Genomic DNA, 143,101 nt, shown 5'->3' on the forward strand with positions numbered 1-143,101 from the left:
TATTCCGCGAACAAACGGTGAATAAAAATTGGCGCATCGTCCACAACTCCGTCCACAATGCCTGACTTTTCTGATCCTTTTTTCAATTCTTCTATGTAGCTGGTGGCTTCTTCTTGTTGTTCTTGTGATAAGAGTTTCACCACTTCACTTCTCGGCATAAGTGCATACAAAGCTAAAATAGAATGAGTTTTTCTGATCCTTCCATGTTTCTCTTTCACTGTTATTCTTGCACTGGGCGTATTAGCACAAGATCCATCCTTCTCTATACTGACGATCAGCTTCTTTTCGATAAAAGTTTCCATCATGCTCAGAGCTGAAAACTGTTTTTCACAATCCTCAAGTATTTGCATTGAACTAATTTCTGATTTCTGATTCAAGTTGTTTTCCACTATTGGCAGCAACAACTCGATACCCATCGACAAGAACAAAGGAATGTATATCATGTTTGAAAGAAACATCTCCAGCAGATTAGTGTGCAGTTCCAAAATGTTGCTTTGAACTTGTTTATCCAAGTTATCATATTCCCCCATGTGAACAGAAAGATATCGATGTATAAACTGTAAAAACTCTTCCTCGTTAAAATTATCCAAGCGATAGTATCCACATTCTCCCAATGCAGCATCCATTTTGGATTTAAAATCATAAGGACGGCTAGTAAGATACATCTTAGAAACTGCTTCGAGGCTGCGAAGAGTTCCTAACAACTTAAGCACCATGTCCATGTAATCAGGAGCGATCTCATCAAACCCATCCATCAAAACAATGAGTTTTTTGTTGTTAAATTTGCTTTTGAATATTCTCAGCAGGACTAATTGCTCCGAAGTACATTTTAGATCATTTTCATCCAGCTTCAGATTTCCTTCTGAGAATTGAAGACATTTGGAAAGTATTTTGGCAATTTTTCGCAACTCAGTCATTTTACGATCAAATTTATTAGTCACATAGAAATCCAAATAAATCAGTTGGAAAAATAACCTTATTGTGTCAGTTTCTATCGTGTCTTTACAATTGAGCTGAGTATCTGCAAAATCTATGACATGTTCTATCAAATTAACATGAATAACCCACAAATCCTTGGAACCCTCCATCAACTGAAGGTAACTGGCTAACCAAATCATGTAGAAAGATTTGCCAGTTCCGGCTGGATTAAAAATTATATGAGCTTTCATATTCGCAGAAGTCTCTCCATCCGAATTTGAGTTGTGTGTTGTGAAACCGGGAGGATGTTGGGGTCTTTGGTTTTCTGTTTGCGCAGTAGTTTTCTGTCCCTGTGCCTGTAGGTTAATCAACCTTTTAAATCCATGTTCGAGATTTCGAAATTCATCTAAAAACTTATCAATAGGTACTTTATCCACTGTACTATACTTCCTTGTAAGTTCCTCTTTCGCATAAGCGAATATGCTACTATTTCTCCAAAACATTCCCGTAGTTTCGTAATCGAATGAATTATCGCTCATTCCTCGTAGATTCCACCGGCGCGGAAAATATATGGGCTCTATTTCACAGTATCGTTCATTGTTAATGTTACGATATACTACAGAATCATTCCCAAAGCTTCCAACATCGGAAACGAATGTCAAGGCATCTCCATCGCAGAATATATCTTCGTACGGAATCGTGGTTCCAAAAAACTTAGCGTTATTTTTACTTATTTGTTTACCCTCACAGTCGTCCGTCAAATCTTGAAATAAAAGTGGTTTTTCATTTTCTCCAAAAGTACAGGACTGTTCAATTGTTATTATCATCTTTTTATAACTTTTGTCCTGTAAACACCAATTTGAAATCTCAGTTTTAGATTCCGCATTTGCCCTTTCGCTTCGATCGATCACTAAAACGAGCGAGAAATTCATCGCACCGAAAACATTCTTTACTGTTTCTTCTTCTTTTTCAAACAAATTTTTTTCTAAAAATAAAATATCCAGCTTGTTGTCCGGGATGTTTTGAGCGCTTTGTAAAATTTGAAGCACGAACCACGAAGGGTATTTGTCTTGCTGCACTTTGAGTGTGTTAATTTCATGTGAATTCTTTTCTGATAGCCACAAGTTGAGTTCTTTGTAGAGTTCTCTTTGCTCTAATGTATCATTCTTACATTGGAAACCTACGTTTTGCAATGATGTGCAGTACGTTTGTGATATGCATTTTAGGCGTAGGTATTCTAATAACTGCACTGAAAGATTGAAAAAACTTTGTATGTCGTTCTTTTCCAAAAGGGCCCCTTTTCCTCTTCGGATCCATTTTATGATCCAGCTTGAGAGCCTGTCATGTAAAAAATCGTATTCCAGAGCACTTAGCGATGGTAATAGTTTGGACATAGTGGAAATCACATCACTTTTCACGTGTTTTGTGTTACAAACTAGTCGGAATGAGTTTAAAAACATCCGGATTTGCGATTCATCTACTTTTGGAGGTAACGCACATTTTTTAGATTCAGAATCTTTAGTACCTCGCCCGATCCTAAACCGTTTTCCTCTAACATTTTCCCAAATGTCTTGATGTTGTTGACCAAGCAATTTGCAATATGCTTTTCCAAAAATACTCTTGAAACCACTTTCCACAACATCCTCCCTTTTAAAAAACTCTTCATCAACGTTGCAAAATCCAGATTTTCCAGGAATTTGTGATGCAATTTGTTTGATTATGGGTTGATAATTTTGAAACAAAGGTCCATTTAAATTGATGTCTTTCTCTTTATAAATACAGTCGGCTAATCCCTTTGCAAGTCGGTTTAGATCCGAGTTTTCACGAATATGATCCATTAATGAGATGTTTGTGTTTTCGTCAATCTTCTCCCCAACTGGTTTATAAACATCATCACTCAAACACTCCAGAAAAGAATCCACAGTGTTTCCAAGCGAACATTTTTCCACAAACGGTTCAACATCTTCCGCCAGCCCAATGTTGGTACAAAGAACATACACATTCGTTTCATTCGTATCCCAGTTTTGGTGCAGAAAATCATTAAAGTACGTGCTGATATAAAAATCTTTGTCACCTGTGGATTTGATGTCTTCCAAACGAAGTTCTTTCGTCGCATCTGCTTTGCACTTAGCTTGGATAAACATATTGAACGCTTGATTACCATGTTTGCAACGGATTACGATGTCGTCAAATTTGCCTCCTTCTGGATCCTCGCTGGTTATGGTGAATTCTGTGAATGTCTCATTATTTTGCATCAGCTTGACCGCATGGCATAAAATCACAAATGCTATTTCCTTTTGATATTCGATGCCATCCAGAAATGCTGCCACTCCATCGGCCTTTTTGCGAACAGGAGCAGCAAAGTTGGAGGTTCCGGCTCCTTGGTTTTCGTTCTTTCCTTCGCAATTCTTGTCACGACGACTTTTCGAAGTTGGGTCACGATTGCTTGTGGCTTGATCTGGTTTGCTTGTCTTCTTTTGGTTGGACGAAGCAAGTTGAGTCAACGTTCCACTTCCTGTTGACTCGGTGGTTGTTGCGCCCGATTCTGGCGATTCGTTTGCTTCAGCGTCATTATGGGAACCTTCGATGGCTTGATTTAATGCAGCAATTCTTGGTAGCTCAGCTTGATTCGGGGTCTTCGGACTGGAATGTGGTAACTCATGTTGAAATGGTACAATGTTGGTGTTTGTAGCGTTGTGCTCAATGGTCCGATGGAGTTCTACAAGCTTATTTACAGTCCTTCCAAGTTTCAATAGTTTCCGCTTAGTTCGCTCAACACTATCCTATACGAGATTGAAGAAATTTTAAAAGTAATTATCATTTCATTGTTGTCCAGAATGTTATGCGCCCAATGTAGCCAGACTTCATCATGAAGACGGACGAATGAGACAAATATAGATAAAATGGAACAACTGATAACCGCGTTTGGCCTAGCTGAGGCAAAGCGATGATGTAGCAGATAAGGCTGATAAGAGCGACACAATCAGTATGAGTTAAAATACTTGCCAAAGTTGGGTCAGGATTGCTTGTGACTTGATCTGGTTTGCTTGTCTCTTTTTGGTTTGACGAAGCAAGTTGAGTCAACGTTTCACTTCCTGTTGACTTGATGGTTGTTGCGCCAGAAAGGTAGACTTCTTGCAATTCGTTTGATTCAGTGTCATTATGGGAATCTTCGATGGCTTGATTTAACGGAGCAATTCTTGGTAGCTCTTCTTGATTCAGCGTCTTCGGACTAGATTGCGGTAACTCGTGTTGAAATGATCCGATGTTGGTGTTTGTAGGGATGTGTTCAATGGTCCGATGGAGTTCTAAAAGCTTTATTACAGTCCTTTCAAGTTTCAATAGTTTCCGTTTAGTAACCTCAATACTATCCTATAAGAGATTGAAGAAATGTCAAAAATCGATAATTATTGAGTCAAATTGACGCTTTAGGAGAATACCAGAAGACCCCAAAACATGCAAGATTTTTCATCGACCCTTTCGACAAACTTCCTTCTTCGCTGCGATTCGACACTAATTGTTTCATCTTTCATCGAATGGACCATTCTGCTGCAATCAGTAACAAAAGCTGAAGCTGAGAGCTGATGGTGCTCTAATTGCCATCAACTCAGTGCTCATAGTTCAGGATGTTTGTGTGATCATCGGTTCTTTTCACCTACATCCAGACCAAACAAACAATTTGAATGAATGATGAATCAGCTCCTGCTTGTTAGCAGGAGCAACGAGCCATCGATTGAGATTATCAAGTAAAACCTCGTAGCGTGCCCAGTGTAGCCAGACTTCATCGTGAAGCCCGGAACAAATAAAGATAAAAAGGAACCACTGATAACCGCGTTTAGACTAGCTGAGGCCAAGCGATCGACGTAGGAGATAAGGCAAGCAATAAGTTAAAATACGGTTTTGGATTTTGCTTGTAGCTTTCTGTTGAGTAGCTTCAACATGTACAAATACCATTCCTGCAACTTTAACCTTTTAAGAAAATCAGTGCTACTTGAATGTAACCATCCTAGTTAAAGTTCAGTAAACATTAAAAAAAAACACCAAGATCATTCCTGTGTTTGATGTTTAAAATACCAGATCATTTATAATGCATCAACTTAAACCAGTGATCAGTTATAAGTATATTTTCATTCCAAGTGGGCTTAGTGAGAAAATCGTGAAGTGGAGCTATTAAAGGGTGTCCCAGAAAGTATAAGCCCGATTTCAAAATTTGGTAAAAAATAAAACCTGTTCCAGAAACTGAATTTTAATTTAATAAATTGTGTTTGGGTTTTGTTCTGGACTATTTGCGAAAAATAAAAATTTTTAAAATTTAATCGTATGCTAATGACCGCACTTTTGATCTGTCGCCTCCGAAATGACTCAGCACAGACTTGTCATGAACGGTTTTCGACACTTTTGAACGGTTTTACAGTTTTTTTTAAAACTGTCGATGTTTTTCGCAGCTTTAACATGTTTTCTCAAGTGTGCCTTCGTTAGCGCCCAAAATATCTCAATTGGTCTGGTCTTGGTCGACTCTTTGTCGAACTGATGCATGAGGGTTAACCACACAGCAGCTTGTCGTACAGCTTCCGGGCCCGATGTTTAATGCATGCAGCCTAATTTGCACTCCGTTTCGATTTCTTTTGGATTTTGTACGATTTTAATTTCAATCTTGCCTTGTCTCATTGAACGTTACTTTTTGAGGTACCCATTTGTTGAGCGACATCGCGGATGGAACTTTCCTATTTTTGCTTGAATGCTTTTGCTCTTTCCCGGTTCAACTGTTGGTCGATAGGACCAGGTTTTTGACCACTTTTCGGCGTATCCTCGAAGCTGGACTCCTCCCGAAACTTTTGGATGGCAGTTCGTACGGCTCCGATACTCACACCTACCGATTTCGCCAATTTCCTTAGCGAAATGTAAGGAGTCGAACACCATTTGTGCAGAACGCTTTTGCGCTTTTTGACGGAAAAGCCTCGTATTTCAACAGAAACGGTTGAAAAAATAGTTTTGATGTACTATCTAGTAGGTTTGAATGTAAACAATCAAACACCCGAAGAATCAACTGTTTGGCGTCATCCGTTTTCCAGAAACGTAATTTAGAAATCGTGCTTATACTTTCTGGGACACCCTTTATAAGACCAAGTGAAGGGCGTGACCATTTAAAACCAAGTTAAAACAACCGACAAGGACAAAAGTACGGGATGTCGCGAAAAGTGTCGGAGTAGTAAGGTATGGAGGCGAGTAGCCCGTGTCTGTCGGGCCCAGGTGAGGTGGTGAGGTTGGTTATCGTATCGCAAAGAATGAATGGACTCCGCATGCCTGTGTCGAACGCGTTCGAGTACGATGGCGGCGATCGAACACCGAATGCGCCCCCTAGCATAAGCTTTCAATTACGAGCAATGATCAGACGATAAAGAACAGGTTGTTCGACCCCCCGCCTGTGATAATAGTTAAAACACGGTTCGTGGATTTTTCAGTGCTCATCAACTTTATAGAACTTATGACAGCTGCCTATCAAAAATTAGAGTCATGGCAGTCAGTTTTCGGCCACAAATTTGTATATGAGCGTACAATCACATTAAAATCTTCTAGAAACAATACTTACGACTGATAGCCCCTATTTTTCCGATGGGGAAAAAGCTATGACTAAGCTATAGCTATAGGGCGTAAATCTATGACTATGCCTACTAAGGATGTTGCCCAATGAGAATGATGAAATTCATGGCGACTGTGTGTCAAGCCTTAACACGTTGACTGCCACGCTTATTTTGGTCATGTTTCCCTGCAGGCCAAACTTTTTCTTCATACAATATCGCTGGCTATCATTTTTGATAGCCATGGCCTGCTGGGAAGGGCACAGGTGCTCGAAGCGCACACACACAGCTCGGCAATTGATATTTTTCTGGTTTTTTGCCTTTAACACCTTATTGTTTATTTCTATTGGCGTTATTATTAAATATATAGCGCCTCAAGATTTCTCCAATAAACGGCTTACGTATTAGCAGCGTGACTGCATCCGTCTCGTTCACCCAATAGACACGCAACGACATTAAGCGAAAGAGACAAAGCGATTTACATGTGATTCAATAAACAAAAACCTTCCACTAAAACAGCTTGTAACTTTTTTCATACCACAGTTATTGTAAAACCAACCACAAATTAAGCTAGACAGGAGATGAAACTATGTAACTACCAAAGGATTTGTAGGTAAGAGTTGTCATTTAGAAGATATAGTACTTCAAAAATCATGGTAGGTGGCTATCAAAAATGATAGCCATGGCCCCCCAGGAAACATCACTGGCTATCAAAAATGATAGCCATGGCAGTCAACGTGTTAAGGTAGTATGAATCATTCCAACTTTTCTTGTCAAATATATTGTGTGACTTGAACTGAATACGAGCAAACTATTCTATTGATGTTATCTGGCCTTCATAATAACTTACCCAGCACTGCATTCTTCGCAGAGTAGAACAGTTTTAGAAACAACTGAATTTATGTAGTTCACTTTGATCCTACACGATGGATTGTGTTTCACAGAAAATTAGATTTTTACCACAATTATGTCTCTTTTCGATCACAAACAAACGTTTTGAACAGCACTGAGAAGGTTTCTATTAAATAATTGTTCACAGCACCACTTTATTCGATCATTCTCTACGTTTAGAAATCGATTGTGGAGACAATTGGTGAATGCATCCATACTCAGTGAAATGTGAAGTTATAAAGGCCTCTGAAGTGGTAAGAGCGAGGCTAAGTGGCGGCCGCAGAACAGATAAGGCCTTGCAAAAAAAAAAAATTAGTTCATCATTCGTTGATGGATACTTATGGTATAGGAAAGGTAGGAAGCTGAAGTCGGAGTACCATAAAGATAACAGGCAATACGAGACGAGTGAATGTAGCCTTATATTATGATATATTTTAAGCTCGATAGGAAGGTAACACACAAGGCAGACAGTTACAAAACATTCTTGGATTAATTTATCGTGTTTCAAAAGGAATGTAAAAAACCCAAAAGTGCTGGGTTGCATTTGGTATAGTACGCTGTCCCTTAACCGTACCAGTTTTTTTGGTATTGTACGTTGTAATGTGGTCTCGCGGTGACAGGGGAACAATTTCGGAAAATAACATACATGAATTTTCAGATGATATCATAACAGCAGCAGCATTATTTCTAACTGCAGCACATGATATTCCAACTGCATCAGTTGATTTTATAACGCGATCATGTTTATTATAACTTTGTCAGTTGAAATCAGAATCGTAGCAATTGATATTATAATCCTGGTACAGCAGCTTTAGCGAAGTATATAACTAGCATAGGTCTCCATCGCTGCATAAGAAGGACGCGAATGTGCAGGCTAAAATCGATTAGTTCGGCAAGTTCTGTTTTGATTCACTATCCACCAGCTTTGCTCGATGCATCGTTCGTGTTCTGTATGCAATAGTGTTGCTCGGATGCATTCATTGGTTCATAATCGATAGAAGTACCCCGGTTTCAACACCCCGGCATCCGGTGAAACCGATTGAACCCGGTGAAATCGGTTGAATGCCCCGCGGTACAAAATGAGTGCTTGCACACAACTTCCACCCGTTTCACTGACTGTTTTACCCACCCTACCCAACAAACTGCTGCTTGCACACAACTGCTAGCTACTCCTCACCCACCGCCTTCCTGTTTCACCCTCTATGGTATCCATGGTTCAAATATCTCTTACTCCCCTCGAATCCTAACTACATTTGCCACAGTAGGAAGGTTTGATTTACATCTGGTCAAAGTTTTATTCCGTATATATTTTGACTATGTTACTGGCGATTTTTAGTGCGATTGATTAATATATACAACCGGAAGCACTTATAAATAAATAGTATCCAATCAAAAATCTTTGTTTATGGTTTATTTCATCGCAAACACGTTTTTTGCTCACCAATTAGATTTATTTTTGACCAACGTATTTTTCCATAGTAGCCGTCAGCATTCCTGCTGTCTAAAGACAAACCAGTGTAGTGATGGGATAGCTCCAGAAAAGAATGACATCTTCGCATCCGATCCAGCAAAGGAGCAAGTCCTTTCGTAGATAAAAAAAATATGGTATTACAGCGTTTTACAGCTCACCTAGCAACCGGGGCAGTGTATTTAGAACATCAAGAATGATAGCCTACTGCAGAGTATTTGATGTAGAATAGCAAAACCCACAAGTGGCAACACAAACCAGTAAGTAGAATACCCAAGGAGAACCCTGCTGCACTTGCCTACCAAAGGTATCCATGCCTACCTAAAAGAACCTTGCCGAGTGTATTTTTGGTAGGCATGGACACCTCATAACCTACCAATAATTTGTTTTGGGAGGCACCGCAGTGGAAAGAGGTACTGGCTGTCAAACCTTTGTTTGTTTACTGTTTACTGTTTACTGTGCAAGTCTGGCCAACTAGCAAGCATTCGAAAACAGGAAGGGACGATGACCCTCATCGACAGGTATAGAAACTGCAACGCAGTGTAAATAGTTGGTCGGTGGCCAACGGACTTCGCGGCGATCATCGGTTGTTACCGGTTGTAACATAGTATCGGTGGCCAGTGTTCGATAGCAGCGCTTGGATTGACCGACTCGGGGTGGTTAACCGGGGCCGTGTTAACTCGCATCAGACAGTAAGTACGTGTGTAAGAACCCACAGCAGAGAGTTCTTACTGATGATGATTTGTCCGTGCTTTTCACACATTTCAGGGTCTCGACAAGGAGGAAGAAGCGGCTTGAAATAATCATCAATGCGTTCTACGTGTTTTCACTGGCCATGACGGAGTGGTGCTGCACATCGTACATCGAAGGAGCCTGCTACGATCCGTGGTCGCTGTTTGCCAGCACGAACCAGAGGAGGCGTCGGACGATTTCTGAACATTTCCCCTGATTGCCTACCGAACCGGACGATATATATATATAATATTATAGATGTATCAAAATAATAAAACAATCAAAAATATTTTCCTGTATGAAAATAATTATTATGGGAAAGAAAAGATATCCTGAACCCAGCTCATATAATCTACTACGAATGGGTATACGTTTTTTACGCGTATAGCCAGAAATAGGTGTTATAAACACGTTGCACAGTCACGTTGTCAAAACAGTTCTCTTTTGCGGTGTCCCGCAAGTATCAAGAGAATTGTTTTACCCTTCTTTTCAGAAGTGTTTTACATCCAAAATTGCATAGGAAATCTGCTGCAAAAGAAGGTGTAAAACACTTCTGAAAAGAAGAGCGATCAGGTCTCAAGAGAATTCTTTTACATCAAAATGACGCCAAAATTTCTCGTTGGGTATCCATCACTTTCTAGGATCTACCAGAATGAAAGTTGTCGCGTGGATGTTCGAAGTAGGCACGACCAGTCGAGGGGTGCAGGTAAAAGTAGGGGAAATCGCTTTTTCGCATCAGAAAACGAGCGCGAATCACAACAATCCTCGCAAAAGTATGTTTTCGACCGGAAAGCGATTTTCCCCTACTTTTACGTGCACCCCTCGACTGGTCGTGCCTACTTCGAACATCCACGCGACAACTTTCATTCTGGTAGATCCTAGAAAGTGATGGATATTCTACTTACTGGTTTGTGTTGCCACTTGTGGGTTTTGCTATTCTACATCAAATACTCTGCAGTAGGCTATCATTCTTGATGTTCTAAATACACTGTCCCGGTTGCTAGGTGAGATGTAAAACGCTGTATAACACCATAATCTTTATTCATTTATTCATTATTTTATGCTGCTGATTAAGTCACGGACAAAACGAATATTAGAATTATATTCGCTGCTTGATCAAATACTGCTTTGTATAGTTGACTCGTGCGTCGAAAAGATAACTTGATAGCTCAGGCAAGTATGCAGTAAAGCCTGAAATTGGCAATTGATTACTACTAGTCAACCTGTCCCGTGTAAGCAAGGAGCTGGTTAATTATGTGGCTATATTATTTCACAGCTTATGTAATTACAAGCTTTCAAACAATTTGTTACCGGTAAATGATTGCTCCGGAGCAAACAGCTTTCGTCAAATTGTCTGAATGTCAGTCACTTGCCACTTACCAACGAGTGGGTCAATCTTTATGCACAATGAATCTTCATAATGCAATATGAGGAGCCAATAAAACTAAATTTACGGTCGGAATGAAAAATTTCTTATAGGGAGCAAATGAACTCATACGATCCAGCTCCGATGTTCCAACTCTAGTTCAGTGTTGATAGCTGCCTGCAGCACTTGGCGTGCGTCGAGCGCAGTAAAAATATAAGTGCATAAAATAGTTGTGTTTTCAATCTTATCAAGATTATTGCATGGATAAGATTGATTAATAAAGTGTTTGTTATCATATAACCAAGTAAAGCAGATGAAAATCGTGCTTCTCCGCTTCTTCCGCTCGTTGATGCTGGCGTCCGTCCATCTCCAATTCATCGAAGGAAAGAAGATAAGATAAGTATTCCTTGATTATGTTGTGCATAATTGTGCAAGCAAGTGATTTAGTGTTTCTTCTTTTGCAGGTTTCACCAGGAGTAGATCTGGGAGGTGTGCTAGTGAAGTGTAAAAACATGAATAAAAGTACATGAATAAAAGAGTAACATGTACAAATGGTAAATTTCTAAATAGTCTTTGTTTACATTTTCGAATGACATTTCCCTCGTGGGCATTGGGAGACCCGGAGGGTATGGGGAAAAATGTGAGAAGGGAGGAACGAGGAGGGGTAACCCATAACAGAAGGGGAGAGAGTGCCTTCCCCTCATTTTTCGAATTACTGAACGCCATATATCAAAAAGACTCCTATTGCTTGGCGTTCAGTGATACAAGTATATGGCGTTCAGTAATTCTAATGTATGGCGTTCAGTGATTGCACGCAAGTTTTTGTACACCGGGGTGTGGTCACGACGAGGCGCAGGGGCTGCAGCGCATGTGCCGCGAGCTGAAGAACAAGATAGCGCTCGCCAAAGGTGCTGAACTACGTGCATGAGCGCACGAGCGAGGAGCTGGAGGAGCAGCAGTTCGTGTCGCTATCTTCGATATCAGCCATTTTATCGCTTTTTTTCCAAAATGTTGTTTACCTTTTGTATGGGACAACGTCGAAAAAACTGACAGGTATCGTCGTTTCCGTCCCAGCAATCATGATAACCTCACAAATTGGCGTGCGTTTATACGAATGGTTTCAAGTGGCAAGCTCCCATGAATATATTCCGTCTGTTAACGTTGGAAAATAAATCAATTGGACAGTTTTGAATTCTCTGAAAACAAAACAAAATAATCTAGTGTAACAATCCAGTGATCGTGGTGATCTCGCTAAAAATAGTTGCCTTTATTTTGCTACCGATTTACAACGACAAATTCGTGCCGATCTTTTGTCGGCACAATCCCGTTGACAGCAGATGCTCGATCGTGCTTGTCAAATGGCAGCTGCAGTTGCAGTTGCAGTTGCAGTTGGAAAACAGACCTCTCGGCGGAAGGATTTTACCACACTCTGTATTTGATTTAGTATTTTCAGAAATAGTGCTCCAGTTAAAGAAATCAATACGAGTTTACGTCGGGTTATGTGTTCGGTATGGATCTGATCTTTTGCTGCCCCTGTCGTATGCTGTCGAAAGCGGCTCGCTTTGCTCAGTGGAAATTCCCCAGTGCATCGCTGTTCGTCGACTCGTTGGGGTGCTGATAGAAAAAAAAAATAGCTCGCCCAATCCCGTTGCATTCAAAATGGTAATAGTATTCGAGATCAAACGCCTCCTGAACGAGTTTCTCCAGCACGAAGGAAGCACAGCTGCAATAAAATTTCTCGACAAAAGGCGTTGCGAAATCAGCGATCTGTTGATCAAGGGTAAAACTGTTGCCGATGTCCACTTCGACGTGGAGCTCCTACAACGAACCAGTGCGGGCTGGCCACTTCCAGTAGATCGCGTCTCCATCACTGGTAGCGAAGCATACGTTTGGTTCGAGCGAAAAACTGCTTTTCGTAATGCACTTGCTGCGATGGAATGGAAAATACCCGTGGAAAACCATAACAACGGAGCCGAGCGACTGTATCTAGAATCACCGGCCATCGAAGAAGACGCCTCAAACTCGATGACTCATTTCCGTGCCAAGGCGTTATGGAAGGTTATGAAGAACTGTTTTACTCTCGCTGGGTATGTCGTATTGGAGAAGGACACTCTTGAAGAGGTGGATATGCAGGCACCGGTTAAGAGGATCGTGTTTGTTCAGAGAAAAAACAGAGTAATCGACGAGCAGCTAGGCGATACCCTCGAGCGACAGCATCGTGTGGAAATTCTGTCCGGTCCGGTGCTGGTCTCTTCCGACTTGGTCGATGCGGATAACTACATTAGGCGACGTTCCGACGCACTGCAACCGATTGCACAACAGCGCTACGGGGTGCGCATACATGATTCCAACGAACTCGAGCGAATGGTGGCCAGTTTGGGTCGCTCGGCTGCGATCGTCGATGTGCTTCAGCAGAAGCATTCCAGTATGATCGATATGCGCGTACCGAAGCATGGTGCCTCGCACAAACAGAACCCATCCAAGAAGGCCACCTTCATTCTGTACAATTTCGCTCGTCTGGTGTCGATTTTCAAAAAGTACCGACTACTGATGGAACAGGAAGGTTACCCACGCATGCCACCCGTGGACGAGGTTGACTTCGGCCTGCTTACCGATCGAGAAGAGTGGAATCTGCTGTTCGTGTACGTGATCGGGTTTCCGTATGCCCTGCGACGCACGTTGGGCGACGGAGAGCTGGCCCGGATCGACCCACATTATCTGCTGGAGTTTACGTTCGGCCTCGTCTCGTGCCTCAGCAAGTACTACTGCAGTACACGCATTCTGACCGACAACAGCCCCAAGTTGCTGCCGGTTATGATTGCCAGATTACATCTTCTACAAGCTATATACAACATCCTGCGAACCCTGTTGCATTTGCTAGACTTGGAGCCCATCGAGAACATGTGATATTTGAATGCATTGAACGATTTGCAACAATGCTCGAATGAGGTATGTCTTGAAACTTTAAAAAGCAATTATTTCGTTCCTTGGCCTTGTTAACTTACTGAAAAAGTTATGTTCCTACACGAGAATGCTTTCTGCAAAATGGGCCAGTGCAAAAGAATTTCACAAAAAAAAATATTTTACAAGTTTTTATGCGAAAATAGATTTACCCTTTTACCAATGTCAACATAAAGTACATGTCAAGAGTAAAGGAAGAGAATGCAGTATAGTTCAGTGATATTGAAATTTTAATTCTTGCTATGTTTTCTGTGATATTGAAAATTAAAATGCTTTAAACATCAATTGGCATCGTTTTCAATTAAAACTGTGTAACATACCCGTTAAAGAGTTAAACACTTCCATTTCGCGTGCAAAGGCATATAAAAGTATTCATGAAGAGGATTTTTTATATAATGTACGAATGAACCTGAATTCAGGTAAACATATTTAGCGCATAACATTAGAATCAAAAAAGTGATGATTTGATAGAAACATATTGAATCCAAACTTATTTATTTGCATAAAGCATAAAACTCCATTCCATTTAGTGTGCCAAGGAATATAACAGTATTATTTACTAGGAAAGCTTAACGACTGAATAATCATTCTAGTAAACAAACTTAATCAAAACTTATTTAGGTATATGTATAGGTAAAACTCACCAACTTCGCGATCAGGCGTATAAAAGAATTCATTAAGAGGATTTTTTTAATGCTTTGAACACCAAATATCATCGTTTTCAATCCAAACTATGTGACATACCCGGCTATGATGGTCGTATTTTTTTTAAACATAGACATAGAGGTAAAACTCTTTCATTTCGCGTGAAAAGGCGTATAAAAGTATTCATGAAGAGGATTGTTTTATAATGTACGAATGAACCTGAATCCTGGTCAACATATTATGCATTAAATAACATTTGAATCAAAAAAGTTAACATATTTGATAAAAACATATTAAATCCAAACTTATTTACTTGGACAACGAAGTAAAACTCTTCCATTTCGTGTGCCAAGGAATATAAAAGTATTAATTATTAGGAACGCTCAACGACTGAACAATCGTTCTAGTTAACAAATTTGATACAAACTTATTTGGGCATATAAATATTTATTGCATACCATTTGAATAAAAAAAGTAAACATATTTAATTCAAATTTATTTCCTTAGACATATAAGTAAAACTCTTCCATTTGGCGAGTCAAGGAATACAAAAGTAATAATTACTAGGAATGCGCAATGACTGAACAATCATTCTAGTAAACGAATTTGATGCAAACTTATTTAGGCATATAGGATAATTATTTATTGCATAATATTTGAATCAAAAAAGTAAACATATTTAATTCAAATTTATTTACTCTAACATGTAAGTAAAACTATTCTATTTCGTGAGTCAAGGAATATAAAAGTATTAATTGCTAGGAATGCGCAATGACTGAACAAACAATCTAGTAAACAAATTTGATGCAAACTTATTTAGGCATATAGGATAGATATTTATTGCATAACATTTGAATAAAAAAAGTAAACATATTTACTCCAAATTTATTTACTTAGACATATTGGTAAAACTCTTCCATTTCGTGAGTCAAAGAATATAAAAGTATTAATTACTAGAAATGCGCAATGACTGAACAATCATTCTAGTAAACAAATTTGATACAAACTTATTTAGGCATATAGGATACATATTTATTGCATAACATTTGAATAAAAAAAGTAAACATATTTAATTCAAATTTATTTACTTAAACATATAAGTAAAACTCTTCCATTTCGTGAGTCAAGGAATATAAAAGAATTAAGGACTAGAAATGCGCAATGACTGAACAATCATTCTAGTAAACAAATTTGAGACAAACTTATTTAGGCATATAGGATAAATATTTATTGCATAACATTTGAATCAAAAAAGTGAACATAGTTAATTCAAATTTATTTATTTACTTAGACATATTGGTAAAACTCTTCCATTTCGTGAGTCAAGGAATATAAAAGTATTAATAACAAGGAATGCGCAATGACTGGACAATCATTCTAGTAAACAAATTTGATACAGACTTATTTAGGCATATAGGATAAATATTTATTGCATAACATTTGAATAAAAAAAGTAAACATATTTAATTTAAATTTATTTACTCTAACATATAAGTAAAACTCTTCTATTTCGTGAGTCAAGGAATATAAAAGTATTAATCATTAGGAATGCGCAATGACTGAACAATCATATCATATCATGATATCTAGTAAAAAAATATAACACAGTAGTATTTAGGCATATAGCTAAAGGTGCCGTGGTGCAAAGAAATATAAAACAATTCATTGCGAAGAAAGTTACGACTGAAATATGATAAGGTACGACTGAAACTATTTTTAATAAACAGGATCAATAATTCTTGTAAACATGTTTGATAAAAACATAACCATCACGCTTTTGATACTGTTTGAACTTATTTCAATCAGTTAACTTATTTAGTTTCATATAAAATATTTTCTTACAGATCAGTTAAGAAGTATATTGTTTAGGTTGATTTGAGATGCACTTACGAACGCCTGCCAATAAAAGCAATAGAATGGAAAACAAATAAAAGCAAAAGAAATAGAGTTACTATCAATTACTATCAATAAGCTCACCAAGGGCATCCTGTTTTAATAAATACATATACATTATTTGGAGGTCCGCGAAAGCCGGTTAGAAAATCGGTCCATGAGCGCGGGGGCTCACCACCTTGACGGCGTGGGTTTTAATATCAGTATGATGAGTGTTAACAAATAAATACATTTTTATATCATAAAACATACCTGCGGGTATAAATTATATGACAAAAAGTTATATTTCGGAACGCAACAACCATTTTGTTATTATAAAAAAAAAAAATAAATAAAAATAAGTCATTGCTCACAACACATAACAAGTAACGTAGTGCGGCCAAGTTTGTATTTAATTTGCTTTACCCACAATTATAATAAATCGATTTTATTATACTCTTTATTTATTACTTTTCTTTTCTTTTTTTGGATACCCTTTCCCACAAGTGATTCGCCCTTTACCATAAACCAACGACTTTAAACAATATATACGCTCCTTGAGACAGATAGCATCAGTAAATGTTTTTTTCCAACGTACGAGTATCCTTCTGGTCAACACTGTTCATCCGTTTTAGTCTGCTCTCGTTTTTCGATGGCAAAATTCGACTGATTTGCCATGCCACTGACTGTAAGAGTGTAATTAATTCAATAACGATTGGTTTTTATTGTATATATCTCAAATAGCATCCGTTTTTCAACACACACACCAAAGGAAATGTTTTTATTTTCTTATAAATGAATGAAATTAATATGGATACACCTGAATCGGATTTCCATGCAACCCTTGGATCGGTTCGTTCGTGCTTTGCGTGCAATATATATCTATTCATGTTGTTTTCTCCTCTGTTATCAACGCATGTATCTGGTGTAAGTTGCAGTGTTTTACTCGACAGCGCAAATTAAAATCAAGCACACTGGAGAATATTGTGTCCACACTTGCCTTTTATCTTACTGCTAATTGTGGCGTTCTAGTTTGGGAGTGAAACAGATTAGCTCACTTGCTGCACACCGGAAGTGCCTAGGGCAACGGTACCTTGAAGGATGGAAACCGATCGAGTGCTTCTTTTAAACACTTTTTACTCTACGTGCCATACGCTGTAAACACTAATTGGACAGGTGCGTTACTTTGACGAAATTTCGGCTTTTTTTCGTAACGGTTCGATGAAACAGAAGACAAAAGCTTTGTTGCGCCATTCAATTTGTACATTTTGGATATTTTTAGAAAATTTTTTCATTTACCCAATACCAAAAACCGGAAATGGTTTGCATAACGTTGTTTTGAGTCATTATTGATGAAATATTTGTTCAGCCCTTTATACCTTTTTTGTTTTTAAATCTTTGTTTAATTAATGTTTTTTGTTTCATAGAGTTTTGATGTTGACTTTAATCAATTCACGCGAATTTTCAAGGATGGTATGCCTAGATAAACATCTTCTGAGGAAAAACATGTGAGCCAAGGAGAAACAAGGTGTGTGCTGCTGATTCTAAATACATATGAAAGCATTTTTTTTATTATTACCATATGATGTCCAAAATCCAAACTCCAAATTGTAAAGTACATGAATCTAAATAGTAAAGCATCCCACGTAGTGGAATTGAACGCTCTGGTACGGAATGCTTGATAAAACAGATAATTAAATAAAAAAAAGCTTTGGCAAGCAGGCTAACAGATGCGCACTTGTTTTTAACATAATTCCCTTCGAATTTCTACCAAACCGATCTGCACCGAGCTAGCGCAAAGTGAAGCAAAATTGTACAGATTAAAACTACAACGTCATTAGAAAACAGCACTAAAATGTACTCTTAAAATACGATTAGAATCTTGGAAATATCTTTATTAACATAGAAGTTATAAAGGGCTAAAAATAGTTTCGTCAAATTCGACGCACACGGTATAACTAGGTATGCACTTTTGCCGGTATAATTTTGTGTTTAAAAACTACTCCCGACTCCCGGGTGTGTTCGGTCAACGGTTCGAACGCTCTGTTCTCTCTGTTTTCACATACATCCCAGGCAAAATGGACAACTTACAGGAGCTCCCCCGATGGACACAACAATATCATCTTGACCTTAAACCGCCCTGAATATGGAACTTAGTTTTGTAGAAAAAGTAGCCTGATCTCACTGTATGACTTTTTATTTTGCTTCATTCGTGGCAACCGCGAATTGTGAGGCACATTTAATTTCGTTCGCAATCATGCCCAAGCAGTTACACAATCCTTTCTATACTTGTGTGTATGTGTGTGTATGTAGGTGCGCACTTAAGTGTGTCTATGTGTGTATTTATGTTCTGTGTACCTTCGGTTAAATAAACATTCATCTGTACAATATATATTAGTTAGTAATTTATGCTCACTCCTAAGAAACAAAATAGAGAAAAACAGAAAGCACCATATCCACGCCAAGAAAAACAAAACAGAAAATAGAAAACCAAAGGCAACTACTGGATGAACAAAAGTGCAATGCACAAACAAAAGAGTTAGTGAATAAAAATGATTCCTACCACTCACATTCCGCTTGGTTAAAAGATCTGACATCTAGTTACCACGGACTGGGCGGAGATTGCCTGGCGTTGGGCCGACGAACGCAAAACGAAAATCGGTAACCGAATCGACTACCCTTGCACCTCCCGTCCACCTCCCGTCGTTAAGCTGCCAACTCTATTGCACGTGGTGAGGTCAATTTGCGGTAAAATAGTTTTTTAAGAACTAACAGCTCATCGTCCGGGCAGCAAGTCGGTCCGTTATGTAAAACTCAAACTAAAAAAGTAAATCCCCCAACCGGAATAGCCCCAGGGGGGTTATGGGTGAGGCAACAGGTTTGTTGTTGTTCGAAACCCTCGGCTTCTTCCGCCCAAAAAAAAAACGGTAAGGTTAAAAGCAGTGTTAGCGGTTTCAGAAGCCAAACATATCGCAAATCGAGTGCTGATCGTAGCGCAGTCGATCGCCGATGGAAAGTGGCGTAGCACTCGGAGCGGTATCGTCCGGCTCGGAACAGGTGCTGGTGTCGCTGCGGCTGCCACTTTCGGTTCCTCCGTCGTACGTTTCGCCCTCGCTGGCACCTTCGCGTAGCCGCTGCTGAGCGCGATGATGCTGCTGGCCCCGCTGATGCTGATGAGAATGATGGTGGTGCTGATGGCGACGTTTCGCTCGGCGCCGCACCTGCTGCTCGGGCTCGGTATCGAGCCGTGATGCCGCTGGCTCTTGTCTTGCCAACTCTCGATCGACCCCAAGTTGCTCGTTTTGTCCTTGCTGCTGAATGCTCTGCTGTGCTGCGGTTGATGTTTGAGGCGTTAGTTGGTGCTGCTGTGTGCTACTGGCGTTCACCGTTTCGATGTTTTCCCTTCCATTCGACCCGGGATGATAGCTGTAGGAAAGATGGTTAAGGTAATGCTGTTGTTGCTGCTGCTGCTGCTGCTGCTCGCTGGTGACCTTCATGCGGATGGCAAGCATGTCGTCGATCAGTGCGTCTGGCTGCAGCAGTTTGCGCTGGTCCGACGCGGACCGTCACTCGGCCTTGTCCTTGCCGTCGTCGGCGGCTGCCGTGGCACTTTCGGCTTCGCCCTTGCTAGCCGCAACCTCGGCGGCCGACTCGACCGCCGCAGCGACCGCATCCTTGGCGGCAGCGGCTGCCGCCGCACGTTTTCGCACCGCCGACGGACCGCCCTCGCCCGACCCATCCTTATCCTCGTCCTCGTCCGAGTAGTTCGTTGGCTGCTCGCCCGGCTTCAGCAGGCGACCGACAAGAATGTATTTCTCTGCAACACCGAACCAAAAATTATCATTTGTTAGAACGAAGATGGACTCGCGTGCTACTCGCTTACCCTTGAACTGCATCTCCCACTCGCGTACCGATTCCATCTCGTGCGACTTCAGGTCGCTGAGATCGTCATACTCGTCGTTCGGCGAGGCGGTCACGCTGAAGGTTGCCAGGCCGCGCGATGCATCACGTCCACCGAACACTGCGTACGGACCACCTGAGGACAGAGGAAGGAAACAAAAATGGCATTAAGTGTCAACGAGCGTCCATAAACCGCGACACTGGAAAGAAGATATACTGCTTTCGACCCCCAGGCTCTCCCGGAACGAACCGATCGATAAGGCAGCAAATGTTCATTCATGTGTGCGTGATCTTTAGCGAAATCAGATAACAAAACACTACTAGCACGCAGGTCATTCTCGAATTCCGATATTTAAAAAAAGGTTATACTTTGCCACTAAATAACATCTTGGTGATGTTTTCGCACACGTCCATGTTACTTATTTCTAACCTCACGGAACCCATATTATCATACTTTCATTTATTGGATTAATTGATACATTGTTGTTGCTGTACGTTTAACGCCATATGTATTGTTCAGTAACATAGAAGAACTGTTAATCTGTCGATTATATTCGTTAAAAAAAATCGAGGAAAATGTTATAATACAGCATATTTTCATTCGATCTTCTACAAAGTGCTGACCAGAACCCTCTTGTCTCTCGACAATCAATAAGTAACTAACAACTCATCAGCTAGCCAACAATGGATGTAAAAATTATTACGAGGATAGAAAACGGGAAAATGATAACGAAATCTGTTTCTAGCTTAACATCACTGCACTCCAACAGGTTTGGTCTATTCTTAAAACATTTCATTTCAAAAGTCAGACAATTTGAGGGTACTCTACGATTTCTGGATGACTATATGAACCCATATCCTATTTTGGCATTTGAACAAGCAAGAGAGATTTAAAACATATAAAGCCCGATTTTTCAGATTTAACGTACTTTTTTTTGCAAATCGCTTCTCGAAAATGACAACCTTAGAAACCGATTAAATTCCAAAGATAATAGTTTCTGAATAAGATATATGACTGGGTTTTCATCTCATAACTCGTAGCTGTTCATATGAGTTAGGAAAACGAATAAAACTGAGAGAACCATTTTGCGAGTTAGTTTAAGATTTTACTCAACCACAAGCACAGCCGTGCTCAAATCGAACCACAATAATAGCGCTGTAGAAAAACACAAAACTCCTACACAGCAAAGCCATATGGAAGCGAAAAATCATCATCGTTCTAATTTAGTCAGTATTGAATCCAAAATCACTGGATCAAGCACCGGAGGCCTACTTTCGATTCAAGGGCAACCGAACCTAGCGCTCCATCCACTGTACGGTATGTGCGTCACAAAACCCCTCCTCGGGGGTGTTCAGTTGACCCCTGAGGCGCCAGGCCAGCGGGTCAGCTTCGACGGATGGAATTGAAATTGAGCAAAACGACAAGTTTGTTTCGTCCGCCGGTCAAGGTTTCGTTCAAGCCGGTAAGGCGATGAAGAGGAAAACAAAAAAAACGGGCAACCTCTACGTCGCGTGTGCGGTTGGTGGTGTGGTGAAGCATCTTTCGAGACATTTAGCGTACTCAGATGTTCCCAGAAGTCAGGACGTCTCATTGGCTTCTAAAAAGGAAGAAAAATGTCATGTTAACTGCAAGCAATCTGTTCGCTTTTATTTGGCGATTCGTGAATGTGAAACGTATGTATACCAGTGGTTCACAACTTTTTTTTTCTTAACACCCACATTGGAGGCATTAGCAATACATTCGGCGATTAATTTCCCCATCGAGACGAAGAACAGTGCATTATATAATAAAGCAGTTTTATTTCAAATATAGGCTAAAGTTTTTGTTTAAACAAAAAACCAAACAAGCTCAAATTATTTGTTTGCAAACGACCAAAAGCGTCTGAAACTAACGAACACGCTTGAAGTACAGACTTTATCAATTCTTTTTAGAAAGTTCATTAACATCTTCTTTACAATAGTAAATTATCGAATGAATTTGTAATTTGTTGATTTTAGTACGAGTAGACATTTCGCAGAGACGATGACATTGCAGCTGATAGTCAATCAAGCTAAGATGGTTTAGTAATAGCTTCTCCAAAATAACTCCACTCAATAAACCAGCTCCAAAAAAACCAAGACTGTACGTGCTAAGACGTATTCCATACTTGCAATAATTGTGCATCGCGTATAACTTGCGCATCTGTTTGGGAACCGCTGGCTTCTACAGAGGGAGGACTTCAACTTCCCATGTCGCACGATGACGGTGCAGAAAAATGAAATATTCCATCGGAGTAAAGTCGGCGGTTAAGTTGACGCTATAGATTTGCGGCACCATTGCAGAGTGGTAGAATAACACTTTTCAGCACATGCCAAACGTTTTAGAAACTGTTTCCAATCGTTGAGTTTGGTAAAATGTAAGCCTTAAAGGCTAAAGTTCAGAGAACAAAGTCTTGCGTTGTGGTCTGAGACTTATGAAATGCCTTGCTGACCAGATTTGATCCATACTGGATTAAAACCAAATGGAGCTAGTTAAGTGTTCCACGACGCCGTGATTATACAAGAGTCTCACTAAAGCTCTACTCACTCATGCAGTGACGGTAAATACCCGTTCTGTCGATTGTAATACGAGTCGCTCTAGTTTTTGCTGAATAACGACAGTCAAGATTAAATTTTCCTTCCACCCAAGTTGCCTCACTCGGCGATATCAGCGACGGCCTTTCAAAGTGTACCGTGCTGTTTGGGTAACCTGATAAAGTGTCCATCTTACTCCTCGATAAGGCGCACACAGGAGAGTACATAGATTTCGCTACAAGCGCCGAAAAGGGGTGCACAAGAGATAAGGATGGCAAGGCAATACGGCGAACCGGAATGTTGGTGAGACAAATAGAGGCTTGTTAATGCAAATAATTTCAACAACAGAGCCACTATAAAGCGACCTCGGGGCGTATAAAAAAGTGTAAAAAAGTGCAACGCGCAACTCAATCGGGGAACGCGAGGTTTTAACCAACCAACCATCCATATCACATCAAAACGTTGGATTTAGTGGTCGAAGGTTGGATGATTGACATAGCGGTTACGCTACGAGACGCTTTACTAGATGCAGATTTGCAAATACCTGACTCACCAGTAATGAGTAACCGCATCGTAAACACCTATCTAGTAAATAATTAGTAATGGTGCCTCGCATTTCGCTTATCAAGGCGTATTCCAGCAAGTCAGAACCGTCGATCCATCATCTCTGCCAGCGCTATTTGTTCGCGCAGCTTCATCGCAGGACTTGCGCATATGAAAATTCCATTCGATCGGCTAAATGTGCCTACTACTGTACAGGACTAAGTCAGAGAGCATTTCAATATCGACCGATATCACGTTTAGCCTTTTAGCACCGCTTCTTCATTACTAAGCCTTTTTGGCAATGCACCCTTTTGAACCGAAACGAACTGCTTGATCTTTCGGTTTTGTCAATTTTAGTCTGGAACGAGAAAAGTAATGTTTATTTCTTGACCGGTTGAAATGAACAGACTAAACAACTCAATGTGAGCTGCTAGCAGGTAGCAGGTAGGGATACCGACTGCTAATTTGCTCTAAATGGGAAACATCATATTTCTCGAGACAAATGCCACCCCGATTCCAGCCATAGAAACGAGGGAACCGTTTCAGTTTGAATAGATTGATAGACGTCACAATGACAAGGCATTCTGGAAGATATTGCACGGGGTGCGGGTTCCGGGCTCGTCTCGTTTCGATGGGCTCTCGATGTCGGTTAAAGTTATTCGATGGAAGACTTCCAGCTGAATCAACAGAATGCAAGATCGCCGATCGGGTGACATTGAGAATGTCGCTTCCGGCGACGGTCGTTGTGAAGCGGATGGCATGGTAGGCACATGCTAATGCGGCGCCCCGGTGAAACGCCGACCCTTGACCGGGGTGCCCAAAAGTAACCCCCTGATTGCCACACCCCGCGCAGAAAAACCTACCCGGTCCGTAGAAGTTCTTGCCCTTCGTGACGTCGTACACGTTGCCATTCACGGCGACCAGCACGCGGCCGTCCGGCTGCGTGCCGTCGTACTGTTTCAGCTCGGCCACGGTGAAATCGCGCCGTAGCCGGGGCATTTCCGGTGGTGGCGGCGGCAGCGCCGTCGGCTGCTGGCGGCTGCGTGTGATTTTGTACAGCAGGAAGGAGATCACGCCTACCAGCGCAAGGTTGAGCGGGCTGCTGATGATCTCGTTCAGGATCCCGTACAGCAGGCCGGCCTCGCCGGCTTCCGTCCGATCCTCCGCCCCGCTCGTGGACGTTTCCGGTCCCGACATGCTCGTGGCGTTGGGTTGATCGATGGAAAGCTACTGCTGATGGTTGCAAGTGAGGTCACCGCCGAAGATTTTCCTTTTTTTTTATTTTTTGCTGCCACACGACTACGGTTGTTGCCGTTCACGCACGACTGGCCACCCCCCGGTGCAGCACTAGGAAAAGCACCGCACGCACACTAGTTCACGTCAAAAACAACGGCTTCAACTCGCAACTCGGTGCTGCGTATGCCGTCGCGGGGAGCTGCAAGGTGCGCTTTTCGGGGCGGCGATGCTATTCCGTGTTACTCCGCGTACTCCACGTTGTGCGTACTTTCCGACGATAAGCGGACGACTGGGCGATTTGGCACACGGTCCACTGGCCAATATGTTGTGTGACCCTGCCTGGCTTCTTACCCCCAGCCTGTGTGCGTGCTTCAGTGTCTGTACCGTCGCTGCTGCTCTGTAGCTCGTAGATGATTTTTCCGCTTTACGACTTGCAGATTGAGGCGCTCGTCAAGAACAATCTTAATGTGGCAACGTAATAAGTTTTACCCGATGCCAACAACACAACTACCACAGTGGTGACGAGATGTACGGATTAAACCGCCGTGAATCACTTCCACAGCACAGCGAGTCTAGCTGCGAAACATAACACCGTGCCTGGAATGTTGGTGCTAGTTTGCCGCAAGTGCAACACCCGATGTAACAATTGTTCGAAAAATTTACGCTTCCGTCTGGCAGGGGCGGGGTGCGGGTTGCAGAAGCCAACAATTAACGAGCCCGAGCACTTCGCGGCTAACACACACAAACAAAGGGCGGACGATTTGAACGTCGATGACGATGCATGCGAAATATAAGCTATTTCTGCTGGCTGAGGCTGCGTTCTTCAATCTGCAGCAACTCCGAATGAGATGTAGGTTCTTGTTGCGTTTCTTTTCTTTAAAAAAAACATGTACGCGTAGATTTTTGAACTACTACGCGACAACACCGACAGCTTGTTGGTTCCGGGTCTGAACACACACTGATGTTACCGCAACTGTTGACTGGACCATGAGTCGCATAAACCAGTCCGCGTAGTGTTGGTAAGCGAATGGTAGCTTTTGCTTGAAGCGTTTTCTCATGCTGAAAGCTCCGGTCATGACCAAGGTGTAGAGGGAATGCATTTGAAAAGTACGTTCAAACGTGCTGATAATTGAACAACATTTTAAATTCATAACCTAGCGCAATCCAACAAATAAACTGTTGAATTTGTCGCTAACTACTTCGATACACTTATTTCAATGGAAGGAAGAAATTTGAATAGAAATTAATGTCATACAACTGGGATAAGTCTATACATCTGACGTACGATACATGAACCGTTTCCATGGTAGGAAAATAAGGTTTATATCTATCAAGCTACAGGGATTTTCAAATGATATCATAACAGCAGCAGCATTATTTCTAACTGCAGCATATGATACTCCAACTGCATCAGTTAAACCGGTTTGAATCCGGTTGAATCGGGGGTGCTTCTATCGATTATGGCACCAAAGCATTCTTCCGAGCAACACTGTTGACTACAAAACACAAACGATACATCGAGCAAAGCTGGTGGATAGTGAATCAAAACAGAACTTGCCGAACAAATCGATTTTAGCCTGCATCGAGTTAGAAAATCAACTAATGCAGTTGGAATATCATGTGCTGCAGTTAGAAATAATGCTGCTGCTGTTATGATTTTATCTGAAAATCTCTGTAAGCGAAGACCTCTCTGACATTTCAGATGAAACGCGAATAGCTGTCACGGGAAGTGCAAACGGTTTAGGATGAATCGAGGTGATTTTGTTGCAATAAATCTGGCGAAAATAATTTTGTGCACGGGTTTTATGTTTTGTGGAAAATACAATTGAACTACCTGTAGCATGTGCTCGTATGTAGCTGTGGGTTGATGATCGAAATCTCTTTCTTTATCCGCACCCTCGTTGAGGAACTGGATGTGTATTTACAGAAATCAGGATGCAAAGATATGAATTGGCGAAGATGACTCAAAACAGGATAACAGGTACCAACACAAAGCAGAGTTTTTTTCGTATAATTAATAGTAATAACAATCTATTTTTTTAAGAAACGTTTTACGGATCTATGAGACAATTACTATATTTGTAGAGAAGCGGACTGCGCAATACGAGGAAATTGATATTTCTGATTTTAGAGTAAGTACTATGGTACTGCAGTTATTTAGCAAATTTGACCAACTACTACTAGTTATTCCAATGTGGCGAATTGATGCAAAAATAGTATTGCCACATCAACTGAACATGATTACCTACATGCTATGGGACACCTTTGAATTACTCCATGAATCATGTTTGAATTACATCTACCTGGAAAATTGCATTCGATGAAATTAGAAATTTCCCCCAGGACAACAGCTCACGTATTATGTTTGACTTCTAATAAGCATTTCCCTTCCGTACAAATTAAAAGTGTTTCGTGATGTTTAAATAATATTCATAGTTCTTTAGATGATAAACACAATCTGTAAAGTACATGTTCAATGGTGGTTCATTTGTAATTCTGACTGAGGTTGCTTTAGACAATTGCAAATATATCATCTATCATTTCAGTTGGTAGACAGTCTTCAACGTAAGTACATGCAGCAATCTTCTAATGCTTCTGCAATTCCGTATGCACAAATGAGTCTTTTTATCGCAATTCATAAATAATTACAATTTCCGGAAAAAACGGAAAGCTATGCTTGGATCATGATTTCATTTGCCGCTTGAACTGGTGGTAATATTCGCATATATGATCTTTTCGACAAAATGCTTTTTAACTGATAATGTTTTCATCCTTTTTGTTTTTGAATGGCTTGGACGCGTGCGATTTTGATATTTGTTTTTTTTTATGAATCTTTATGGTATTCAAAAATAACTGTAGTTTTGTGCATTGCTCGTTTTTTAATTAAATTCGGCTACTTTCCTCATTCCTTCCTAAAACACCTGAACATTTCGTTTTCTCTAACGCGACTTTATACGGGAGAACTTCAATTCTCTTCCGGCGCTCTCCTCTCCTCAATCGTTCATTCATTTGCTCTTCTAATGCTGGAAAGATAAGCTGTTGCCAGTCCCTTCCACTTTCCTCCTCCATCTAACGTTTTCCTGTCTCGTCGACGCACAAACGCTCCAATGTGTCTGTGTGTTGCTGCATTGTACCGTTTGCTTACGGTTCGGGTATAGGCGGCCGAGGGCGATCTTTCTAATTCCAGTCCTAGTTCGACCGCTGCTGCGTACGGGTTTTCCATTGTTGGATGTCTCTTACATCGCCACTGCTCCGGCTAGAGAAACGGTGTTTTTCTTCGATTTAAAACTCCCAGTCTGAGTGCGTGCTGTTGTGGTGCAGTGCAGTCCGTAATGTTTGTACAAGCCCTATGAATCTCATATGATTTCAAACCATTTGGAGAAACTTATTCAAGTTCAATAACTTTGTCCATTCAAAATCACTGGGCAACCTAAACAAACTTGTGTAGGTGGTGATGGTGTGCAAACAGCCTGCTCGGTTTTGAGAGCATATTTCAATTACAATCGGTGAGGCGCGGATAAATTGTATAAAACATTTTTTTTCCCGTTTTCCATTTTGCCCTTCCCGAGCCCAAAAAGTGATAAGTGCATACCGCGTGAATTAATTCGTTAACTGGCGTAGGAAGTGCGGCGCGGAAAACCCTCAGTTGAAGGAGAAAAGGCGAGTGAAGCGTTCTGAAGTACGTGCGACAACAGTGTGGTGTTGTAATCTGTGGCCAAGCGGTCTAACACAAAAGCAGGAAGATCATCCTCTCTACAGTATTTCTCAGCCCAATTGAACTTGGCTCAAAATCATTTATGTATTATATTTTTCAACCATTGTTGATTGAGAAGTCCCAAACCGAGATGTAACATGTATCTACAACGGAGATTAACCTCCCAGAAGAATTGGAAGGAATGTTGTTACAGGATAATGGAAAAAGAAAACTGCTTGTCTATCGGAACTCCATAGATGTTGGCTGCCACTTCTACGTTGATGATCTTAAGTTTAGCAACAAATCAACAGCAGAGCTGTAATATTGAACTATTTAATCTTTTTTTTACAAAGCAATGTATAGTACAAAAATAGATAACCTTCTCCAATAAGTTACTAAATCTATAAACGACTCAGGACTAATTACAGATATTTTCATTTGTTTAGTCTTTTCAATTGGATCTTTTGTTTGGAAATCGATGAAAGAACATTTCACTCGAGATGATTTATAGGATAATTCTTTTCCATGAGACTTTCTACTCTGAAAATCCGGTGATGGCATTCACATCCTGTTGGTAGGCAGGTCTAATATGCCTAACTACTCTGTATTAGACTTGAGATAGGATAAACAGAAGTAAAATTTTATGTAAAATCATGCAACTAAATATCAAACAACCTATGCTAATTTCGAATTTGACAAAGTTGTTTTCATGTTGTCAAGTACAGCTGGGGCTGAAAAAGACTGTAGCACTTAAATAATCGTTATCAATAGCATCGTTGTGGACGGCGCAATTTGTGTGAACGCGTGTGTGTGTGTGTCGAAAGGAGTGGGTTACGCGGGCATCTCTGTCCGCTGTGTCACATAGTGTCATCTCCCTGGTGTAAGAATGCCATCACCGTCGCTTTACAAACGTCGACTTCCGACTACAACCGTGTTGCCACATCCATGGATGGCTGCTCTAGCGACACAATCAACAATCAAGGCTGCCGGAGCGGCGATGATATCAAACCCGAAACCATCATTCAAGCACGAGCCGCAATCTAATGGGGGATCGGGGGAGGGACGATCGAGTTCCTGTGCCGTTATCAGCCTGTGCCGTCCGCCCGTCTGTCATGATCGTAACATGCCAATGTAATAGCTGTCACGATCCGCCGCAAGCACGGGACAGCACCTGAACGATGTGTTGTGCATGCTTTATTCTCTAACGACGGTCTACCAAAAATTCCAACCGTCCAATTCGCTCGAAAGTGAAGGGCACACGCAGGCATGTGAGGCGGAAAACAGGTTATTGTTTGCTGCCAAATTGTATTCTAATCGCCACATTAGCATGTTGATAGCGTAGCTAAAGTTTTATTCTTTCTAAGAACTTTGTTTTGCAGAAGGTGCCATGCAAAATCCCTGGCGATGATGTGATGCGAACATCGATACGTTCTGAGGGACAACTTCCGTCGATGAGAGTTGGGCGGTTTTTCCAAAACATAAATCAATCTGCGTCACTTTTGAAACTATGCTGATTAGTTAAAAGAAAGCCTAGATTCCTTTTAGCTAAAAGAGCAACCACTATCTGGGTCATTGGCAGTCAAAGTGTTCAACAACCGGAGTTTATTGATCGGTAATGCCGAAAGGAAAAACACTTGGACTGATCGGGCTTCCGGTGCACATCTGGCTCCCGTTGGAAAGCAAACATCTCGTCAGGACAGTAACATTTTCTCTGGAGGAGCGTTTACTGACCCCCTCGGACTCTGATAGTACTCCTGCGAAGGCGTGTGTCGGAGAACTTAACGGTAGTCGATGCCCGAACACGTGCTTGAAGGAAATAGACAAGCAGAAAAGCAACAAAAGCATAGGCAAAGAAACACAATACAACACGTATGTGGGGCTATGCTGCTTCCCGTTTTTGGCCAGCGCGCCCTCCGTTGACCTCCTTCCCGCTAGTTTGTGAAACAATGCATTGCCAGCAGGCTGATTCCGCGCCATACCTGTTGGCTATCGATTTGAGGGCTGCTCCGTCCCGCCCCGGTTCCAAAACACCGCTGAAACATTCGTACTTTTTTTTGTTTTATTAAATATCAATGAAAAAATGAACGCAATCAACCGCATCGCGCGTGGGGTGCTTCGCGCGCAAAAGCACACCCCAGCTCTGGCATTCCCAGTTTCCGGCAGGTATTCCCAGCGGAACAGGTTGCTGTTACGAATGAAATTCGGTGAAAAATCCTTCCCAAAAACCAAAACCCCCCGGGAAACACACGCATCTGGTCTGTGAGGCAGGGTGGAGGGAGGGAGAAACGTTTGGGGGGTGCATTTGTGGGACGGAAGAGAAAATAAAAACGTTTCGGTCGAAAATGGAAGCCGAGCGGCAAGAAACCGTTAGGCCTCTTCCGCTACGCTTCCGGCAAAGGAAATGCTTTAGTTGGAAGTACCTTTTAACAGCTTTTCGCAACGATAAGAGAGGCTTAACAGTGTGTATTTGTTTCTACAAAAGTGAGGGAACCACGAAGAAGAACATTCAACTCATCATTAACGGGATTGAGCTTTTGAATTGTATAAAGCATGAATGTAAGTCCCTCAAATTTCAGTTATTTAAAAATGAAAACTGTTTGAATTTATATAAGGGAATTGGCTTGAACGTCTGACGTTTCGGTTAGAGCTAAATTATAAAAATGATTCCGTGAATCGTGCCTTGATCCGCTTCTTCTGACGATGTCCCTTTCATTAGAGTTCTTTCTTATCATTATGACTCATAATGCTTCATTTCTTGTTTATTGCCTACCGAAAAAAAAGATCCATGTAGCACAACGCTCGCAGCATCGCGAAGAAGATGAACAACGAATTAATCATTGCTATGCGGTGGATATCGGAGCGACACCAAGCTGTTGGAGACAACTCGGCGGCTGACGGTGGCGATTAGTTTACCATAAAGGAAAAGCCACTAAAGAAAACCACTTACAGCGAACGCAAAGGCGATTCCCATCCGGCAGTAATCCGGCGCGCGCGGTCTAATATTAGGATTTTATGACCATCCCCATTCGGGAGACGGAGGTCGTCCTTCCGTAATGCCGTGCCTTGGCGATGTTTGCCACCAGAACGCCACTCGAAACGGCCAGCCGTTCCAGTGCTGGGCACACGCATTTAGAAAAGTGCATCGAAACGCATCGGTGCACTCCGGTTGCACGTCACCTTGCCGCGGTGCACGTGTGTATAAATAAATAACACGCCTGGCGCGACACTTAGACGCACGCACACACTTCGGCGATATTCCTAGTGCCGTCCCGAAGATTGTCTTCCCGTCCACGCGCAGAAGTTTTGGTGACGGTGAAATATTGACGGACCAGTTGTTTCAAAGCTGTTGATAAAGATCCTCCCTGTCCAGGTAGAATACCATCCGTTACAAACTCTACTCTAGGCTGAATGTTGGCCAAAGTCTGGTCCACGAGAATGGTTTGTTGGGCAATCAAATACTGTCCTATTGCTGTATCTTTGTTTTTGTTTTGTGGTCATTACCAAAAATCAGTTAGATATCGTTTGATTTGTAACTACTTTGTATGCAACTCACTTCTGGGAAGATCGTAAAATTAGCGATTTATATGTCAAAAAAATAACTTATTTAAATAACAATAGCAAGTTAGTTAAAATTTCGAAGCACAACTAGGTTAAATTTAGAAGGAATAGTCTAGATTTTCTAAGATGCAATTTCGCTCTACGCTCCGTGCGGGAATGTTAAATCTCGATTTCTGGAACTAACAAGGCCTAAGTTAGCAAATACAGTTTTGCCAATGCAGTAAAGTATCTTTACTTTAAAAAAAGTAGTACGTAAACTCAAAAGAATGCTAATAAACGATTATTAAGAAGGATGTTAAGCAAAATCGAACGATTCGATAAAATCACCTTCTAAGAGTACAATTTATATGTCTTGGCCTGTTCCTGCCGTGAAACAAATTGAACATTCAATCATGCACCTAACATTCACCTAACAATTTTCTTTAAACAAGGCGTTTGCTATCGCTTCTAACCATCACAAACCGCATGAGCTTGATTAACTTAGGTCACAACATGTAAACATCATGTAGTTGCTCGATGCGGTTTGTTCAACGACGGTGCCTTCTAAAACTAAAAGATAAATTACATAGCGCTTGAAAACACAAGAAAGTTTTATGTAATTCAACAATACTCTCTTATCGACGCTAGCACATAACTTAACTGTTCATAAAGAGTAAATGTTGTGTCTAAAGAAGGAATTGCAACCCACTTTCTTAGGAACTGTGCACTTCAGACTTACGTAGGGGATAGATGGTAAATGGAACCGCTTCCGTTCCGTAACAGCACAGTGTTGTAGCTTCCGTCCGTGGGCTGTATCGTCTTCAATAACTCCAGACGAAAACAACGCAAAAAAACATGAGAGAGAGAGGGGGGAATCAATGTTAGCTAGACTAGTCTGCATCGTGTACCGACATCGTGAGAACAACGCGGATAACATGGAAGGAAACTGAAACTGCCTGGCAGGAAGAAGGGCAAAATATTTTAAATGCACCGACAAAGTAAACGAGCCAGCGTACATGTTTTTCCCGCGATGGTGTGGATAATAATCACCTTCACGCTACTTCATGTTTGAAATTCCTAATCCCCTCTTCTCCGTGTTTGTTTAACACTGGTTGGTGCGCCTGAACTTTCCCAACATCTAAATCAATACAAATGGAGGAAAGAAGAAAAGCTTGTTGCAACAAAACAAAAAAAATCGGAAGTTTAGGAAACTCGATGGCACTTTGCGCGTGTTGTTGAATTGTTCTCCTCAAAACGGAATGATCATCTCGTCAATCTATTCTTCTTTCGATAGGTTGATAATTTTTGTTTTACTTTTACCACTTTACTGATCGAGAGTCTCTCCCGTGCTGCGTGTTATTCGATTTTCATCGTAAACAACCACCTCCTTCGATTGCCCAAATACACCGTCAACTCTTGTCTTACGTTCGATGTGGCGCCGAGTTTTCTTTCGAATTTATTTTCCATCGGACCACTTGATGTTTTTTTTGTTTGGCGTTTTCTCTCCACCGTCACTTTATCGAGCCCTATTTCATCGGTGGGGGGTTTCGCGGGTGAAAGTGGAGCAACGCGTTTCGATTATGAAAATTAAAAGGCTATCTCCCGCGGCCGGCGTTTAGGGTGGTTTCTCCCACCATTTCCAGCATCTTCGATCGGGCGATTGTGAACGGGTGAAATCTGGCAGTGTTCGATGTATTGATTTTGACTTCGAACCTTTGGCGATGTTTACCATTGACCTATGTTTCGATAGCAGAATAGAGGAAGCACAAAACCGTGCCACAAATTATCCAAAGTTACATGGCGAACAAACAAAAACAAGTCCTGGGTACAGAGGCTCTTTGAGTAATACATTTTAGCCAGTTCGGTTTTATTTAAGACGTGTTGATACAGTTTTGTAATTGATGGATTGTTTTACGATTTAATTGAGACTTTTTATAGGTGTTTATGGTATTTGAAGTTTATGACACGCTGAACGTTTTGCTACAATTTTGGTTTTTCAATAATCTCCATTCGAAGAATTGACCAACATTTTCTATAATATGTTTAGCTACTGCTTCTACTATTTCTTCTTCAATCTACTATACTAATAATATTAAGGTGTTTTTTACTAAAGATTTCATGCGTATTGACACAGGATGCGCTAATTGTTATATTGCTTTACCATTTAATTGAGGCTTTTTATTGTTGTCTGGTTGTGGTTTATTACTTGTTTCCTACTTTTTTTTATTGGTTTTTATGACTGTAATGTCTCTGACACAGGGCTGCTCATATCAGAAACGATAAACATGTTATTATATGATTCAGAGACTTTTCCAACATTTCACTATCTCGGTGTGATCAGGTTGGGATTGCTGTTCTTTTACGAACAAATTGACCAAATGTATGTAGCTTGCTGGCAAAATTTGACTAAATACATTTAAAATCCGTATCCAGCCTCTTTGGTTTACCAAAAGAAAGAAGGTTAAATCAATTAAATTTCCTTGAGGAAAAGTGAATGATTGTTAAATGTACCAATGTTTATGTATCACAAAACTTCGATTTATTAGGGAACCGATCGAACAACGGATGAGTCCAGTTGAATTCGAAGTGTTCCACTTGAAAGAACGAAGGCGAAGATAGATCTCCAAAAGTGGAAAACTTCAATAGAAAGTGTAGTTTGCTGCCGGGGTGCATGATTTTTTGAACAATAAGATTGATTGTTATATATTTCTCATGACGTTTCCCTTCTTGGTTGCAATAGAGGCTGAGTTGGTGGAGAATGGAAAGGTTGAAATGGAAAAAAGAAACATGTCGGAAAATAGAAACAACATAACAACCACTTTAGAGCAATCCTCCGCGAGTGGATTGCGTAAAGGTTTTAAAAAAAAACATACAACACACATCTATCGTGTTCGGCTGTGTTGGTGAACTCTCCCAGGATCTCGCTCTCGGTGGTGCGCAAGCGCCATAAATACCACCCCTAATAAAGAAAAGGGATGGCGGTAAACAACGAGCGGAAGTTCAAAGGACCTTCCAATCGGTGCATTTTCCATCACCATTCCGCTGGCCGAGTACAGTGCCCCTGGGAACGCGCGCGCACCCTTCCAAAAAAATGCATTGTTGCGTTATCCTGGCGGTGCTTTTCCGCTTTTCGCGCTAGTGACAACACCAATACCACCACCACCCCCGTCGTCGGTTGCTGTGTTGGCTGGAGGTTCTGGGATTAGTTCTCAATGTTTAGGACACTTCACTTGTGAATGATTAACAGAGCGAAGAGAGCGGGAGAGAGTGAGAGAGAGCGAGAGTAAGTGCCAGATAGGGAGAGACGTTTTGAACCAGGACAAAGATGTGGAAGTCCACCCCTAGGATAAGGCTCTAGTTGTGGTTCCGGTGAGATAAAACCTACACGTGATAGGCAGCTTGCTCCCAGCTCTGTGTTGTGTTGATGGTGGAAATTCGCACTGGAAAACTGGCGATAAGGATGGAAAAGGCTTGCTAGCAGTTTTACTCCGTGTTTATTGATTCCTTTTTGTTTGCAGTTCAGAATCACCTCTCCTGGTCGAGGTGGTGATGGACGGCTAGAGAAGAACGGGTGGTGAACAGGGAGTGCCAGTCCGGTAGTGTACGTGTGCAAATCGAGTGTGTCGTCGTTGGTCGTGAAGAAAGGCGTGCGCGTGACTGCGAGGGACGACGGGAAGGCTGTGGTGAAAAACCAAAGGACGCCCGCATGGGCCGTCCGGCGGGATAGGCAGGGAGCGTCTGGTCCAAGGCGGTGGCCCCATGGCAACAGTGAGTGCAAGGCAACGGGCAAACACGATAGCACATCTAGCAGGCGACGAAGCACAAACGAACGAATGCATAATTCAATTAGCAGTACACCTGTGCTGAGATAAACACCATTCAACCAGCGGCAAACGGATTGCCCAGCGCCAAAGACAGACCGAGCGAGGCCTCGGCGCGCCAAGAAAACGGTCTGCCTAGGGAAGCTCAATCCAAAACGACAGGCAACGGACGACGGTGTCTCGCGACGAGACGGAAGTGCTTCGGACGGCCGCCAGCAGGGCCGCAATCCGTCACGTCGTCGGGCTGGCCGTGACGCGGAAGTGACCACCGACAATGGCTGGTAAGTAGAACGTTCGCAGTAGACGCGCCGTAGCTGCATATGGCCGTGCGGGCCCACGAATACCCTTAAGAGTCGGTGACAGGCGATAAAATGGCTCGGGAAGCACTAGATGTAGGTGCGCGGGGCAAAGTTGCTGTCAAATCACGTTACGTTACGTTACGTTTACGGGAAACGCACAAACAGCTGGACTGGGGTCCGGGAACACAAACAATAAAATCTCCATAACTCCATTAGACGCTCATTAGACAGGCTCTATCCCGTTCAGCCTTGCGCGCTTTTAATGTAGATGCTTGTGTGCCAAATTAACTGTATAAGTATTGTTCCAAAACTCGTGACAACATGTTACGACAGGGCAATAAAGAAAGGTTCAGGGCCAATCAGACATTCTGTCGATGAACCGAGCTATTGATTGCATTCACTACTTTTCTAAACACAGTTCCGCACTAAAGAGCTCCTTTGGTATATTTGTATTGCTAGATTCCATTTTCTATGGCAAACAACTGTTGAACGTTCGTTAAATGATAATGATGATAACACTTATATAATACACTTCATAATTATTAATAACCAAACAAGTCAGTCAGACCTGTTGATTGATTTGTAGTTTTTAATTAGTTTTATTAAAACTAAGTAATTAGATTGTTTTTTAAAAGCACATTGACACTTTTGGATGGGGTTTTGTTATCATGTCTGGCATGCAATTTATTCAACAAGAATTATCGTTCATAGACATCGTTGTTCGCAGGTTACCTTTGAACTAAAACTAAAGGTTCCCACTTCCAATCTGGTTTGCAATTTGTTGAAACTCTCCGTGTTTTTTTCCTGATTGCAAAACATAAAGTGAACGGACTATGTTCAACACTAAACACAAAAACATTGCAAACAGAACTATGAAGGAAAACAAAATTGGATTCAAAAGCTTGATGAAATTGAAACATACGTTTGAAATTGAAACGAAAGTGCAAATGACTGATATTTAATTACGATAGCGATCACTATCAATGTAAAAGTAGCAAGAGCATTGTGCAACCAGCACGTTTAAATATATGTGACACCTTGTCGATAGTACGGGATTTATTGCGACCGGTTAATTTAGAGCAGGTGTGTATCCGAGCGAAAGAAGGCTGAAACAGTAGTCCCACTAGGCTTAAGGCTTCGGCTCAACAGGATCCTACCTGTTGACCTTACCGTTTTGAAAACAGCTCATATTACATACTGGTATCGCCACGAGTCATAATACTGATATTGATATTCGAACAACCCCGCACCCGATCGGTGAAGGGTGTGCATTTATTTCTGGAACTCAATGCCTTCCCTTCCTTCGCTTTCTCTCCCCCGACAGAACGGGATTATATCGGTTTTGCGACGCTCGCGGAGCAGGTGCACCGGAAGTCGGTGAAGCGAGGCTTCGAGTTCACGCTGATGATCTGCGGTGAGACCGGGCTGGGCAAGTCGACGCTCATCAACACGCTCTTCCTGGCCGACCTCTACACGCAGCGTACCGTGCCGCGGGTCGAGGAGCGCATCGAGAAGACGACCCGCATCGAGAAAAAGACGCTGGACATCGAGGAGAAGGGCGTCAAGCTGCGGCTGACGATCGTCGATACGCCCGGCTTCGGCGACTCGGTCAACTGCGAGGACAGCTGGCGCGTCTGCACGCAGTACATCGACGAGCAGTTCCGGCAGTACTTCACCGACGAGAGCGGCCTCAACCGGCGCAACATCCAGGACAATCGCGTGCACTGCCTGCTGTACTTCGTGCCACCGTACGGGCACAGGTAAGGGGCACGTCTCGTCTGCTCTGGCACTTTTCGAACTGAACCACGTACGTTTTGCTTTTTTAGCCTGCGCCAGCTGGACATCGATCTGATGCGCCGGCTGCACAAGAAGGTGAACATTATCGTCGTGATCGGCAAGGCGGACACGCTCACGCCGAGTGAGGTGAAAACGCTGAAGGCGCGCATCCTGGACGACATCGAAACGCACGGCATCCAGATCTACCGGTTTCCGGACTGCGACTCGGACGAGGACGAGGAGTTCAAGCAGCAGGACCGCGAGCTCAAGGCCAGTCTGCCGTTCGCCGTCGTCGGCAGCAACACGGTGATGGAGGTGGCCGGCCGGAAGATTCGCGGACGCCAGTACCCGTGGGGCGTGGTGGACGGTAAGCGGAATCCAGCCAAGCTCAACACTTTGGGTTTAAAAATGCTGCAATCGGTATCTAATTCCTTACGCTATCAAACTCCTTTTCAGTCGAAAATCCGGAGCACAGCGACGTGATGAAGCTGCGGACTATGCTCATCTCCACACACATGCAGGACCTCAAGGATACGACGCGGGACGTGCACTACGAGAATTACCGTGCGCAGTGCATCTCGCAGATATCGCAGCACGCCCTACGCGAACGCAACAAGCTGAAGCGAGAATCGACTGCCTCGAACCACGATTTCTCCGATACCGATCGGCTGCTGCTACAGAAGGACGAAGAGGTGAGACCGATATTGGTATTCCATCGCCGCGTGAGGCACTAAAAGTGTTCTTTTTTTACAATTTGTCCTTGAATATAGATACGCCGGATGCAAGACATGCTGGCGCAGATGCAGGAGCAGCTGAAGTCGTCTCATGTAAGCGATTCCGTGATCGACGTCTAGTGTTGGAGAGACTGACGCCTGAAACGTTACCACCAGTTGTCCCGGCCGGGGTTGTCCAATCCATGTCTCCTTTAGATTTCACTTGGCGATCTAAAGCTAGACGCGCACGAAACAAGTCGCGAACATCAGGGATACGGCGTTATTCAATCCGGGCACCGGCACGGGTTTTTCTTTACCACTACGAGACGAGAGCACACGACCGATTTGGCTTCGAAATGGAATACAGGTTTAACACGTTAGATAAATCTGAAAGTTACTAACGAGAAGAACAAACGTGTGGTGTTTAATTAAAGGCGCAGCAAGAGCAGGCTTAGAAAGCGTTGGAAGCTAACAGAACAACTTAGAACATTTTATACGTACAACCACTCACCCACTCGTACTCTGTATAACGCAACTACTCGAATAACACTTAATAAGAAGCGACCAAAGAATCCATTAGAGGCACGTGAACCTAGAACTATTGCCCTGAAGGCGTTCCCTTCCGGCAAATGGGAATTCAGACAAAGGGTATTCGGCTCACCGGGCAGCTAAAATAGCGACTGAATGCTCCAACCTGGTGGATTATAGCAATCACACCCATGTAATTCACCATGTGCACACACGTTAAGCGTAAGCAATCTCTTATCACCGTGGAATCGATGCCGCATTCTTCGATTCGCGCGTGTCCTTGTTTTCCGTTGTCTGCTTTCAGTTTGACGTTTCATGTAATTTAACTGCGTATGTTTTTTGATGTATCTATACACAGCTAGAATTAATTAGATTATTTATTCAGGTGGGCGAAAGCGGTCGGGGCCGCTACCGTAGTGCACGTAGCTGTAGTGCGGTGTTGGATGTTGGGTGGAGTAGCAAAATGCATCGCATGCTCGATAGACAGGCATTTTACGACCAGTTGAGTTACCATCCCACGGAGTCATGGACTGAAAAGGAGGTTTAAGTTAAAAGAAGACAAAAAGACAGCACGGTAGCTGTGGCGTTTCTGCCGGGACCGAGAAGGTGTTCGGATGCAGCGAAAGCTGACAGATTTTAAAAACTATTCGCAAAACGTGCGAACGTCCACGGAGGGGGTGTTGGTGTAATCGTTTTTTTGTTTTTTGTTTGTTTTATACATATATATTTACTTACCCAGTATTCAGGTCTCTCGGATTCGAGCGCAGTACAACTTCGGCTACATATGTAGGGACTTCGAGGAAGAAAGAATGCACCATAGATGGTTTTCTCTGCAGGCCACGGGGGGAAAGTCGAAATTAAACAAAATCCCATACCAAAAAATCGAACACACGAACGTTTTTGCACGGGCCTGTTTTGTACGTAGGGGCAGCTGCGTAGTCTCGGCTATAAGAGAAAAAAAGGAAAACAATTATAAACCAGAAAAAGAAACACGTTCGAAACGTTCTCTAGAGTGTTCAGTGTAGAACCGTACATTAGAGATTTTCTTCAGCATCAATAAAGACAACCATATGGAAACGACCAGTATCCAAGTACGAAATAGGCAAATGTAAGAAGTATATGTGTACGTATAAATGAAAGAAAAAAGCACTTAGAACCACAATCGCCGTCTATATGCCACTTATTTTCGGGTTTTAACAGAACTTTTAGTGTTGTTTGTTGTACTGTCAAGAAATTAAAACATGTTGTTTGACATTAAACCAGATCAAATTGATGCCTCGCTCATTTTCAGTTCACCTTTGCCCAAATTAAGGTACTTTTATTTTATTACATGCTCAACTATGCCGAAAGCGCTGATAAAGGATAAACCTGTCTAAATATACTGATTTGAAAAGAGCTTACATTTGAGTTATGCTACTGATTCAAGTGACTTTACGAGATCTGAATAATGCTGGTTTAAAATTCACCTATTTCACCGTGGTAGATGGTTGGCCGGGTTGGATTATAATTAAATAAACTCCTCCAGTTGGTTTAGGATAGTTGTTTTTTGCAATTGCATTTTACTTTATTGACTCCTTGGTAGACATTACGCAAACAGATCACGTGAGCAGTAAATGTCGAGCTTTCTTTACGTTCTTTTCGTCTTGTTGTCATACAGTTCCGTTTGCTAAGATCCTACTAGGAGTGCGACATTCATTTATACATGGTTCCTACGCGAGACAATTAGAGATAATGTTGCTTTTTTTTTTTTTCTTGGGGTTTTAGCTATTTTTACCTTTGTTTGTAGTTTTGCTTTTTAACCAGTATGCGGTTGCTTCATTGCTAACGTTACTTAGTTCACATATTGCGGCACATTTAAAACTTAAACCATTTCCTCCCCCAAACTAGTATTGCCACTAACTCGTTTCACACTCGAATTTTATTGCTTAACCTTTGTTTTTTATCTTATCGAAAGATTCAAAATAAAACCATCTACCCAATGACGGACACATTTTGAACCATATCGCGCAAAAGTGTCTTGTAAAACACGATAGTCGAAACGTAAAGCGTTTGCTCAGGATGCGGTGTACTTTTTGCTTTGTTTTTGTTTTTCACACACAGACAACAGATATTAAATGTTCTCCCTACACACTATGCTACTAAACGTAATGGCTTGGGAGCTACCGTGGCGAACAAAGAAGGACTTTGGTCGAAGATAACCATCTTATGATTACTTAAATCACCATCGAGACGTTTGGATTTTCTTTGAGCTGAGTCACGCACTGTTTCACGACGTGGTGTCACAGAAAGGTCGACACTGTTGCCTTTCGAACGTGAAGTTATCAGTATTCGACAGGACGTTGCTCGTTTCGGCCAAAACAGAGTAGAAAAATAAACAGCTTAACTAACCAACGATGCACAGTGCTACTTAAAACCTACTTTCTTCTTTGGCTACATTGCTACGTTAAATTATTAAACTAAGAAAGAGGGATGCGATTCGAATCTTCAGCTTTTGGTCGATTGATGGGCCCGCGCGAGAGCATGAGGGTATCATCCCTAGGATTTGACGGCCGGTCCTTATCCTCGCTTAGTCGATCTTGGTCTTGAAATATCGCTTGAAGATGACCGGCACGAGTGCGACAACGGAGAACGCGGCCAGCATCGCGATCGAGCCCCAGCTGAACGCGTCGCTCGAGCTGGTCATCTTGTACAGCGTCTTACCGGCCTGTATGGCAATGAAGGAGGGCGGTGCGACGCCGAGGAATGTGCCGAGGGCGAACGGGTACAGTGGTACGCCGATCACCGGTGCGACCAGGTTGATGAACCAGTTCGGCAGGAACGGCGTCATGCGCAGGAACAGCATGTAGCTGAGCAGGTCGTCCCGGTGGCGGTCGACCTGCTGCGCCCAGTGGTGGGCCCGTTCCGGGAAGTAGTACTTCACCAGCCGCCGGCCGACCAGCTGCGAAAGCAGATAGCACAGGGTGGCCCCGAGGGCTGAGCAGAAGCAGACAAGCGTGAGCGCAACCGGAAAGCTGTACAGGAACCCGCTCAGTATCGATAGGAACAACGAACCGGGAATGGCAAACGTTTGCAGGCTGTATGGCAGACCGGAAAAGAGATAAATAGAGAAAGAAATAAGCGACATGGGAGTGGAGGAAAGGTAGCATCGCGGAGCAGAGACGAGCGCAAAAGTTGAGCAGGCCAAAGGGTTGATCGAATGTTGTAGTGCACCTCGTAAATGAAGTAGAAGCAATAAAAAAGGAATTAACAATCGACTTAGGGAAGCTGCATTCACTTCGTTTGTTCAAGTTGGTTTATTTTAAAATAAAGCTGTGTCATGTCAGATTCTAGTATGGATAAGAATTCCATAAAAGTTGTGAGGCATTTGAATAATCAATTCTTGCGCTGATTTTACAAACGAAGAATTTGAAGAGATGTTTTGATTTGCTGACTTAATACAAATTATGATTAAAAAAACACAACGTTGTTTCAAATACGATAGAAACATATCAAATGTTACTAAAAAATGAGGAAATCGAATAGGATCAAAATAAATCTTGTTAATCACAATATTTGAAAATATTCAGCAGATTAAGGTTATGTTGCTTGGTTTATCGGGTCTTCAAAAACAAAAACTAAACTAAGTGCTTCTATTCATACAATATTTTTAAATTTGTATGTATTCCATAAATGCCCATCGATATCAAACAAAAAACGGTAACATTTAAAGCCATCTAGTTTTAATGTATTTTTTGGTAAACATTCCTTAATCATTCCTAAACAAAGTGAAGAAAACAATAAAAAAGGAATTATATGTGTGAAGGTTAACCGGTATGATGGTTTACAATATTTTGGGATGCTTTTCTGTACAGCTCAATTGTCTTGTGAAAACATAAAAATCTAAAATACGACAATTTAAATAGTGATAATTTAGATAAAGAACGAGTGTCTGGAATAGCGTTTCGAATTGCTTGAACAGAAACTTTTGTTTTATCGCTTGAAAAGTATAAAAGGCCATCGGAGAGTTTCGTGCCAACTACTTACAATATGTACACCAGAATGATGCCGAACATGACCTCGAGATTGTACAGATCCTTGTATCGATCGAGGACTCGACCGAGCTGCTTGGCATCATCGATATCGAACGGCACCTTGAGGTATTGCTTCTCTGACCTAGAAATGAGACATAACCAAACGAGATCAGCGCAACGAGCACGGCTAACCCCACGGACGGCAAACTTGCATCCAACTTACTCGTCCAGCTCCGGGAACATGGCATAAACGTACAGCATCGCGAACAGGCTGGTGAGAAAGATTGCCACCAGGATGATCAGCGACTGCCGGGCGGAGCGATCTTCGTCCCGCGCGGGGTGACTCTTTGCCCCCGCGACCAATCCGTTGGCCTCCTTGCCCGATTTGCCGTTTTGCGTGACTTGGGCCGGCTTGTGCTGCTGGTTGTTGTTGTCACCGTACGGCGCCACTGTTACACGTCCGTTCGTTCCGGATGCCATCTTAGCTTAGCTCAGTAGTATACCGGCACAGTTCCTGTCCCCGCCGTTGCACCCTGTGGCATTAGATGGGGAGGCGCCTGCTCACGAGGTGTCCACCGTCTGCGTTTTGCGCGCGCGTGGACATTGTGTAGACAGTACAGATGAACAGATAGGTGACGACACAACGCGTGGGACATCCCCGCGATTAGCCGAGACGACACAATATGGAACGTTGTGCAGGCGAGTGAGAGAAGCAGGTTCAGCACCACCCACGGAAGGAACAATAAAAGAAGAAAAAGCATCAAGTCAATAGATAACCAACAACACACGACCTAGGGAAGAAGATGCTCTCTACAGTTGGTTGAAAATTGTCATCCGATAGTGACGACGCTCATGCTGATGAGAGCGAATGACGGAGCGTTATTCTATCATCCTATAGGTCTCGTGGATTTGCGAGCGCCTACGATTCACCAGCGTGGTGTGAACATGCGCCACCTGATTCAACGCGGTTCATCAACTCATAAAAAAACTGCTTTCTACCAGTTCTGTATGGGTAATCACTTGCTATATACCTTATTTTCATCATCAAATCTGCACGCTGGTACGATCTGCTTACACGCGGTGGGAGATACAGGATGTTGCATAATAATGGATCACAATAAAACACACTTAATAGTTGAAAGAACTATCGAATTAACTTTGAAAATCTTTCAAACCTAGTTAGAAATTTAGAAATTTTCGAACAATTTCTTGTCGTCAATAATCTTGTGCAATTGTGTTAACTATCGTTTATGATGATTTTATACTGCTTTATGAGTTATTCTGAAAAATTCAGCTCATTTTCCTGGTAGGTGTATAGATTGTTTTCTTCGCATAACTAAAAAATTGACAATTTTTTTTGTTCAAAAAATTTGCTCGCGCCTATTAGAGTACCCCTTGATCGTTTTCTGCATTATGTTTCTCTTCCTCTTAACTGAACTGCGCCTTTATAACATTGATGATTTTTGGCATGAAAAAAATTATCTAAAAAACATTAATCTACTTAAATACAAAGTTTCGCCTAATGAATCATTATACCATACTCTTCTCCACAATAACGCGTAGATGTACATATATAATATGTAACACGGGTGTTACGAACGCGTGAGTTAAATGCATATCATGTTCGTTTTTTTCCCCGATGCCTCATTCGAATATAGAGAATTTTACCTTCACGAGGTCGCTCAGCTGATGCGCGATGGGCTGCGGCTTTGTAATGTATCCAAAGGCGTTTGCTATTGCGTAGGTTCCGATGCGTGAAGGGCACCGATGGTCTGATTTGCGGTTGACGACAAAAAGGTGCAAATACTCCGCTTCGCTTCTGGCACAAAAAAAAATTGTATTTACCGCTGCTACTATCTCAACGATGACTGATATTTATGGCTGAAATAAACACAAATGAATGCTTGTTAGTCATTTAGCCGACCCTCCTAACATATTTTGATATCTACCTTTGCCACCCGCCCGCTGTCGCGGCCTCGGTCCACTCCGTTTCTTTTTGTTATACGCACGTGTCGTCCTTGTACCGCAATTACACCCCACCACATACAACAGGGAAGTGGCTGAAGTTTCGGGCAGCAGAAGTACTCAAAGGGAAGGTGATGAGGACTCGGTTGCGAAGTTACGTAGCTCAAGGCTCGAAAAACAAGTTTTTCGCTGCTTTGACGTGTTGCAGCGGGGGTTGCGGAATGCAATATACTACGTTTGGGGTGAAGATCGCGTTATTTGGAGCCGTTCTTTGTGTCGTTTGCTCACAAGCTAAACACACAACAGGAACCAGAACAACGCAACGAAACGAGGAACAATTGTTTCTCTTCTTGGCAAAATAGTAATGCACTTTTTCACGAAACACAAAGGGTATCGATATTCATGTTGCGGTTTTCAGGCTACCCCGTCGTCAGCCGAATCCTCGTACTTAATGGCGCAATGTGCAATCGCGTTTTATTGATGTACACTGCCGGACAGTCGATTGTGAAAATGATTTACAAAAGGAAACAATGGTTGACAGTAGTACGATTGATTGAGCTAGACGCAGGTGCGAGTTGAACCCACGGCGGCAGATTAGTTTTTCGCAAATAGACACCGAACACACAACAAAAACATAAACTACGCCTTAAAAAACGATGGCACATGCATATGGTGCACTGCAAGAATCGTAGGAAATATTTTTCAATCACCAATGCACCATCGCAGTCGCGGTTTTCTGACAACTGCTAACCGTTTTGCGACTGACATCCGTCATCGAAGGTTGTAGAACAGATGACGCTGTATACCAGATCGTAAGGTGCTTATAAGCTAGGTAAGATAAAGGGTTGTAGAACAGAATGGCGTATGAAAATTTCAAATATTTCATTATGTATTGTTTATACAGTTTACTACCGTTTAAAAAACAAACTTTGTTCATCAATTAGAGTAATTTACCGAGCCATATGATAACCGACTATGCGAAATATGAAATCAATAGCATGAATTCCTGTCTACGGTTATCTCTACGGATCTGATCCAGAGTTATTATCAGGATTTTATACTGGTTATTGAAAATATCAATGATGTTTATCTCGACTGTGCTGTGGAGGCTTCTTTTCGGATTTGGTGTTCTAAATATTGCAGAATGATTGTAAAACTTTGAGTATATTGTCAAAAATACGTATATTTTTAATTAGCATACTAAACAAAATTGCGGTTTTATATGCAAAATTATTCTGTTATGACGGCCCGAGTATACAGTAAATAAATGTCTTTTAAAAAACATTTCCTAACAAAGCTGCATCATGAGGCAGAGATATATCCATGTGCACTTTCAGCAGCCAACCATTTCGTTAATTTGGAATGTTCCTAATGCCTGCCTGCTGGAAAAAGTTTCACCTTCACACAGGGTGCCGTTTGCTTTGGCGCATGCTTCCATCTCGAAACAAGCATCATAAGTTGCCTATCAATAATCTGTTGTATGATAACCAAATAGTGTTTTCAAACTGCTTTGGAGTTTCCCCGGCGACTACCTCGTCTGCATGAAAATGCCCCTAAAACTGATTTTTCTTGCGTTTTTCAACGCGCTTTTGGTGGTGCAGATCTTGTACATACTTAAAGTAGGTGAATAGTTCGTCAAACTTTACTTTGCTCTGACTTTCGTTGGTAGACTTCGAGCTGCTCCGCAGGCATGTGGAATAAGACAGATGATGACAAAATAGGGATTAATAGTTTGTCCAGATGAGTTGACAGAGAAAAAAAACTTACATTTTATTCGGCTGTCCCCAATAGTTGGGTACGCATTGAAGCCGATTGTTCAACAGATGAAACGCTTCCGTTTGAGGCAGCAACATCAGGATACCGTACAGTGCCCGCGATAGATGCTGGGCGTTTGCATTGTCATTCGAATGTGAAATCAATGCCAACCGAAGTGCTAAAAGGGACAAAATGTAAAATGTATATTGTTTTCATTGTTGAATTCAGTTATGTATACAATTCTCCAGCCTTGCTTACATGCAAATATTGGCGATTCGATGAGCTGAACCATCTTGTCTATTTCCACCAAAAAGTCGACGGTTATTTCAATATCAGCACTTGAAAAGAAAATAGTTAGATGTTAGAATGTATATATTATATGCAAACCTGTAATTGCTGCAATCTAATAACGTTTGCCCATAGCTTGTAACCTAGACATTATATAAAAAAAATCGAACAACTTACAACAGAGTAACAATCTCGGACACGTGCTGGTAGCACTGAGCTAGAAGACACAGAGACAACGTCGATACTGGGCAGTGTGCCCAACATTTGTAAAGACACTCGAACAGGGAGGCAGATTTCTACGATAGAAATAAAAAATATAAGAATAAAAAAATCCAATAGTTAATGCATGTAGTCCGATTGCTGACCTCGTTCCGTATATCGTGGAGCATGTTGCGCAGATCAAACAAATCAGACGTTGTAAGTAGAATCATGTTAAGCGTCCGCACCATGGTCGAGGCAATCTTGAGGTTGATGCGCTCCTCGAGCAAAATTTCGGCAAACGTGCGGTAAATGTATTCGGCGTTCAGTAGTCGACACAGCTGGCGAATAATCAGAGTGCCCCGCTTTTCCAGGAAGGTGTTGTTTTCGCTGAACAGATTGAGCAGTTCCACGAGAAACTGTCTGTATTGCGTTTGATCAAAGTCGTTGCCCTTTACGGTGGCCGAGTTGACAATTTCCGCCAGCACGACTATGGCCTGCAACACCACTTCATCCGAGCTGTCCGACAGACAGTCACGCAGGAGCACCGGAAACAGCTTGTTCGCATGTTCGGACATCTCGTCGTGCACTTCGGTGAACAGATGGTGCACCCACTTGAGCACGGCGATTTTCGTCGGCACGGGACTGTGTACCAAGTATTGGCGAAGCACCTCCATCACCGGGTTCAGATCGAGATAGCTAAGATTTTTCTGCTTATCCTCCTCGTTGGAAACCAACTCGAGCAGGTTTAGGTTGACGGCGTTCGCGCAGTCTTTGATGTTTTTCTTCGCGTCGCTCTCAAAGGCTAGGCAGGGCAGGATGGCGGTGAAGATACCGCTAGCGAAGCTGAGTATTTCCCCACCGGACAGTTGCACAAACTCCTTGATCCACGAAATAGCGTAAAACTGGATCAGTGGGTTGCTCGACTGCGCCTGCACGATTAGCACGTTCGTCATCTTTGGAATATCAGCGGCAGCTGGATCAGCCTTGATGATCTTGAGAAACTGGGCCAGTAGTGTTTCGCACATGCGCTGAATTTCGGGCAGTGGGTCCTCCAGGATCTGGAACAGTCCGTGCAGTATCTCAGGCAGGTAGACCACCATGTTGATTTCCGGCACGGCGTTCAGCACCGAGATCCACGAAATGATAAACTGTCGTGCGAACGAACTCTTCACCATGATTCGCTCACGCACGAGCGGAATGAAGGCGTCCAGATCGAAGGTTTGGGACGATTCGTTGACAATATCCTTCAGCAACCGGTCCAGTATCTCGCTACCACTCTTGATGTTCTGGTCCGGGTCCGTCACTAGTCGGCTCAGTGCATTGAACAGACTCGGAAAGTAGGGTAGAACCGCACCGCGTGCCACCTTCACGACATTATACAGCGATTCGCTGGCAAAGAAACGCACCCGCATATCGCTGTCGATCAGGCAGTTCATGATCGGATTGATGATATCCTCTATGAACCTTTCCGTGTCTTTTCCGAGCGCGATGCTGGTGGCGGCTAGCGCTATCAGACCACCCTTTTTCTTGTTTGAATCATTCGAGCGCACGAAGTCTTTGCTAAGGACATCGATTATGCGCTTCACCTGAGCCATGTTTTTCTTTGCCTTGAAGTCGGTAACCATTCTGCAGTAGAATAAATAAACAGAAAAACATATTGAGGGCCAAATGAAGGACTATGTTGGGGTGTGAATGAGAAACGTTATCGTTGATACCCATAGATGGTATGCCAATTGAATCAATCATTACTTCTCTATTTCTAACGCTGCAACTTTCCGCTTGTCGTAGGTTTTGTCGCTAAGCGCCTTAACGCACGCTTCACTGATAGGAGCAAATGCATTTTCCATGTTTATCGCTGCAACTTCGTTTGATGACTAAACTGCGCTATCACTTTCAATCGGAGATAGTTTTGTTTATGTTTTATTTCTGACAACCGTCTATTTGCTATACATACACACTTGCCATGTTGTCGTTGTAAAATTACACCCGAACGGCATATAAAATTCAAAACAGTCGTTACGAAGATTATCAGCGTATCAATCAACAAGTATTACACATTTGAATATTCTGTTTAGTAAAGACCTGACCGTACACTGAATTAGTGATATTACATTTGAAACATAGTCAGTGAAATACGTAATATTTACGTAATTGCTCAATATTTAATTTCCTATTGGAAACGATATAATATGTTTAACAATAACTCAGCAAAAAATATGTTTAACAAAAGTAAGAAATCAAGTGAAAAGGAATAATAGTCATGGATGGGATAGCTGGATGAAATCTCTTCTTATTCAGGGAAATTGATCTAGAACATGCGATTGACTGAAATGGTTTATTAAAATATATGTATTGTTTTATATGTTTACATCTTATGTTTTATATGTTTATGTAAAATATATAAACTATTAAATGATAGGCGTACAGCTTACGAAGAGCCGTATGATTTTAATGATCCCGTCAAACGCTTTTAGTGGGTGTTCATTCGGCGAACCCAGAAACGTGCTCTGAAATCATCGGAACAAGAGAGAAAAGCGGAATTTGTAGGAGAATGAACAATGTGACGAACTGCTCCGTTGTGTCCCAGGGACATCAAATGGCAGCGAGATGCATTTCGGGAGTTCCAAGCGCACAAAGATGTGGTGGCCTCGTCCGGAAAGAGTACGTAGTCCTCGGTGTGGTTGAAAATGGCTTGCGTTTGATGTTCTTGTTTGCCCGATGTACCAGCGCCCGTGTACACTATTAGACATCTGCTGGTGCTCAGCTCCCACAGCCTTACCAGCGAATCTTGGCCAGAGGACAGTAAATATTTGCCGTTCTTGGTGAAAACGAGCGAGCAAATTTCAGCTCCATCGTGGGCTAATTGGAACGTGTTGACACAGCGTCCACTGACACCATCCCATATTTTAATAGAACCATCCATGCTACCAGTGGCGTAAACTTTGGCCGTACCGGCGAAGCGCACGCACGTGATGGCACTTTTGTGCTGCTGGGAAGGAATTGCACTGACAAAACATTGTGCCGTGTGCACGTCGTACATACGAAGAACATGGTGATCGGTTCCCACTGCCATATAGTCGCCAGTTGGGTGAAAGGCAATGCAACGAACGGGAATACAGTCACTCAGCACCTTGTGCGCCTTCTTTACCGATGCCTTGGAGATGTCGAACAACTTCACCGTGTGGTCGCGCGATCCAGAAGCCAGGATTTGTTCCTTTGGATGAAACTCCAAAAATGAAACTTCGTCGGTGTGATCGTACAGAGTACGGATGACCGGATGGGCATGCTGTTCCCGTCCCGGTTCCATGTCTTCAGGAGCTGACTTCGCAAGCATGCGGTCTACATCTAACACCTTAATGCTGGCATCAACGCTACCAGTTGCCACCAGTTGTCCATCAATGCTGAAGCAACCTGCCCGACAGGCCTGCTTATGAGAGGTTACGTAGGCCGTCTCGTAGGACGCCGGCTCCGGGGCCATCGTTGATCCTTCCGTTTCGAATTCCAGATCTAGCCCGCAAGGAAGATCGTCGAACAAATTGCTTTGTTTCGACTGTTCAATCTGGTTAGACTGCTTGACGATGTTCATCAGTCTATCACTTGGTGCACACGGAGGGTCCGCTCGTACCAAGTTTGTTAGCTCCATTGCGATGCCAAGATGGCCGTCATAGAACAGTTGACTGGAGAAGAGAAACAACATTATACTTTCATTGGCCAAACTCGGAAAACAACACCTCACCTTATCATCAACCGGTAAAGTTGCTCTCTTAATTTCAGCATATTCTTTTTTTCAACCTCCTCTTGGTCTTTCATATTGAAATTTGATCAAAGCTGTGCTGCTGAAAACCTGTTTATTGAACTATTGCCGGGTAAATACGATACAGTTTAGGTTGTTGTCAAAATGTCAAATGCGTCCTCTACAAGACCAAGGTCTCTTGATACAAGGTCTAGTCCAACGTCAAAAAGCCAAGAACGATGTTTTTTTATCTATTTTTTTTAAAACGTTGTATTCTACCTAGACAAAATTAAATCCCTTTTTCTAGCATTAATTCTGGCTAGAGTGAACAAAATTAAGACATAACTCCGGTATATCAAAATTAACATGGAAACCGCGCTGCGACATTCCCGCGATCAATTGTAATATGGAATGTTAAACATGCCGCGAAAGCTCGCAGGTTTTCGACGCGACTCATCGCGACATTACAAAAGTTCGTTACTCGTATGCGAAAAGCGTGTATGGTTTCATGTTGTTAACGTTTGGACATGAAATTATTGAATTTAGATGAAATAAAGAAATACTTTTCACGTAAATGTGCCGTAGAGCCTATTTTGGGAATGTCGCGGCATCGTGTAGATCAGTGATGTCAAACTCGTTTCACCTTGCGGGCCGCATTTCCTCCCAAAATAGGTTCGCGGGCCGCATTTCCTCCCAAAATAGGTTCGCGGGCCGCATTTTCTCCCGAAATAGGCTCGCGGGCCAAACCATATAATTGATTGGAGTGATAAAAATATGTTCTTATCAATGTGGTTTTATCTTAACAGTCAATTATGTTTTACATTTTCACATTTTTTCATATTATATTACTTCTTATAAAATTTACAAATTTTGAGTAAAAGAGAGGGTTTGTTGCTCAATCGTTTTCCAAATTCGAATTCAAATCAAGTTTATTGAAATATATGTTGCAGTTCAACACTATTGTGTATTTTGTTAATGATTTTAGAAAAGTAAAGGTATATAATTACAATAGCTAACTTATTGCTCCGCATCTGTTATTTTGTTTGGAATGGTCTTGTAGTTCATCACGTTTGTTTTCTATAAACACTATTTATCCACTTGTCTTGAAAAATCTGTGTAAAACCTTTGCTGCAAAGTTGCATATCACTTTCTTATTGAAATTGTTTAAATTGACATTCGTTCAGTTCTCTTGCAATTCGCAGTTCGTGAAAAAATTTACATTAAATATTTTGGTATTTGCTATAAGCCAATACTCAAGGATCCAAACTTTCGATGTAATGTTTCAAAGGGGTCGCGGGCCGCACCCAATGTTCTTGCGGGCCGCATGTGGCCCGCGGGCCGCATGTTTGACATCCCTGGTGTAGATCAAGGGTCGGCATGCATTTCCTTAAAAGGGCCGAAAGAACCGATGAAAAAGAACTAACTATGATTTAATGTTTAAAAATTAATATTTAAACCATTTGAACGGAGTATCAACTTTCTAAATATTAATGTTACATAAAAAATGGTACATTTGCGGGCCCCTGCGGATAGGCAAAGAGTATAGTAGAAAACTCAAGCATGCAAGTCAGTGTACAGCTTGGTGGCGTTTGGTTCTAGCATCAAAGTTTTTGTACGGCTGGTATTGAGCCGGCGCACATATATTGGAATAGAGTGCTACCGAATAGTTCAGTTGGTCTTACATGGTTCAGCTGGGTGGACGTCTAATTTACAAACAAGAAACAAATAGTTTGAAAATGCCTTCATACATTTTTGAAATGAGTACAAACATTAAATGAAAATTGCAAAAAGAATATCGTGTGTCAAGTGAACAAGTTTTGTTTTAAGTGGGATAGTATCCAAAAGTTAAGCAGAATTGGGACGATGGTGGTTCGCAAGCAGACACATGGTGCCGTAGAATGCCACTGGCCGTTGGTATTCCTGGTCTTCTGTGTAATTTTCGCTTCATGTTCTAGTGAGTTTCCATATTGAGACACTTGTCGACGGTTGTTATTTGGTTATTCTTTTGTAGTTTTTTAAACTCATTCCGATATTATTTCCAACAGTTTCCCCAGCTATAGATTTTCACATTAAGACTTAACTATTGTAAAATTAGAGCACGGTGTTGTGAAGTAGATCACCATTTGAATACAGCTTAAATTAGATTGGTGAAAATAATCGTTCGAACGAAACACTAGGATTGAAATCCTTAGATTATCAATAGATTATAATATACTTTGTATTTCAACGTAAGATTCGCATGTCTTTTGACGCGAATTCGTGTCATGTGGAACTGAACAATGGAGTAAAAAAATATATATAAAATTGGCAACCCCTACAATCAACTAACCAACACCGAAAGTTTCTTCAATCATCCCATCAAATTATAACACCTTTTGCATCAGAGGTTTCCAGCTATAGAAAACGCAACAAAAGTACCAGCGACACGTGGCATACACAATCGTACTGATTTTCAACTATTATAGAATATTATAACTGTTGATTTCCATTTAAAACAGTACAACTGATTATTAGTAAGCTTAGCACAATCAGCACATTGAGATTTGTAGCAAGAATATACTCTAATACATACATTGAAATGTAATAAATTGTTTAAATCTAGCTAACGCCTGAGTGGTTATAGTGGTAAAATAGTTTGTAACTTCATTAAACATCGATTTAATAAGGATTTTATAATGAATACATTTAGTTGCGAAAACCTTTCCATTCGACGCCAGAGGACATAATCCGGAATTGATGCATCAATTGCACGAAATAGCCTACGGTCAAACATTCAAGATTTAATTAGCTACAGTATCTGGTCGATATCATAGTAGATGCCGTTTCAACGTTCAAGAAAACATTTCGGCTCAAGGCTCATATTATTTTCATCGTGTTAATCATAGTTTGTTTTAAATAAATAAATCGGTAAACGCATTTTTATGTTTTATGAAAATAAACCAATCTAGTTTTGTTAAATGTTCTCTCTTAAGCAAAGAGTTAAATTCAACAGGCTTTAATGTTGGTCGAGCAAGTGTATCTATGAATATTCAAAAAGCCTCGGAAGACAATTTATTCCTTGCTACCTCCCGCCGCTCATACAAATTGCACATCTTTCCGCCCGATTCCGCAGTCGTTTTGGACTCGCAGTGTTTGCTCTATCCATCAGAAATACCTGGCCGTCCTAATAGCATACAGCTTTCTTCTCGCTATGACGACCATGATTTGCGTCTACTTATACGTCAGACTAGAGCTATCCGCAAGTTATCAATGTGCGAATTGCTATGAACTCAATTGATGAAACTTTGATAACCCTTCCATTAACTACCCTGCTACCTGTCGGGGTAGTGATATCAGCCTTCTGGCACATCATCATCATTCATCCTTGCTCGCAGCTCAGTCTATCCTTTTTCCGCTTCAAGCTGCTTTCGGGTTTGCCCCGATCGTCCTATGGCAAGCGCAAGGCGGAAGCATGGAGCTGGTGAGGTGGAAGATAAAAATGTCTTAGCACGAGAATTAAATTCCTAACTCCCGTACTGCCTTACAATCCCTTCATCTAGCCTCGGCTCATGTCCTGTTTCTCTCGAAAATAATGTTCGTCTCTTCATACAATGAAGCTTAAGAATAATGCCGCCGCTGCTAGACGTAAGGCGCTGGTTCTAGTTGTCCCCAAGCAAGAAGTGACTTGTCTCACCCAGTCTCCTAATTCCACCGTGTTGAAATGGCATTCCTTCGCGTAGCTTTTTCTTTCATAGAGAAAGAGACCGAATGACATCATTTGGAGATCAACCGACATTAACGCGTGATTCGGATTCCTCAAAACCATGGGGGTGCAACCCTCTCCAACCCCCTTTGACCTTTTTGGTACGAGATGGAATCCACTATGTCACCGTCCAGAATCACTCAGTATTAGACAATCGTTTTACTAACATTACAGATCAATAAAAACGGTGCGGTCGCTGATGTTTATGCTGAAGATAGGGAAATATGTGTAAGCATTGAGATTTTGTGGCAATCTTTAAAAATGAAGTAAGTACCTAAGCTGGATTAGGAAGGCTTATATATGAGGCAATCACCAGAGATCTGATTTGAAATCTGCATAATGTTTGCTTTGACAAACTCTGAGTCGGCTGGATCATGTCGATATAGACAGAAGTTAAAAAGGTACACGCAAAAGTTTTAGTAAACCCTAAATTTCCTTTATTGACTAGGTATTATCTGAAAATCGACAGTATCAGACGAGATCTTTGTAGCGCAGCCAATAAACTGAAAGCTAATGCGATTTAAATCCATTAGAAACCATATTTCCATGCATGTCATAAGCGTTTGGCTACTCACAACTGCTAAAGTTTGTTTCGTTTATGGCTGTTGCAGATATATCTACGACCCAGCTGCACACCCTCGCACTGGACCGCGGGCAGCTAAAGCTCACGTGGATGATGGACTGGTACAAGCAGGATGTGCTGTTCCACGTGAAGAATCCGTTCGCCCGCGGTCGTTACCGGACGTTCGCGATCGGATTCTCCGGACGTGGCCAACTTTCACGCACGGACCTGTGCGTGTTCTCATTCTCGCACGGCTTGTACCAGCAGGTGTACGATACCTACACTTCACGTAACTTTAGTCGACTGTTTGTGGATACACTACAGCACTGCGACGTGATGCGAGTGGACGAGAACTCGGTGGCATTCCGCCGTAAGTTCGACACTTGTGACCCTCAGGATATCCCGTTTCATGCTGGTACAATGTACGTAGTGTGGTGGCGCTCAGCGAAGGTCCTCGACCTATCGCGCAACTGGACGATACTACCGAACGTCGACGAGCGGAATCATGGCGTTCATCCAGTGCAGCTGCTGCGTGCGGACACCATCCGCGTACCTGAGCATCCCAGTGAGCTTAAACAGTTTGACGTTCGCTTGCAGCATGTAGCTGTGCCGGCGGAGGAGACGACGTATTGGTGCAAGATTCAACGGCTTGACCCGTGGCTCATGGCAGCCAAACACCATATTGTGCAGTTTGAGCCTCTCGTCGATGCACACGGAGCTGGCCTGGTACATCACATGGAGGTGTTCCAGTGCACCACTGACGAGCACGTCGATATACCCGCATACGACGGCAATTGCAGCGACATGCCAGCGGTTGGGAGACTGTGCTCAAAGGTAATGGCACTGTGGGCAATGGGCGCCGGTACGTTCACCTATCCCCCTCAGGCCGGCCTGCCAATCGGGGGACCTAACTTCAACCCATACATTCGGCTCGAGGTGCACTTCAACAATCCGCACCTAGAGGCGGGACGCAACGATAGCTCCGGGATGCGTCTGAGTCTGGTATCGAAACTACGTCGACACGATGCCGCCATCATGGAGCTCGGTCTAGAGTACACGGATAAGATGGCAATACCGCCGGGCCAGGTAGCGTTCCCACTGAGCGGGTATTGCATCGCCGAGTGCACCGGATTAGCGTTACCACCGACCGGGATCGAGGTGTTCGGCTCGCAACTGCACACACACCTTCGAGGAGTCCGCGTACTCACTCGGCACTTTCGAGGCGCCAGAGAATTACCTAATCTGAACACGGACGATTTCTTCTCGCATCACTACCAGGAAATCCGCCAGCTGCGTTACACGCCTCGCGTACTACCGGTAAAATACATGTTTTCATCTTACAGCCTAATATTGATTTCATCTGAACTGATCTCCCGTGTGATTCTAGGGTGATGCATTGGTCACCACTTGCTATTACGATACCCGCGGCTATGAAAACGCTACCCTTGGCGGGTTTTCCATCAGCGATGAGATGTGTGTCAACTACATTCACTACTATCCGGCAACGGAGCTTGAGCTATGCAAAAGCGCCATCTCAGAGAAGTCTCTGCTAAACTATTTTACCTACATGCGAGAGTAAGTCTATCGTAGAATAGTCATTTTAATGTCTTTTATGCATACCTGATTGATTTGAAATGTCGCTTCTTTCACGCTTGTATCGATCCTCAGAGTGGAAAACCAAACGTCGGTGGTGCCAGGTGGAGCCCGGTCCGAGAACTACAAATCCATACATTGGACGCGAACGCGTGCTGAAGAACTGTTGGACGTCTACCTGACCGAGCCCATCAGTATGCAATGCAATCGATCCGATGGAACCCGCTTCGAGGGGTTCCGCTGGGAGGATGCACCAATTACGCCATTCAAGCTACCCACGGGCAGCCAGGCATTGGCCAAGTCTGGGAAAACTTGCCAATCGCTAGCACTTAGCTGGTTTAAGCCGCTGATCGAAGGGCGCTGCGATCGATACGGCGAATGTATTTACGCCGACTCGAAAGTGAAGGAGTAAAAACTGATATAAAACTGCGGAAGAATGATTTACTGATAGAGATATTTTGTGGAAGTAGTCTCAGTGTTTTACGATTGAAATAAATTTGCACGTGCTCGTACCTAAGATGTATGGAAAAAACACCAATACAGTCGGAATATTGATCGCGAAGGTATATCACATCTATATCATTGTTGTAGCCTTAGTGTGAAACTAAATGGAACGCTGTGGGATTCACCCGTTTGAATAACAATATGTGTTTGGTTTTTCTCGGTGATACGAACAGCAAATATTACAATAAATACACTTCAGAGAAACATCACTTTGCATTTCCTATAGTTTATTCCGAAAATATTTTGTGAATCAATGTGGCGATATTGTATGTACCTAGGCTTAGGCTTTCGAAACATCTCTTGCTGTACATCTTTTTAAGTTCCATAGCTTTGAACAGCCTTCACGTCACTTTAACGGTTTATTCAACGTAGATTGGCATTGAGCGATAAATACAGGTGCAATTTTCTGTTGCATGTAAATGCCGACTTAACGCTTCACCTGAATTTACCGCATTTCGACCATGCAGCGAAGAAAATCTACGGTCACATAAGCCATACGACCTGTGGCGTATCTTTCGGTTTATTCTTTGATTGAACTCATGTAGGTCAATGTTATCGAAATTTACTTTTACTTTATCATTCTCTTTTGCATTCACACTAAAAATGCAGAACTCAGAGTTTGTTTATATTGTAAAAAAAAATAATGTGAAAAATATGATAATATTTAAAACTTTCCAAAACAAGTTATTAAAAGGGCCATGACGTCACGTTTCTTATTAATGAAGCATTGTTATTTCAATTATCTTGCATATATTTTTGAAGCCGTATGCTAGGTAGACGGATTGTATTTTCCATTCGGTTTGTTTTTCCTGCATTTGAAAATAATTCTGAACAATTTCAACCTTCATGTTGCAATAACAGCGAGTCCGTTCATTTATTTATTCGCTAAAACTAGCATTTTTATTGCAAGCACAGCAAACCGCTTTCAGCGGCTTAAACAATCCGTAACTGTTAACTGCTGAGACAATCCGGAAATAGTTCTTTGCAATTTAAACTTCTCATCCGTTTTCAAAATAAATAAATAAATAAATAAATAAATAAATAAATAAACAAATAACTAAGAAATAAATATGTCGTTCCACAAACAACCCTATGATTAGAAGCAATTATCGTAAAATAAATATTCAAACTGAAGTTTTGTATAGGTCAATAAATAAAGAAAATCAGTTGTTAACTATTACTTTTCCTCAATGATATTCGTTACCTCTCAGCTTTGCAAGATAGTTAGAAGTATAGTAGAAGATTTACATTTGTTTAATCGAACTCTCTCAATTCTACTGTTTTCGCGCATAATTTAGTTGTGTGGTCGTTATAGTTTATATAATCGACGTCACTGTTCTTACCTCCCTACCACGCGCTATTCTTTGAAATAAATTATTTCCTATGTGCTCATAGAAGAATAGTTAACTTTATATTGTTAAATTCTCTTTCATATTCATTGAAAATTCGTAATGAGAAGTTTTCTTTTGCAGAACTCAGCATTTTTAACATAAATTGTTAAGAGTTCTTTTAGTGTTTGGTTAGTTTGGTTAAGATCTTTAGCACAAGCCAGTGCCACTTAACTTTGTGTACCCTGTGAAAAAAGGGATTTGTTTTGTATGGGTATGATTTTGTTTATGCATGTGTGTTGCATGAATGGCATCATCACTCTCTTTTCTCGCCATTGCTAGCAAACACGCATTCTAGGCACGCTCGTAGAACAGAACATAGGCACTGGATGTTACCAAACTGCGTTCCGATGTTTCGCTGACACTGTGGAGATACAATAAAATTTGTGTTAATACTAGAGCTGTGTTTGAAAAGGCGTCGACCATATGTCGAATGAACATATCGATCAATCACTACTTACAAGTTATCATTGAACTCATTCCATTCTTTGGTTTTTGGATGCTTACATACGGCAACATAATGACCACCAGCGGTGGATCCTGAAAGAAGCGACATAGTAGAAATTAAAATGGAGATACAAATTTAGATCGAGCTGTAGGCTCCTTATCCTACCCATATGATTAGAAATTCCATAGAGCGAATAGTAAGCTGGTCCCACATTGTCTTCAGAAGCGTATGGTTGCAAATTAAGCCCTCGCTCACCGCAGGGAAACTCAATTACATTAGTCAGTTTGCTCCATCGAGTTTCCGAAAATCGTTTTAAATCTACACATCGGAGGATACGTTAAGGAACATGACATTCATTATGAGATGAAAAATATTCAAATCTAAATATAAAAATATTCAAATCTATTATTAACATATTCTTGTGGTAAAAGGATACGGATGACGAGATATTTAGGAAACCGTTCGATGGTTAGACTTTTAGTACACTTTCTCCGGCTGTTGCATTTGGAGCATGTTGGTTGATCAATCCCGTCGAGTATTTCCTCTTTGATAAACATTTCAAGACAATTTTCGAGTTTGCACCTTGAATTGGATGATGGCAATGGTAGACTGGAAAGAAATACAGGAAAAAGAAGTTTTTAAATGCACCCATCAAAAGTGTTCATCAAAGCATCCAACCTTAAATCCCAGAATGGATCAAACATTGTGCTCTCCGTGCTGCAATATGTGCATTTCAGTGTGCTGCGTAATTGTCCAACGAAAAGATCCTTTATCATAGAGTTTTCCGCCTTCGAGTACCAATCCCAAAGCATATCCGCCTTAACACGATTACTGTAAGTGAGATAAAAGCATCAACTATAGGCACTTGCAAAGGTTAAACGGCGAGGTACTACCATGGACCACTTACTTCATGTCATCATCAAGTTCACCAAGCGGATCGCGCTTCACGGCTACATTAAGTGCACCATGCAGGGAATCTAAGAAGAAACGTAAAAACTCCTGCGCGTCTTGTTGCGCTGATCCGGAATACATTCGGTGCTTGCTAGAGAAGGCGTACTTGAGCTCTGACGGATTTACGCTGCGCTGTGTTCCACTCCACATATCTTTGATCAACTTGGTGTACTCTAAAAGAGAAAAACACAAACAAAAATTAAGCATCAATGAGGCTTCATTGTTTATAAGCCAAGGAATGTGTGCTTACTAACCAACAAGAATACGTTGATCTTTGCTAGTGCCACGCTCGGTAGATGGTTGAAGGCGCAGGAAAGCTGTCAGCTCACGTGTGTGACTTAGACACTGAATTATGGAGTTCATGAAACACGTATTGCCGATATTCCACAAGCCGCATAGACCTAAAAGATAAACCAAATAACCGAATGAATAAGATGATCGAGATTTAATTTTGCACCTTATACCTTCTTTTCGACCACGAACGGAATCTGTTACGTCGTAACTGGAGTTATAGCTTGACTTTGGCAGCGACGACGCACCCGTGGAAGGTGAGGAAAGACGATACGATAAGTCATAATCTTTACTGGCTCGATAGCTTCCCGAAGAACTTAATTCTTTCGTGCCTACACCACTCTGTAACTATATTGAAATATTATGAAAAGACAAAAACATATTAAAAATAGTCGTAAGAAATTGTGAATGCGCGAATGTTTAGAATCCGTCTGTTGTAAATGTCTATTACAATATTATCTATTGAAAATGTATCTTGTATCTATTTTCTTCGTATAGCTATATAGAGCTGAGACATGTTTTATATTGTTACCAACCATCGTCTAACACTGAAAAGCATAACTATATCTATGATGTGTACTTTTTAACATGAATATGATGGATTGGAAGATCCTTTACATTCAAATAATTTATTGAACAAGCTACATAGTAATAGAACCAACTAAATATTGATTCAAAGCACTAAGACAAATGCGTAAATTAACTATTTGGCTCAAACTAAGTTTCATAATGAGGAATAGGTTCATTAACTATGCTTAATTATAAAATTTGTTCAGCTAAAATTGATTGTTTTGAATCGTTAATTACACGTCAGGATCGTAGTTTTTCACATTGCTAAATAGTCAAATACTTCATGTTTTGAAATTAATGATAATTACACTATCGTTTGTCATTTAAAATAAATATGTTTTCTGAAAATGTTGTCTGTTTTCTTATATCGAAATAAATTCAACGAAATCAAAGATCTATTTCTGTCTGTGTGGTAAATTAACTGAAACCCAATCTCTCTTTCTTGTTTCATCCTTTAATTCAATTTGTGCTAGCAATCTTAGGTGCTTGTGAGGATGAATTTGTGTTTATAAATTTTGTAGCTTTTTGGTTGGAAGAAATGTCTGACGTAGACTTTGAATTAGTTAAGGCTCTTTCACATTCGTGCGACTGAGTGAATGCATGGGAAAATATTTTTTCATATTACTAATTTTTTGCAACCTTAGTCGCAGGCAATTGATTCACATTTATGCGTCTAATATGGCTTTTTAGTTGTACATGAATGTGAAAGCGGGTATAGCTAGTAAATACATCAAAAGAAAGGCAAACAAATTAAGAAAGAGTGTGTTAATAAAGATACACACACAAGAAATGTAACTACATAAGTAACACAGGTACGCAGCAAACAATCATTTGAGCATCAACATTAACCCAAAACTGTAATAAAAAACGCCTTTATTTTTAAAGCATGACAGCAGTAAAACCAATTGAAGCATTTTTTTCGAAAAGCCCAATCATATTACTTATCCACCAGTTTGACACATGCCAAAGAACTTCTTCGATTCTTTAAATTTGTGTCATATCTTCAGAACAGTATTTCCTAGCCACATAAGACTACAAAGGCAGGTGCACATATCAAATTCGACCAAACGCATATAGGTATAGTTATAAAACTGAGCAACTAGATAATACTATTGTGAAGCTAATCCACAACATTTCGCACTACAATTGTTGATACTCAAAGCATTGTTAACTTTAACACCAACAAGTAGAATTAGATATCTAATTCGTTTTTAAGAAACTTTATCTTTTTAATCCATTTAATTTTTCAAATTTTTATTATCATCCATCACCCCAAGCCATGTCACCAAAATAGATCAGTTTTGAAATACCGCAGCTCATTTTCTGAATAAAATACGCTCACTTTTGAAGAAGATCACATACTTTTTCAAAAGATGATGCATATTTAAAATCAGTCAAATGGTAAATATATCATAACAGTAACAGTCGTTCATCTTCTTCTGCTTCTTTCCAGGACGTTAATATAACAGTAAAAGATAAAAGCCAGTAGAATTAGATGTATAAGGCATAAAGCAATTGGAAAATTAATGGAATACACATAGTAACCAACTGATGATGTTTTTGGTAAATCCACAAACATCATTGTCTTTGAATTGGTCTCTCATTGAATCTTCATTGACGCCATTGCTTTCCGTTCAAGTATCAACATGTGTTCACCATACATTCAAAATACACAAATTAACGGACCACCTGCTTGCATGTTCAACAAGAGCAAGTAAGTGAGTATTCAAACTCTAATTAACAAGAATAAAAACGAATATAAAACGAACAAAAACGTAACAAATAAACGGGAGTATTCCCTATCAAAAAGACAAGAACAGAACATAAATGTATGTTGTTTTCTTGTACCTTTTCAAATGCTAATACAACTATGTATTGTATTTAAACGCACTCGCAATCTTCCGAAACTAACCTTTCATTGATGAAAGAAAGTGTAATAATGATTCTTTATTACACTTAGTTGAAATTGATATAACTGAACACTCTAAATGCATAACCTCCAAACAATACGCCTTGCCTTCAGAACGGAAAGCTATAAGCGGATTGGTGTGAACTATTGAATATAGAAAAAAACTTTCCACAATATTTTCAAGTGGGAAAATTGCGCTTCTCTTGATCGTCAAGGAGCCGCATACGTTTGCCAGTAGATATTCCATCGGTTCACGCTTGTTTCAGCTTTCGAACCATTTATTCGGTGGTTGTGGTTTACGAATCGGTTTTTTGTTGTTTTGGTTTTCAAACTTTTATATGTTTTAAACATAGATGTGTGTGTATGTGCGTTGGTTGGTTTTGGGTGTCTGTTAGTTGATGTAAAATAAAAAAAAACCCGTCGAATTTAGAATATTACTTACATAGCTCATCCTATCATTATCATCATCTTTCGGTTTTTCTTCGTTGAACTCCAACTGGAAACTATGGTTGCTGCTCGTATTTGTACCGCCACTTCCTCCGGCATCGTTACTAATGCTCGAAGCCGTGGAGAAATCATTGCAACTTTTGATGTTGTTATTATTACAGGTTCCATTGAACATACTGTTGCCGATATCGTTGCTACTCTTGCGGGTATTATTATTCTGCTGGTTGCCTTCATCTTCATCGCAAACTTTAGCGCTCAAACTGTTGCTGCTACCACGGGCTGTTTCACTTTTTATGCTCCCAGCGCCATTGTGCACGATACTGTTGTTACCGATGCTGGTGATGCCGGCATTAGTGCCGCTGGAGCTTTTCGGCTTAATGCGGATTGTAGCGGTGACGTGAAAATCGCCATCATTTTCCCCATTGCTGGGCCCATTGTCGCAAACGTCGTCGCTGGATGTGACTGCCTTCACTAAGGAGGATGAGGACGGCTTCGAGACTCCAACCACCATTGCCACACCACCACCAGCCCCACCATTGCTCACCACTCCGGTAAAGCTTGCTGTCGTTGTAGTCGACGCAGTCGCCACTGAGCGTGACGACGCTGACGGACGCAGCAGTTTGACTGTAGTCTGCGTGAATGATTCCTCCATGTTCACGGTAATGTTAAGGGATTTCATTTTTGCGACGCAGCGGTTGGTAACGTGCGAGTTGATATTTCCGTTAAAGTTGCAATTTTTAAATTATTGTATTTTTTTATAAAAAGTTATTCTTTTCGTTGTTGTTGTTGTATTTATGATTGATATTCAATTTTTGAATTGAAATAGTTCAAGATTCAATATTCAAAATTGAAGATTGTTCCATCGAATGCATACGGTGAAGAGGATGTAGTTCATAATTGTGAAAAAGGGAAAGTGTTTTGCGAATGAATGCAATGCAGGTGGAACAATGAAACGCAATTGTGAAAAGAAGTAAAATCGAGAAAGTTACTAGTACAAAATAAATGTCTCTTGCTGTCGTGCAGTGGTCCTGTTGCTCGCGCGCTCGCTATCGTTGCTCTTAAATGAAGTAGTAGGTAGCGGATTACAAGTGGATCATGTGATATGTTGCCTCTTTTATGCTACTAATGGAGACCCCATGAGTTCTGCAGACAGTTGTGAATATACGCCACTACTACCAGAAAGTAATCTAATGATAGGTTCAACCAATTCAAATTCAGTCGGCGAGGTGATCGATGCGGTCCAGCTGTTAGAGGATATGCACAATCGAATGACAGTGTTACGACCCAATCAACTTAAATTCAATTGCTTTGGTGATCGATGCGGTCCACTTGGGCCGGGGGTCGGATTTTCTTCTGACGAGTTATTTCGAAACCGTCTAGGATTAGTATTGTCCTGGATGTTGGAGTAGTTTGATGAGCGTGACCGCAAATCGAGATAGCATAAACTAGCCGAATTGTGCCACCCTTAATTTTGACCGACAAGGAAGTCTGTTGATCAATAGTTCCGACTACGTATGCGATAACAGTTTTTTTTTGACGCAACAATGTCGACACAAGAGTTCCCAACAGCACAATGTTGTTGTTGGTGGTGGTGGTGGTATTCGTTGACGCAAACGGATAAGTAACAGATGGCGATGAGGAAGATAGTGTTGTCGATGTTTTGAAAAGAGATATATCAGTAGTACGGGTTGAGTTGTAGTGACTGTATTAGATATCACAAATCTAGTAGAAAATCCAGAGCAAATGAATGTTGGACTACTGTTGAAATGAGTGCCACCAACAGAGATACAATCGATAACCGATAGACATTCTTCAATGTAGACTACTTTCGCTTCGACTGGTTTGCCTGATCAGGCGAATGGAATAATGGAGTGCCGAAAAAGCAATTTGGAAATGGGTCATCTTACAAGAGAAGAAGATTTTGACTTTCTTTTTCGTAGTTCAAACGGTAATGTAACTTTTTTTTCAGCTAAGTAGCTGTCATGCTTTATATCCATTTACGAATGCTACCGACGTAAAGTGACGCTTATTACAAAACTGATAACGGTGGCGCTGGTGGTGATGTGGATGATGAAGATGGAAACAATGCATGTAACTCATGGATAATTTACATTCAACTGACTAAATTCCTTCCACCCACTAGATATCACTCAGGTGCTACCAAGGATGAACAAAATTACTTACTACATTACATTGTTACATTGTAAAACAATTTTGTGTTTGATTCTTTTGTTTTCTCGATCAAATCATGTTTATCCTGATTTAACAATCTTCAGGATCATTGATTTTTTTCCATAAAATAAATTGCACATGTACATGACAACATTTGAAATATGTTGTACACAATGCATATTGACTTCGATTGATTAATTAGTCGTAGTTTGGTTGCCAATTGCTATGTTATCGAAATTAACATTTTGAAATTAGAAATTTTCGACGATGATACGAATGATTTGATGTTTAAAACAGCATCAAAAGAAGAAAGGGATCATATGCACAACTATATTCGTTATAGAACTCAATAGGCTGGGGTTGAAAGTGCTACTTTCATTAAAACACACAGCATGGGAAACACATCGATCAAGCAGAATCATGGACTTATCCTTCGTAAAGGATAAGCTGTTATTGATGCAGATGAATGGCGAGCTAATACTGTCAGGCTGTATGGCTGTATGTTTTCATTGAGCAATTCTATTGGCACATTGGTATGATAATAGTACAAGATGGTTTTTATGGAGGTGAAAATGTGGCGATAGTGGACGATGTATGATTGTTACATGCCGTTAACCTGGCAACTGCCGAAAGCAGGGCAAGTGCCTAATGAGCAGTTGCGATTGGCGAGCAGCGGGAGCTAGCGAGCTTAACTATTGTTTATGCATTGTTTGAGAGTTGTGAGCTGTTTACCTTATTACCGCTGGATTTGCCACTGGTACTGCTGGTGTTGTTTCCACTTGGTTCCAGCGAGGAAACAATCGGGGATGATCCCTTCAAAGATGCAATACCACTGCTGCTGGTATTGTTAGTGGCTGCTGTGGCGGCCTGAGTTGCCCGATCGACGATACTAGGACCAGGCTTGAAGGTCGATAGACTGTATCGCTCGTAAAGCTCTGCACCACAGAGTGCTGTGTGTCGTAAATTCGAGACGTAACTGTTGTTGTTTGAGGCTTTGAGGCTCGATCCTGCGGTGAGGGTGAAAACAATACATATTAATCGAGGATGAACATTTAAGACACAGGACCCATCACTGGGATCCCGTTTCTTAGATATGGATAATTCATGCCGTACGATTATGTGAAAAGTCTCGCGACAATGACGAACTGCCAAGTGAACTGTAACCTCCGTAGACAGACGAGTAACGGCCGGATGTGCTCGTATTGTTTTTGCTACTACCGCTGGAAGCTATGTCCGCAGTGCCACTGAGAGTGCGATGGGTACTGTTGCTTTCCCGATCCTCTCGACGATAGACCGATGATGATGAGGACGACGTGAGCGGCAGATCATAGCGGTATGACCCCTTTCGGTACAATCCACTGCTGGTGCTGCTTGTATTGATGCCACTCGAGAGTGAAGGATAATACTTCCGATCAGAGTAGCTAGACTTGGGATAACGGCTGGTGGACGACGAGATATAACTACTGCCACTAGACGAGTACGTTGATATGACTGGCATATTAGACCCCGTTAGAACTGCAGATAATCTTCACTAGGCAGTATCGTTCTGTAAAAGAAAAATAAGTTCAAATTATTGATTATATTTGTGGTAGAGTTTAGAAAACTATACACTATTCTGCCCTATCTTTAAGAACATATTGGTTCAATTTATGATCCCAAGTTTTCATCTTGTTTTAGCTCATACAAATTTGCGAGAATGAAAAGAAAATTCAACCGTTCTAACCGTTCAACCGTCTAACCGTTAAACACTAATATAAAAATGTCTGCAAATAATATACTCCATATGGTGAAACCACAAATATGATATTGTATTTCAAATAGCTACATAGCTGAATGTGGAGAACTGTTTTGCCATAAAACACACATTTTCGATTTTATTAAAAACCGGTCTATCCGAAATCGAAACAGAATAACATAGTGGAATAAGGACACATGTTGGTAGTACCTAGTTGCATTCAGGTTTATTTGATTGAATTCAAGCTACAGCAAGCCAACCCTCTCGTTGTTTTCATCGGAAATCTTCTCTTTTCACACTATTCATTACTGCAGTCTCTACTATTTCAATATCAACCAAAATTTGGCAACGAAACTCAATTCACGGATCAAAAAGATCACTTGATTTCGGAGGTGATTGAATTCACACAAGCTACACACAGCTTACTTTGTCCTCCTGCTTGGCAATAGAGAATCCGCGGGTGTGCTTGTGTACATCTGAACATATGCATATGTGTGTATGTGTGTATGTGTGTCAATTACGTGGGACAGTGTGAACGGTCTAAACGTTTGAATGTGACTTTTTTTTTGTACGTCGTTAGATTATACGCTCCGCGGCGAAACGATGACAAGGGAACTATTTTTAGAGTTTGTTATTGAACCACCGTAAGTTATATCACGTTCTGAAGTCACTTCGCAAGCGCGAGACTGTAGATGTGCAAAAAAAAAAAGAATTCGCATAAGCATCTACAACAGTCAAAACCGTCAGCATTTTCAGCACTGTCCATGATATTGTAAAGTGATTACAAAAAAATCCCCCTCACAACTAGCATTAGATCATATCAACCCCCCCTGATTGTTTTTACTCGGATTGTACACTTTTACGTTCGTTCACCCACAACGTCAACTCTTCGTGACATCGATGGGAAGTAAAAACGAATAAATCCTTCTAAATTAATAGTTTTACACTGGAAACTCATGTATAAAACCAACAATGTACATAATGGACTTGTGAATTGTTGGAAATACAACAAGACCTTGACCACATTAACAAATACATGCTTCGAAATGGGATTGTAATATTTGTAAGTTGTTCCTATCTGCAATCTAGGTCACGATCGAATAAAGTCGCCCTAACCCCAGATCACTATGGTGATCACTAGCAGAAATTTCACCTTACTGTTGATTTGTTCTTTTTTTAATAACCTACTGACAACATGTGAGAAAAGGCACAAGCGCGTGCGCACTTGCAACCATTAATTAAAGAAAATTTTTGAGCTAAGATTCACCTACACACCTAACCTACATTGAGGGAAGATTAACCAGGGGTTTAAAAAAAGAAAAGAAGCGTGCTCACTCAAAACCAGCGTAAATAACGTAGCAGGTTGTGCGCTCCCATTTCAAGCATATAATCTACCTACCTGTCCGAATCATGTGCGGAGCTCATAGTAGCCTTTAACTAGGTGATAGGCAGCCTTATACGGTCGGCGGCTTTGGTTAAGTGTTGACAAAGAAGGCAACGTCTCTGTTGGCGAGGTTTTGTATCCTTCTCTGTACGCTCAAACGATGCAGCCTGTCGTTATAAGAAACTATCCTTATCGTTCAGATACAAAGCAGCACAGCATCGCAAAATTTCCGTCCGTTAATCAGCTGTTCTTCCTTTTTCAATTCCCCGCGGTTGAGAAAAATTGATCGGGGATATCACTTAACATTCCAATCCGTTGATTGAAGCTTAACAGACGTCACGCGGGTCACACATTGTTTAAATGGTGTTTACAAGATTCTGTAAAGGGCAGCAGTTGATGGTTGAGCGGGAGGCGGCGTTTGATGTCAACGTCTTTACTCACTACCTGTGAAAAATGAAGAAAATGTTTATTGATATAGGTCGTCGTGGGTAACTAACCTGTATTAACATGTAAAATAGCTAAAGCATACAATGAAACAAAGCATTTAAATTCTCCACCGAAAACATAACACCACCGGTCCGATTTTTTTTTACAAATTCGTTCTCATTTTTATCATTCAAATCACTCACTCACTATTTGAACACGTGCAATTGTATGTTTAAGTATTAATGTAACGGGGTTAGACTGTGTGGTTTGTATAAATCTTCTTGTCCTTGGCGCAATTTTGCGACGCGATGCGTCGTTATCGAGCTATTTTTGTAACAACAGGAAAAAAAATGACAGAGAGTAAGAAAATGACACGATCAGAGAAAAAATGTGTATGCTACACACGAAACAACCACATGGCCCAATGGAAACTAATCTGCACCATTGTATTTTTATAATAACCAATCAAAGAAAAAAGAGTACACAAACCAGCAATGCTTGCAACTTTATGGATGCTTTTCTACTAATTTAGGACAATTTGAAAAATATCTAATAATCATTTGCACTTGAAGATAATACCAGAGTGTTCAAACACGTAGAAATTATCGATGGAAAATATATGAAGTAGCCCCACAGGTTAATTTATTACACCTTATTCAATCAAGCAACTGTTAATTCGACCTTTTATGGTGCGCTTTGCAAAGAAGCTCAGTCCTCGTTATTGTGTAGAATGAGAACTAGTATACGGAAACTTCCAGTGCTGGGTAACAATTATGTTTGTTTTATTAAAAACAAGTACCTCTCTAGGTACCACCGCACGGCATAAAGCACTATAAACTGTACACAAATGCAAGCAAACGAAAACTGAACCTGCTCATTCCACACGAGGGCACCGTTGAAGCACTGCACACGTAATAAAAGAAAATGCCCGGAAAAAAACAAAAGCAAAAAATTGCGAACGACTGATGTATCGATACTCGACTTGTTCAAACGCAGCAGTTTGATAAAGTATAAATTATGGTAATGCACAATGCTGGCCGTATTAGAAACCGGACCCGTTAATGCAATTCGCCTGGGTTAGTCGAAACGATGGAAATTTCTTTGTCACGGGCATCGCACATCTCCACGGCCTTCAAATGCACACGGTACGAGGACACGATTGACCGAAAAACAGAGAGAGTCTGTAGCGTAATGGTTGACTAATGAATCGACACGAAGTTGAGATTGGTGAGAACCAATATTGTCCGAGGCAACATGAGATCACTTTGTACAACTCCCACTGCAGATTATACGTATATCAGTAAAGTACTGTGTAGCGGAAAAGTTAAGTTAGTTAAGCGGAAAAGGTAAGTTAAGCCAGAAACGAGGCTAGGAAAACGAGACCGACGGTGACGTATTTCTGGTATGTTTTATCCATCAATATACCGTTTGACTCACCCGCGGATAATCTGAATGTTTATCTCCAAGATATATTCACATGCTTTGCAACAAGTACAGCTATTTAAACGTGTTTTCTCTTCACTCTACACCATTTGTTCCTCAATGATCGGTAGCCACGACTGCATCGAAGTAAACACAAAGAATCATACGATGGCAACTGTCAATCATGTGTGGGCAAAACAACGTCAATTGAAACTCGATTTTCAAGGTCCTTGTAGGATCAAGGTTGTGCTATGTTTCCTAAGTTTGGTTCGTTTAGAGAAATTTGTATATAAACACTCGAAATACTAAATCTTAGTTGTTGCTTTATTCCACCCTAGAAATACTAAGATTTTGGTGGCAAAAAAAACTAAAAGCATGTTTTTTTTACCGTTAATAATCTAATAATGTTTTATTTTTCTGACACGTTTGAATTCGTCAAACATACTAATATGGGCTCAATGGTCCAGTGAAGACAATTTTTACCAATCTAGAATTCATTAAAAAAAAAAATGATTGACACCAGGAAGCTATGACCCACCATGCTATATTTATCTTGAGCACCATCGTCGTTACCACCAAGGTTAAGATGGATTATGTGCTGTCAAGAATGGAAGATTTTTCACTTAGTTACTCATGAAATTCTTTTTCTTCTAGGCGTAATGAACTTCTTTGATCACGCGTGCGTAAGGAGTTTATTCCCGCTAGACATTTGCTAACGGTTTCCTCAAAACTTCTACATGCGTGCAAAACAACTCAACAAAACAACAAAATTGGGAGTTCGGAACAGCAATTCTGCTCGAAAAATTGCTCGAGTGCTCGAAAAATTCCTTAATTTTATTACAACCGGCCTCGGCCCATAGGCAAAAATGAGGAGTGTTTCTAGTGGGTGATATCGTGTGTTTGATATTTGTATTTAGTGAATGCGTATGTAAAAAAAGCTGTTTGCCCACTACTGATCACATCTTATTTGCGTTTATTTGAATTTCTATGCTACAGTAAATCGTGAATCTACGATACGGAAACGCCCGTCATATGTTAATAAATAAAATAAATGGTAGATCTCCTTTCTGCGCACTACCACTCGCTATTGAATTTCAAGTCACTGACGGACAAGTGTGACTACGGTTTAAGATCGTACCCTTGAATCGCGCTTTTATGCGACAACGTTGTCAAAATTTCCTATAGTACGCTACCTTTTCCAGTGTTATAGACTTTGACTCCAAAGATACGGCGTATCAAAACACGGATTGAATGTTCAACAGCAACTACTGAGTCTTGAGCTATAAAAAGCGGCCTACATTGATTTAAAGAATATCAAGAACACCCAAAGAGAAGGCAACATATGGGCGATTATCTTCAATAGAAGAGATTTATATACAATAAGATATGTTGCGTAAGCACCTCCTTCCGTCCCTGATTCTTCTTTTCACTAGTGCAGTTGTTGAGCCTAGCACACATTGGTTACTGAATGCAGACGGTTTAATTATACCACAGGTAAGTTACAGTCAAATGAATAACATTAAACGTGTAAAATCCTTTTGTTGATAATACCATAACAGCAACACTAACACTCGTTTTGAACATTGCAGCTAACATCGCCCTTCTATCTTCGTCGATCGTACGATCTGATTGCATTTCTGAATCAAAATGTGTACAAACAAAAAATAGATGTTGTTATTGGCGAGTTGTTGGCAATCAAATCGAATCTCACGCAAAAAATGAACAATCTAGATCAATACACTAATGAGTTGACGGATAAAATCAGTTGCATTCCAGACTACTATCTCGGCGAAGCGGATATCCTAAGTACGATCGTTAACCCTGGCTACGTTACTCGTATCGGCAAATTAACCGATAAGTCAATTGTTGCAAATGACGATCACAGTTCCTTGTCCATATCTGGTAGAACGTCGAAGCAGATAGAAGTTCCGACATGTAGCGAGTTCTATCCGATGGATGTCAGTGTGGCGGCTTTTGATCATCTGAAAGGTGTTCATAATCGTTCCAAACTGAAGATGGCCCCAGAAGAAGTACTCATGGGTCTCCAGTATAATATACCACAGCTTTTAGCCGATGGGCTTCGCTGGAATCCTTTCTCGTGGAAGATGCACACCATAGCATCATATTACTGGCGTTTAAAGGGAAACGCGCCGGAAGCTATGGAGTGCGCCCGACGAGCTGTTACGCTAGCACCTCGTGAATCCAAAGACATTGCACTGCTAAGCCTGGGCACGATACTGCAGAGGACGCAACAGCTGAACGATTCCCTCATAGTACTCCATGCAGCTGTAGATCATGAGGCAAACGAGCCGGAAAATCAACTGGCTCTTGGTAACACATATATGCTACTCTCCGAGTTCAATCGTAGCTTCGAGGCATACCGAGTAACAGAGAGTTTAAGTAGTATATACTCTAAACAAATAGATTACATCAAGAAATCTATAACATGCTTCAAAGTACTGAAGATAAATCTACTTACCATGGAAAAGTGAGTATAAACATTCAATTTGCAAAACATGACGAAATTAAAAACATTCCTGTTTGGTACTTAAATAAGGATTAAACATGTTTGTTTTCGGTTTCGTGAATGAAATCATTAAAATTAATGTGCGTGTTCAAATCATGACCAAAAAGTATACGTATTTCTTGCGAACAATTTATTCTAGTTCAATTGTTTATTGTTCGAAGCGTCAATACATATTTCTTCAAGCATGGGACGCAGAATTAGGTAATTAGTTATATCATGAGACTTCTCATATGGTAAATGCAGGAGCATTTGACTGTAAATACACGTAAATAGGTTCTAGGACTATACACATTTTTAAAAAGTCAAGTTTCTTTTCTATTTATGTGAAATTATTGCAAAAACTGCAATCTCATGAAATCATACAATTTTTGAGGGGTCAAACTTTATTGATAGAAGAATGCAAAAATTGATATAGTGAGTCTTTTTTAATTGAACTATAACTCACTAACTTGTGGAACGTAAATTAGATTTGAATCACATGAAATCATAGTAATTTGTTGAGGGGTCAAACCTTGGTCAAAGAAAGGAATAACAATATATAGGGATATTTTTCTAATCTAAAGTATTACCAATTAACTTCAGGGACGTAACGGTATGGAGTTTTGTCGATGGGTTAAAAGGAGAATGTTGGGGATTTCATATTTGCTACATAAAGTTTACTATAGATCATATTCATGTATCTTATAATGTTGAGCCTGGTTTAATTTGGATTGTGATAATTATACTTTTCAGGTTACTTAAGGATATCATTCCTGGACTGGAACGGTACGGCACACTACAAAATGAATTCGATGAATATCACGAGAAATTAGATCGCGAACAGGTAATTAACTAATTACAATCTATGGAAGTAAGTTTGCCTAATTATATCATGTTCTTCTTTATCCTTCAAGGCACCACTGAAGTCTCGCGTATTTGACGAAAGTTACAGCAACCAGATAGATTTTTTGATTCAGCGAAGCCAAATATGTACTACTCGTATGGCTAAGGACAGGGGTGAGCCAATACTGTCATGTGATTTTATATCCGATGTGCAGATGTTGATGGAAGATTTTGCTGTCGAGATACTCAACAACTACGTGGACCTTAAGCAGGAGCTAATTAACACGTACAAGATAAACTCGCTAGGGATTTACAAAAACATATTTGTTGAACATTTATGAACATGATTTGTGTGGAAATAGAATTGTTATATCTGCTTTCTATTGAAAGTATTCTTGATCGAAATGAAGAGGCTTATGGAAAACCCGGCTAAACATAGTCGTTTTGTAAATGCTTCCTTCCTCAACGCAGTGAAGGCGATTTCAATATATTTTAAAACACTTTATAAATAATCCTTATTGATAGTATTTAGGACTTTTCTAAAATATTTCACTGACTTTTTGTCAACCGCCTTGCTGAGACCTTTAAACCTATTTTAGTTCGCTTGATTTCGTGCAAAAGGCTTCTCTTGGGTTGAATTTAAAAATATCACACTTGTTTCCTCGTCATATTACCTCCGGATCTATTTTGTCGAAGGTACATCACTTGTAAAAGTAAAAGGTAAAAGGTTTGTCTGGCTAGTAGTTTAATGCTTTAAAATGTTTTTTTTTTGTATTTTCACATTTAAAATGGATTTGTATACTTAAAGCATCCCGGCTTGCAATATTTAATTTCAACAACTGTTTAGGCTAACATTGTTAACAAAAGTTTAGACGTTTTCATTCTGAATTTGTTTGCTCAAATTTTCTCTATTTTTTTAAGACGTTTACCAAGACCTATAAAACACGTTAACGAACATATTCCATCACTTCGAATATTGTTAAATTGTTAAATTATACAATTATATGTCTAGAAACATGCCGATGTTGTTAACCACACACACTTTCCCTCAGCTTCGTTACAGTTTTTGTGTTCTTCAGGTCTGCTCGATTCAATGTTGCTTAATTTTAAACAAAACATACCATCGATATTCACAAAAATGTATCGCCTGGTATGTTGGTCTCATACATATACGGTTTGTGCGCTGTTCTACTCTGGTTCTGGGGTCTCCCTTGTACTAAGGCTGTACATAAAAATGCAGAAATGATTCAGGTGTAAAGGACTGATATCAACTCGGATATGTATACTGCACAGTGTTGACTCATCTTGAAAAGGGATTTGGTGGACCAGCCTTATTTAGCCCGTGTCTTCTTCTGAAAACGAGTTGTTTGTTTAAACTGTTTATAGTTGCCTTAGTGATCATTCGTTTTTCAGAAATGTTGGGACTTTGCGTCCCGTAGTATTTAAATAACCCTACATCCTAGACTGCTTTTGTATTGACTATTCTTGTTCGAGATTATGTTCATTACATCCTAGACTGCTTTTGCATCGACTATTCTTGTTCGAGCTGAATTAAAACTTAGAAACCAAGTAAAATATGATTTGGCAATACGATAACTACGATTTACAAGTAGATTTACCAAATTTATGAACTAGGTTAGGGATCATAGTGGAACCTGAATTTTGAAACATTCTGTTGAACATGGATTTCGAAACATTCTGTTGAACATTGATGTAGTTTTAGACGTGTTTACTGAAAATTCACTGGTGATCTGCGATTGATTGATGAGATGTTGTTGTTGATGGGGAACTGGTCGGAAATAAGTAAGCTTTATCTGTAATGACAGTCGCCATAGACGTACCGATGGCTTGGAATACCCACGATAGCCGTTGTCACACGCACAAGAGTTATATTCTAATCTTGTGCAGTGGTCAGCAGCTGCAGTGGACTTCGTGTCTTATGATCTCGAAATCCGTAGATCGATGTTGCATATTGTTATAGTAAAAATAAGCTGATGGAGGCACAAGCTGCACACAAAACGATCACTTCCAGCGTTGTTAGTATGAACACTGCACTACATAAGTGGCTACCAGGAATCACACGATCTTTGGCACACCTATAAGGCTTTTAATGTAATTATCCATATCGCGAAATGAACTCTCGGATCCTTAGGGGTGTTGTACCAGGAGTGATTGATAGAAAATTAGAAACAGAGTAGGAGACTGTATTGAAAACTAAACCGTACCGGAGTATCGTTCGCAGGAAACTTAACTAATCCGTCCAATGCAGCGCTACGAGCCGATTCGTTCGAATCCGAAAGGAGAACTGAGAGGTACTGTAAATTCTAGCTGCCTTTTATAACTGTTCCACACCTACGGCCATCGCCAGGTCGACCCATCTAGTTGCCTTTGCAAGGATTCAAATTCCGGACACACAAGCTGCTCAACGTAGCCTCACCTTCCCTCCCGGACGTTTGTGTTTGGTAGGCCTGGTGTAATCAACAGTAAATAAGTGGAGAGGTTCTTCAACACAAACTAGGAACGTTTAAAAAAAAGAGTAGAAAATACACACCCACAACACGCGCGCGCACGGCTGTAGTTCTGACTACATACAGATCTTCTGTTTTTCTGTGCTTTCTTGTTCGTTCCCATTCCTTCGTAATCCTCCATTTAGGTTCGAAGCGAATGTGTAGGGCTCCGTCGGCACTGCTGATCCCAAAGCCATAGCAACGCTGTTCTGCGCAAACGCTCTAAGGCAATGTTGGTCAAAGTTCGTCAGGTTTCAGTGCGCTCCTCACGCACATCGCCGTGGATTCGCTGGAAATCCTACGGTGTACACATTTCAGTACGTTATCCATCGACCTGTCCGGACTGGGCTTCTCTGGTCGATAGGGGGTTGCCGCCAGTTAACATTGTGGAGCGATGTTAGTGTTTAATTTAATATCGATGGGCTCTCCCGGGAGAGTTGCGTGCACGTCCGAGGACCTTGTCGTTTTTTTTCCCCCCGTACGGTTCGTTCTGGATGGCACCTTCGTCCAGTTCATTTGGTTTCCTCGGTCCGGTCCCGCTCTACCCAAGCGGGGTATTCACCCGATCCGGGGTTTCGGTCGACGCAGCCCGTTGTAGCAGTGGGCGAGGGTCTCCAATCTAGAAGCCACTCTTGCAGGGAAGCCCTGGAAAGGTAACGGACTTACACGTCCCGGTCCTGCTATACGCGGGGCCGTCGTTTTCGCGACGGGTTCCTTCCCAAGCAGCTGCAGCTGGATGTATATACATATTGACGGTTTTCTTTCCCCGGTCTTATCCATGAAACCGGCCCAGTTTGCTTTCGATTAATGGAGGAGGAAAGATTCACGAGCGTTTACGTCACGTGCGTTCGACAGTCCAACGAGGCTAATCATTTTAACAACAATTCTAACTGAAAGTATAAAAAAGTGGGATTTTTCATTATTGTTTCTTTCGAGGAAAGCGTAGGGATGCAAGCCACATTCAGGAAATGTATTATGTTTTTGAAGGTTTTTTCTCCCCCCCGCTATTATGAGGCTAATGTAAGTAAACACTCGCATGCATGGTTATGGAGCGCACTTGATGGCTTCGGTTTACTGTTCTAAATTCTATATACCGTTCAAACGAAGCCTCTCGAGTGTATTTGCTTCGTTCGATGCACTCCAAAAAATCATCGAAGACTACGTAAACCCCTCCACCAGCCGAGTTTGGATCTTCCACGTCACGTAACAGTTAGAAATACCTGGGTAAAAACCTTGCGTAAATCTGTTATGCACACCTTGCATCCGTACATCTGCAGTCCTCGAGGATATTGTGCTTCATTGCGCCCGCGGTGCAAGGTAACATATCACATTTATTTTCTGTTAGAGCATCACCACATTCGATTTCTTTCCCACCACTGAACGTTTATGTTCTTTAACTAATACATTTGGAATTTGATGTTTTTCCTCTACCTTGGTAGGGTTCTAACAAAATTCTTTCCATCACTTCATTGACTTTAAAGCATAGCATACTGTATCTCATAACAAAGGTAAAGGCATATTTGAAATCCCGGCTAAATTAATCAGACTTGTAAGAAGGACCATGACCAACGTCACTTCTCAGGTGAAGGTGGATGGAAAACTCTCAAGTTCCTTTGCTACCTTCAAGGGACCGCGCCTAGGCTTGCTTGCATACTCTTCAACCTAGCGCTCTAGAAGGGGCCATCCAAGACATGGAGGTGGAAACTTCAGGGGCCATATTTAATAAGTCAATCCAGATCCTGACATACTCTGATGGTATTGATCACCACCATCACCATCAGCGGGCCCGCCTACAATTACCGAAGGCCAACACGGGGATGACATACAAGAAGGTGAACGCACTTTTGAAGTCGTCCAAAAGTTCACCTATCTTGAGTTAAAGGTACCGCTGCACCGACAACCGGTTATATCGCTGTCTGAGAAAACTCTCCCACTCACGACACCTTTCAAGACAGTCGAAGCTGGGATTATACCGGACATACATAGTACCGGTGCTCTTAGACGCCTCCGAGACATGGACTTTATCGAAATCTGACAAAACCCTTGGGCTGGTCAAGTCATGCAAAAGGCACCGGACGACTCAACCCGTAAAGTCCTTTTAAGCTGTCTTGAAGGACAGAGGAAGCGTTTGGAGTTTGGAGTTCTGATCTGATGCATTTGATGAGTTACATTTTGCATTGCAACAAAATCAGTTGTTGAGCTGTAGGCCATTTTTGAAACGCCTACGCCGTGTAAATTTGTCATTTCAATGAATGTCTAGAGAATACAATTTACGTTGAAAATACATTCCTTGTTAATACTTACGAAAATTGCGGATGAATCGCACGAAAGATTTGGTTATACGATCCGTACTCTGAACCTTGATGGCAAGTTTATTCATAAGTAGTTCTAGTAAAGTCATTTGATTGTAACTAGTTAGATTTGTTGGCTTTAGACCTACATCAAGGTGAAGGGATTTTATTTGACAACACGGGTTATTCTAAATAATATCAACTACGCCTTTTTGGCACGACCTCGTGTTTTGCCACAATCCATGCATGAAACCATTCATGATACCGTAGCCATCATGTGTCGCGAACTGGAAGCATTCAGATCACGTGCCATCCAACGGAACAGGTGCTAATTCGCAGGTACTACATCCAGACGCGTATATCTGGCATTTCCTGATATTAGGAGCGGCTTAGGTACAGTTCTTAATCCTATTAGTTGTGTTTGATAGCATTCCGATGGAGCAGCAACATTGTTAGAAACCACGGGAATCGAATCTAGAATCTTTCACCCCCGGTGAGAGAACGGCTAATCACAAATTTTTAATATACCGCCCGTCAATACGTCACTTTCATTTTCCTCGGAGAGGGGTCAAGTCTCACTAGGGGATTTCGTGGCATATAAAATAAACCGAACGTTAGGCCTAGGATGATGGCTTGGGTAGCCCATTCTTGTCAATGGGAATTAATATGTGTGCTGGTAGAATCGGAACAGCTATTGCCTTACTTTTTTAAGGCGTTGGTACTGATTTTCCAATCTTCTTCATCAATCCATGTCGTTTCTCGATTTGGATTACGCTTGATGTGGAAATTAGGACTAAGCAACGCTGAGCCACGCAGGAAATACCTTAGGAATACCTGGCCTGACGTTTTTCACACAAACGTATCCAGTGAAGATGGCGTATTGGAGATCAGAAAGACTCGAAAACAGACGATTGACAGTCAACATCAGTTTTACTGAATTCAACCCGCACGCCATAGACATCAGCGTGAACGGGATTTAGAACGAATAGCTGACTCTCAACATAGTAGTAGAAGAATGTTGTACAAATTTTCGACAAGAAATCTTTTTATTAGTTCGAAAATTGAAAATGTAGTGAAGAAGGCTAAGTTGGAAAATGTTTAAGCAGTGTAGCATAACAGAATTCCGATTCCCGGAGGACTCGTAAATCAGACCCTCATTTCACTCAATATTTGTTCCACCGCCTGCAACTCCCATGTTATATAACATTGAAAGGGAGCATCACCAGTGTAAGTAACCTCCTGATGTTTTCTCGGTTAATGCCGTTACCGTGGCTTTGATGGAGGCGCCTAGTAGACGGTAAACTATAAGTATGATACAATAACAAAACAGAGCAGGTTTGCAGGTAAACTTCACGAAAGAAGGTATAAAAAGATTATAAGTATTGACTATACTGAGTGGGTTTTAATTTAGTGTAGTAGACTTTTGTTTTGAATGGAAACGGAGGAACTACAATTTAAATCGTTAGCCAAATAGCAAATGAAGCAATTATTCTCACTTATTTAACAATGACAAAAGTAAAATGCAGTTTCTAAATGATTTTATAGGCTGTTTAAATCATGAAAAACATACAGAAATATTTAGTTTAGACTGATGGATCCAAAATAGAAGCAGATAGGGAAAAAGTAGTGGCAATCTAATAAACTCAAAACTGAGAATTTTATTGCATGTTCAAATAGCTGCTCATTCCAAGTTTGTCGTTATATGATCGATACAATGAGTGCAACAACTTTTTTTGTAAAATCTTTTCTACAATTTTTTTTTTGTAGATCCTGGAAGGTAAACATTGCATTCAGTTTTTAACTTTTAAACAAATGGTGAATGTCTCGACTAAACGCGCCCGCATTAAGCATTTTGCAATGCCAGCTTGCATGCAACTGTTGCTAGTGCCGGAAGAACGAACCCCAGCACTTGGAATATTTCAACACGTAACTGGGAAACGCACGAATACATTTACCGGGTTTTCAATTCAAAAAACACATTCGACTTCACGTGGCGCAACTACACATGATGGAGGCGCCTAGTAGTCCTCAAGCTGGTAGTAATGATCACAGTGATTATAAACATTGTTGTATACGCTTTTTTGTGATGATTAAATTTCTTTAAAATAATGAAAAAAAGTAAGCTGGACCATGGACATGAAAATACGGGAAGAATGGAGAAAAATCCAGGGACACCAATCTAGTTGAAATCGTTATTCTAAGGAGCTTGACACACTTTTGTCCATTACAATATTTAGTATCTTTTTTCAAACACATCAACACACTTTTATGGCTTTGTAAAACTCGAAACTGACACGATGTTTGTAAGTGCAAGAGCATCTCGGAATTCCGAAGGAATGAATCGGTAGGAAAATCAATCTTAATTTTATATACTCTGGTAAGCTGCATACAAACTTACCTGAGTTTAATAGAAGGAAATGATGAATTTTATTTAGCTCTTTAGTGTAGGTTTATAGCTAATCGAAGAAAACTTTAATGACTTGCTTACGCCCGGATGTTAGTGGCATGCTAATGTAAGTGAATAACCAAACCAAGGCTATCTTCTGCAGGATTATTGTTATTCAATACAGTAATATACTGTAGGATTATTATAATTTTTTATCTAAGTCTATTACACGTTACTTATCATGTGCACTGTACACTTCAAATATGGCAATTCCAATGGAATTAAAAAAAAAACAAAATCATGAGAATAGTAATGGTGGTAGAGTATTATTGGTATAAAGTGCCAATATTTAGCTTCTAGTTGTTAATCTCTGAGAAAAATCAGAGCACATCCATTTTGTCCGTATGAAATATGCAACTAAAAATAACATTTTTATTACTGGAGCAAATGAACAACCTGGTATTAAGCAACTGTTATGATTATCTTCGAATGTACGAGTGCGGAATGTTTGAATGCAAACAGTTTACTTTACCTTTCCTTGAAGCTAGTTTCGATACTAGTGCACTTTTAAATTAAATTGCAACTTGTTTAAACGTTTTCCGGGGGGAGTTTGTATTACTTGAACACGCCAACTGTTGGACAGGCTGATGAACGCAGATCAACGACCGAACACGTGCGACGCCGAATGAACTGATGAACGCTTCAAATAGAGGCTCGTCAGCGCTGGCGGTGTTCTAGCCAATGGAAAGAATCCTGGATTCGGCGTGGTTGCAACTTGCCTGCCACGAATGAACACCCGCCACGGGAGGGTGGGTTTTGGGTACAGGTACGATGTGCGAAAGCTGTTTGAATATTGTGTATATTGTTTCGAATGACGTCATTCGAAAAAGGCCAGCCCAGTGAGGCCAGCAAACCCAAATCGGTCGATGGAGAGGGGGGGGGGCTGACAGGGCCGATGAATGAAAACCCGTGGCACCGAGGCGCTGAACAATGGGGGCTCGTTTTCATTCGTTCGTTCGATCGTTCGGATGCGCGTCCATTCGTTCGTTCGTTCGTTCGCTCGTTCGTGTGTCGCTGTGGGCACGTCATAACACGCTGGAGCAGAAATAGGTCAGGGAAGGCTAGTACGTACGTATGTTTCAGGATGTTTGCTTCCGATCTCGGTTGCCACCGTAACCGGGAGCGCAATCAGTGGTGGGTGAGGCTTTATGAGCACTTTATGTTGTTTTTTTTTTTATTTTATTGCTTACCATAAATCCCAACCATTCTTTTCAGTTTGTTGTCTTGTTACCAACGACGTTAGTTTATTCTTGTGGCATCGGTGCACTTTGAGTTTGACACTATTTCTAAAGATAAACTGTTCAAATAATATCTTGTCATATCTACGCCCTCTTTTTTTTCAAACTAACAGCAGGCATAACGATACTGTGTGTTCAATTGACTGACCATGCTGACCTTATGATTCTATTTCAATTGCTATTTATTGTTCCACACAGACGCCGTATAGAAACACGCATATTTAATCATTTCAAACAAAATAACCTTCCTTCTGCTTCCCTGCTACAACGACACAGTATTTTAAAATCTATTTGAATCTTATTAAACAGTATCGGTACGGGGGAAAAAAGGGAAGGTTTGTCCGGGCAGGCAATGACAGGGAGGCAGAGACGTAATGAATCACTATGACGTCAGAGGCAATGACGTAGGATAGAACCGTGACCCTTATGGATGCAAGGATCTGCCCTCTCGTTTCGCCTTGCGGTGTCGGTGGTCCCTTTCCCACTCACGCAGAAAACACTTCCTAGGTGTTTCTACCTCGCCTCAACCGACCACCCTTGCTAACCTGTACATCTTTACCCTCCCTTTTTCGCTTCATTGTGGCATGTTCTTTCGAGTGATGGTTGTTTAGCTTATTGGAGTTGCTGCCCTTGTTATTTGTATTTTAATGAAATTATGAAATATCTAACTGGACCATCTTTCTTTGTGAAAAGTATGTTTGAATTAATATCTCTAGTTTGAGTTTCAATAGTAATAGCACGTAGCTTAAATATTAATAACCTCCTCGCTGTAGTTTGTTAAGTTTACCAAGCATGCATCAAAAACATAATTTTACCTCAACTAATTTTCAAATGTTTTTGTCCTAAGCTGTTATAATATAATCAAAATGAAATAACAATATTGCAGCAGAAATTTAAAACAACGTAGACCTCTCTTCCAGTACCGAACGTTCCATATAAGCCAGATTGAACGAATTTGGAAAACATAAAAAGAATCAAAAATATAAGTGAAAAGCAACCAAAGATCTTTATTCCAGTAACAATTATACTCACAGTTTAAGATGTTCAGCGTGCATTTGGTTGATCATTGAAGAACGGTTGGTGAAGGTAATGGTTTATAGCCCAGAAAACTGACACTCACAGTAACATTTGCAGTGGACGAAATTTGCACCGGACGAACAAGCTAACTGGCTGAACGATTTGAATCACTTCGTTTAAACTGTTGAACAAACGGAGCTTGAGAGTTGCCACTTGAGCCTGTCTGCCCAGAGCCACTGCCCGTGGGTTTCGGTTATGAAAACCAGGACAACCGGACGGTCGAACATTCAACTACAGACTGTTAATCGACAGTGCCGTACTGACGCACCGCTAGTTGCCTACGTTTTGGCGCGCTTCTACCGTGATGCACGCACCTCCTTTGATGTGTTCATCGGCGCTGGTGAACGGCCAGAATATCCTTCGAGGCGAATGAATGCGCGGGCTCGTTCCAACGCGAGGTCCTTTCGGCCTCGAGAGTGAACCCACCGATGAACGCTTTCATCAGGCGACAGGAAGGGACAGCCCATGTGGGATAGAGTTGTGTTCGAGTTAACGACGATCCCGACTGGCAATCGCCCGTCATGCGCTCTCGAAGCCGCGAAGGTTTCGGCACTATTTTTGAATGGGCAGCGGAACTGTGTCCTTCGGCTGCTTCTCCAAAACCGGGCCGTTGGGGGGAAAAGTGAACCGAGGGAACTGCGCCTACCTCCGAACCGCTGGCCAGACTATCCTTCGCAACTTCATGTTTCCAACTTTAAAATTTACCTCCCCTTGTTTTTCCATGCGTCAGGTAAACCCCTAGGGTTTTTTTTAGATCGTTGATGACGTCATTATTCGCCCGTGCAGTGCTTGCTTTCAGTTTGCAACAAAACTGCAATTACTACGTCAGACGGATTGGAAACCTAATGGAAATGCATATATTATGAATTAGAATCGTAAAAGTATTTTATGCTCACGTTCGTAAGTGAATTCTAAAATTAGTAGAAACATTATTTCCTTGTGTTTTGCCGTAGGAAAGATTACATATTGCCTTACGTGATGGTTCAGATAATGGAAAAAATAAGAGTTTTCTATTTATACCACTAATGCAACGAAAAATTATGTTTATTATCTAAAAAATACGTTAGATAGTCTAGCAATCAATCAAATGTAGCTTCGATCAGAGGCCGATTAAGCGTTCCAAGAAAACATTCACTACATTTGCCATAAGATTTTTTCATTTTACCGTTTGAAAAAAATTCCAATTTAGACGATATCATAAATTTTTATCTAATTTAGATTCAACTGCAATTTATCTCAATGGTTTTTGATTCAAATGTTTTTGTTTAGCTTATTTCATGCGAAATCCTCAATAACTTTCGAAGAGAATCCATAATATCATGTTTTCTGAAGAATGTTGCTAAGTAATTTTCTTTGTTTATTTATTAATAATAATTTTTCAGTTTATTTAAATCTTACAAAGTTTTTTTTTGAAAAATATTAGAAAAAGAAAACTTTAATACAATTTTGAGCAATATTTTTGAGTTTTGATATGTGTAGGACACAATGTCTATTATCCTTAAACTTTTGCTAATCATTATATATCCATTATCCTTAAACTATTCTGAGAAATTTCCACATTTTCAATAAAACCTTTAACCTGAGCAATTAAATACACGCCGGTATCTTTTTATTGTAACCCAAATACAAACACGAGACATTTTCATTAACAAAACTCAATTCAGATGGTTCAATTGCATCATACTCATCTTTTCCTATACTTCATTTATTTTGATTGGGAAGTAAATCCACAAACCCATTATGCATTTGATAAGATAAGCAAAATGTTAGTATATTAATTCCAGCAATGAAATTTAAAAAAAACATGGGCAAAAAGTTAATAGTATAGTAATTGGTTTCACAGGAAAATATATGTGTGTGATGTGGTATATAAAACGAAATCGGCCATCGATAAAACATTGCGATGACTGAAATAGCATGATTCGTTTACAATTTAACGTTTAACGTTCTGTCGCAATACCGATTTTCTAATCGTATTTTTACATGTCACACACACACAAATGTAATATGATCACTGGGGGATCAAAAATGTGTTTGTACTTTAAACGTTATACCTTTAAACCCCTGCTGGAGTTCGCACAGTTTCAAACGATGAAACTTTTCGCACTGTAATCTATGTACATGTTTTCATATTCATTTTGTTGATAGTCATATAATAATCCATATCATTTAGCCAATGTAACCAGCGTGTTCGATCGATAGTAATGAGATAGAGATTGTAGATTCTTTACCTAGACGTATCTGAGTGTCATATTAACTCTTTTGTTTTGCACTGCAATAGAATAAAGGAAATATTACACTTCAGTTAGTGAATCTCGCGAGGTGGGGAAAAAAAAATGAACCGCTTCAAATCCCACCAAGCAGAAGGTCTCAGGCTTTTCGAAATTGAGAGGATATTTTTAGAAAATTTTGCTTCTCAGATATACACCGACTATTTTTAGCACGCACGAACACATCACTAAATAGTTGACCGTGCGCCTGCTGCAGCTGCTGATCCTCGGATGTTTTGCCTACCGCTTCTGTTTACCGCATGTGTTTTTCCATTGCCTTACTTTTTTCGTCCGCAAGCGCGACGTCGCTGCCAGCGATTGTGAAACGAGTTTTGTTGCCGCATGCATGAACGAAAAGCGCAGAAAATCAAACAAGAAAAACTAATATTGGCACCGATTGTGGGTGCAAACCGACCCAAACGGATGAGCTCACGCATCGCGCTAGACAAACTAGAGCACACGTTGGATCGAAAAGGAAAAAAAAGGATCGATGTTTCTCTCCTACGGATAGAAATTGGTTGTACGTCCGCTCTTGGGCGGTGTAATAATTCGTTCTAGCGAATTTCCAGGAAGCTGACCGTGTATCGAACTGTCGGTAAGCCCTACGTAATAATGCATAGCTCTGATGAATGCATAATTTAAGGTATCCTATGACAAGAGGTGGTCGCTTAGGGCCCTTGTAATAAAATATAGGTTGGAAACATTACCGATTCGATCAGAACAAGCTACAAAAAAAAATTAATAAAAGATAGTTGGCAAATAAATATACAAGTAGCCGTTTACGGATTAGAAAAATCTTCAAAAATGACGAATTGATAGAGTGTTGAAAAGAGTGTTTAACTGTTTTTAATAACTGTTTTAGTATAGTTCGTTAGTACAATCGTTTTTGATAAAATTTAATTGTCAATTTTATTGAACCAACGGTTTTTGTAAATTAAGTAAAACCTAGGCATCCGAAAGAATTCATTATATTGATTAGTATAGCCTGTTAGTACGTAAGTCCACTACAATATTAGTGTAAAAGTGCCATTTTTGCTGTGGCTTTGAATTTTAAGAAAATCCTTTTTTGTTTTGGAAAACATATTATGCCGATTTCGAGATATTAAAATCAAAAAAGATTGCCGTTGAGATTCTAGTGTTGAGGAAGTTGGCAGGGATTTTTTTAAAGATATAAAATAGCACGCATAAACATGACGTTGAAAAATAAAACCACGACACGACAAGTCTAACGTCACTGTAGCGAAATCAAATTGCCAAGTTCATAGTATTATTTATTGCTTATGCCACCAAAGAGTGTTCCTATCTAAGACATATGTTAACCTAAATCAATTTCAAGCAATTATCTCATCATCTAAAGTTAATATAGAATTTCTAAATAACATGTATGCTGATGAACTCAGTCATGAATATATAAATCAATGAGATAGAAGCAAAAGCAAGGGAAAGAAGACTCGTAAGATACTAAAAACACTGCTAAGCTAAACTCTTCGTTGCTTTCGAATTTGTTGTTAAAAAACATTTAAACAAAAACAAGTCAACAATATTACTTCGATATAGGTTTTTGCAATGGCAACATTGAGTGCCCCAAAATTAATTTATCCGCCCCTGTCTATGACATTTAAATACACTTGCACTGAGGTTTCTATCGAGAGTGTGAACTTTGCACGGTCCAGAGCAAGTGGAAAATAAGTATAAATTGCGATTTGCGTAGGGGACGTAAGCAGACCCATCAATACTGGAGGGTTTAATATCCAGAGACAAGAGTGCATCAGTTCGTTACTTAGATGATTTCTTTTCCAACGGTGATCGTTCGATCTTGTTTTCCGAAGGATACACGTTCTATTTCATAAATACCGCTTTTCCATGCGTGTTTGTGTAAATCTTCCCACATAATCCAGGCCAACTTACATCCCACGCAGCGATCACTTCGACTGTTGCCCACCAAACCACCAGGTCGCCACTTGGCCCCAGTTTTCCTTCGCCAAGGCGCCCCAAGCGAGGCAGCAGCTACATCCAGCACACCAGCAGCCAAACGAAACGAAGAAGCAGGTGGTCGACGAATGTTTCGCACGAAGCGCACGATGCGTAACGACGACGGTAGCGCGGGGTAGATCATGCTTAAATTTAGCTCATTGTTGCTACACGCCCTACACCGAACCGTGAATTTGATTTGATTCGTAAGAAAAAGTAAAAACTAATAAGAAGGCATCTCCCGCCTCTGCAGTTGGCAAACTGAGCTGCGGTGGTGGTTGTGAGGAGAGAAAATTGCCGTAGATAACAAGAACGTCCTGACGACGATGATACTGCGGGGAGGAGGAAAAATATTTCATACACAAACAGAACAAATACGCGACTTCGTAAAGGTGGGATCGCGCTCAATGGGAAATCCAACATTAATTAAAAGCAAAAAAACACACATACACACACACACACACACACACACACATTCAAATGGTTGGCACATAAAAGTCCAACGCACATAAGCGAAGGAAGATGCTGCCAGCGCGCAATGGAATGCAGTTGTGACAGATTGTCTTTTAATAAAATTTCGAAAGAGAAGTACTTGGGGATGCCTATCTTCTAACAAAACCTGAGAAAACAATTGTTTGTTGGAAGGAAAGTTTGAAAATCTCACCACGTACTACATGCCATACTAGCAACATGAGTCATGTCGCCATTTTTTTTTTGCTTGTAGCTAAACCAACCAAGTACGCAGTCGCCGATACTGATGTAGCTTTGCCTATCCTAGGAGTGATACGGTACAGCGCGAGGATTGGTAAAGTTTGCGTCGGCTACGCTTGTCTATCCACCCAATATCCATCGGTTTAGCTGCCTCCATAGTGTAGAGATACTATAGTTATCAAAACATTTCTTACATCGACATACTGTCGATATTTATTTGGCTTCTCAAGTTCTTAAAGTCTGGATTCTTTTTGTTTATGGTTTGATAGTCTAAAGTCCAACCGAATTGTGGTTTAACTCAACTATCAAGAGAAAGACTCATATCTCATAACAAACATAGGCATACAGTGGTAGTATTAGATCAAATGTCACAGGTCAACTCTTAAGACAGAGAAATTTAAACAATTCATAAGGAGAAAGATCTAATGCAAATTGTAATGCAAGTGCTAGTATTAGATCAAATGTCACAGGTCAACTCTTAAGACTGAGAAAGCTGAATAATTCATAAGGAGAAAGATCGAATCCAAATTGTAATGCAAGCTAGCCGACGCTCGATTGTACCTCGGGACGGGTTGGTACCTGTTTCTCAGCGAATTCTGCGCGCTAGTATCTCTTGTGCCAGATGCAGCACACACTTGTGAGGTGAGGTGAACCAGCCTCTGAACACTGGCTGCTATTCTTAGGTGAGCGTGGATTTCCGCCCCGGATGTGGAGCGTGTTGTTTGTGCAGACGGCAGGGGCCGGCATACTTCCGACGATGCTAATACCTAGCTAGGCTCCCAATACAACGACACGAGAAGACCGTCGGTCGGTCGTACGCAATCTGTGCCAAACCGAGGGTGTATGCGTGGGACGTAGGTGTTTATTTATATAAATGTTGGTGCGTTGGTGGTGCGTTGGTGGTGCATGTGTGGGTATATGGGTGCGGTTTCCGCTTCCTCTGACAGGTTGTCTTGGTCGCCGGTGCGCAGATAGACGCGTTGTCCGCGAACTGAGCAAGCGCCGTTTCGACCCGGGATCGCGCCCCACTACTAACCCACTGTTGGGTGCAACCCGGGGCGGCGCTAAAGGGTGGCAGCGGGTTGCAGGTTGCAGAGTCCGCGAACGACGTGAACCGGGCGCCCGGGACCAGGCCAGTCTGTCGCCACGCTTCGGATTGATCAGTATTCTTTCCGAGTTCTCAACGGTGTGTTTAGTTCCTTCGCCAGCACTTGTGCGCCGACCGCCAGGAACGTTAGTTCTAGCCGTTATCCGCTTACCCGGTTGACTTTGAGGTGAGTGCCTAACACAGCAGTGCTGCCGGCAGTGGATTTTCGGCAACGGTGCTTGGAACTGTCGGTGTCCGTAGGCTTCGTAACCAACCAAACCTCCTCCTATCAAACTTCACTCGGTCCGACATCGACCTGGACAAGTCCACGGAGTCCGGATACCGGGTGGCGCCGCAGAGTCCGCAACCGTGTGCAAAAACTCGCAATTCGGTGAATCGCTGGCGAATCTCTGTTTCTGACCAGCGGACTCGCTCTAATTCCTGCATTCGCATCATCCTTCAACCTGTACAAGCCTTCAAATTGTCGCGCTACTCGTTTAACACAGAATTTTGGAAAACATTCTACGGTGGGCCGTAAGTCGCACGGTTCGGTAGGACAATGCGCTCCTCCTCGTCTATCTCGTCTGCGACTCAACTATTCTTGCAACGAACGGGTTTTGTTTTCTGTTTTGAACCTCGCTAATGCATCTGAGTTATCCGTTTGAAATGAATTCGTTTGCCGAACCTACTTCTGTGACTTTAAGTGAGTGACAGCGAACAAACCGGGAAGAACCATTGGTCCCTCTAAACTGTTGATTGGATGTGGCCTAATGTACTTTATAATGGACACATTACCTTTTCTTTGGATCGTTACATCTCTTCTTATACCGCGTAGTGTTTTCTGAAATGATTTTATACTTAGTTTGCTATACCGAATGTAATTGAAAAGTGTTCTCGCTGTACGGTTCCAGGCGTATAACTTTTTTCGGCCAAAATACTTTTGAGAGAGGTGATGGGACTTCTAACCAGCAACCAACTGAACGGTTAAAAATAGACCTCAGCGCACGACACGCACGTACACCGATCTAGTGTTTTTTTTCTCCCATTTCTGTCGGACATTTCGCCTGCAAGTTGTTCGCGTTCGGTGTGTTCAATTCCACCCAATCGTAAACCCCGGCCCATCGCTGATGTCGGACCAGATCCGGGCTTGTGAAAATGTATAAATAGACCCGGCGGCTGCGCCTTAGCCGGCAGCCTATATTAGGGTAACACTTTTGCACGCGGATGCGCGCACGTTGTGTTTATCTGGTCTGGTTTATGGTGCGTGCGGCAAGGCGGAGGGCGCCTGGCACGGCTACGAAAGTGAAAGCTAGCCCTAGCGACTGATGAAACCCACGCATTGCGCAATCGCGGCCGGCGAGTAAAAATAGAACTTCTGCCCGCGCTGAACCTCGTTTTGCTCTAGATTCGTGCACGTACACGCGTCGGTGGACACTTATCTAATTTTGCACCAAATCTACATTTGCACTTTCGGTGAAGAAGTAGTTGCTAGGTTTGCTTTAAAACCCGCTTGCCAGGTTGCGATAGACTTTCCTTCGAAGAAAGATAACCCTACGTCGCTAACGGTGGCTTCTCCCATTTCTCCAATCCTCTTCTAGCCAGAAGGTTTCACCCTAAAACAACACCATGGCTGACGAAGAAGCAAAGAAGGCGAAACAGGCCGAAATCGAGCGCAAGCGTGCCGAGGTGCGCAAGCGCATGGAGGAAGCCTCCAAGGCCAAGAAGGCTAAGAAGGGCTTCATGACTCCAGAGCGCAAGAAGAAGCTTCGGGTAAGTGTCTACAGCAACAAAATGGGATCTAAAACATCAAAGCAGGGGAACTGAAAACTACGACAACAAAACGGGACAGATTTCTGATTACGCACTGCGTTGTATTCTGTGTCGCCCGATAGTTACTTCTGCGTAAGAAAGCCGCTGAGGAGCTCAAGAAAGAACAGGAGCGCAAGGCCGCCGAACGTCGGCGCATCATTGAGGAGCGTTGCGGCAAACCCAAGAACATCGAGGATGCCAACGAAGGTAACACAAACTTGCTTGCATATTTTGTTTCCGAAAACATCATATACTCATAATTTTCGTTTGTTACTCGATTATACAAATCACATCAGTTCGTTCGTAAATGGTTGCTAAAGGCTGGTTCTCTTCGTTCTATTGTGTTAGTTTTCTTTAGTTCATGTCTTTAGGACTTCAAATTTTTTTACACATCCGCTATTTCGTACAACGTTTCCATATCGCCAATTCAGATTCAATCGCAAGGTTTCGTCATGATTTCTCCTACTCTTTCACAATGCGACAGTAACGTCTTGATGTTACTCTTTTGGTAACCTTCTGAATCAAACATTGGGTTTGACAAAGTGCCGAAAAATAGTTTACCTTTCACCTTCCCACACGATATCATGCACCTTCGGTCACGGTTCCTTTTCAAAATACCGTTAGTTATGTAAAAATACACACTGTTTTAACACTCAGTACAATCATTTTGCTATCACCTACCCTAGTTCTCATCACATGTATTCCAGTTAATTCATATTTCATATGTTAGATGAATCAGCTTTCTTGCGTTCATGTGTATCCTTTTGTCACGTTATCAATGTTTTCGTGCATTCATAGCACAATCGTCACTTTTGGTTTTAACAATTCTCACTTTCGATCTGAACTTAGTTCCATTTTCGTCCACTTAAAATTCAATTCAGAAATTATATTACATTTCCATGCACACTAATATTCGGAGGTTTTAGTTCAATTTGCCGAAAACATTTATGTTTCATTGGCAAACCGTGTCGTTTCAATAGCATCGCCGTATATTATTAAAACAGAAATAAGCTTATGATAATCACGGACACACTTTATGCCCAAACGATACACAAGGTTTATTATCTTACTCAATCAGTACAACTTCGTTGCATCATATTATATATCTGTAACACACACACATTCCTTTATTTCTCACACACATCCGCCGGTGCCCCACCCTCCACCCTTAAAATCAGAGCAAGCGAGAAAGGTTCTGCGTGACTACCATCAGCGTATAAATAACCTGGAGGAAGAGAAGTATGATCTTGAGTATGTTGTGAAGAGGAAGGATATGGAGGTACATACTTAGTCCACATGAAAGATGCACCCTTCACCTAGAAGGTGTCGCCTTCGCTATTTTTCGCCAGTTTGATGTTTTATTGTAATCTTTCACGCAGGGACCGGACCTTCTTTGGCTCGGTACCCGTTATCTGTGTGTACTATTTATTATTCTCTTTGTTTAATTTTAATAAGATTCCTCCTTGTTTCTCACAACTCTATAGTTTCTTTGCAACTTTCTTCTCTTTTTTTCTATTTTGGGCTGTTCATGTGATGATATCAGTTTATTTAACTGCTGATCGCAATTTCTGCCATATTTCTTAATTACATCTCTATGCTATGGTAATTTCTCTTCGCCTTGCCTATCTTTCATTGTATTCCAGTTCCGACTTTTTATGTTCAAATTTTTACTGTCAACAAGAACGTAGATAATTTTTATGGCTTTTGTTGTTCCAAACCGTCCTCTCCTCCTTGCCCTTTTTATTTTTCTCGCTATCTCTCTCTGTCTCTCTCTCTCTCTCTCTCTCTCTCTCTCCTTATATATCTTTCCTTCTGTCAATTTTTTATTCTTATATGACCAACATTTACTTGGATGAACTTTCTTTCTAAATGTTGTGTGTTCATTTATAGCTATCGATTTTTGTATGTTTCGCTATTTTCCTCCTTGAGTATTCCCTGCTCAATCATATTGCGATTTTTTTGTTATTGGTTTCATGTAATCTCTGTTTTATTTTATTAATGTATCGAATTGATATAATATTCATATAGGTGACTACCAGCTATCAAAATGAGCGTTGTTTGTTTGTTCTCCAAAAATTAAGCTGTAATTGTAATTGTGACTAAATAACGTACTTCTTTTAATCCTAAAACAAGTATAGTTTATCCTGTTTTCAGATTATCAAGTGTTTGTTTTAGAAAATCAACTTCTTTAACTTCTCATACGTTGAGTCCAGGCTAGATTTTGTTGATCCTGGTTAGCAAAAGTGACGACAAATATTTTCCACGCGTCTTGCGATTACTTTCAACGCAAGTAGAATATGCCCAAGCTGTGACGTTCAATCGTAACATCTTGGTGTAATTTCCTGAACTCATTTCGCTTAGGATGGCTTTAGTATGGTTGCTATTAAATTATGTTTTTGTCCCATTATTGTTATTTTCTTGTAGCCAGTCTGAAGCACATATGCAAAGAGTACCACAAAAGAATTTGTACCCTGGAAGGCGAAAAAATTGATTATGAGTATGAAGTTGCTAGAAAGGATCTAGAGGCAAGCAAACCACTATCCAAACACGACCGCCGGCGTTTGATTTGCGGTCACCGGAAGCTCTTTCGGCGAACGCTGCGCACAATTATGCTACAGCTCTTGTTTGTGCAAGCTGCAATCGCTAGTGGTTCCGTTAGAAACTATCAGTATATTAAAAACAGCAGCAAATTTTGGCAGGCTATTTTGCAAGCACGAGGATTATACGTTAGCAATCCATCCACGTTCACGCGACTGTTAGAAAGAAGGTCCGACGGTTTTGCGCTTGCAACATGTTACCTCGATGCGGCAAAGATAGCAGTAATCGATTTCAATAATGCAGTCCGCAATAAAATGGGCTTCCGAGGATGATGCCGTTTTTCCTCGAGTCATGCAGCGTGCTCCTAAAGCATAGCCGTAGCACTTTGGCTTAGCTCAATGCGCCCGTGCCGTTACAGCCGCCGCCGCAATCGCCTTTTTTGTTGACTTTAACAGCGCCGCAGCTATTGACGCGCGTGATAAATAACGTTCGTCGAAAAGTGTCTCCTTATTTTTCGATGTCCGCTGGATTAGTTATATTCCGTAACTTTAACTGGTTGTTGCTATTCCTCCGGCTCTGTTTCCCACCTAAGACCCACAGAAAAAAAAAACTAAAAACTACACTTTCACGCTAATATGTACCCACATCAGTAGTCGTTTCCGTTTAAGCACGCAAAGGTATCCAATTTGATTTTCGTTCGAAAATTTATACATATACTGGAAAACACTTTCACTTAGCAAATGTAGCCGAAAAGATAACCCAACGTGGCTTAAATGCAAAATAAAATAATATCAATCCTTTTACTTATCCCATCTCTCTACTAGCTGAGCTACAGACAATATGTAAGGAATATTGGAATAGGGTTTTTGGTTTGGAAGGAGACAAATTTGATTTAGAAAGAATGGAAAAATTGAAACAGTTTGAGGTAAAATATTGCTAGTCGACTTTGTAAACAATAGTTGAATGTTTTTGTTTCCTTTGGAAATATTGTAATATGGTTGATTTAATTTCACAATGATGGTTTTCATTAACCGTACCGCCAAATGCAAATGTGACATGCCAAACATGTCTCCTAGTATACGTTAAATTGAACTCTTACATAACAACACTGAAGCACACTGGAACAGACATAGTCACACACAAACATACACACAAATACACTTACAAATATATACACACACACTCACAATACTATTCACATAAAACACACTTAACAAATAATACAATTATACAACAAATGTGTGCATCCTTCAAGCTTTATTGAGACAGAAAAAATACACAGAGCCACTTACATGCGAGCACGCGCGCGCGAATCCAGACTAAACAGCTCGAATGAAATAATTCTAACGGCTAAAACTATTTTAGTTATCGTTCATTATTTTAAAGATACAATTCTATCATCATATAACTAGTTCATCAATTAGCAATCACAGCAAAAGGATTTTTTTGTTTGAATTAAAATTCAATAACGCACACACCTTATCTGCAAACATTTGTCACACAAATTCTAGCTTTGCCATATGACCAATGTAATAAGAAAAAAACAAAACAAAAACTCATCAAACAAAAATGTCTCGAAATTGTAAGTACCACTGTTCACAATTGAAATTTGTTCTTGGTAGAACAGATCGTTTGAAAACAGCTGGAATAAAGCTTCGTTGTTTGTTGCTCTTTTTACAATAGAGCTTTTTGTCGATAAGTCAGTTGCATTTATTGACATGCAAACATTGAATATGGTCAGGATGACGTTTCGTTTCAAACAGGCTGATAGTTGTTTCTGTACATCAAATTATTTGAATTTCCAACGCTACATTTTTTCCAGTTACCAGTTCTCTTCTTGTTAAGTCAGTCTTTGGTTTCCCATTTATTTCTTTGTTTATATTTCAAACCTTGATTTTTAATGCGTCCTTTCTATTTTTCCCTACCTTTCTTTCTTTCGCTGTCGTTTTTTGCTCACCAGATGACTGGATGGAATATTTTTCAAATTACTTTTTGAATTGATACTTCCACTAATACATCCAAACTGTTTTTTATTTTTTTCAAAACGTCTTCGTTATCTTTCGGTTTTTATCTATTACTTCAAGGCATGCGTTCAATAATTTCCCTATACCAAATTTCTTTTTGTTCTTCGAGCATGGTCTATATGTCCACCCGCTCGTTACTATGTTGTGTCGTGACACCTTTATTCGTGCACATTAATAACACCACCAAACGTAGAATTTTTTATATTCTTTCATTCTTTCGAACACTGTCGTCCGTTGTCCGACGACATTTGAATATTCGATCACACTGGTGCTTGCTCTCTTGCTTTCTTATCGATATCCACCCACTCCTTCGCCTACCATCGCTCCCTTCACTATCTTGTAATCGTTGTTTCATCTTTACTCTGTTACTGTTTCTACGTCATCATTCCTTTCGTTTGTGTTACTCCATAGTATCATCGCGATGGGTAAACTTTTAGTTGAATCATTATGAGTATTCGATAAGTTGTACTTTGCTCAGCACATACTGGTTTCACTCTATCTCGACATACACGAATTATTTATATTGTTGTTCTCTTTTACCAGCATTCATCTGTTTCTCATTTCAATTGATGCCACATGTTCCCTTACATTTTTTTAAACGATTGCATCTTTTAACTGCGTATTGATTGAATTCGTACAGTTTTTCTAAGTGTCATAAACTCAATTTTCCCATTTGCAGACCAGTTGAAAGACATTGTTAAAGAATATTACAACCGTATGTATACGTGTGAAGGCCAGAAATGGGATTTGGAATATGAAGTCCGGAAAAGAGATTGGGAGGTACTGCCATTGAATCAATTTGAAATCGTGTTTCTGAACAAACAAAACCAATCAACCTTAAAAATCCGTTAAACCTTATCAACCCATCCAACCATCTAAAACAAATCTAAATTCAACCCTTCGTTTAAATTCACACTTCCCGTTTTCAAGATTCATTTCGTTTTGTTCTTTTTGAAAGTTTAATTTTTATTATTATTACTCGTTGTTGTTGTTCTTATCATTTTGCACTGTTGCGTGATAATTATGTCTCAAATGAATAAGTTTGATTAGTCACATTCCATCCCAATAAGGGTTAATTTCCGTTTATAACGTTTTATACTTGTAATCGATCATCATAGTTACACGTTTTTTACTGTTCGCGCTGCTGCGTTGTTTTAATTAGTTTGAATTTTCTTGTTTTTTAAAGCATTTTTTAGTTCCCTCAAATTAATCCACCATCATCCTCCTGTTGATAGTTATTGAATTTTCTTTTTCAAAACAAAAATATCTTATTTATTTCGGATCCAAAAACAGTTGCAAGTTTCGATGTTATTGTCCCTCTATTTTATGATTTTAATTGTATAATTTGAAGACATTTGGCTTCAATTTTAACCACGGCACTCTTTATCACTAGTATAGTTCTCTATTGCAATTCGATTAAGAACATTCGCACTTACCAGACAGGAATCTCTAATATTCGATATTTGACATTGAATATTTGATTATGCGTCCTTTCTTATAAGTTTTCTTTCGCGTTACTGTACTATGGGATAGTATTTTAAATGGAGTTGGAGGCGTATGCTTTGTTTTTTTCTATGAAAATTAAAGGATCTTGAGTCGAATAGAGTTGTAGATTGTGTTGTTCGTTTATTTTAACAAACGTTCCATAGAATTAATGTACCAAAAAGATACATCTTAATAACGTGTCAAAGACAATATTTTGAAGCAAATTTCGTCGAATAACTGAAGGAGAGAAATTATAGAGCTCTTTCTTATGATTAATTAATGCAATGAGTACAAAAGATAATGCTTTGCATAACAATCAATATATTTAAATATGTTATTTACTCCATTCAATAAAACTAAACTTGTTGATGAAGCGAAATTAAGAAGAAAACCAAGCAAACAAATACGCTTCCTAAATCTAAAACGTTGAAATTTCAGACGAACCCAAAATCTGGTGGCGTGTTCTAGTCATTCCATGCTTCTGTTGCATCTCTTTCACCTATCCCTATGCCCTTTCCTCTTGCGCTAACTCTAACCCTTTGTATCTGGTTGCACTGCATGGTTGTTTGAAGTTTTGTCCGGGAAAGAATTATAAATATGCACTTTTGTGTTCGTTTTGGGTTGCGTGTGGACGTAACATTTAACTCATATATTTATCATATGCTATGATCTGATGCTTATGGTAGACAACAAAAACTTGACTAAGTTTGCATTATCTTGTAGTTTTTGGTGAAGTTCGGGCCTGTTATATAATTTCAGTTGGAACAGTTTCTGTCTTTCAACGATGAATTATTCGCTTCTCACACACTACATTAGAGCCAAGCAATGGAGTACGCTTTAGCTAAACAACGTTCATGGTCTATCTTTGGCAGTTCAGAAACATCAACATAAACAAACTCACTTTGAAGCGGCTTTTTACAGAGATGTGTATATTTTAGTGGTTTCATGTATGCATAAAGTCCATGATGGATAATCATATGTAAAATTGTAGGTAATGAAAAACTATACACATTGCTTCCTGTGGTCAAACGCGTAAAAAATACACAGCGTTCTTGGGCATATTTTTTATATGATCGAGTGTTATCCTTCTGACACACGCATTACCAAAATTTGTCGTGTGAACCGTACATATTATTTTCAAATCTTTTATTTGCATTAGAAGAACTTTTGTGTTTTTTTTAAATCGAAAAAAGCAAATTCGCTTAAATGTACCCTCAGAAAATGTTGATGAAATATTAAATTAACCTGTAACCTGTAAGATTAATGCATCTCGGTGCATTTCCATCGGCAGATAAGCAAATATTAGACTCTTTTGATAAGCGTTTTCCGCTAAAGATTGTTGCATTAGCCAATTTAAACTTTTATGCGTCGCTACTTTTCAATCTAAGCACGAGTTGTTTTGTGAACTTCTCCATTCGATCCACTATGGGACATTTAGTATTGCTACTAAGTATGAAAGCTTCATTTTACGGAAGAATGCGTGCCAACAACCCTTATCTACCAAACATAAGCTCCCATTTCTTGTTTTAGTAAATTTCCCTATTCTTTTTTGTTTTCACTCCTGGTTTGATAATTTTTGCTTCTGTCCTGGGCTTAGGTTTACCAATTAATGTCTTTACGCTATTTTTTCATGATAAATTCACTTTTGCTTTAATATGTTGGTATCATGGAGAATACACGATATTCGATATTTGTTTGGAATTTTGTTTTTTAATTTCGGTACTTCAGTAGATCGTACGTTCAATTTTGGGCTTTAAAGATATCTAACGGTAAACATTGTTTCAAACCACTTAATTGTTTAAGGTTATTGAGTGGTTTGAAATTATGTTTGGTTCGGACTCAGGGCATCAGGAGCGAGTTTATATCAAGGCATCAGGAGCGTGTACGGTACAACGTCAATGAAGTACTAGACATTTTGCTTCTAAATTTTGAAAACTTAGCATAATGTATCTTAGCATTACTTTTTCGAACACAATTTGTTCCTACTTAGTATGGGAGCCCAGCACAAATATATGTTACTTGCAAAATCCGTAATTCACTAGAATGATCTGTACCGAGTAAAGATGAATAAGAGATTGACCTGTTATCATTTGCACAGTTTAAGAAAATTATGTCATATTATAGCTGTTCCAAACAAACTATAGTGTTTTCGTTTGAAATTATAAAAGCAAGTAAGTTTGTTGAGATTAGACAATCTTCTAAAGATTCAGTAGCCTGGTTTATTTTAAATGTTAGTTCAAGCCGTAAAGTTGTATCGGATATGAAATCTGTTCTGGAAGCGGACATTTTCACAAAGTTTTTTAAGCAATGTTAAATTAATCTTATATACATGTTACACTATGATTAAGTGATGATTCGTTTTTTGCTCTTTATGAAAATAATGTGTTCTTTAAAGTGTCCAACTTTGTTCTTGCTCGTGCTGATTGTACTCGTTGTCGCAGCTCAAAATGTGTCATTGGAAAAAAGTCAGCGTTTATTGATTTGCTTTGTTTGAACCATCCAATCAATTTTTTCCCAAAAGGGTGAATGTTCTTATTTTTAATTGTATTGGTGTTTTATTGGAATGGTAATGTGACGTTTTGTCTTTCCTCAATTGACTAACACAATTCTCCTTTTTGTCTCGTGATAGTATTTTTTCTTGTTTTTCGCTCTTGCAGTATTTAAAAAATGTTACAGTTTCTTTGTTAAGCAAGTTGGTGGGATCATTAATATACAATTTGATTAGAGCTAAGCGCAGTGCAAATGGCATTCATTGGAAAATCAATCATCTAAATAGTTTTCTATTCTTTTTATCCTAATGGTCAATGTTTTTTTTTGTAATGTGTTCCTTTCATAACTGTTTATCTCCATGTCGATTTCTCGTTTCTTCTTTTCTGATGTTTAGCTACAATTTCCTTATTTGAGTGTCTCTCTGTCTCTTTCTATTTCTTCGTTGGCATCTGTCTTCACACGTTCTTCGTTTTTCATATATGTGCGTTCACTCCTTTCCATTCATTGTCTTGTTCCAAACGCCGTGTTAGTTTGCCCACCATTCGTCGTGTCTACTATCAAGTTTTGTTGGTGTAAATGATAGATGATGGTCAGTTGATGTTACTAGTAAGTTTCTTCCTAAATTGTACCATGGAGCAACTTAAGCTAGACACTTACGTACAAAAGGAACACTTCACCTAAACATGGTTGGACTCATCTGTATGAATTCACTCCTATTTTGAAATTATCTTCGTATTCGGTGGTAGATTTGACCTAAAGTTTCATTGCCAATTCATTTGAGTTTTGGCAGAATCCTCTTTGCGATAAGAAACATAACTTTTGGAAGGTTTTAGCGTTGGAACTTTTTAAAGTTTATTTGTCTTCTTGAATTTTATCGCAGAGTATTTCATAGTATTTCAAATACAGTTTCAACGATTAAAAACAGTGCTCGAGTAAAATATATGCCTCTATACGGTTTAATGGTGTTTGGAAGGAAATGACATTTTACACTGAGTAACAGGCAAAACTAGCACGGTTTAATAATATAGCCCATTTTTATCATTTCAATTATAACTTTTTATTAATATCTCACTTTAAAAGTACTTTTAACCAAGGGAATTTTTTTATGTTTGTATTGTGGAGTTTACAACAGATGAGTTTGTGAGACCGACATTAACGGAAACAGGAATGATGATTATAGAATGTTCGTAACATTGGAAGCTGAATTTTAAAGATGTCACAATCGAAATTACTTGATATCAATTTAAATGAGTCCAATTTATTCTGTTAATTTCATTTTTACTTTCAACAAAAGGTCTTGTTTTTTATTTTAAATTAAGGGTAAAAACCCAAACGGTGGTTGAATCTTATATTCGAGGGTTTCATTAGTTTGTTAAGGAATTTGGTATCCCGCGTCAATAATATTTCAACATTGGAAAATGTTTTTATCAGCACAAACCATATAATGGTTCCCAAGAACGCATCGCATCAATTCCGAAGCAGGAGCATAAACTTCGAATTTGTTTCATTGGGCCAAAACATAAAAGCTCGTATACAGATTGGTTGTTGTGAACAAGTTAAACATTTTCGCTTCTCCTTATGGGTGTTGGCCCCGAATGCTTGTTTGTTGGTATTTTTCTAAACGTTCGAAACATATTGAATGTTATCGTTTCAATGTCGTAGGATCTTTCATTGAAGCTGTTGCTTCTACGAACATCATCCGTCGTACAATTGTGTGCTGTGCTCGTACTTAACGAGCATCTTGCACATGTGACACAAGGTTTACACACAGTTACTAATCGCAACTGTCGAAATTTGTTCGAAAAAGATATTTTGTTTGTTTTTATTTTTGTTTTGTTTGTTTCTTGACATTGGCTAATCTGTTGATTCAACAAAGTCGTCGTGCAGATGCAGAAGGTCACAACGTGTTCCAACTCTATCGTTACACAAACCCACTTGAAGCATACCCAAACACTTACTTCACGCCTTTTTTAGTACTTTCGATCTACCTGTAGGATCCGGTACTTCATTTGCTTGCTCCAGAAATATGACATATGACGGTCCCCAGAGTTAATCTTTTAGCCACAACACCGGATGCGAATGTTAATCCTTAGCTGCACTACTGCTTGTTTCATTTGAATGTGTAATAAAGCTACACACAGGCCAATGAATGCTGAAATGTGTTTATGGTGGCAATTTGATTCTAATGGCTGCGCAGAGATTAAGATTGTTTTTATATTAGGCTGGCTTTTCAGTACTATATGCATCACCAGTCGTGCAACCTAGTTACTGGTCAACTATTGGTGCTTCGTAATCAGTGGCATGTACTTTGCATGACGGATGGTCCTGTAAAGCTGAACGGTTTCAGCCTATGGACATCTGAACATGTTAAATACTATACCTAGCGCATCAGTATGTAAAGTAAGGTATATGTGAGATATGAGTGCTTGGGCGTGTGTCTACATCTCTGGACGTGTTAGCGTGCCTGTGTGCTGTGCTCATTCACTAACCACTGCATATAGTATCGCTTCGTCATCTGTGTGAGCCTGCCACTTTCGCCAATCTTTACGCTTTGTATACGTTGTACTCCTAGCATTGCACTATAGACAACCGATATTGATACCACTGCTAACCACTTGCATTTTCATCTTCTCTATCTCCCTGCATCGCTCCCTGCTGCTGGGTACTCGGCAATATTAATTGTTCTGCTGGTAGATTTCCGACTTGAATGCCCAGGTTAACGACCTGCGTGGCAAGTTGTAAGTATCGTCGCAAGCGGAGACCTCTCTCCCCATCCAGACATCCCGTTCACATGCCACTCGTCTTTTCTTTCCCCAACAGCGTCAAGCCTACGCTCAAGAAGGTTTCGAAGTACGAAAACAAGTTCGCCAAGCTCCAGAAGAAGGCCGCCGAGTTCAACTTCCGCAACCAACTGAAGGTTGTCAAGAAGAAGGAATTCACCTTGGAAGAGGAGGACAAGGAGGTAAGTGGCAGCGGTACACTCGCGGTGCGACACGTACCCCATTTTTGAAACATTTTGATTTTTGGGCCATTTCAATCGAGGCTACCCATATTTTGACAATTGAACTTGAGTACACAACAAACACAATTTACACTACTAGAGTTTTACTCGACCAAATTGAAGTCTAATACATTTTGAAAGACTTTGCAAATAAATTCACAACACATACTTTTTTCCCTAGAGTATTTATTCCCATTCGAAGAAGTAAATTTCTATTTTATCGTCATGTGTGGCGATATGTTTTTTTATTAATTTACCTTCGATTTCAAATGCAACTATTTTTTAACCTTTCCCAGAAGAACCTCAAAATATGACGGTAACACAGTGCTATATAGCAAGTCGATCATTGAAAGCAACAAAAGAAAACAAAACACGTAGTGCTGCACGTATTCACAACGTGCTAGGCGCTAATGAGAAAAAAAGGAACAAATTACTCAAAACACAGTAAAATGGCTTGTGATCACTGTTGTACCACATCTGGAAAACATATTTTGGTTTTTAAATTAACAACTAAGCCATGTTTTGAAGAAAAAGGCTGTTCGTCCTGGATGCTACCATTCCCATCTACCATCGATATGGTGTTTTTTTGGTTTTTGACGATGGGTGCATCCCGTTTAAAGGCTGCGTTACTATTCACTGATGTACCGATTCCTTTCCCAACAGGCAAAGAAATCGGAGAAGGCTGACTGGCAGAAGAAGTAGGGGTGTGTAGCCGACAGCGTGATAAACAAGAGGAATCAACCGAAACCCCACATAGAATACCCACACCAGAATACCTTTCAAAACCTTCTTTGGGCTTCACAGTATAAGAACACGTCATTATTTACGCAAACTATTACACCCGCGATACCAAAGAAAACATTATTAAACTGCCCGGTTACCGCCCTAATCGTTAATAATGAAATGCAAAATAATCAAACATCGCTGCATGTAAAGATTAAATAAACACGGAAGTTATATACTTGGAAAAAAAGGGAAGCACATCTTTTATCTAGTCCACAACCTCTACTTCCGAGCACTCAGGTTGAGCATACGCATGAATGTATGTTTAGCAATGTGGTTGCGGTTTGCATTTTTAACGAGTTTGAAGAACCGCGCTCATTCGGAATTGGACAGAAGTCTAACGAGCTTAGGATTAAGATTTAATCAGCAGAATGCCCTTTGCTATATACCATACCACATACAATATTGGTAAAAACAACAAATACATAAAACAACAGGTAAATGATCTTTAACTATCACAATTCGTCACTATGTTGTACGTATCCAGCACAGCTAAACCAGAAGCTAAAGTTTTCAGTTAATGAATCTCATCTCACAAGATTAAATAAAATGCACACCCACCTTTCCTCATAACACAGACGATTTGAGGGACTGCATCCTGACCAATGTGAATGGCGGATTGAGGTCTTCAAATTTTCGTGGCAAAATTTAGTAACAAATACCTTGCTCCCATTCGATCTCATCAATGTTCATTGAAATTTAAACTTAATCTTTATGATTTACTAATTCGCTGTTCTTTCTTTTTTCATTACTTTATTGTTAACCATCGTCCGCCGGATTGAATGAATCGCTTGATGGGACCTCTCCATCCCCCCTAACGTCCACCGAGCGCAGAAGAAGCCCGAATGGTCGAAAAAGGGCGACAGCAAGGTAAAAGAGGAAACGGCAGAAGCGGTTGAAGCCGAGGCATAAGCCCCCGTTCGCTTCTATTCAATACTCTTACAATCACTATTCACAACATAACAACCAACAACCAACAACCAAGGACAGCAACATTAAAACAACTGCAACGACCACTGTAGGCGTGGTGTACAGCTATGCTCTGTTGAAATCGTTTGGAATATTTTTGACAATAAAATAAACATACAAAAAAAAAAAAACAAAACAAATTACCCAAATTTTCAGACTCTCACTTTCAGCCGTATTAGCATGACGACACATGATCCTTTGTGTCTCCAAAGCCCAACACTCTTCACTGTGCTATAACCAACCTTCTTCCAATATAAGCTATACGCTGGTGATTAACAGGTGTCAACACTACTACGTCATTTTTGAATGGTATCAGTCTATGCCAAAATTTAGTAAAAAAGTACTTGCGGTGTAAACTGTTAATTTAATTTAACTGTTTAAATCTACTTAACTTAATCTTTATCCTGATCTTTTACAAACTACGCTATACATTCGAAAAGTTTTATACTCTTCCGTGTTTTGGATAGAACAAATCCGAGGAAAATAATCAACAACACAGAAGAACATTTAAGTTGAGGCAAGCGTTAATTTTCATTGAGTTTTTGTATTGGAAAATTCAGTTAGATAAGTCTACCAAATATGATTTGATAGCAGATTTTGTACATTAATGTGCAAAGCTACATTTTGCTTAACCTAATGTTCATAAACTAATAGTAGCGTGTCTTTTCCTCTTGAAAGCAGGTTATGTTGAAAACGAAAAAAAATATGAATAACGCATTTAAAACTGTCATGACAAAATCTGTAATTGTAGTTTTTCAAACCTACATTGCACAGCGGGATAAGTTAGAAAAACCAAGCGGGCATTTCAGTTTTTTTATGAACTTCTCGATGATTTTGATTCTTTTTATATAAACTGAATATATAAAAATGATAAAAGTTAATATTACCATTGGAAACCCAGGTGCCCCTGTCTCTTCTAAAAATTTAATAATCTGCATTGAAAAGAACCTTTTTCACTTTTTAAACTTTGGCATAGCTCAGCTACAAATTCAGTAATATATTTAATTAATACTAAGGCTATTCTTATTAACTATCAGACTCATCATTTAAGCTTGTTATCATTAACATACAAACGCTTAGTTCCGAAATGTTCTCCTCTTATCCCTACGTGCACTGGTTCAAACGAAACATGTCTGCATGCAACGTTTCTAAGTGAGAAAACCCTGTTATTTCGATTTAACCGTGTATTTCCAACTGGTTGGTATTGTTGGATATGGAACACAACAAACTTCTGTTATCTTCTGCGTTACCTTAACCGATACAATCTCATACTTGTATGCACATGACGACTATCGTAGTAGCTTATGACTTTACTCTCTTCATAATCGTTCTTTTTATGTCAACCTAGCCGGAAGCGCCAGCTCCAGCAGAAACTGCATAATTGAACGATCGGTGCTGCTAGTCTCGATCGACGCGAGAAAGAGAGAGGGAGAGAATGAGAAGTGCATGTAGGAAAAACATTGAAAACCCTTTTCGCAAAAAACAAAAAAATGCTGGAAGCAGTTTCTTGGTAGAATATCCATTGCCTACCCCATCGCAATCGGACATCGAAGAACCGACGTAACCAATCCAATGAGCCATCATTGATGATCTTCTGTAAGTCTTCATAAGGTCCTGCTTCGGCGTACTGTTCGTTCGTAGATATTGTAAATGTGCAGCGTCAAAAGTTGTTTGTGCGACTGTCCCTATCTTGTTAGTTACACTGTGCAGCGTGTTCGTAGTGTTTGGCTCATGAGTGGCGTCAATGTGGTCATTGTATGTCTAGCATTGTGATTTTCTCACCAATCACACACATGTAATCTCTGTCCGACCAGGTTTTCTACGTGTTACCAAATTGCGTTGACACATCTGACTTCCATAGTGCATACTTTCATCCGTGCAAACGCTAACATTCACCGATCGCAACGACTCGTTCTCTTTTCATTCCATTTCATTTTCCGCTTCGCTTGCCATCTCTTTCGCCAACGTTTTTGAAATCATCTACTAGGAGGGATCCACCGGCGCGGAAGGCAACTAAATGATGACTACCATTGATTTCGATATTATGATCCAAACCACCATCACCACCACCACCACCATCACCACCATCACTACCACCCTGCATATCCGATTCCGGTTAGCGAACGAATATGCAGCCACTCTCGAACGACGTAGCAACCTCGGATACCCACCGTTTTTTCCAAGGCTGCAATCTGTTAAGCTTAGTTTAGGTAACAATTTACTATTTTTTTTTTAAATATAACCGCACTCGCACCAGCGAAAACGAAGATAAAAACAAATGTGCGGTGATTTAAATACACACTTGAAGTGGAGACTTCGACGAAAATATGAAAAAAAAAACAAAACCTAACTATATATTCAGTTTTCCTGTTTTATATCGATGTGCGCACATTGGCTTAGACATGTAAGAATATTGCTGAACGAAACGCATCGCTTAACGCTCGCCGCAAGTGGTTCGCGGTCAAAGGTCGAAACAGAAGACATTACCAATAAATTCGGGACATGTTGACCGTATGGAAGGGCTAGACATTAGGCTTTGAAACCCAACCGACTACGACACGTACGTAAGAGGAAAAGTCTAGTAAGGTCGTTGAGATCGTCATTACGGCGGAGAGGAAGAAGGTACTTATTCTGCTCGTTAGTTTCCCGTTGCAATCGTTCAAATCGTGGACAAATGTTCTTCAAAATATTGAAGAGTGAAATTTCTTAACCTGGCAGATCCGGATTTGGGTTGGAGTTGGCTTTCTTTAAATTATGTTAGTGCTCGATTGCGTACTGTAAATGAGAATATTGACTAATTTTTAAATCGCTGCTTTGATAAGTCTTGCTAAACTGGAGATATCGTTCACCGATCATTACTAAACCTTCGAAATCCCATGAAGATAACTTGGGTTTGCATTTATTTGTTCATTTATTTATTCCTTTATTTATCATTGTTTTTATTTGCTTAGTTCTGTTTTACTGTCGCCCAGATGAAAAATGATTATGGCGAGCAAAACATCTTTAACATCGTGATTATCCGTGATCAAGTTGAGAAATTTTAGGCGAAAGAAAGATTTCTTCCTTCAATAGATATGATCCGAAATAGTTTTACCGTTCGTTGAATGTTCTTAATATCAGACTGACGCCGTCTTTGATTAGCTGCTATTTCATCCTGATGGTATCCTGATCGTTTTCCACCAAGCTGATCGCATGCAATTTGAATTCAAAGCGTGCAAGAAAGGTTTGTATACACGTTGTAGTTTGTACGCAAATAGTGTATGTCTCGGCTGGATAAACCCTGTGCCAAAAGGTCCTTGAAATATAGCAGATAGTATTTCGATTTACTGAAACGAATTCTTATTTTAGACATAAATAACAAACTTTTCGAGGATACAGGATAAAATCAAGCAAACGGTTTCAAACAGTGAAAAGAAATACTGCACCATCCTCAGCTCAGGAGGAATGTTTTTTTCATATTACCATTTATGGGCCTACTGTACAGCAACTATAAAGACACATAAAACAACATTGAGAAACGGAAGCTGTTGAAGCTTTTCAGTTTCCGTAAGCTTTTGGTGGAGCTCCTTTATCTCCCAATTCGATTGCAGGACAAATTTTCGTTAGTGGCCCGAACCACTTCCATTTCTTAATGTATTACGTAAAATTCACGGGGAAAAAAACCTGTCGGATAAAATGTGTAGAAAGTCCCCTTTTTTATTGAACTTGGCATTCGCAAAGATTTTTCACATAAAGTTATACCAAGCAGAGCGGTACAGTGATCGGCAGGATAAAGTGTCCAGAATCATTTTCACGAGTATCAGTTTCTATGAACCAAACTGACAAGTAATTACGAAATTTGTTTGAAAACATGCTCAAATGACAGTTTTGAAAGGAGTATAAAACCTTTTGAAATGATCGTTATCGTTATAGATTCCCAACGCTAAACGAAAACTATTGATTATTTTAGAGATGAACTATAGCTTATTTACAATTCTGCACCGTTTGTTTATCCGCCGAACGTTGCCGCTTGACAGTTTACGATAATTTTGTATGAGTCGTGTATGCACGTGAGTTCAGAAACTTTTAGTCAGTTCCAGTTCGGCGTCGCATCAGAGCGGATGGTTAGCAGTGCACGAGGTTCCTGAAAGGGTTAGCTGAAAAGTAAGGTTATCTTAGGCACGGCCGCGTGGTGTCGCCGAGCTGGAGCTCAAGTCAGAGAAATCCTAGCCGACGCACATCTCGTGCTGTTTGAGTAATCAAGCGGATCACGAGTTTCGTGCGATCTGACAAACGGAAGGAAATATTCCTTTCGTTACGGCGGGTGACCAGCCGCATTTTGACTGCGCACTAGCGTGGTTGGCTAGCAGTGCTCCTGGCCGCATGGTGGCAGTCAAAAGGCGACGCCTACAGAAAATCGAAAACCACAGAAAATCAGGACATATGGCCTTTAGTTGCCAGTCCTTAACCTAAAGAGGTCTATGTCTCCAGGTTAGCTTGCGAAGGCCCAGGAAGCTGGATTCAATAGCCGTACTGGAGTAAATCCTCGACGAAGTGAAGAAGAAGAAGAAGAGAAACTTTTAGTGAACTGAAATGAAGACGTATTACATTTTCCCACTAATGAAACTTACTATCATCTAACTGCACCTTTACATTCATTTTTAAAATGAATTCACTAATTCATTTCATCAACAGTTTGTGGCTTCGTAAAGCTGTATCGCATTTTTGACATTAGGCAATTGGGTTAAGGTACGACATTCAAAGGCTACGAATCAATGAACCTTTTTTCGGTGCCATGCGTCAAATCCTACTAACACACAGCCAAACGCAGCTTGAAAGGAATACTTGAATGATGCAGCAGTAGTCATGGATACTGGGGGAGCGTTCTCGCGACGAGTGTTGGTATCCTTCCTAGTTTCTGACCTAGTGTCGAAGTGCGCATGATTCGGTCGTGCTCAACGTCAACTTGATGTTAGCGTGACTAGACGTGTCACAGTGTGGCAACTGCGTTACCAACGCTTCTTCGAGCGATTATGTTGAAAGGCATCACATCAGTAGAAAACTTCTTTTGCGTTTCGTAAAGCTAGAGATTCCAAATGTGTGTGTTATTCAGCATCGAATTGTAGCTTGGGAACGCTCACCCTTCGATTAGGTAGCATGTGTCGAGCGTTTCATCTGCATGGGCAGCAAACAATGCAGCTATCCAAAGGAACCTGTGGAGCTTTAGTGAGAATTGAAGTTTTTTTTAATGCTGGCTTATTTTGCTAGTGAAGCTGTCCTGTGCAGTGGCTGAGTACGCCGTGCAATCAAGTGCCATGCAGTAGTTCAACTAGTGTGAAAGACGACATAGCTATATATTTTTTTTTAATTCAGATTTCTCATAAGATCACTTCGAATGTTATGTGAAAGTAATACTATAGTTGAGACATTCGATGGATTAGAACGATTTTTAGCAAGGTGTGCTTAGTAGTGTGTAGCGGGTTTCGGAGGCAACTGGTATTGATTATTTGCAAGCAGAATGTTCATATTGATTTTCGTTTCGCTTCTATACTGCTTTTAATGGAATTATATTTCCATCGTTTACACAGAAAACCATCGTCCGCTCCGTGGGCAACATTATAGGAGTACCTCGCTATCAACCTTCGTAATATGGGAGCATCATTTAACATTAACCGAGTGCGTATTCCCATCGTTATCTTTTTCAAATCATTCCGTAAGGATAAATAAAGAAAGGTAAGTCTGAACTCGAAAATTGTAAGCTTCGAGCAACCCGTGGAATCTACCCAGATGAAACATAAAGTTTACTAAAATGCTTAGCTTTTCTGCATATTTCACTCCAATGAATATTTGTTATAGACTGTCTACGTTGAGAAATTTTCGATAGCTTTTTTAGACAGTTTGATTTGATCTTTGAGGTTAGTCTTTTGATTTCACAACTTGTTTTGAGAAGGTTCCCCATGCTGTCCATTTACAAAGTTAGTTGGTACATTGTGTGAAAACGGTTCGTTGTACAAACGCTTGCTGGTACCTTTTATTTTGATGTATATTTGTATCCTTGGCTTTCATAGATAACACTGGAAGAAATGGTGCACCCAGACGACGCACAGTGTTTACGTGAATATTAGTTGAGGGAGCCGGCAGCTTTGTGCATCATTCCGCGTACGCCATGGATACCGCTGTGCTTATTTCCTGCATGGCATTGACCGCGACTCTCCTGATCGTTCTGTTGCTGCTCTGCCGATTAGTTCAGCCCCATGATATCGCATGGTTTCTTTCGAGCCGCGAAGACAAGCTGAAACTGTCCAAGATGAGACTGTACAACGCTAACGGCTATCTGGTAATTTCCATACTTATTTTTACTGTTCTATCTGAGGAATTAAGAATAGTTTGCATATGTTACACTATAAGGTCAGAAGTTCGTGCGAAGTTCGCAAATATGATGAAATCCTGAGAAATGCTATAAGATACAAACTCTAGTAGAGAGTGGTCTATCACACACATATAGTAGGTGTACAGTAACTCATTAGGTTCTTACTTTTCACTTCCACATTATTTGTAGATGCATTCTGGATCAGAGATTTTGCTAGGGTCCACGGGAAGCTTTCAACGGTTCGATTCTGTGGACCGCGACTATAAGCCGCAGTACGGGCCGCGGTCTGGTATTAGCTTTCCATCCTGGCGCAACTCCACAGAAGAGCCTGACATCCCACCACAACCGTTGCGACCTGCCCCGTCACCCAGAGAGGCAAAACTTTCGCGTGAGAAACCGATCCTGCGGCAAATGTAAGAATAGTTATTAATTGGATATATCTAGTTATTTGTACTTCCAGTAATCAACTTCTCTGACATTGTTTCTATCTGTTTCAATACCTTAACCTTTCTTTTTTAGTTCGGAACCGAAAGCCCCAACGTCACGAACGGTGTTTATCTCGCCCATACCTCGGCCGGTACCTCGCAAGCAACATTCGGCTCCTATATCTTTTCCGCTCCTGATTTCACCGCAGGATAAACAATCAAACAAGACGGTGCGACCACCTGATCAAACAGTGCCAGTGACCCAACACCTGTCGTGTACCAATCCTTTTCTCAACACGTCCCAGCAGCAGGAAGAGTTGCTGCACGGTATTTCCAAAAGTAGCCATCAGCAGGTATCACCTTTAGTACCTTCGCCGCTGACTGTGCCGAATTCCGCCGTGTCAAGTTCTTCTGAGTTCCATCCCCTCAAGTCAGCGAACAACCCGTTCATTGATTCTCCCGTGGCATCCAGCAAGACTTTTGATCAACCACAACAGCAACCGCAACAGCAATTCTGTGTGTTCAACTTTGATCCGGCTATGGTGCAATCGCTGTTCAATCGCCCAGTTCCTGGTGGTACACATTTACTACCTAGCTCCAATAGTACTAGTACACCGATTTCTAGTACAGTTGGCAGTAGTGTGAGTACGTCAGCTGAGGTGCCAGAGCTACCTCCACCGGCACCTCCAGTGTTAGAAGACGATACATTACGGGGGACACACAAGCGTATCAACAATCTGCGAAGGATGTCCAGGCTGATCGAGAGCAATCAACTACTACTGAACATCTACCAACAGTTTAACCGAACTATATCTGAGCAGGCAGAGCTGCCGTTGGTCGTAACACCACATGTCAGCAAGCCACTGATGCCTTCAACCACCCCTGTAGCTACCCAGCTCCCAGTGACATCCAGCGACGCAACTCGAACCTCCACTGCAGAAACATCCGTGGAAGCCCAGCCGGCGTCGTTGTCTCCAGTTTCCGAGTTTAGTACCATCTTTAGCAAGCCTCCGTTGATTTCGCCGCGTGTTTCAAGCAGTGGTAGGTCGTCACCATGCAAATACCGCGACTCGCCGCGTTCCGACATCACCGAAAGCATTCGGGTGCCGACAGTGTCGCGCAGTATAAAGCATATCCTGCGCAATCGATCGTACTCGGAAACTGAGTTCAGCCAGCGCAAGCTCATCAAGTCGCAGGCAATTCTGTCGGCATCCGACGGGCATCCGCAACAGGCGTCCGCTTCCAACTCGTGCTCGGTACCACCGTCGCCACTGGCCAAAAATGCATCCTACAAAGACCTCAGCCAGTACCAGTGGGGAAGTGCCGGGGCAAACGTCGGGTCGGCCAGCTGCGGATATTTATATAGCAGCCGCGATTCGCTGCAGAAAACCGTGTCAGAGTCCTTTCTCGAGCAGTACTCGTTAACACAGCATCGCGAAAGTAACGAGAGTGCGGCCGAACTTCCGATGAGGTATGGTATTCATTCATCTGGCATCGATAGCTTCCGAACTGAGCATAACCCAGGGACGGTCCTGCCGTCGTCGTCCTGCGAGTCGGTTGCGTCAGAGTCGTCGGTCGTATTCACCGATCTTATTCGTAGTCCGAGCCATCCAGCTGCCGGATACCTGTGCATTGGGCTTCAACTAGGCAGGTATGAACACGGCTAGTCTTCGGAAAGGATTTATGCTTGAGTAAAAGTTTGATTTCCTTATTCTCGTTCATGGGTTAAGTACTACCGACGACCGAGAGGAACTCCTGGTGACGGTAAGGGAAGCTAAGGATCTGGTTCTTTCTCCTGAAGTCGATGAGCTGGATACATTCGTGAAGGTGTTGCTCATACCTGCGGACGGTACTGCGCGCCAAACAAAGGTGAGGTGACTGCCGGCTTTTATACCCTGAAGGATGTGCAGAACCTTTCAGTAGCTAGTTTGAATAATTGGTTATTTACTGGGATACTCATAAGACAATTTAAACGATTTATACTCTTTGGTTTCTTCAAAACTAGGTATGCAAACACGCGAAACAACCAAGCTACCAAGAAACATTCAGTTTTTGGATAAGCAACCGTAAAGCTGTACGTCATTCGCTTTGGTTTTATCTCTATCTCAACAGTGCCAACTCACAAACATTGATAGGTAAGTTAAAAGGTCTCTGATATTCTATCAGGCTATTGATTTGAAATTGGATAACTGGACAGCTAGTTGAAAAATGTTGAGTATGCAGTTTAACTTTGTAATTCTGAAGTACAACAAACGGTGTTATATCGTGGTGTGTATAGTAGAGTACAGACACTTGATGTATGATTACTGCTTGTTGAATGCCTGTAGCAGCGTGCTAATCTCTTCCCAAAAGAGCAATGTGAGACGTTGAGAGAACGCAATCTCAATGTAATTTAGAGAATGAATCATTTATATTATATTGATATTAACCACCATTTTCCTTATTCAATGACAGGAGAAGCCGAGATTCATATAGATGAAAACATTCAGCTACCTGTAACTAACTGGATGAAGCTGATCGATCCTAGCCACCGGAATTTGGGCCTGGGTGAATTGATGCTTTCGTTAAGCTACCTGCCGACGGCGGAGCGGCTTACGGTTGTGGTGGTGAAGGCACGGAACCTTGCACTGAAAAACCGCGGTTCGGGTAGTGCGCTGCGTGCTAGTGGAAGTAATGAACCGAAGGCGCTGGATAACGAAATGGCTCTCGAGTCCGATGGAGCTGGAAACGTTTTCGTCAAGGTGAGTTTGTGAGCTGTGTTGAGAAGCAACCTGTGCACCTAACTGAATCTTCTTTTGACAGGTCTATCTGCTGCAGAACGATCGCAAGATTTCCAAGAAAAAGACGTCCGTGAAGCGCGCGGAACAGTTTCCGATTTACAATGAGGCGATCATCTTCAGCTTGCCACCGTACATGCTGAACGTGGTGCAAATTCGTCTCTCCGTGGTGCAGATGGTGCAGCGGGTGGAGGCGTGTGTCTCGGAAGACCTCGGTACGAACGGCCGGAAGCCTTCGGTGGACGGCGTTACCCGCAAGCCGAGCGTAAAGCTGGTCTCACTCGGTCACGTCATTATCGGTAGCGGTACGACCGGGAAGGGACTGCGACACTGGCACCAGATGCTGACGGCCCTGCGCAAACCGGTGGCCATGTGGCACGGGCTGCGCAGCACCTCGGAGCAGCACAGGAGAGACAAACCGAACGCGAACGACGGCCGAGTTAAGCAAAGAAGTGATCCTTTGGAGTAAATTTAGATAACACAATTGTGCTTTGAACATTGTTCGCGAATATAGACATTTACTTTATTAAAAGATGAAGAAGTTCTACACAGAAGATATGTAAACATTGTCTGTTCTGACCACAACTCTCAACAAACATTGAGATGTTTGATATTATAGACATCTTGACCTACGTTGATATTGTCACATGAAACCCCTTCTTGATGATCTGCATTCGTTCATACAAAAAGAGCTTTTGAATTCCAACAACATTATCGACGACGCAAAGCAGTGTTTGTTGAAACGTCTTCCATTATTTGAAAAACAAAAAAAAACATATGCAAGGACATGCCTGCAAATTTTCATTTTATTGTTCAATTTGAGCTTTTATGTAAATTTATTTAATCTTCTACAGTTTTGTTCGATTATTAAGGTGTAGCAATTGTTGATATGAAACCAATTTGCAAAGCATAGCAAGACACTTGTTGCATGAAGCTTCATAGAATTTGATACTTACTGTGCGAGAAATTTTTGAACCCAAGGTTTTCGATCCTTTTGAGTGTGGATCAGCTTAAATTTGATGACAATTTCATGAGTGGGTTTCTCAAACTCTTAAACCGTTTGAATGTATGAAAATCTCACAGTATTCGTCCCTCGGTCGTCTTATCTCTTTGTAAGCGCTTCTTTATTAGTAAGTCAATCCAATGTCGCTTTTAAAAATCATATATTTTTATTGAAAGAAAGATATTACTTTTTGTTCAAAAACTTACATATCATTGTTTTGATATCCTAAAGTAGTTTTAATTACTTTCTTTTAACAAAGAACCACAGTCGGCAATCATTCCTTACCCTTCAGCTGTTAAAGGAGCGGCAGTTAATGTAGAACTTGACACTCTCACCAAACAGTACCTGTGTTAGTGAGGCTCTTTACGATAGAATTCTTTCAGAATATGATCCACGTACTTGGATGTGATAAAAGTGAGATCACCGTTGACATATAGCAGGTTGCACTACGTAATGTTCTCATTCGCAATCTTCATTACAAGTGAATCGTGTTATCTCGTTTGTTATAATCTAAATGAGGAATATTTCTAAATGTAAAAACCCTGTATAAATATTACGCGTACGTACATGTTTCTATCAAAAAACTTACTTACTCTAAGAAATATACTTGATGTAATAAATTGCTTTGTAGTTTTCTTCATTTAAACAAAACGTTTCCTCGAAAACGAGACCCGAAATGTGGTAAGATTTATTTTTAATTCAGTGGCACACTGGATTCGATTCTAGCAAACAGCTCAAACATTTCGTGTCAAGCCATCAATTTGGATGCCTAAATATATTTTTTTGAATTATTTGTGACTTGATTTGTGACGAGGAAGTATTTATTTTACATGTTTTTGTTCCTATTCATGTAGCTCATAGTTTACAACCGACTAGGCGTCTCCATCGTTACGAAATTGCGGAAAAAAGGAAGGAGGAAAAAAACTTTGCGAAACGACAGAGCAAAGATGCTGGATGTAAAAAAAGGGTATGGAATGTTTATTGGCGATAAGAAAAAAGATTATGCAATCGAATTGGAGCTGAATCTCAGCGAAAGGTTCGGTTTTATAATAGCCTCAAGTTGTATGTATACTTTGTACACAGTTCAGTAGACGATACTACATTAATACACTCTGATCAAGAGTCAAACTCTCCGAACTTTCAGTCTACTGTGGCTAAAAAATCAACTAAGCTCGAATGGATCGAATCAGGCAAATCCTTTTGGTTTGTTGTATCAGTCCTTTTAAACTTGATATGATGAGATGAATGTGATTTTTCGTATATAATAGATACCAAACAACTAAGAAACCTTCTTTTTAAAGATATTTGCACGCAGAAAAAAACTTGTAATCTTAACCTTGGAAATAAGTAGCATTAGGGATCGTCGTGTACTTTTTGTCATCACCATTTTCGTCTCGTGCTATGATTGGTTGATCAGATTTGAGTATCACATTCCCCTACTCTTCGATTCGAGCAGTTCAACCCCCCACCAGTTATAGCAAGTATTTTATGGTACACTTTAAGGGGAATTCGAGCACATGATACGAGCTCTCGAAGGCATTGTGTGTTTTTAGGCTGGCAGTGGTGTTCGGAACAGTTCAGTCGACGGGTGTTGTGGTATCATTTTGCACAGCATGCTCCATGTAAGAAGGACCAACAATAACTAAGAACACTTACATATTATTCAAATGTCTTATTCGATAAAATTGTTCGAATTTGTTATGTTTTTAGTTTATGTACGGGGTCGCGATTTAGAATTACTGCACACTGATGGCAAATCCACCCTTCTAAAGGAATACTACTGCCATTTTAATAATTCCATTGCTGCTTCTATTGCGGTTCTTCTGATCATCAATTCAAATATTCGCGATGATCTTTTTTGCATGAGAGTATCAACTATTCGAACTGTAGTAATACAAACAACCTATTCTAAATAATTGTTTTCTTTGAAATGCAGTAAAAAGATCTATGAGGATGACAAAAAAACAAATAACAAATAATCAATAACACTTGTTATGTCTAAAGACAATCCGATTCAACTGTAAGGATCCCTTTCGACAATCCTACGAGCGCTATTATCTAAATGGTTTTACCTATTTTCTTTAATTTATCCTAGTTATCCTTAATGATTATCTACTTTTGATATGTCAAACATGTTTGATATTAATTTGATATTAATTTCAATTTCGTGCTAATTTAGTTCTTTACTATTATTTCACAAATAAAATAAATACAATAGTATAAGGAATTATTAAGCCGTTCAAGGAAACATTTTTAGGAGACAGTGTAATAATATGGATGAAGAGATAGTGGCGGCAATACGTAGCTTCATTTTACACTTGAAGATGTGACAAAACAACTCCGAAACAAATCACGACAAAAATGCCATCTCAGAAAGGGTAGAGACTTTCTAAAGAATGCGGCGACGAGCTGCAATATCTGTTTAATGCCGGGATGCTTTGCGTGCAGGAATTCAATCAGGTCAATTGGGTTCGTTTTCACTGTAATAAAGATCCAATTTCGCATAACCTCTGCGGCGATGTGAAAGAATGTTAACCACGACTATTGACAGGGGCAGCTGTACGAGCAAAATTGGAAAACTCAATAGCATGTTGTGAATTTCGTGGTGGTGAGGGTCTTAGGACCTGTCGCCACTCGTGTACTTCATTTGCATGTGGTACATTCTGAGCCGTGCCAATTCAATTGATGAAATGCTGTGAGTACTTTTGACTATATTACTTGTTCTGCTCACTTTTTAGGTTCGTTCCTGTGTTCCTTCCTTTGGTTTCTAAAGAATTGTTTCAATAGTGTTTTCAGTTTTGCGTCTTACGGACGGATAATTTTAAGAGCTAACAATTAAAACTCATAACTATTATCATATCTTTGTAAAATAATGTTTACATACGTCACGTCAAAGAGGACACTACAGTTGAAATGAATAAACACACTTAGGACCAAACCCAACTATAAGATACAAACCAACGCAAAGCAACAACCACAGTTTTACAAAATCATTTGTCACAATTAAGTACGTTGGTTTTCGGTATTAATACTCTAACTTTTTTTTGTATATGTTTTAACTTATACAACTTTGTGCTGAACTGGAAAAAGTACAAACGAAAGTAATAAATATAACTGTTAGATTAAGATATCAGATTAAAAAGCATCATTTAAATTATAGAATGAGCTCAGAAATATGTTAACTGGAATGAAGAAACATAGTTCGTGTCATTTCATAATCGCTAATTCTGATTTCAATTGAAATATGAAAGACTGGAACGTGTAGATGGCATGGTTACTGCTACATCGGCAATCGGATTTGATTACTCGGATGTGCGCTCAATCAAAGGGTTGATCGATTTTGTTTCCGCCTTGAAACTTTCCCCAGCATTTGTCAAAACCAATCAACAGGTTGGGAAGGAAAACATAGTGCCAAATGTTACAAAATCCGCCGCCTGGTGACGCGGCGGTGCGTAGTGCGAAACGAGAAAGTTAGTTCTTTGACTTTTCCCCATCATCCGAAGACATGTCAAAGGACTGGTAAATTTGCGGTGACGTGCGGGCGCTTAAGTCGGTGGCAATCAAACTGTAATTAGAGTTGGTATAAATGTTCCTTCTCTTTGCGCAAACTTTCCACCATCTCTACTTTCGTAATGCAAGAGTACTTTGTCATCCGTGCGTGTCATATGGTTCCAACTGCTCCCGTCTGACTGTTTGCGAATCAATGTAAGCATTTGTTGATGAGATTAGCTTCAGACACTGGTGTTCGTGTTTTCAGAGCATCTCAAAAGGCAATTTCACTAGTATGACAGGCCAGATAGATTTATAAAATACACATGGTGGGTTTATATGCAATTCGTGTAGACATTTGAGAATTGTTTTATCGAGAAAATACAATCAAAGGTAGTAAACCTTGGATTTGGCAAATTTTGTGGTAAACTTTTGATCAAAGCGCATTTTTTCATTTCACTTCTAAATTAAAAGAACTTTTAGATTTTTCATCAATTTAGTTTATTGCAAGTCTGTCTTTTTTCATATTCAAGTCAACGCGCATTTTTTCATTCAAATTTTCAAATTTAAAGAACTATTCAGTTCATGAGTTCAGTTGATTGCAAGTCTGTCTTTTTATATTAAAATCAAGTTTTACTTGCTCTCTTCTGAAACATTGCCAGTTCTATTACTATTTAACTTGTACTACTTTTTATCTAATTCACTTTGAAAGAAATCTTACTTTCCTATCACTTCTATTACTGCAACATGTACTTCTATACTACTATTTCCATTTCTGCAACTTCCATCCTTCGAAATCTCTGTTAATAATTATTTTTTCATAAAGTCCGCCAGGTATAGCCATTTCCAAAGCGCTTATTCTTCTACTGGAAAGTAAAATAAAACTGTTTCTTAGCCCAGCATTCCCATCGGAAGCCGTGCGCTGCTCTTCGTTTTACTTTTGCTTTTCTAATCTGTGCATAGCATAAGAAGATAGTCGGTCATGTTCCTCTAAACTGCCGCCTTCGCCCATACCAACCTCTCCCTCCGCCAACCTCGACATACTTTAACCATCCTTGCCGCGCTGTCTACGAATTCCTACCCATCTAGCATTATCCAGCACGCGCGAACTTGAAATGTTTATTTGAAAGCACGCTTCATGAAATATTAATGCAATTAATTTTTACATCCACCAGCTCAACCGAGCGAAAAGGTGGACTTTGAAGTCACCTGCAGCCGACGGTCGCGCGATTGCCCCGGACTATGTTTTGCTACAAAGATTCGCGTTCGCGTTCCTAGTTGCCTCTGCGCGCTTGTGTTTTTATTACTTTTCTTCCGACTCTGCGATTCCTCAGTACTAGTTTTGAAGAAATCGTACTGCCCACAGAGTGAAGCGCAGTCTACTTGCATTCCGTAAATGGAAGTACGAGCAGACCGCAAACATGTTTGAAGGAGGGCAAGGTTTTTGCGGCATTGACCGGAAGAAAGGTGAAAATTGGATGTTAATTGCTTTAATCTTATCTCTGCCTTTACGCAACTAGGCACGGTAGGTGTTTACTTAAAAAAATCAAACATATTTCTGAATAGTTTCTCAGAAAGATAAGCAAATATAATCTATAAGAAGATTGTTTTATTATAACTCAATTAATATGATACGTTAGTAAAAAATATTGAAATATTTCTCTCCTTTGACTTGTAAATAAGTTGTTTCATATAAGTAGGAAGTGTTTAATGTAATGGAGCAAAACGGTAGATAATTTTTCACACAATCACAATTGTGACTCACTTGAGCTCCACTGGCGTCATTGTGTCACTTAGCACTTGGGCATGAAAATGGTCTTAACAAACGACTTTACCAATTTAGTAGATGAGTACCGTTTATCCTCGCTAAGTGATTGTTTTTACTTTATCACTCTGACTCAACGGAAAACCTCCGGAATGGAAAATCCTTGTATCTCAAGTAGGATTTCCACGTCTTCCTCCGACAAACCCCACTAGAAATGGGTTTTTTTTCTTCTTCTTTTCGCATTCCGATGGGAGCTGTGAAGGTTTTATTCTCAATCAACCGCACTTTAGCGGTAGGACTAAGCCAACAGCGCTTCCCGTCTGTTTGCGATTGTTTGGCAATCGCTGTACTTGCAACGCATCTCGTGTCGTTCCATCCTATCATAGGATTATATTGATCGGATTTTCAGTGTGATCCTCTTGGGTTCATTTGAAAATAGCGCAGCTGGAAAATAACAAGTCTTATGGTATTGGGCTCTGCGAGGTATTCGCAACTAATGGATGCTGAAAATATCAACTGGAAACTGAAAACAATAATTGAATTGGAAAGGTTTACACTGGACAGGTGTTTTCAGTGAGTTGGATTGGGAGAGACAATGAAATATAAGTGTATTTGTGGTTGTGCAAAGACGAAATTCTACGTAATTTCCTCACATTAAGACTAAGCTATTGATTGCATATGATTTTTGGTTTACATATTTACATCATGAAGCAAGTCTCTAACCCTTTTTTATTTATTTATTTTAACACCTAATTGAGTTTCAACTGGAACAGTAAAGCAACTCCTTTACGAAAATGTGATACCATGTAAAGTGAATCAAGCAGCGAAAGCGGAAAATGGAGCAAGGATGAATAGATTGAAGCATAAGCCTCTTTGCATTCCATCTTGAAATGAACCTACTAAGGCACGTTTCATCTGTGCCTTTTTTCATTTTCCCTCCACAGTTTCCCATTTTTTTCCCCCGGAACGAGTTTAGATTACCATTCAACGCGCCTTGGGCTTGCACGGAATGATAAGCCAAGAATCATCCCCCAAAACCGACCGGGGTCTACCGAAGCGTGAGCGTGGGTGCGGGTAATGAATGGAATGGAAAATTAGTTCCCCGTCTTAGGCGGAACCGGCGGAGCGGCTTGCTGCAAGGCGCAGACGTATTTTGAATACGAATTAAATAAACAAAATTAAAATTAACATCATTATCACATCGTTCGCGGTTTGACGAGCTGCCGAGAGATGTACCCCTTTTTCGGGGCGGTGCCTGTGGCGATTGCTTAAAGCTGGAGCGGATCAGAGAACGTGGTAGTTGAAGGGAGAAAAGTTAGATTAGAAAGAAGTAAAGTGAAGGAAAAAAAAATGAGGAAAAACTCAAATGCAAAATGAAAGTGAAAAACGCCAATTTTGCAGTAACATTGCGTTAACCAGATGCTCGGAACGAACAAACAATAACAGATAACAGATGACACAAATGGTAACAGATTGTTCCATTTCATCCAATACGTTTCAAAGTCATAGGAAATAGAATAATCCCAACAACCGTTTCGCGACGTTTCAGCGTTTTCTTGATCGACAATTAAAGGCTTTTGAATTTGAAAGATTGAAAAAATGATTTTCAAATAATTACAATAAAGTGCTTTCGATTGTAAACTAATTCACACAACCTTGAATTAAGTATATCAAAATTGATGAAAGCTTCACTTCCCATGAAATCGTCAAAGGGGTATGAATGTTTTATTAGGGAGAAGGCCACTTTGAAGAATTCATCAAAAGAAATTCATTGCTAGCCGTCGAACAAGCAGTCACCGTGGAAGACTATGAAGCTTTTAAAGAAAATTAATATGAAATTGTGAAATTGAAAATTTGAAAAGAGAATGTGAAACTGTGAAATTTAAAAGAGTATGAATAGAATAAGATGTTGTTCGGAGTGAAGAATGGAATTTCAAATCAAGTTTGATAAATCCGGCCAAATATAAATAAGATTATGATTTGCTTGAAAATCGCGCCACGCAACCCCGCGTGGTTTTCCAGCGTCTCGCCCCAACACCAAGGCTGTACCGGCGTGGAGTGGGTGTTTGGTTGGCACGGAAGGCGGAAGCAGTGAGGCGCAGAGTAAATAAATCTTCCATTGTGCAGATCGTACGGGGGGGGGGTCCGAGGGTGTTTTGGATGGCCCGGCACCTGTGCGCTAACCTCGTTGTCTTAACCCACGTCAGCGTAAAGCTGGCAGAGGCGTAGCTTCCCGAAAACGTGCAAAACCCATCTTGACCAGCGCTAGGCGGCGTAGTCGACCCCCGTAGCTGTCATTGCTAATGCTGCCATCTACACCCTCTCAAGGCACGCTTTCGCTCCGGTCGACAGCATGATGATTTATTCAAAGCAGCATTTCATGGCCGCGTGTTTCTTGTTATGAAGGGAATGGAATTCGTAGGCTGGCCAAATTTCCGACCAGCTGTCTTTTATCTTCCACGGTGTAAGCGGTGAGCAGTGCATCGATTGCCCTCGTTGTCACGGGGAGAAAGAACGCCGGCTGTGGTGCTAAATACTGTTGATCCGCTTTAGCCACCCTTCTCATTCAGCAAATTGTGTGGAATATACAACTTCATAATTTTCAATTAATTGAAAAAGTGTGCCAACTGTTTTTACAATATCCAGTAATCGTCCCTCTATAGAGCTATAATACGGATTGACAGATTAGAAAATTATATGCGCTCTCAAAACACATTATTGTCCGTTTTTGTCGATATCAGGGAGTTTGCAATATTTTTGAAGATGTTAACCGCTGTTGACAAGTTTCTAAGGTCTTTCAACATTATCCAAATTTATGTAGCTTTTGAGACATACTTTCTTTTCTAGCTGTAGGTCGGATACAAACGTACGTTTTTGTTAGAACAATGTACAGTTTTGTAAAGCTTGAGAAACTTTTTTTAGTTTTTCGTTTAGTTCTTACAACACGAAAATTTCTATATTTTTATAATTAATGTTATTGTTACATGATCATTCATCGTTTTGGTAATTTTTGACATGCCACTTTATATTTTTTCGGTACTTTTTCCTGCTTGGAGCCTTTGTTCAATTTTGGAAAAAGGAAAACAATTACGAACAAAAATACCGTAAAAATCGTGAACACACAATGTTATAAAATATACATTCAAAAAGAAGAAAACAGCAAGCTGAATTGAGAAAGCCAAACGGTGCAAAAAAAGGGAAACAGCAACAATGTCTCTGTGTTCAGAATAAAGTCCTTCTGCGTTTGTATATCGTCCGCTTAAGGAAGACATGGAGGAGAAAAAAAACCGAGCATAGTTGATTGTGCTACCTTCCTTGAAGTCCAGACGGTGTAATCTTCGGTGGCGTTCGTCCCTTCGACGACGGCGGGAACTATGTGCCACAGCCTTACCGAAGATCGAGCAGCCGACGCGTCCTAACAACATTATTAAAATTGTAATAAAACGTTTTGTGAATGTGTAAGCATTTTAATACTCGTTTCTTGACGATGGACGAACGAACGAAGAAAAGAAAGCTTGTCCTGGGACAAGGGCCGTTGGAATCTACTTGTTGGAAGGTAGAAAGATAAAATCCGCTAAACTACAAGTACAAAAAAGAAGTCATATTGAACCCACACTCCTGTCAAGGGATGAAACCTACCAGGCAGAAAAACGGTTAACCACTGTTTCGTTCTCATCTTAGCAGGATGTAAAGAAACTCCAAACCATTACAACAGGCGGAATCCTTAAAGACAGAGTGCTTCCGGCTGGGGATAAGAAAATAGTAAAATGTTGTGGCTGAAACATACTTGCCCTGCCATTTGCTACCTGATGCGCCAAAGTTGTCAGGTGTGTGTGGGTGCTTTATAGCCATCAGTGTACACGTGGCGCTAATACTTCTCAAACATATGATCGGATGGAACGGTCTCAGGATAAAAGCTTAATTTTTCGAGACATTTAGAAAGATGATTAGAAATGATGAGAGTAAAGTAAAGACCAATAAACCAAATTAATAATGATAATAATGTTAATAAAAATAATAAAAATAATAACAATAACAATAAAAACTAACATAAGAATACGAATAAAAGAAATAATATGTTGTATTAATATGTTATGTTATGTTTCTTATTAGCATTATTATTCTAAAACTTTACTCAAAGTTGAAATATAGAAGTGAAATAATACTCTACGGCGAAAAACCCTGAAAAAAATAACAGAGCAACATATCGGAGAACAACAATGTAAAGGGGGAAACGATTAGCGAACAAACCTCGGTGGCTCGCCTTAAGGTAGCTTGTCTTAAAACGCTCGGCCCGAAGGGAAACACAAACAAAACCGGATTCCGGCTATACTTGATGATCGTCTCTAAATCCCCGGGTAGGCCACTGGAGAGAACCTTCGATCAAAGTTGAAGCAAATAAACAATTGGTCATAACAGCAAAGAAGTGCAAAGAAGTAGACAAGCCACCCAAAACAAACACAAATCTCGCCGAAAGAAGTTTGATTATTCTCGCAATGGAAAAACATACGCCAAACAAAGGGATAACATAAAGGAAAAAGTAAAACAAAATGTTTCCCACTGCCTTCAACTACCCTCATCAGTTGGCCAATTTTCTGGGGCCGAGTTTGGCATCGTCGTAACCTGGTTTTCTTAAAGTTTTCTCCCGCATCTCAGGTTCTATTAGGCGTTTTAAGCGGATCGGGGGTTGTTTGCAACGCAACGGAGGGAGCGGACGGGCGAAAATGGTTCGGTATGGTACGGAAAATTTCATTCCTGCAATGTGATTGGAATTTCAATGCCTTGTGCGCCCACCCTCGCTCGCTTCCGATCTCGGTCGGGTTTTAGCGACCGGGCGGTTGCTTCGCTAAACAAGGACATGCGATGCGCGTGCGAATAGGTGAAGCAGCGGGGAGGGCAGAACCCAATGGATCTCTTGAGAATTGCTGCGAAGGCGAGCAATCGAAGCAAAAGCCCCGGGCACGTGGTGCGACCGGCGACGGCAGGCCTACCTGAAAGCTGTCGCTTCTGACTGGCCGGCCAGACGGAAGACGGAAGCAGCATGGGAAAAATTGTGCTAATGAAAATCAAATGGAAAATTCACTCAAACCAATATCCATATTCGAAAGGTGTGAGAGAAATCCCAAAACAAACAAAAATTCCTAGCCTCTTCCTTCAGGTCTGGAATGTCAGAATGCATTTGGAATGGGGAATAGTAATAAAAAAAAAAACGATGTTAAAGGTCAAGATACTTGTGTGAGGTGTGTTGCCAAGAAGCACATATATAGAGAGAATTGAGAAGAGGGCAAGAAGGCTCAACGAACTTCAGTCGGGGGGTTTTTAACGTTAAGGCGCTCTAGAATGTGCTGTTCTGGCAGGTATCCGTTATTTCGTTTTGAAATCAATATTGCATCGGATCGTATGTTAACAACAATGAAACTGCCGTTGATTTTTAACAAAATTTATCAAAATGTTTTTAACACATTCTTACGAGTTGTAAAAAGAAGTGTGAAAAGAAACACCATGAACGAACAATAATAAGATTGCAGAACACAGAGCAAGGAAATTCAGAATCCCAAAAGATGATCAATCAATCAACTAACATTAACATAAATAACAAAATTTACCAAAACGTTTTCTAACACATTCTAACAAGTTGTGAAAGAAGTGTGAAAAGAAACACCATGAACGAACAATAAGATTGCAGAACACCGAGCAAGGAAGTTCACAACTCTAAAAGATGAACAATAAATGAACTAAAGTGGAGCTCTTTTAAGATCTTAATAATGACAAAGTAATATCGTTTCGTAAATGAAACATTGACCGCTGTAGAACATTCGGGAATGGGTTCAAAGTAAAATATTGTGATTTTAACATCTGATACTGCTGATTTAGTGACAATTGTAGTGAAAAGAGTAAAGTGTTAAACAGTTTCATTGTCAATACGTGCTTTAGCAGCTGATTTGTTCGAGTTCACTTGTTGCTAAACATAGGAAATACAGACAACAACAAAAGTTAATAAAACCTCAATTAATGAAGTAACATATACATTAGAGCGGACAGTGGAAGCCCGTATGCAAATGTTCAGTGAATTAATGAAAAGAGAAAAAAGAATAACGTTTGGTCGGATGTCCCTGTTAAACGGTTGTCTGCTTGCGTAAGGTAGGCCATCAGAGTTCCCCTTGCAATGCCGCCTGACATTTCTCCTTCCATCTTCCAGTGGTCCGCCGAAACGGAACCTTGTGAGGACCTCCTCGTGCCTAAGGAGCAAACAAAACAAGGCTGGCTGGCCTAAATGGAAGCCAAACAGCGGCGAACGTATTATATTGGAGGGCAGCGTGACATGAGCAACGCGCGCAACCGTAATCAAAATTTATAGTCACTTAAAAACACATCAACAGCGAATGTTTGAAATCATTAAAATAACATTAAACACTAACGATCCGTGTTTCCACGCGGGCCCGGTTTTGTTGCCGGTGGAAAGATCCAGCGACATTGGGGCTTTCGGGTCAGAAAGTATAAAAAAGGCGTAATATCCCTTCATCGCCCAATGAATGTGCTAGGTGACGATGAAGCGGGAAAATGAATGCAATACCGCCAATGAATGCCACAATAGTGGCAAACCATTTTCGGGGCAAGGGACAACAACATGCAGTCGTACAGCGTCCTTGGAAGGAGTTGGCGACATTGGAGGAACGATCGTCGCACGGGAGAATAACCAACTTTATCCAATGCCTTAAGTCATACGGCCTGAGGGTTCAGGCTAAAACATGAGATACACCCGGAAACGGAAAAGCCGACTGTGTCCTTACAGTTTATCCTTCTTCTGACATTGAAACCCTTTTTAATAGACCTTGCCAGGTCGGCTTGAGCTGATATTATATTGAAAAATAAATTGTTTCTTAGTATTTGTTCCACAAAGGTTCTTACTTGTCCCATAAAGTAATTTTACCAGTGCTATGTAATCACACTGGTATATGGTTTATGCGTTTTATACTTTCGAAACTATTTGAAACGACTTTGTGTTCATCTTGTTAAACTTCGAGTTGATACAAATATTCCTTCTGTTTTGTTATGGCAATTAAAATTAAACCTTCTAAGATCTAACATTTTTATCATCTTTTGTATTCTTTTCTATTCTTCTATTCACAATATTTCAATCGGTTCCAAAAACAAAAATAGTTGACGAACAGTACAATTCGTTTGACAGGTTGTTTATTTGGCATTTTTTCCTTCTCTATGGCAGTAAAAGACTTTGGATCAGATATCTAACGGAGATTTATTCAATGAAAATAATATCAAGTGGTTTTCGTAATGTACCGAAAACTATAAAAACTAGTTTGATATTAATGCTTAGCGTAAATATTTAACTATTGAAAGTGTATGCAAGAGAAACGAAAATACATCAACAAACCAAAACGTGAAAATGGCATCCAAAGGGCTATGGAAAACCATCTCCCACCCACGCCGGTCAACACAACCAGCCTCAGCAGCACAGTTTCTGTTCTGTTCGATAAACTTATTCTTACGTTCCTAAATTCAATCAGCACCCGAGCTTCCGTATTGGCACCATTTGTGCTGCCTCCTACGGTTCACCCACCCCATTCCAACCAGCAGCCGACGCCTGGATGGTGCTGGAATGTTTGATGGATGAGCTTAAGAACGGTATCGATTTCCCACCGTCCGGTGAATGCAGTGACATTTCCATTACCATTTGTCTTCGTTTGCTATTCGCGCTCGATTTCAATTTAAACACCATCGTCAATCCCTGCGGACAAGGTGGCCACCGAGCGAGAGAAAATGAAATTCCTCGTCTCGATGAAGCCATCCAACCGGAACGGCTGGGAAATGCTAATTACCCTCGCAATTTCCAGGTAGAAGTTGTGTGTGTTTGTGCGCGTCAAGCAAAATGTGTTTGTGTTAGAACATTTTTCCTCCCGACACTGGTTGTTTTAATAAAGCTTCATTAGAATCCGTTACATCATCAGTGGAGGGAAGAGGTGGTGGTGGAAAGGATCCCTGATGGTGAAAACACAAAAATCTCCGTAATATAACTCACAGAGATCATTGCTGAGACGCCGACGGTTGGACATCCTTAGCACTCAACATACCAACGCGTCGCTTTGACGCAATGTGCTTTAATTTTGAAATAGAAGTTCTTATCGTAGATGTTGGATGTTTTCAAAGGTAATAAGAATGTTTAAGAGGGTCCTCGCGGATACTATGGCATGAAAAATGGCATGGGTTCGAATCCTAACTGATACAGGACCCTTTTTGTACCAGAAGATTAGATATCCACGAGTGCAGAAGAGATAAACATAGAAGAACAAACGATAAAAGAAAGTAAATCAGAACAGAACATAATTATAACGATTGTCTTTGTCATCAGAATTAATTATAAAACGCTGGAAATGCCCTTTAACTTTTAACTTTCACTGGTACTTACTGCTGATGAAGCAAGGATCATCCCTTCCGGTTTTCCTCTGTGATAAAGTTACTAATTATTAATGTTGTTCAAGAGAGATCAAATAGAAATCACCGATTGTTTTGTTCACTGACATTATAATTATGATTATAGTTAAAGCAGAAAAGAGTGAACATGAAAAGATAATTAAGAACGTTTCATACATACTGCTGTAAACATACATTTTAGTATAAAAGGACAAGATTTTAAATAGAATAACTAGCAAACATTTCTGAATTTGGAATGGATTTTTCTAAAACAAATTCTAAATATATTTTTATATTTATATGTATGCACAAAAACTACGGTTTCGGATGATCATGATTAAAGACCATGCCATTATGTTTGTTTTCTCAATGCCTTTCACTTCCTTCGTGCATCTATTTCCTCATCAATTTGCTCATCCTAGCGACTAATGAAAATGAAAAGACTTTTGTTTCTTTTCTTTCTTACTTTTAACCCTTCTAGCTCTGGACGATGGGCATGATGAGTATTCAGGGTTTATCCACATGATTGCTTCTTTGTTGCGTTTGGCATAGGTTAACAGTGGTGAAAAAGCTTGTGCGACATGGTACGAATAGACAGCATTGTTAAAAGTTGTTTGTTTCTACTATATCTGTACGCCTTTTGTGCTTTTTGTGTAATATAGATAATTTAACATATCATATTTCTCTTGTAACTTGTGTTCATACTTATGTTTAATTTCTCTTAACTTGCGTTTATACTTTCTGAGTTACTTCTAACTTTCACTAGCTATTTGAATAAAGTATTTATTCGTATGATACATTTACATTATCAATTATTCGAGTTGAGTTAACTATTTTCCAATGTGTCAAATTGTTTCTCGATTGTATTACGCGATTATTGCAAAAATGCACAAGATGTTGATCTTTGTTCATTGCTTTCCTCTAACTTTAATTATGCTTCCGTGATGCTGTTTTCTTCAATCAACCACTATATGTAACCTTTTGCGTCCTCTTGTTTACTGTATTTCAACGTTTTTCATTTCGTTTCCGTTAGTACACGAGTCATAATCAAAATGACCAGATAGCCATGGGGTTGGCCATTCACCTTGCGAAATGTCACGAACTGCTTGTTTGCTTAAAACTATCCTCTTTTCTAGCGCACTGCATTGCATACAAGATTGAAAACATGAGCGCACACCGGTGGTACAATCAAACATGCCGGTCGTTTGATGGAAGCGAGATGTCGCAAATGGACACATTGTGCGGACAGTTCCTATTTTTACTGTGGTGGATGGCACGCTGGGGTTGTGTTATCGAGATTTCAATCTTCCCGTTCCATGAAGGAATGTACGGTGTTGCTACAGGTGGGCATTTGGTGTTTGCGATACAAGAGTGCATAGTTGGGTTGAATAAATCTAACCCGCACTTGTGCCATATGCTGTTTTGGCCTCGAAACCCTCAGTAGAAATCGTGGATTCGAATCTCAAGCCTCCGCCAATAGGCCACAGTAACTTTTTTCGGAGTAGTCCAAGCAAGAGTAGAGGAGTAAAATGAATGAATTGGCAACTGACATGTTTTGCACATTTTTAAACATTGAAATAATGTTAAACATTGTTAAAACATTGCCAATTTCAGATAATTTAGCTATCGTGACTGTTAAATTTGATGGATAAATAAAATCATGGATACAATTGAACTATTTCAAATTTGTAAATACAAGCAGTCTTGATGACACAATAGACTGAACAATGCGCTTAGTTAACCATCGAAAGTTGTAAATGGAACTCCAAGAATCCTCTCTACATCGCGCTCGGTCTTTCCTTAACAGTGACGCATTGACTCGGGCTCAAACACTCCCGCTATCTTGTGTCGTAGTTCTCTGCTGTGCTTCGTTTTCTTTAACTAGCTGTAAAACATTCCACAGCATATTGTTACCCCATTTTCCTCGCTTCCTTTTTTTTTCCTTTATCAAAAATAGTTAAATCATGAAGGGGTAGTGGGAAAGAAATGAGAAGAAAAAAGCCAGTGAATAAAACCAAGCTCTCAGAGCGTAGAGCTCGAACGGAAGTCCCTGGACGCTGTATGGGAAACGAGGACACGAGCGATTCAAAAATGCTGAATTTCCTATACACCCGCCGGCGCTTGTGTCGAAGGTGGAAGCGACCCCTGCAGGAAACTGTGCAGGAGTGCAGAGGCAAAGGGATGGGGGAATAGACATGGAAAAATGGATGGAATATATGAAATAAAATAGCGCCTTGGGAAGATTCTTCGATCCCGCCCCCGCTGTGCAGGGGGGGGGGGGGACGGGGACGGGTGGGTTGGAGTCGGCGGATTTTTATAACGATGACCCCAAACGGGTGAGAAGAAAAATAACGTTAGCTAAATCATGGGCGGAAAAATGGCGAAGGGAAAAAAAATAAGATACTGCCGATACGCCCGAAAGACGAAGCACTCCGAAGAGGCAAATGATGAAAATGAAATATTACCTCTGTTTCCTTTCCGTATTGTGTGTGTGTGTATGTTTTGTGAATTAAGGAGTCTGAGATTAAGTAAGGAGACAGCAAGAGAAAGAGAGTTCTGTTGAAGTTGAGAAATAATGTAAGAGCCATTTGGATATTCATACGTGAAATTTTTATTCTTTCTACATTTTGTGGTTCATGTTCTAATGTTTAGTATAGCAAACTAAATTTACTAGGACGGTTGTTAGTAGTTTTTTATAAGTTTCGTTGCATTTACCCCCTACCGGGCTGGCCTATCACATTTAATATGCTTACATGTGATTGAACAACGTGAATTCGGTTTCGTTACTCATTCTCGATAGAGATTGGTGTGAAAAGGACTTCTAGTTCACAGTAAGGTTTTAATTTTATTAGATTTGTATAAATGTGACAGCACATTTATTTTTGACACTGCTTTGTAAGGTGTCCTTCGCCTTACTTTGTACTTTCGCCACGATTGAAACCTCGATTGAACTCTCTGGAATGTGGAATGGAAAAAAAGACATACCAAATTACAGCTGAAATGTCCATTGTGTATTTTCTCCTCAAAATAGTTTGTGATTTGAATAAAAGCATTCCTATCTGTATTCGGAAATTTTATTTTTTTTAGGTGATCTGATTGAATTGTTTAGGACAGAAACGTTTTGATGCTCCGTTTTACATCTGCTTTAATCACTTTCAGCTTTTTGTGATTGTCTTTGAAAAAGGTGTGAAAATTTGTGATCTTGGAAATGTGATTAATACTACATTCCTTCTACATTTGTTGGCACCGAATCAAGCTTCCTCAAATACACTTTCCTAGATGGGACCTTGACAGCAGAGCTCGATTGAGCTTGAAAAAAACAATTGTAAGAAGCAAAAACATTGGTAAACCACCTGCAGCACGGAAATCACCAGAGGTGGATCCTGAAGACGCCAAGCTCGATATCGGCGGAATAATGTTTTAACGTTTTCGTACCGTGGCAAAGGATGCCACCATAACGAAAGACTAGACGGAAGCCACCGAATGTTTTGGGCGGCATTCTATTCACAATGACACAAAAAACCCGGGGCAAACGGAGGGAAATTCGCGAATGAAAATATTCGAACATTAAATATTTGCCTTCAAGTCGTGAATTTGCCCTTGGGCGCGTTGAACTATTCGGTTCAACTGATCGGAAGATGGCTTTAAGAATAGCTAGACATGCCACAGTTGATTCCGATGTAAGCGGGAGATGGTTACGTTTGCTTAAGTTATACGACTTTCGTTCCCATATCGACCTACCAAGTTTCGGTTATGCAGTGGGAAGGTAATGAAAGCAACTAAGCAGGCATTTTTTAAACACTACAACACCAAGTATACTTTTTACTACTAGGGATGCTAACTCCGGAGTTAATTCGCGAATCCACTCCGACTTTGTCTTTCTGAAACCGCATCCGAATCCGAAAGAGTTCTGCTCTGGATGCTAATAGAAAATGCTCCGGTTAATTGCGGATGCCTTTGGTTGATTCCGAATGGCTCCGCTTGACTCCAGATAGCTCGGGTTGATTCCAGATGGTTCCCATTGAATCTGGACTGCTCCAACCGGTTATGGTACCAACGAATGCTTCCAAGCAACACTTTTGAATTCATAATACGAGCGATATATCGACCAAAGAAGCAGAATAAAGGTCCAAAGGGGAATAGAAACTCCGGAGTTGACCTGGAATTGAATCCGTGTTCAACCGGAGTCGGATCAAATCTACTCCTTCTAGCTTGCTAGCATACTAATTATTGCGTTATCTGATATTGGATACTTATTTGTCATTTTATGATACCACAATGCTCTTCACACAAGCTGCATTAGCAGATGAAGTTGATACTTCATTGAAGTTCTTGTCTCCCTACCATTGTCTACACGTCATTTCATTCTTTTTGATAGAGAATTATTAAAAGCGGCACATCAAAGTATATCATCAGAGAGCTCCCTATGCCTTAGCCTTATTGCTCAAAAATAACCCTTCCTACTCATTCTTCAACGCCGCATTTGATGGCGCCCCTTCAAGTTTTCATGGCGGGAATGTAATTAAGAAGCCATTAACACCGTCGTTAAAGAGAAGATATTCTAATTTTCAGCAAAAGTTGGAGTGTATGTTTGATTTGCACCAAACAATGCGCCTTTTACCGAGTGCCTAAGTTGGCGGAAGCAATACCCGTTTATCGTACACGTCACCAGAGAGGACTACAAACGAGCTTTGGTGATCCGAAGTAACTTTCCACCCGCTGCTATCTTCGCCTAATGATAAGAAATGATGCAAACTCGAGAGGCGTCACACAGTTCAATCTGTTCATTTATTTTGCGCAGCGAACGAACTGCTGTGAGTGCCATATTCATATCCAAATGAAGTTTGATGAGAGTCGGAAAGAAAATAGTAACAAATGGAAAAACTTTTGCTTCCACGATAACTCCACTACGACTCCCTGGACTGCCGCATCCAGCACACTGTTCGGGCTCAAAGTGGCTGGCGAGAATCGAAAACGAGCAAACGGTTGACAAAACAAAAATAGTTTGATGCTCGTTCCAATTCTCAGCTGTGTTTCTCGACCATAACCGTTTTCGTTGTAACGAAACTAAGCAAATAAAAGCTGGTGTCGGATAAACGGTGAACCGAAACATAACTTTCCCGTCGTCCCGCTGAACCTATCCTGACTTATCCTTCCGCAAACGGGCAATGAGTACCTAATCAGCAAACCCTTTGATTTGAAAAGAAGAATTTAAAAGAACAGTCTACAATATGATACACATATCCATTTCGTCAAGTATACGTTGTAGACAAACCTCATTGAATGATATGCAGGAGCCGTAGGGATTAGAAAGTTGTTCTTTTCAGTGGATAACTATGGATGCAGGACAAAGTGTGGACCCAACAACTGGATCAATATCATACCGGTCATCATCATCAACAACATATTTATGGCGGCGACTAGTAGGATCCTGTATGAAGACTGCATTTTAATTCTGTAAAAGATAATATAATAGATAAATTTAACACAATACTGCATTGACAAAACTCTGACACATTTGATTTGGAATTGTATTGTAATCTTCTCTTTTCGCTCCTAACTCTGGTATCCGAAACACACATTTTGGTAAGCAGTGGTTCATGTGAGTGGCGTTTCTAAATGACATCCGAAAGTCACACCACAGAAGGATAATCTGTTCCTTAGTTTTCAATGGATTTGTTGGTGAATAAGAGCTGCGAGCGAAATATTTTTAACTATTAAAGCAACTGTCATTCTCAATACAGTGACAGCCTGCCAAGGCCTGTCAGAGTCACGCGCTTCAGGCTAGAACCTTTAAAATTTACCGACATACTGGACCGAAGTGGTGACATCTCTGTGTCATCTGGTATTCACTATAGTTCTGCTGTCGATAGTGTGAGACATTTCTGTTTCTTAGTTGCCAAGTTCCGGCATTGTTCTAAGAATTGCTTTTCGTTGTTATTGTTTACTCCATAATCTTATTCAGTAATTACCCACCTGAATGTGTTTATTTTAAACATTCATTCAGCAGTGATTGTATGAAATGTGAAATGGTCTGACACTAGCGTTCAAATGTCCAAAGCCTAACGCTTCCGCTTCTGCATGCATTTTTCTACCACTCAGCAAAAGATGCATTCGGCTGCGGGCGTAGGCCCCCTGTTTCGCGTCGCCCCGGCACCGTCCGATGCCCTCGGAAGATCGGGACGGATGTGCCAATGCTGCTACATGCATATTATATACGTATCAAATATCGAAGGATTCGCCTCCCTCCCGTAGTACTTACCCGAAACCGGACCTGGAGCCGCCGGAGGATTGGAGGATTTCAATTTTCCCGCAAAACCCCATGCCGGAGCGAAAGCCGTGAAGTTGCAAAGGCAGCAAAAGGGTCCCACCAGGAACCACCCCCCTCCAGAAGAATCGCAATAACGTGTTGGGCGTAGGATAAGAGTTCATATCCGTATTTGTGTGGCTGTGTGTTTTCAAAGGGAAATTTAATATTCTCCATGTTACGCCACGAAGTTGCTAGGGGCTTCGTTGAGATAGAGATATTATTTCTACCATTTGGCACGATATCATTCTTCCAGCAGCCTTCCTCCTCCACATCCGCCTGTGCCATTTTCTCCGTCCAGAATGCGTCGGGGTTGGTTTCGGGGTGTAGTGCTTTTTTTTCGTGCTCCTCTTTCCGATGCGGCATCAAAGTGAATCTTGCACCCCGAGGAACCTCCATAGAGGCGCAAACCACTCCTGCCACTGGCTTCGGTAGACGGCGTCTTAATCGAACGGCTCCAGCAACCACGTATCCGCAAGTCCGCGCCAGTAAGCTCGCCCTCGGAAACTCGACAAAATCGGGGAGCCAGTCATTCAACTCGCTCCCTTTCGCTGCGCTGGGTAGGAGATCTCGATGATCGATTTGCCTAGGATATGTGGCCATCTCCCTTCCTTTATCTCTATCCTTCGCCCGCTCTATCTCTTTCGTCCTCGGGCGAAATGTAACGTGCAACTTGTCCCAGATAATCCTCAAAATCGATGCCAAATGCGAGTACGGGTTTTTGCTTTCACCCCGTCAGCGCACAAACCCCTTCATTCATGAACAGATTAAAGTATTTGGCAGACCACCTGCACACACAGTGAGCGGCGAGATTGTTATTTTTTGTATCTTCACAAGTTGGTCGAGCTTAGCATCGCTGAAATTATTGCACAATTCTACAAAAACGGGAACATTACTCAATATCTAACCGCAAGTTGATCTTTTTACGTCATTAGAACACGTATCGCATATAAATCAGGATCATGTGGAGCCTCATATGTCTAGTGCCTTTGTCGGTTACTCAAAAGAATGAAGAAGTATTCACAGTATCACAGGAAATCTCAGTTGTACACAGATTTCAAGCAGTAGTAGTTTAACAATAGAGTTTACAACATTTCAAACAGAGGCTATTTAGATTGAATCACTCATTTTAGATCTCATATATAAAATCAGGTTAAGCCTCAAAAATAAATTCAAGAAAACGACGGTTGTTTAGAAGTTAATAGTTTTCTTTAATTTTAAAAATGGTCAATGTGTTAGGTCCACAGTGATAATAATAACAATTCTTTTAATAGGTTCAAGTGGTTCGACTCTTTAAGTTCCTCTTTTGCTGAACCCTCAACAAGAATTTGAATCAAAGTAGAGTTTCAAATCTGAAGTAGGGAGTAATAATAGATGTAAAACATCATTAACTCTCTGCTCTCTTAATAACTCTCATAAGATTCGGTTCCCTTTTCGAGATTCAATTCTAGTACGTTTGTTACGGGATTCGAGTCCTTGATTCCGATTCCAATCCCTGATGAGCACTATCATTTATTCATGAGATTCAAATCTCTTCTTCGGATTAGAATCCTTCCTTCGAAAAATTATCCATCAGAATTTCTATCAATCAATCAATCAATAGTAACTCAATCACTCATTCTTGCTCAGTACGCAGATCACTAGCACAAAATGAAAATCAAAAACTCTGAATAACAAAAATTAACTAATAAATCAAGTAGTGTATATTAGTGTATTACTTACAAATTTAGCAAAACTACTTTTTCCTTTTTTGTTCTCTTCCTTCGTTCCTTACTAATTTTTCTTTTTAGTTGAGTTCTAATAATTTTAGTCGAGCTGATCGGAATCGCTTTTCTTTTTTCCCTGATGAGTACTTTCACCCATTTCTGGGACTCAAATCTCGGATTGGAATCCTTTCTTCGAAAAGTTACTTATGAGAATTCCAATCAATCAAAAATTAGAAACTCGACCAATCATTCTTACTCAGTACGCACATCACAAGCACAATGTAAAAATCAAAAACTCTCAATAACAAAAATTAAATAATAGATCAAGCAGTGTATATCAGTGTATAAGACACAAATTAAGCTGTACATTAGCGTCCAATATTTGGAAATAATATCGTATGTTCACTTTTTTACAATATGTTACTTTTAGTCCTTTTTGTTCTCCCCCTTCGTTCCTTAGTAATTCTTCTTTCTAGACGAGTTCCCATTATTTCAGTCGAGCCGATTGGAATCGCTTTTTTCGAAACTATTTAATTTAAATATCAAAAGCAAGTGAGACTTCCAAGTCCTGCTTGGGTTTCATAAAATCCCTCCAGCTCGAACGGAACCAGTCGCACCGGACAGTTGATCAGTGGGTTCATAATCTTATACGGCGGTATCGATTTGAACCGACCCCGAATCCAACAGTTCCCATTCCTTTCGGCCGCAATTTTCCCAAACTTTCACCCACGGCGGGGAAAATGAAAATCGAATGAAATAAAACGTTCTCACTTAACATTTCCATTTTGGGGCAACGGTTGGTGTTTGGATTTCGTTGACCGGCAGAAGCGGCTCGGGGCGCTTCTTGATGCTCTGGGGTCAATCAGTTTTCCCGCAAACCCTCCCGTCATCACACACCAACACACACATACTAGCTACACGTGTCTGGCAAGCGGCCTGTGGAACGTGTAAAAGAGTAGAAATGGTGAAGAAATACTGATGCCGTCTGTCGAAAATGGGAGATGGAAGGACAAACCCCCACCCCACCAGCAGAACAGCGTCGGTACTAACTATGTTCCAGGGGCCTGTTTCGGCCGTACACCGGCTTCATACACCGACATGGAACCAGGGACCAGGACGATGATAATTTTCCAGGGTTTGCCCGTAGCGAAAAAGGGTTTAACGTGAGCCATCGTCAACATGATCGGCCGCTGGGTGCGGAGGGGGAAAATGGGAAAGGGGGAGCCCGCAAGAAAATTGATTCCGAACCGCAAATCGTCAAAAATATTTGCTACTTCGAGTACAGAACCGCTTCGGTTCTCGTGTTGGTCAGTTCATCCTCAGATCGTAACATTCTTTTTTTTCTTTCTCGAACATCATCACCATCACCATTTCGAAAAACAGCGTTTGGACACAGGAAGCGCTGTGTGCCACGTTCTCTTATGGCCTTCGACGTGTCGAGTTTTTGGGGAGCGGAGGCGACTCCACTAAGCGACGGACGAGAAGCTCGAGTGTAAAAATTTCACCAAAGTGCCTTTCACGCCACCACAAATGCGGTGGAAAAGGAAAGAAAGAAGGGGAAGGATCGACGGGGGAGAAGGAATTCGGTTTGGAGTAGCTGGGAGAAAAATTCCACCCCTAACTCCTCCCCCCTTTCTCCCCGTTCCCCACCAGAATATTGTAGTATATTTGCGTATCGATTGCAAGGCAAAAACGGACTCCGGGTTCAAAATCTATACCCGATCGTGGCCGTCACCCTCGTGACGTTCCACAGGGTGTGTGGGGAACTCTCACCCCTCCCTCCCCCTCCCGAAATTTAGTTCACCCACCTACTTATTACGTCCTTCGCAGGCGGCTGGAACGATGCGTTTCCCTGCTACAGATTGTACCCTTTTTTCGGGTTCCGGAAATGAGAAAACCGGTTCGATCACGAAGGACGAAAGGGGGAGGATGAAAAGGGATGATGCTTGCGTTTAGAGAATCCCCCGATGGGCATGTGTGTGTCATCGTCCCGTAGGCGAATGATTCGAGCTCCCGGGGGTAAAGTTCTACCCGGTGTGTTTTGTTCCAGAATTCATTTGCAGCAGGATCTCGGAGGTGTACTACACTTTCTTGCATTTGCACTTTTGGTACATTGCGTTGTTGGTTCTGCCTTTCTGCCCACCAGTTTCCGCAAAGTTTCGGGCAGCCTAAAGTCGCCGACGGAAATCGAGAATGAAATTTATTTCGTGTAAATAAATTTCATCAGCAAAAACCCTCCGGGAAAGCCGGCTGCATCTATTGGGGGAAAACAAACCCTTTCGCTGGAATGGAACTCCCAGATGCACCGGGACACAAAAGGACCACATCGCCAGGGCCTTGGTTTAATGTAGCCCGCACACCAGCATCATCATCATCATCGTCGTCGTCGTCGTCGTGCGGCATTCTGAAAAATAGTTTTCAAAAAAAAAAAAAAAGAGAGTAAGCGTCCATCCAATGCATTTCGGCAATCGAAACACTAGAGTGAGTCGGGTGTTCGGTACCCTGGCTATAGCCTCGGGTGCCGTCACGTCACCGGAGTGGTGTATCGCCGTAAATCAACCCATTTTTCTCGTTCGCTATGTGCGGCCGGCGTGCAATGTGATATTCTACAGTTTCTCTCTCTCTCTCTCACTCTCTCTGCTCCATTTTACTTCGGTCGATGTCGTTTTTGTTCTTCGGTGGCGGCGTAGAATTTCTCGGTATCCAGTGCCCTCGCAGAAAAGCGCATTATACCGAGCGTTACACCGATTTTTCTCGACGAACTGAGGCGGGTTTGTGGCAAGTAACAACCGGAAGGTACTTTGGAGGAAAACGGCGCGCTCTTGTTGGAACCGGAGTGGACTGAAGACGACCCGAAGTGAGACTGGAGGACACACCAAGCTGCCATGTGTCGACTTCTTACGGTCGCGCCAGCATTCCGCACCCCGACAGCATCGGAATTCTCTAGCTTCAGGGTCTCGATGCCGTAGTCCTACCAGCGCCAGATCCCGCAGCGAATGCCTCATACCGCGTGCCTAACGTGGACATCACCCAAATGCCCGGTGACCATCGCCTTTTGTTTATTCAAAGTCAATTTCCTGTTTTTAAATTAATACTCTGCTGATCAGCATTTGAACCGGCGCAAAACCGGTCAAGTCCGGAGGTTTTCTGGAAGTCATCACAGTGTGAGGGCGCTGCCTAACATGCTTCAGCAAACCGCACGATGCTGTTCGGCTCCGAGCTACTTTTTTCTCCCTCCTTTAAGTTGTCTGCGGCTGCATGTTATGCAACACAAACACACAGACACACACCAGCCCACAAAAACCATGACGTGGCGGTAAAACCCGAATTCCTCGTCTTTGGCTGTGTATAGCAGTTCCTCGGAAGAATAGCAAGACGTGCACCTTCGGCGCTCGGTGAACTTTACACTTGAGAGAACCACAAGAATGCAACACTTTACTCATATATTCATTGTGTAAACACACCGTTTGATGTTCGGTTTACTTTACCGGTTCACCACGATCGATTCCGCAAGTCCAACGCCTTAGGTATGTCAACCTTTATGTAGTATGTGGTACTTCTACGAGTGACTCATGGTGGGGGAATGATGTAACAACGCGATGTGGCACCGGAACTGCTTATCCACTATTTTCGGCCTATCAGTTCATCGCTAAACGATTGCTAAATGCACATCACAATCTGCTAAACAGACAGTACAACAACTAACACCCCATCGAGTTGTCTTCCCACCGACTCACAGTGGGGGAGCCTGTATGGAGCAAGCGGTCATAATTAGCTCAAACAGAGGCCAGTCTTCTGGTATATTAAATAAGCTATTTTTCAATATTCGTAAATATTTTGCGCCTGAAGTTATGCAATTTAATAAAACTATGTGTCGTAACTGGAACTGTCGAACTCATCTTTATTTAACCGTTCGAAAACTGACTGAACTGATTTTTCTCCGTTTTCCTCGCGTTCTCTCACTCGATCCTTTCTCTAGTCGATCGTTCAATGATCTGGTCTCCTCTTTATCGTATCGTTAGGATCCTTCGACAATATGGCTCTCTTTTACTATTCTGGGACAAGGCTGACGTGTCTTATTCGTTTTATTCAATCAACTCTTTTACTTTATTTCATATTCTATTCTTAGTACTTTTATCTACACTACAAACAAGCGTTGACTCTAATGCAGGAGTTGGCATAGATTTACCAGAAAAGGTTGGATAATAAAAAAGAACCCTAAAGAGCGGGTCAGATATCTTAAACGATGATTTTATGCTTGGAAAATAATTCAAAACTATTCGATTTCTCCAATATTGATTTCTCGACTGAACTTTTTTTCATTCTAACTCATTTCTGTATGTTTCACTTGATTAAATACGTGATCAGTCGATATTTGTCATTTTTCTAGTTAAAGTTGAAGTTTCAATCGACTTTGACTTGACTTAATTTAAGGCTTAATAATTTTCTTGCAAATTCAGTTACTTCTTTTAAGTTATTGTTTGTTTCCAATTCATTTTCTGTTTGCAACAAGGACGATTGCTTATCATTCTTTTGACTTTGACAGCTTATTTCTCGGAATCCACCTTTCAAGGCTAAACATTTATATTGGTATTTGTTTACTTATGCCCACTGTGAAGAAATAAAATTGTAATGTTTAGCTGTTTATTCCTCTTATGAGCGTCTTTTTCTCATTGTGCAACCCCTCCAAAGACTGCACATCTTTTCGAGTGGTGGAAGAGGAGGCTCGAGTGACAATGGCGTGGTAAGGTCACCAATTTGTTGGTATGCTACCCCTTTCCCCTTGCCCGATTTGTAAAACGACCAGTCGGACGGCTGGAGATCCCATTTAAAGCGATGGGATGACCGGTATCTGTGGGTGAGCAAATTGGTGACGCGTTACTTTTATTGGCTCGACATTGTGTCAGCTGCGGGGCTAACGGTGGTGGTGGGGAGAGAGGGGTGGCGGGGCTTCTGTGCACCACATTTCTTGCACCGAATTTCTTTCACTTTTTCTTCGCAGGCGATAGAGCAGCAGCCTCACCTCGCTAAAGAGGCTCTAAACGAGATTCTCCATTAAACCGTTTCGAAAGGTGCAGACGATAGATCTCGCCCCCCCTCCGGCAAAACCGTGTGCAACTGTGTCGTACTTCGTTAATGCTTGCTGGGTTTTTCCTGGCCGGATGGAAACCGATCCGGAAGGGCAGCGAAGAAGTTCACAAGATGAAGCAGAGAGGAGGAAGCAGAGGAAGCGAAAGAAGAAGATGGTGTATAGCGATGTAACCACCGACATTTACCGAGGGAGCGGCACTAAACGGACCATTTCAGACTATCCATTTGGCCGCGCCAAAACCGGTTGGCCTCCTCGGTTCGCGGTCGAGGTTGTGGAATAAATTGTCTGCACTTGCCACAGCACCCTGTATGACATCGAGGCCCGGGCCCGGTGTTGCTGTCCCGTCCCGGGACTCGAGGAAGTCTATTAAAGTCATTTCAATTTGTCGCCCCGAGTACCCGCACCAAAGCTCACCGTCTCCTGGACCCGGTTTTGCTTCGCTTCGCTTTACGGGCTTAAACGTGTGCCGTGGCTTCGAACCCGGTGTATTATGATTTGCTCTTCTTTTTTGTATCTTTTCGCTCCTCCACCGGTGATATCGCCGCTCCGAAGGTACGACTCGACTCGGTTGCTGCTGGTCATATCCTGAAGGATCCGCTCGTACTGCCGTGTGACAGCATAATAAAAACCGACCGAGTGGTGCCTGTCACTGTCGCCTCCCGAACGCCGTTACGCATCCGCCCGGCGGGCGTGCTGTGGCAATTGGTACAAAGATTTCCGCCTTATCCCGCTGCTTCGTCAGTTTATCCACCCAAGCGACACCCACCGATCGTTGTGCCTATGAGATTTTGCCTTGTGTTTGGTTTTGGCTGTTCGTTTTTTTTATTGTTTTTTCTCCACCTCTATTTTCCACGCAACGCACAGTGAGATGAGGTGGAGCAATCAAACGGACATTTGAACTTTTTTATGTTAGTAGCTTTTCACCAAAACTGAATTAACTCCTGATAAAAGTAAATTTCTCTCATTTTTTGCACTTGTAATTGACGTATTTCAATGAGATTTGTGATTTTTTTAAAGAATTGATACGTTTTAGGCCATTTAATACTCCATACGACGCTCGGTGAAAGTACCTTCACTTAAAAGTGTTTTGTAATATACCATAGTAGAATTTATTTAAGAAGTATAGGATAATATAAAACGATTAAAAATATTTGAATTTATTCATAGCAAGATATTAATTATGG

At 40.8% G+C, this 143,101-nt stretch overlaps 10 protein-coding genes across 15 annotated transcripts; 5 read left to right on the plus strand and 5 right to left on the minus strand.

Annotated features, from left to right (window-relative positions):
- The first annotated feature begins 12,344 nt into the window (after positions 1-12,344).
- LOC131268952 (DALR anticodon-binding domain-containing protein 3-like) lies at positions 12,345-14,062 on the plus strand. The gene has a single exon (XM_058271259.1). The coding sequence runs from the start codon at positions 12,614-12,616 to the stop codon at positions 13,859-13,861; it is 1,248 nt and encodes a 415-aa protein (XP_058127242.1). The 5' UTR covers positions 12,345-12,613; the 3' UTR covers positions 13,862-14,062.
- Positions 14,063-19,998: 5,936 nt separating this feature from the next.
- LOC131268960 (membrane-associated progesterone receptor component 1-like) lies at positions 19,999-25,596 on the minus strand. The gene is made up of 3 exons (XM_058271268.1): positions 24,292-25,596; positions 20,316-20,468; positions 19,999-20,249 (listed from the first exon to the last, which is right to left on the minus strand). Exons 1-3 carry the CDS (start codon positions 24,623-24,625, stop codon positions 19,999-20,001), a joined length of 738 nt encoding a protein of 245 aa, XP_058127251.1. The 5' UTR covers positions 24,626-25,596.
- Positions 25,597-35,990: 10,394 nt separating this feature from the next.
- LOC131269021 (septin-4) lies at positions 35,991-40,110 on the plus strand. Its single transcript, XM_058271330.1, has 5 exons — positions 35,991-35,997; positions 37,340-37,775; positions 37,842-38,158; positions 38,248-38,483; positions 38,562-40,110. The coding sequence occupies exons 1-5, from the start codon at positions 35,991-35,993 to the stop codon at positions 38,643-38,645; spliced, it is 1,080 nt and encodes a 359-aa protein (XP_058127313.1). The 3' UTR covers positions 38,646-40,110.
- A 227-nt stretch (positions 40,111-40,337) lies between these two features.
- Positions 40,338-45,738, minus strand: LOC131268958 (transmembrane protein 41 homolog). Its single transcript, XM_058271265.1, has 5 exons — positions 44,992-45,738; positions 44,711-44,923; positions 43,266-43,621; positions 43,056-43,184; positions 40,338-42,106 (listed from the first exon to the last, which is right to left on the minus strand). Exons 3-5 carry the CDS (start codon positions 43,520-43,522, stop codon positions 41,599-41,601), a joined length of 894 nt encoding a protein of 297 aa, XP_058127248.1. The 5' UTR covers positions 43,523-43,621; positions 44,711-44,923; positions 44,992-45,738; the 3' UTR covers positions 40,338-41,598.
- Positions 45,739-46,275: 537 nt separating this feature from the next.
- Positions 46,276-49,140, minus strand: LOC131269040 (protein VAC14 homolog). The gene is made up of 6 exons (XM_058271352.1): positions 49,001-49,140; positions 47,416-48,877; positions 47,228-47,346; positions 47,021-47,100; positions 46,775-46,940; positions 46,276-46,684 (listed from the first exon to the last, which is right to left on the minus strand). Exons 1-6 carry the CDS (start codon positions 49,096-49,098, stop codon positions 46,561-46,563), a joined length of 2,049 nt encoding a protein of 682 aa, XP_058127335.1. The 5' UTR covers positions 49,099-49,140; the 3' UTR covers positions 46,276-46,560.
- Positions 49,141-49,567: 427 nt separating this feature from the next.
- LOC131268661 (cleavage stimulation factor subunit 1) lies at positions 49,568-56,557 on the minus strand. Of its 2 annotated transcripts, XM_058270901.1 has the most exons (3): positions 56,543-56,557; positions 50,988-51,043; positions 49,568-50,928 (listed from the first exon to the last, which is right to left on the minus strand). In XM_058270901.1, the coding sequence occupies exons 1-3, from the start codon at positions 56,555-56,557 to the stop codon at positions 49,722-49,724; spliced, it is 1,278 nt and encodes a 425-aa protein (XP_058126884.1). In that variant the 3' UTR covers positions 49,568-49,721. The 2 variants fall into 2 exon arrangements, with proteins under 2 accessions (XP_058126884.1, XP_058126883.1); XM_058270900.1 differs by lacking the exon at positions 56,543-56,557 and having other exon boundaries at positions 50,988-51,116.
- A 1,697-nt stretch (positions 56,558-58,254) lies between these two features.
- LOC131269722 (ubiquitin carboxyl-terminal hydrolase 2) lies at positions 58,255-70,676 on the minus strand. 2 transcript variants are annotated; one of them, XM_058272217.1, is made up of 12 exons: positions 70,544-70,676; positions 68,696-69,124; positions 66,675-67,107; positions 66,294-66,568; positions 60,637-60,811; positions 60,427-60,573; positions 60,129-60,345; positions 59,900-60,052; positions 59,658-59,830; positions 59,387-59,539; positions 59,235-59,313; positions 58,255-59,137 (listed from the first exon to the last, which is right to left on the minus strand). In XM_058272217.1, the coding sequence occupies exons 3-12, from the start codon at positions 67,057-67,059 to the stop codon at positions 59,068-59,070; spliced, it is 1,827 nt and encodes a 608-aa protein (XP_058128200.1). In that variant the 5' UTR covers positions 67,060-67,107; positions 68,696-69,124; positions 70,544-70,676; the 3' UTR covers positions 58,255-59,067. The 2 variants fall into 2 exon arrangements, with proteins under 2 accessions (XP_058128200.1, XP_058128199.1); XM_058272216.1 differs by lacking the exons at positions 66,675-67,107; positions 68,696-69,124; positions 70,544-70,676 and adding an exon at positions 63,385-64,159 and having other exon boundaries at positions 66,294-66,379.
- A 1,107-nt stretch (positions 70,677-71,783) lies between these two features.
- LOC131269113 (tetratricopeptide repeat protein 17) lies at positions 71,784-74,382 on the plus strand. Its single transcript, XM_058271434.1, has 4 exons — positions 71,784-72,022; positions 72,118-73,016; positions 73,788-73,878; positions 73,949-74,382. Exons 1-4 carry the CDS (start codon positions 71,915-71,917, stop codon positions 74,216-74,218), a joined length of 1,368 nt encoding a protein of 455 aa, XP_058127417.1. The 5' UTR covers positions 71,784-71,914; the 3' UTR covers positions 74,219-74,382.
- Positions 74,383-89,530: 15,148 nt separating this feature from the next.
- Positions 89,531-104,723, plus strand: LOC131269542 (troponin I). Of its 4 annotated transcripts, none has more exons than XM_058271958.1 (7): positions 89,531-89,662; positions 91,074-91,245; positions 91,368-91,491; positions 92,463-92,563; positions 102,516-102,559; positions 102,642-102,783; positions 104,440-104,723. In XM_058271958.1, exons 2-7 carry the CDS (start codon positions 91,102-91,104, stop codon positions 104,515-104,517), a joined length of 633 nt encoding a protein of 210 aa, XP_058127941.1. In that variant the 5' UTR covers positions 89,531-89,662; positions 91,074-91,101; the 3' UTR covers positions 104,518-104,723. The 4 variants fall into 4 exon arrangements, with proteins under 4 accessions (XP_058127941.1, XP_058127943.1, XP_058127944.1 ...); XM_058271960.1 differs by lacking the exon at positions 92,463-92,563 and adding an exon at positions 96,526-96,626; XM_058271961.1 differs by lacking the exon at positions 104,440-104,723 and adding an exon at positions 103,486-104,413.
- A 5,996-nt stretch (positions 104,724-110,719) lies between these two features.
- LOC131269025 (uncharacterized) lies at positions 110,720-114,594 on the plus strand. The gene is made up of 9 exons (XM_058271335.1): positions 110,720-110,890; positions 111,113-111,336; positions 111,443-111,809; positions 111,846-111,909; positions 112,045-113,014; positions 113,079-113,217; positions 113,354-113,483; positions 113,803-114,089; positions 114,151-114,594. The coding sequence occupies exons 1-9, from the start codon at positions 110,720-110,722 to the stop codon at positions 114,592-114,594; spliced, it is 2,796 nt and encodes a 931-aa protein (XP_058127318.1).
- The last annotated feature ends 28,507 nt before the right edge of the window (positions 114,595-143,101 follow it).

The sequence above is a fragment of the Anopheles coustani genome, chromosome X (genome assembly GCF_943734705.1).
Source record: "Anopheles coustani chromosome X, idAnoCousDA_361_x.2, whole genome shotgun sequence".
Classification (NCBI taxonomy): Eukaryota; Metazoa; Arthropoda; class Insecta; order Diptera; family Culicidae; genus Anopheles; species Anopheles coustani.

What these genes read in the sequence shown, in the direction of transcription:
- LOC131268952 (XM_058271259.1), top strand. Translation starts at nt 12,614, where the DNA reads ATGGTAATAGTATTCGAGATCAAACGCCTCCTGAACGAGTTTCTCCAG.
- LOC131268960 (XM_058271268.1), bottom strand. Translation starts at nt 24,625, where the DNA reads ATGTCGGGACCGGAAACGTCCACGAGCGGGGCGGAGGATCGGACGGAA. An exon ending in CAAGAACTTCTACGGACCGG is followed by an intron (nt 20,469 to 24,291) that starts GTAGGTTTTTCT and finishes CTCTGTCCTCAG; the next exon opens with GTGGTCCGTACGCAGTGTTC. An exon ending in GTGGGAGATGCAGTTCAAGG is followed by an intron (nt 20,250 to 20,315) that starts GTAAGCGAGTAG and finishes TCGGTGTTGCAG; the next exon opens with AGAAATACATTCTTGTCGGT.
- LOC131269021 (XM_058271330.1), top strand. An exon ending in GTGCCACCGTACGGGCACAG is followed by an intron (nt 37,776 to 37,841) that starts GTAAGGGGCACG and finishes TTGCTTTTTTAG; the next exon opens with CCTGCGCCAGCTGGACATCG. An exon ending in CCCGTGGGGCGTGGTGGACG is followed by an intron (nt 38,159 to 38,247) that starts GTAAGCGGAATC and finishes ACTCCTTTTCAG; the next exon opens with TCGAAAATCCGGAGCACAGC.
- LOC131268958 (XM_058271265.1), bottom strand. Translation starts at nt 43,522, where the DNA reads ATGGCATCCGGAACGAACGGACGTGTAACAGTGGCGCCGTACGGTGAC. An exon ending in ATGTTCCCGGAGCTGGACGA is followed by an intron (nt 43,185 to 43,265) that starts GTAAGTTGGATG and finishes TCTCATTTCTAG; the next exon opens with GTCAGAGAAGCAATACCTCA. An exon ending in ATCATTCTGGTGTACATATT is followed by an intron (nt 42,107 to 43,055) that starts GTAAGTAGTTGG and finishes TCTGCCATACAG; the next exon opens with CCTGCAAACGTTTGCCATTC.
- LOC131269040 (XM_058271352.1), bottom strand. Translation starts at nt 49,098, where the DNA reads ATGGAAAATGCATTTGCTCCTATCAGTGAAGCGTGCGTTAAGGCGCTT. An exon ending in TCCACGATATACGGAACGAG is followed by an intron (nt 47,347 to 47,415) that starts GTCAGCAATCGG and finishes TTTCTATCGTAG; the next exon opens with AAATCTGCCTCCCTGTTCGA. An exon ending in TGGGGACAGCCGAATAAAAT is followed by an intron (nt 46,685 to 46,774) that starts GTAAGTTTTTTT and finishes CCTGCGGAGCAG; the next exon opens with CTCGAAGTCTACCAACGAAA.
- LOC131268661 (XM_058270900.1), bottom strand. Translation starts at nt 51,061, where the DNA reads ATGAAAGACCAAGAGGAGGTTGAAAAAAAGAATATGCTGAAATTAAGA. An exon ending in CTTTACCGGTTGATGATAAG is followed by an intron (nt 50,929 to 50,987) that starts GTGAGGTGTTGT and finishes TCTCTTCTCCAG; the next exon opens with TCAACTGTTCTATGACGGCC.
- LOC131269722 (XM_058272216.1), bottom strand. Translation starts at nt 64,068, where the DNA reads ATGAAATCCCTTAACATTACCGTGAACATGGAGGAATCATTCACGCAG. An exon ending in AGATCAACGTATTCTTGTTG is followed by an intron (nt 60,346 to 60,426) that starts GTTAGTAAGCAC and finishes TTTCTCTTTTAG; the next exon opens with AGTACACCAAGTTGATCAAA. An exon ending in GAACTTGATGATGACATGAA is followed by an intron (nt 60,053 to 60,128) that starts GTAAGTGGTCCA and finishes TCTCACTTACAG; the next exon opens with TAATCGTGTTAAGGCGGATA.
- LOC131269113 (XM_058271434.1), top strand. Translation starts at nt 71,915, where the DNA reads ATGTTGCGTAAGCACCTCCTTCCGTCCCTGATTCTTCTTTTCACTAGT. An exon ending in ACGGTTTAATTATACCACAG is followed by an intron (nt 72,023 to 72,117) that starts GTAAGTTACAGT and finishes TGAACATTGCAG; the next exon opens with CTAACATCGCCCTTCTATCT. An exon ending in AGAAATTAGATCGCGAACAG is followed by an intron (nt 73,879 to 73,948) that starts GTAATTAACTAA and finishes TTATCCTTCAAG; the next exon opens with GCACCACTGAAGTCTCGCGT.
- LOC131269542 (XM_058271958.1), top strand. Translation starts at nt 91,102, where the DNA reads ATGGCTGACGAAGAAGCAAAGAAGGCGAAACAGGCCGAAATCGAGCGC. An exon ending in TGAAGAGGAAGGATATGGAG is followed by an intron (nt 92,564 to 102,515) that starts GTACATACTTAG and finishes TTCTGCTGGTAG; the next exon opens with ATTTCCGACTTGAATGCCCA. An exon ending in AACGACCTGCGTGGCAAGTT is followed by an intron (nt 102,560 to 102,641) that starts GTAAGTATCGTC and finishes TTTCCCCAACAG; the next exon opens with CGTCAAGCCTACGCTCAAGA.
- LOC131269025 (XM_058271335.1), top strand. Translation starts at nt 110,720, where the DNA reads ATGGATACCGCTGTGCTTATTTCCTGCATGGCATTGACCGCGACTCTC. An exon ending in AAACCGATCCTGCGGCAAAT is followed by an intron (nt 111,337 to 111,442) that starts GTAAGAATAGTT and finishes TTTCTTTTTTAG; the next exon opens with TTCGGAACCGAAAGCCCCAA. An exon ending in CTGGAAACGTTTTCGTCAAG is followed by an intron (nt 114,090 to 114,150) that starts GTGAGTTTGTGA and finishes TTCTTTTGACAG; the next exon opens with GTCTATCTGCTGCAGAACGA.